We start from the raw sequence: 144,179 nt of genomic DNA, 5'->3' as shown, positions 1-144,179 counted from the left end.
AATGGAACTCACATTGGCATATTTTTTGGTATTCTTTGGCTTTCTCCAACATGCATTATCAAAAATGTCTCTAAAGCAGGGCTGTCAAACTTGATTTCATTGAGGGCTGCATCAGGGTTGTGTTGGACCTTGGGGAAGGGAGCTGGGGTGGGCATGGCCAGCTTGACGTCACTTGTGTCCGGCGTGCCTGTGATGGCTCTAGTACTCTGCCAGCAAAAATGGACTCCATTTTTGCTGGCAGAGCACTTGGGTCACCACAGGCACCCCCGACACAAGTGGCGTCAAGCTAGCCACATGAGCTCTGTTCCAGCTGTGATGGCCTCTACGGCCTCCTGAGCTCCATTTTCGTTGGCAGAGGCACCGCAGTCTGGTCCTTTGCTGTTTCCAGGGCAGCCCCATGTGGCAGATCTAAGCACTCCATGGGCAAGATCTGGCCCATGGGCCTTGAGTTTGACACCCCTGCTCTAAAGGATGTACTGTTTACAGTTTATTAAAATAAGCCATTTACTACATTACCAGCTAAAATTATTTTGGTGACATTTGATTTTAATGTCCCAAAGATGCTTTTTGAACCATTACCTGAATGACTGAGCATCTCCATAAACACCTGATTTTAATGTGCTGACCATCACTCAGGTACAAGCATCAAACTGATAAAGTTCTTAGCATCATCTAGGAAAGCTTATGTCTTAATAGTGAACACAACCATTCACTGCATCAAATGATGATTTGAGTTTTGTTTAGTATGTACTTCAAATTCAGCTATTACAGTTTATAGGCTTATGAGTTACGGCTTCCTGTAGGAACTAACTGATTCAATTTCTTCAGAAACCACAGCTAAAATCTCCCAAGACTTAAGGCAATGCATGGCATCAAATATTATGTTGCTTGTTAAGGTAGCTCAAATTTTCTTTAGCTGATTCTGAGAGAAGTTTCCATTCTAAGGCAATATGGGTGAGGGTTTTTCCCCCCCACAAGTGAAGTTAGTGGAGATGCTGACATTTCCACTGAGCTGACATTAATAGTTCGGTTTACCTTAGGCTGTGAACTCATTCAACACCTTCTCACTGACCCATCAAAATTATTTAAACAACGAATTTAATTTAAATAAATATGAGAATGCCAGGAGGTAATGTACTTCAATCCTGTTCATAAAGTTAGTAACTCCTGTGTAATAAACTCCTTGTTCAGAGAACATAAAAAAGGAAACATAAAAAGGTTTCCTCGTTAGAGATTATCCTTACCTTCTACCACTTGGTTTTTGAAAAATGCATACCTTGACCTCCTGAGTCAAATACATGAGTGGCCAAAATTGTGGAAACCTCTTGGGAAAAGTGTATTTTTGAGGTTGGATGGCTAATGACACCACTTTTTTTGGAGTAATACCATAAAATTATATATCAACGGAAAGATCATTTAATCAAGAATGTAATGCAACAACGTGTGTTCAAATATATGTATTCTATGAAAGGTTATAGCCAAATAATCAGAAAAAGGAGAAGAATCAGATATTTGCATCCTGATTGTATTACATGTACCATGAAATACCCAGTCAGTGTTATGATCTGGGGTTGCATGACATCAAAAGGTGTGGGCAGAATTTGTGTGATTAATGGGAATATAAATGGCCAAAAATACATTAATGAAATACTTGAGCCCAAACTGAAGCGTTTCACACATGATCTTTTCCAAGACAATGAAGCATTTATATTTCAACAGCATTCAACTCAATGCCATGTTGCTGTTGTGTGCAAAAAGTGATTTCAAGATAATCATATTCCACTGCTGGAATGGCCTGGGAATAGCCCAGACCTTAACCCAATTGAAAATCTATGGAGCCGAACAGTGGTGGGATTCAAGTAATTTAAACAACCAGTCCTGTGCCCTAATGATTTCTTCCAACAACTAGTTTGCCAAACTGCTTAGTAAGTTAACAACCGGTTCTCCCGAAGTTGTGCAAACTGGCTGAATACCACCACTGAAGCCTACTAAAGAAACTTGTTAGCCAGCAATAAAACTCAGTTAATAGAAGCAATCATTCAATCTTGGTTTCACATTATAACAGCTGCAGAACTAAAAGACTTGGTTCACTCCACGGGAAGACATTGTAAGGCCATAATTCATGCTAAAGGTTATCCAACTAAGTATTAACAGACATGGTGTTAATTTTTGCATATCTCCATTTTTTCTATGGTGATAATTTTTGTATATCTCATTTTTTCTATGTGTTTCAGTTTTCTTCTTTATGACTGCTATTCTATTAGCAAATCCTTAATAAAAGTTATTGCATTACATTCTTGATTAAATTATCTTTCCATTGATATATCATTTTATGGTACTACCCCTAAAAAAGTGGTGTTATTAGCCATCAAACCTCAAGAATACTGTACACTTTTCCCAAAAGGTTTTCACAATTTTGGCCACTACTGTACGTACAGCATCCTAGCATACTGGACTCTGTCACTATTCCTAAGAGCCCTGGAAATTTCCTTCTGAGGATAGAAGTGACCTGGTCACCAATTTCTGGGAGAGCCAGACAGGAGTGATAATTACACCACCAGTCCCAGTCAGGTGGACTCCTCCAAAGCTACTGCTGAGCCTTTCAAATGTAAATGCAGCTGTTTCTTTGTAAAAACAACACAAAATGCCCAACCAGTGTCATTGAAATTTATTGTGAAATATTTTATGTTGCTAATTGGGTAATAATGATGGAGGGAGGGAACATTTCCTGACTATTAAGTCAAACCTTCTGACCTTTGAGGTCAGTATCGGTTAGAAAGAAATTACTGCTTTGAAAAAGTGGTGGAATTTTTAAAAAAACCCAAAACAAAACGACATTACCTTTTAAGGTTTTTGAACCTTGACATGCTAAATTGCAAAAGATGTTGTTTTGCAAGATACCAATTATTGACTTGTAGGTTGTAATAGGTTGGGGCTGTTTAGAAAAGCAAAATGCATTGAATAATAATACTAATAATAATGGGCATTGGAAAAATATCTGAGGGACAGTGAAGAAGGTGCACTGAAGGTAATACAACTGAAGGCTTGTGGAATCTTGGGTAGACCAAACTGACCTACAAGAAACACCAATGGCAAGGAAGAAGACATAATAGGCAAAGTAAATAACACTGACCCACAGTGTTGGGGCTAATAAGCTGACACTAAACCACTCAGAAGTGGGAGGCAGTGACTCAGTGGCTAAGACGCTGAGCTTGTCAATCAGAAAGGTCAGAAGTTCAGTGGTTCGAATCCCTAGCGCCGCGTAATGGAGTGAGCTCCTGTTACTTGTCCCAGCTTCTGCCAACCTAGCAGTTTGAAAGCATGTAAAAATGGAAGTAGAAAAATAGGAACCACCTTTGGTGGGAAGGTAACAGCTTTCCATGTGCCATCGGTGTTGAGTCATGCTGCCCACATGATCACGGAGACGTCTTTGGGCAGCGCTGACTCTTTGGCTTTGAAACCGAGATAAGCACCGCCCCCTAGAGTCAGGAACGACTAGCACATATGTGTGAGGGGAATCTTTACCTTTACCTAAAATCACTCACACAGAGTGCCGTAAAGTACTATGGAATAGTACATAAGTCTAAATGCTATTGCTATATGAAATATGATTAGCACCTTCATTTTCTGAACAGGCTCTTTCATGATATTAAGCTAGGATGATGCAGGAAACCCACTCATTTTCTATGTCAAATTTTTCTTATTTCTCTGACCATGCTCCTGGAGAAGGAAGGAAGCTGAAGTTTAACATTTTTCGAAATCTTCTAATTAGGAAAGACTACCTTGAAATAAAATGCATAATTTTCTGTTGCATCCCGAAGTCGGGTTGCCAGTCATTTTTAATAACTATACATCACAGATAGGCAGGTCTTTGGCTATTTTCCAGGAAATTTTCTGCATAGGTAATTTTCTGCTTGTAAGAAGAGAAAATAATAACCAGGAATGTCCTTCAGTAGCATGAAAAACAATCTTGCTGACTCTGAGAAGTTTTAAAAGTGGCTTGAAACCTTTTAGAAAAGAGTGAAAGCAGATGCTTGAGGGAACCACATATTTGATTTTTGTGTATCTGGAGAAGGGAGCAAAAATAGATCACGTTGCTTTTCACTATCAGATTATTGCTCCATCTAGTTTAGGGATAACCTGTGCAGCCCACTAAATCATATTCAATAACAACTTCCAGCATCCTTTACCACTGGCCATGATGACTAGTAACTGAACATTTAGCCTTTTGAGGAGACTTACAAAATGCCTACCTCTGGTTTAAACTGTCAAGAAGTGACACACATAAACACCAGACTTGGAACAGAATTGTTGCCTAATCCAGTGGTGGGATTCAAATAATTTAACAACCAGTTCTCTGCCCTAATGACTGGCTGGCTGGGTGTAGCCATGATGGGCGTGACCAATGGCTTTGACGGGCAGCACTCAGCCTCCTGCATCCCCTGGGGAGCAAAAATGGGCCACGAGAGGGCATGCCGCACCCCACTGTGCCCCATTTTGGGTCTAGTAGGCCTCCCTGTACTTACCTGGGAACCAAAACGGGGCATGTGGGGAGTCCTAGAAGGGGCGGGGCAGGAAGGGGTGGGGCCAGCCAGCAATTCAACAACCGGTTCACCCAAACTGGCCCGAACTGGCTGAATCCCACCACTGACCACATAAACATGCCATCAATCAAACTTGAGGCAGGTGTTCTGCTAAATTAATCACATTGGTTGAACACCATCAATATACACTATATTGCCAAAAGTATTCGCTTACCTGCCTTTACTCGCATATGAACTTACTGTAAGGGACATCCCATTCCTAATCCATAGGGTTCAATATGACGTTGGTCCACCCTTTGCAGCTATAACAGCTTCAACTCTTCTGGGAAGGCTGTCCACAAGGTTCAGGAGTGTGTTTATGGGAATCTTTGACCATTCTTCCAGAAGCGCATTTGTGAGGTCACACACTGATGTTGGACGAGTTTACGTGGCCTACCACTTCGTGGCTGAGTTGCTGTCATTCCCAAACACTTCCATGTTCTTATAATACAGCTGACAGTTGACTGTGGAATATTTAGGAGTGAGGAAATTTCACAACTGGATTTGTTGCACAGGTGGCATCCTGTCACAGTTCCACGCTGGAATTCACTGAGCTCCTGAGAGTGACCCATTCTTTCAAAATGTTTGTAAAAACAGTCTGCATGCCTAGGTACTTGATTTTATACACTTATGGCCATGGAAGTGATTGGCACACCTGATTCTGATTATTTGGATGGTTGAGTGAATACTTTTGGCAATATAGTGTATAGTCTCTCCCAATTCAATTTCTCATTAACTTATTTTGTGTCGGTCCTTAGGCATGTTGATGTCCCTTTCTCCTCAGTTTCCTTGGCCCTCAGGCTTAAGTTGGTATAATGACCTTTGGCAAACATTTGTTCCTCACCTTCAGTTTCTGCTGGCTTCACTTGAAACATTGGAGTAATAATTGGGGTCAACACCTCTCACATCTTTAAACCTCCTAATGCTTTGAGGGCACCTTATCTGGGCTTCATAGCCAAGCAGAATTGGACCTGGTCTGTTCTTGGATGGCTAACTAGAAGGGAATTCCAAGGCTGTAGGTTAAAGTAGAATGTAAAAAAAAAAAACCTTTAGCTTTATCAAGCTACTTCTGTATTTTTTTCAAGGATTTTTATATTCATTTATAGTATAATTTTGTAAAAAAAATTCAAAAGAAAATAGTGGGAAAGTAAGGAAGCATGAAGGGGAAAGTGTGGGGGAAAAGGAAAAAAAAGAAAGAAAAGGTATTGACTTACAACTCCCTTTGGTGCCGTAGAATAAGATTATAGCATCAAACCTCAACTTTTTACTTTTACATAATAATATAAACTATCCCTTGCTATAACAACAAACCTGTCTAAGTGGTAAAATTCAAAATCAAAGTTTCATTTTTGTTTCCACCTCAAGCACAAAGTCCAGAAGTGATTTCCAAGTAGAAACAAAAGTAATTGTGTTTATTTTTCTTAATCAAAGCAATCAATTTAGCTAACTTTTGCAGCCATTCGTCCATTATGGGAATCAAAGTGTACTTCCATTTTGTGCATAATCTTGCTGCCATCAACATATATATAACATCAAAGTTCCAATTTTCCCCCCAAGTCTTTATCCATTTCTTTTATCTAAAAGAAATTTTTCTGGTTTTATCTTTATATTCATGTTGAGAATCTTCTGCATTAAGATGTGAATCTTATTCCAATATTTCTTTGCTGCAAGCTGCTTGTGTTTTGTGGCTAAAGAAAATTCATGGTTATATCTACAAAATGAATTGCAGCTGAGCTCAACTCCAAGGAAATATTATCTTGCTTTTAATGGAAGTTGAACAAAGGGAACTACTTCCCACCTTGTAGGTGCTTTGCTTCTCTTTGTATTTTATGGTGAAGGAGAGTGAATAGACAATAACTCTGGGAAGCAAATACTGCTGGCTTTATCTCTTGAGGTCTTCATCTGATATCCAGTAGCCATGTTATAGTGGTCAAATTTACAGCATTTATTATAAGACTTATGGAGATTGTATCTGCAAGGAATCTTGTGTGATGAAATGTAAGCTATAAATGCCAAGGATCTGAGGCTGTAACAATGCAGGGAGAATGAGAACCAACGTGAGACCTTTCCCCTCCTATTTCCCCACCACAAATGTTCAGCAGAAGCTGATGGAAACTTCATGAAGCAGGTTGTGAAGGCATAAAACTGTCCTGTTTGTGAGTTGAGGGGAAGGTCCATGTTGATACACAGACAAAAACAAGTACATTTGAGTGAAACATACATTAGGTATACAAGATAGAAAAAAAGGCAGAAGATGGGAATACTTTTGTTATGGCACTTCCTATGGCAAACAACTTTCAGTGTGTGAGACAATCATTCTCAAGCAGCCCACCTCAATGAAGGACAATGCGACAATAAATTATCTACCTTTATTTTTCCAATTTTGATGAGTGACATGGTGGCTTAGAGGTGAAGATCTCACCTCCGCCTCGGAAGGATGAGAGTTCAATCCTAGGCAGTGACAGATGTTTCTCTATCAGGGCACAAAGAGAAAATATCTGCTGTGAGCTCTGCATAACCATCAGGAAGGGCATCCAGCCAGTAAATGCCCAGCTCCATTCAGTCGCCCTGACTCCAGCCCAATAAAAAAAATTACAGCATCATAAAAAAAATCAATTTGGTATCTAATTTTAGCTCACTACAGATTACTTCACACCAGTAGTGAAATTCAATTTTTTTAAACTATCAGTTCTGTGGGCATGTCAGGGGAAGGATACTGCAAAATCCCTATTCCCTCCCCACTCCAGAGGAAGGATCCTGCAAAATCTCCATTCCTACCCCACTCCAGGGGAAGAATACTGCAAAAGCTCCATTTCCTCCCACTCCAGGGGAAGGGTACTGCAAAATCTCCATTCCTTCCCCACTCCAGGGGAAGGATACTGCAAAAGCTCCACTTCCTCCCCACTCCAGGGGAAGGATACTGCAAAAGCTCCATTTCCTCCCACTCCAGGGGAAGGGTACTGCAAAATCTCCATTCCCTCCCCACTTCAGGGGAAGGATACTGCAAAATCTCCATTCCTACCCCACTCCAGGGGAAGAATACTTTAAAATCTCCAATCCCTCCCCTCTCTGGGGCCAGCCAGAGGTGGTATTTACCAGTTCTCTGAACTACTCAAAATTTCCTCTACCGGTTCTCCAGAACCTGTCAGAAGTTGCTGAATTTCACCCCAGCTTCACCCTTGTCTTTAAAAGGTGCCTCTTTCATTTCCTTCTCTGTTCTCTAGAGTAACCTGCACACCACAGGAACAGAGAGATTGACAGAGGAGAGTTAAATTTGCAAGATGGCAAATTCCACACATAAAGGAGAAAGGACTTTGACTGTAACATTGGTTGCTGTCTTGCACATTACCTCACCACGGCATGTGGTGGTGGAAATATGTCAAAATCTGCAAGATGGCAGCTGCAGAATTGCAATTAAAACCCCATCTCTTTTCTCTTAAATCCTTCCTCAAAATTCATTTTTCCATCTAGAGCAGGGATTTCCGATCTTAGCAACTTTAAGGCTTGTGGACTTCAACTCCTAGAATTCTGGGAGTTCATGCAATCTGGGGAATTCTCAGAATTGAAGTCTACAGGTCTTAAAGTGGCAAGGTTGGACTACCCTGATCTAGAGTTTATTTTGTAAATTCTTTGAAGCCAAGATCTTTAAGGAAAACTTGTTTGCTGCTTGTACATATAATACATTAAAAAGAAATATATATATTTACTCCTGCTGCTGATGACAATATTTGTCTGTTGTCTTTCCTTCTGTTTCTCTAAAGTCTTTCCAGAAGAAGATAAACATAGACTTCTCCCAAACTGTACTTGCTAATTATTATTTTTTGCCATCAATGTTATTTTTATTCCTATGGCTGTTGCTGGATTGGTGGCGAATGTTTGACCAGTTGTTGTAATTACCATATGTTTAGATTCCTTTATTTTAAGTTGGTTTATTTACTGTGGATGTGTTAATTGTAATTATACAGTGAAGGTTTTAATTATCAGTTGTAAACCATGAGTCCATGGTGTATTTGGCAGTGTAAAAAATACAAAAATACAAGTTTACTTTATCATCATTATTATTACTATGATCTTCTCTAGTTTCTTATCTATTATTATTACTATTATCTTCTCTATTATCTTATCTATTATTATTACTATTATATTTTCTATAATCTATTATTAATGATATTTAAAGTTCCTTGAAAGAGCTCAAGAGTTCATTCCATTTTTATTTTCACAATTTAAAGAAGCATTTTTAAAAAGGATGCTAGGAAAGCCATTGACTAGGGCAAGTTCTGTTTTCTATAAAAAGTTCAAATAGAATAATAGAAAGATTCTCCTGCCTAAACAAGCCTATGAGTAGGAGGATATAACCCTATTAAAATGGCAACTGCTATTGCATGAATATATGTGTTATGTATGGCTGTCAAAGTTGGGCCATAAGATAGACTGTGTACCAAACAATTGAGGCTTTTGAACTATGATGCTGGAGAAGACTCCTGGGAGTCCCTTGGATTGCAAGACAATCAAACCGGTCAGTCCTACAGGGGATCAACCCTGACTGCTCCTTAGAAGGCCAGATCCTGAAGATGAAACTCAAATCCTGTGGCCACCTAATGAGAAGGAAGGACTCACTGGAGAAGAGCCTAATACTGGGAAAGATTGAAGGCAAGAGAATAAGGGGACAAAAGAGAATGAAGTTGCTGGATGGAGTCACCAAAGCAGTAGGCGTGAGTTTAAATGGACTCCAGGGGATGGTAGAGGACAGGAAGGCCTGGAGGAATGTTGTCCATGGGGTTGCAATGGGTCGGACATGACTTACAACAACAACACGTGCTATGAAGCACTCAGATTTGCACACTAGAGTTCCCATTGCAAAGTTGATGGAGCATGTTCTAAAGATTATGGCTCCTTTTTCATTAGCTTTGAAACAGAGATTAAAGTGTCTCCAAAGCCTGCATCTTTCAGATCTCTACTATCACTCCAAAAAAATGGTGCAATTGCCCAAGGTATCAATTTACCTACCCGTCTTTTACCTTTGCACACATTGTTACCGTCTCCAGAGAAGAAAACAACACCCACAGCTTCTAAGCGATGTTTACGGCAACTCCAGATCTAGCAATGGATCACATTCCTGCAATATTTCTTTCTAAATAGCTACATCATAAAACTTGCAGCTGGACAGCTACTTTCTAGAGTGACAGTAAAAAAATGGGAAGATATGTGGAAAGAATTTGTGGGGGAGGGAAAAAATTCTTTTCTGAACAAACAAGTCAATAGGTTGCACCTCTGACCTCTTTTCTCTTTCCTTTCTTGCAGGTTGAGGGGCAGGATTATTGTGGTGATATTACGGGTGAGAAAATGCAGGGCTGCTGGACAAACTAAAGTTCAGTCCTGCAGTATAAGGATTAAGTCCCCTTTGGGCCAGCATCATTTTCAACATTAGCTAGTTGAAATACTGCACATCCAGACATCGGGACAACACTCAATTTCTTTTTCCACAGTCGCTCAACTTCAATTTGCAAGTCCCGGTACTTTGTGATTTTTTTCTTGCTGTTTATCTTCAATTCATGCATCTCCAGGTATTGCAATGTCAATGAACCATACTTTTTTCTTTTCAACTATTGTTATGTCAGGTGTGTTGTGGGCCAAGTGCCTGTCAGTCTGAATTCTGAAGTCCCACAAGATCTTGACTTTCTCATTCTCTAAAACCTTCTGAACCTGATGTTCCCAGTGGTTTTTGCTGTACTCAAATCCAAACTTTGGGCACAATTTCCAGTGAATGATCTTAGCAACGCGGTCATGGCGTTGTAGGTAGTCAGTTTGTGAAATTTTGCTGCACCCACTGATCAAGTGGTCCACTGTCTCCTCTTTCTCGTTACCGAGGCGACATTTGCTGTTGGTGATAACATGTTGAATTTTTCCTTTCATGCAGTTTGTGGTTAAGGCTTGTTCTTGAGCGGCCAAAATAAAGCCTTCTGTTTCTTTTTTCAGTACTCCTGATCTTAACCAGTTCCAAGTTAGCTTTTGGTCAACTTTGCCTTCAATACTTTTCAAGTATTGGCTATGCATAGCTTTGTTTATGCATAGCTAATAACAATAATATTTTTATGCATAGCTTATTATTATCATTGTTGTTATTGTTGTTGTTGTTATTGTTGTTATTGTTGTTATTGTTGTTATTGTTATTGTTGTTATTGTTGTTATTGTTGTTATTGTTGTTATTGTTGTTATTGTTGTTATTGTTGTTATTGTTGTTATTGTTGTTATTGTTGTTATTGTTGTTATTGTTGTTATTGTTGTTATTGTTGTTATTGTTGTTATTGTTGTTATCGCAACAACAGAATTGTATCACAGTGGCCAGTTGTTTTGCCGGATTTGGCACTGATTACAAGTCGGATCCCACCCAGGGGCCTAGGACGTCATAACGTATTTTTGTAATATCCGTGCGGATGCAAGCAGTGCGGCTTTTTGCATTTGACTGATGGTGATTTTGTCAATTTTTAACTGTTTTAAATGTAATTCCAGTGCTTTTGGAATAGCACCCAGTGTGTCGATTACCACTGGAATTACCACTGCTGGTTTGTGCCATAATAGTTGAATTTTGATTTTTAAGTCCTGGTATTTCGCGATTTTTTCATGTTCCTTCTCGTCGACCCTGCTATCACCTGGTATTGCGATGTCTATGATTGTAACCTTATTTTTCTCAACCAGTGTGATGTCTGGAGTATTATGCACCAGTATTTTGTCTGTTTGTATATGAAAATCCCATAAGATCTTGACCATCTGATTTTCGGTGACTTTTTCAGGCTGATGTTCCCACCAGTTTGTTGTTGTTTTAATATTATAATTTTTCACAAATTCTAATGGATCATTTGTGCTACTGAATTGTGTCGCAATTTATAATCAGTCTGCATGATTTTTTTACAGCAGCTGAGTATGTGATCAACAGTTTCATCAGCTTCTTTGCAAAGTCTGCATTTGGCATCATGAGGATTTTTCGATTTTGGCCTTAATGGCATTTGTGCGGATAGCTTGTTCTTGCGCAGCCAGGATTAGTGACTCTGTTTCTTTCTTTAATGTACCTGCTGTTAACCATAACCAAGTTTTTTCACTTCCACTTTATCTTTTATTTTTTCCAGAAATTGGCCATGCAATGCTTTGTTCTGCCAACTCTCCATTCTTGATTTTATCACATCTTTTCTGTATTCTTGTTTTGTCTGTTGGACCTTCAGTAGATTTTTACATGATGATGATGATGATGGTGGTGGTGGTGGTGGTGGTGGTGGTGGTGGTGGTGATGTTGATTATAGATTTAATCTTCAATTCGATTCACAGTCTGGGACTGGTAAAAACTTAACAGTTCAAGTCCTAACCAACGACCTAACAGCAATTCAGGTAACATCTGACTATATAGGCAGCTCCAAGTAAGATGGTTTTTTGCAAAGTCAGAATATTTAGGTCTAATAAGTTCTAAATTTCCATGTATCTTGGAAGTCCTTTGAGTATTGCTCCAAGGGCTCCTATTACTATTGTTACAACCATTAATCTCTTCCAGGGGTGGGTTCCGGCAGGCACTACTGCCGGTCCACATGAGCAGTGCAATTAAAATTGTTCTATGCATGCACAGAAGCTAAAAATAAGTTGATGGCGCCTATGGTGCCACCTGGAGAACCAATTCGGGGTGTGGCAGGCCTGGGTCGCTGCCGGTTTCAGTGAACCAGGTGCCAAACCACTACCGGTATGGCTGTTATTTTTTCTAGCTCTTTCCCTTCAATTCATGCATCACCCAGTATTATTATTATTTAAGATTGAATCTTCAGTTCAATTCACAATCTGGAACTGGTGAAAATTTAATGGTTCAAGTCCTAACCAAGGACCTAAGTGCTGTTCAGGTAACATCTGAGTATATACGTAGTTCCGAGTGAGGTAGATTTTTTTGCAAAATCAGAATATTCAGGTCTAATAAATTCAAAATTTCTATGTATCTAGGCAGCATTTTGGATATTATTATTATTATTATTATTATTATTATACAATTGTATCACAGTGGCCAGTTGTTTCGCCGGATTTGGCATTGGTTACTAGTCGGGCCCCACCCAGGGGCCTAGGACGTCGTAACGTATTTTCGTAATATGCGTGCAGATCCAAGCAGTGCGGCTTTTTGCATTTGACTGATGGTGATTTTGTCAATTTTTAACTGTTTTAAATGTAATTCCAGTGCTTTTGGAATAGCACCCAGTGTGCCAATTACCACTGGAATTACTACTGCTGGTTTGTGCCATAGTCGTTGAATTTTGATTTTTAAGTCCTGGTATTTTGTAATTTTTTCATGTTCCTTCTCGGCGACCCTGCTATCACCTGGTATTGCGATGTCTATGATTGTAACCTTATTTTTCTCAACCAGTATGATGTCTGGTGTACTATGCGCCAGTATTTTGTCTGTTTGTATACAGAAATCCCACAAGATCTTGACCATCTGATTTTCGGTGACTTTTTCAGGCTGATGTTCCCACCAGTTTGTTGCTGTTTTTTATTATTTATTATTTATTATTTATTATTTATTATTTATTATTTATTTATTATTTATTATTTATTATTTATTATTTATTATTTATTATTTATTATTTATTATTTATTATTTATTATTTATTATTTATTATTTATTATTTATTATTTATTATTTATTATTTATTATTATTATTATTTATTATTTATTATTTATTGCTTATTGCTTATTGCTTCTTATTTATTATTTATTATTTATTATTATTTATTATTTATTATTTATTATTTATTATTTATTATTTATTATTATTTATTATTTATTATTTATTATTTATTATTTATTATTTATTATTTATTATTTATTATGTATTATTTATTATGTATTATTTATTATGTATTATTTATTATTATTTATTATTATCATCATCATCATCATCATTTACACAACAATGTAAAATCAAAGTAGCCAGTTCTTCGACTGGCATTATCCTTCATACACATCTGGTTCTTTCCAAGAACCTAGGGTGGCAGCTGTGATTTACATTGTTATACAATATATTTAGTAATAGTAGTAATTGATGGTCTTTGTGATTCCTTACAATTTTGTTGTTCTGTGACTCAATTAGAGCTGATGGGCAAGCAACAGGCTTTCTCCATTGTTTGTCTTCAGAAATTGCCTCCATACATGAAGTTTCAAACTTCCCAACCACTTTCCCTCTTCTTCCTAATTAGCTAATTAGCAAGATACTTCCTAATGTGCCCATTTAACATCACCATTGTCCTAAACAGTGCAGCAGACTTTCACACAAAAAACAACAACATTGGGGTGCAACCACCTGTCATTGGGGTGATCACTACTTGAGATTACCACACCTTTAAAGAAAGATATGATAGCACTAGAAAAGATGCAAAGAAAATTTAAAAAGAAATCAAAATGTTTATACTGTAGAGCTCCTCTAAGATGAAAAACTGTAACAATTGGATTTCTCTAGTTTGGAATGAAGGAGATTAAGATGACAAAAGTGTCTACAATTAGACATGCATGTCATAGCATGAATAGAGACAAGCTTTCTTTCCTTCTTACATGTTGAAATTCCACAATACTTTTGACACATGTGAAGATCTAACTCTAAAGAAGTTTCTAAGATGGATGGAAAGAGAAGAGGATAATCAGCGACACGGTGAATGGACTTAATTATAGTGGCATGTTTGACACACCTGAAGGAATATAAGTTAGAGATAAATCAGAAAGGGGAAAAATCTAAGTGGTCACTAAGAGTTTACACCACATTGATGACACATAATCAATCAATGTTGGAATTCAAGGTTATTCATTGCAATTAAATGCAAGAAGATTCAGGACAGATAGAAAGAAATGTTTGTTGTTATTTGTACACAGATGGCAGAATTAAATGGTGGATTTTGTTGCCAGCAGGTGTGCGAATTTCAGGCAATTTGAAAGGATTTAAAAGGAGACTGGCTAGATTCATGAAGGATCAGACTCTTCTTGGCTACTAATTTTGATAATGGTTTACTGTCTCCTGTTATGTAGGCAGTAGACCTTAAATGCTAGGACGCAACCATTGAAAGGGGCTATTGCCCTTCAGCCAAGGCTTTTAGAAAACAATTATTTGAATTTAATTCTTTGGTTTCTCTTTCAATGTACAATGGAAGGAAAATGAAGGGAAGGGCCCAGACAAGCATTCAAAAAAATAATAACATTTTTTAGTACAAAATACTTTTGTGCAGATTGTGCACAAAAAATACTTAAAGATGTAAAGTATTAACAGACTAACAGAGTTGGAAGGGACCTTGCAGGTCATCTAGTCCAACCCCCTGCCCAAGCAGGAGACTGTACATCTGCCTCTACCCAGGATCGAACTCACAACCTCCTGTTATTACTTAATAATATTGGGGCATTATTACTTAATATTATTATTGTATGTTGATTAGAAGATATGTCAAGAGGAAAATGAATAGGTTAACAATGTACAATTGTTTAATATACTACAATTTTAAGATGAGAGAATTAATATTAATGTGAATGATGTTGTAAATGCTGAAAGATGCTGCACAGGGATATTTGTACCCAGACGATATAATGTTTAAGGAAAGATGACATGTTTATATATTGGAAAAAAACATTTATATATATTTAAAAAATACTTAAAGATTGATCACGTGAAATAAAATCTTTTCATCCTTTCAGTCCTGTCATTACATCACTAAAAACCTAGGCATAAATAAACATGTCAGAAATCATGAATTCTGTGATCCAAAACTGTAAGTCTGGGGCATCTCCATCTATCTACTGAACACTGGACTAACCATTTTTTGACTGCCCTTTATGCTCAATAAGTCCATCATTATTCATATCCTAAGAAATCCTGATATTTCCATGCCTTTAAATGCAATGTTGTGTAATGCCACATCAACAATTCTATTGATGATAAGCCACAATGGAATATTAATAGAACAAATCCATATTATTTACATAGGTCCATTTTTCTGACTATAAGACTCACCGGTGTATAAGACCGTATTTTTCGGACTATAAGACTCACCGGTGTATAAGACGCACCAAGATTTCAAAGAGGTAAGTCAGGAAATAAAGTTTTTGCCATACCCCACACCCCCAGAAGCACTCTGCAGGCTTCAGCAGGGCTCGGGGAAGGGAAAAATGCCCCCTTTTTTCACCAAAATGGGGGCATTTTTCCCTCCCCCCAGCCCTGCTGAAGCCTGCAGAGTGCTTCTGGGGGATGGGGTAAAGCAAAAATGTCCCAATTTTTATAAAAAATGGCCTGTTTCTCACAAAAATGGGGTGCGGGGTGGGGCTTCGGTAGCCCAAAAATAGTTGTATTCAGTGTATTAGACGCACTAACATTTCCACACTCTTTTGGAGGGAAAGGGTGCATCTTAAACTCTGAAAATGCGGTATATAAAAATGTCCATGTATGTAAGTTTTACACTTCCAAACCTAATAAAGCTGATAATTAATCCTTTAAAAACATTTTCTGGAGAATCCAATAAACGTGAATAAATATATTTCAGGAAATCAATTTCATCTTAATATAAGGAGAAATATATTTAATATTTTCAAAAACTCTTTAACTAATATAGGATATGTGAACTTAGTATTCTAAAGGTCTTGCAAATATGTAACTTATGCTTTATTATAACCTTGACTGTTCATATATAATACTGTACGTTTAGGAGTTTCTAAGTTATGCTCCAGTAGTAATAATAATACAAGGGTTTTGTTGGTGCTAACTGCAAAATCAAGAGGTGTTTTAGAGGAATATTTTGACATTTTAGTTTACCTAAATTTTTCCTGCAATTGCTCTAGTGGTTTGAAGTCTTCAAGGAAGTAAACTGATCTAAGGGATATTTCTTATTGTTCATGACTACTCTTCCACACCCAAATGTTTACCAGCTCTTTTTAAATGATGACTATTCCAACATGTAACTTAATGTCAGAAATAAAGGTCAAAATTATATTTTTCCTCAACAATTTCCAATGTGCCCTGCAGCTTTTAAGGCTGGAAATAGCTACAGCTAAAGCACTTGCTATGATTTCAAAGTTTCAAAATAACTTTCCAACTCTGCCCAAATAGCTTTTAAATCTTAATTCTATATGAAAAACTTGGTAATAATCATAATAGTCAAAGAAATAGTAATAGTACTGGCATATAATAATACTGTAAACCTTCAATAAGGACAATTAAAGCCCTATGAGAAAATCATATGATAACCATAAAATAGTTAATCTAGGAGTTTTTCCTCATAAAACTTTTTGTAATATCTTATCCAACTTCTCGAACCAAAGCGATTAATGTGTGAATACAACTCATGAAATAAGTTTGAAGTAATATGAATTTGCAATACGATTTTTAATATTTCTTTGTGTTGATTTTCATCTGAACATTTAAAATTTTTAAGATACTGACACATGCCAACTGTAGTAATCTATTCAGAATCCTCTCTAAATATAATTGATGATTGCAAATTCTGCTAATTCTTGATTTGTCTGAAAAAAGAGCAGCCCATTTGCTGGTGCGCAGAAATACCATTAGGAAAAGACTAAAAAGTCTCTTTTTATGTGTTTAATGGCTATGTTTTACTTATTTACATCCATTTATTTGTGCCATTTTTCATGTGTTTTCATACTTGTTTTCTTGTACTTGTTGACAAATAAATAAATAAATAAATAAATAAAATAAAATATCCTCACGTCAAAAGTCTTTTTCATATTTAACAAACTAGTGCTACTGATTATGTTTTTTTCTGAATATGACAGTTCACATTATGAGATGCTCTAACCCCATGATGGCAAACCTTGAACCATGATGGCGAACCAGAAGTGGCATGTAGCGTCCTCTCTGAGAGCATGCACGCCGGTCCCCCCAGTTCAGCTCCACCACATATACACGCATGCCTCCCGCCGGCTAGCTGGTCTTTGGGTCTCTGCTTGCACAGGGGATGGGGCATGTGGGGGGGTGCATGCATGTGTGAGGAAGTGGGGCAAATGTGGGGGTGCATGTACAGGGATGGGGTGAATACACGGGGTCACATGTCTGTGGGGGGATTCATGGATGGGGTGGAGCACACATGTTGATTTTTGGGGGTTTGGGGGTGCACATTTTGGGCACTCGGTCCAGAAAAGGTTAGCCATCACTGCTCTAACTCTTTTATAGAACTAGATTGGGCAGATGAATAACTGAAGATGAAATCATCTTTAATTTACGTGCCAGTATCACTGTCAATATTTTTCAATCAATATTTAGCAAAGAAATTGAATGATAGTTTGAACATGTCATTCACCTTTGTATAGAGCAGTGGTTCTCAACCTTCCCAATGCAGTTTAATACAGTTCCTCATAAAATTGGTGTCTCGGTTCCTAAGACCATCAAAAATATGTGTTTTCCGATGGTCTTAGGTGACCCCTGTGAAAGAGTTGTTCGACCCCCAAAGAGGTCCCGACCCACAGGTTGAGAACCACTGGTATAGAGTAAATATCCAAACTAGGAGTAATTTGCTTTCTGGTTGTTGTTGTTGTTGTTGTTTTAATGAACATTTATTCTTTTTAGAAGATATAGACTTTCAACTATAGAGGAAGTTTTATCTATGGTATGTCAAATGGGACTGAAATGTTAATGATTTAGCAAAAGGCAAGAAAGTCACTTTTTTACTTTTGTTTCCACTTTCTGGATTGAAATAGTAGTGCATTAGAAAAGTAATAGTACTTACAGAAAGTATTACCCTTGAGGCATTCCAAAGGATCTTTGAAGAACTGGGAAAGAAAGTTACAGCTACAAAGACAGCATAGATAACCCATTAGGTGAATGCACCATTTAAAAGAGATCTGAAAAAAGAAATAAAACAATGGACGAAAAATTGCTTTGAAGAATCTGCAGGACAACTAAGGGGGAAGGCAAAGCAAATGAAAACCAAGGTGGAACTCTTGAAAAATAAAATAGAAAATATAAACAGAGGAAATACAAACAATATGATGGATTACTATTGGATTTACAAAAGAAAGAATTCTATTTGAGACCAAGACTACTTATAGAACAATCTGGTGAAAATAGTAAATCAAAATCTTTTTAACTTTTTTAAAAGATTAGAATGGAAGGGAAAAAAATATGGCTGGAAATCAAGATCTATGATGGCATCTTAATGTCAAATTAAGTATTAACAATGCTATAATAGTACGTAACAGAAATAAACACCAAGTAGTTGTTTTAGTTGTCCTGCAGATTCTTTAGTTATTTTTCATCCATTTTTAAAATTTCTTCTTTCAGATCTCTTTTAAATGATGCATTCACATAAGCAGTTATGAGATAAGATGATAACTATAAATGGAAATCCTTTTTGGACTTTTTGTTGAAAATGAATAGAACTGAGTTAGTGACTTTTTTTATTTATCACATGAATAAACACCAGAGGTGGATTTCTGCCAGTTTGCCCCGGATAGGGCGAACCGGTAGCGGTGACAGCGGGAGGCTCCGCCTACCTGCCCAGACGCTTCTGGGCATTTGCAGAAGTATCGTAGGCACGCATGAACGAACCAGTAGTAAAATAAATTGAAACCCACCACTAATACACACACACACACACACACACACACAAGCAATTTCAAAGGGGCAGAAATACTAAATTTGTTTGTAATTGCTATAAAAAGATTGGAAGTCATTTATTTTTTCTTGTTTTTAACGCATTCTACTTTTTTCTATTTTCTGCATCTTCTTTTCTTTCTATTTCTTTTCCCTTTTTATTTGCTGTCTTAACCTTATTTTATTTCTTTAATAAAGTTATTTTTAGAAAAAAAAAAGAAAAACCTCTCCCAAGCTCAAGCTAAAATAAAGGCGAGAAGAAGTACATTCTAATTTGTAAGATTCTACTATTCCTGCAGCTGTTACAATAAAGGCAGTCCTGGCCTTTGTGTATGGCATTGATTGCTTTCTCTGGTCCACCTTGGTGCACTGACAGTTCCTGAGGTGTGGCCCGATTTTGGCAAAATTAATTATTGACAAACTCATGCTATGTCATAAGAGGACACGCTGAAGGTTCTTGGGATGTTCAGCTTGGAGAAAAAAAAACTATGTCAGTGTACATGCCCCTCCTCTGTGAGATAAACATAACTACACAGTGAAGTAGGAAGGGCCAACCATTTCAATGTACATTGGAAGTGACAGGATCATTGAACTCAGAATCTTGTTTGTTCTACCCACTCTGTTCTAAGGTAAAGGTTCCCTTTGCACCTATATGCTAGTTGTTCTCGACTCTAGGGGGCGGTGCTCACCTCTGTTTCAAAGCTGAAGAGCCAGCGCTGTCCGAAGACATCTCCGTGGTCATGTGGTTGGCATGACTAAATGCTGAAGGTGCACGGAACACGGTTACCTTCCCACCAAAGGTGGGTCCCAATATTACTACTTGTATTTTTACATGCTTTCAAACTGCTAGGTTGGCAGAAGCTGGGACAAGTAACGGGAGCTCACTCCATTATGTGGCGCTAGGGATTCGAACAGCTGAACTGAACTGCCGACCTTTTTGTTTAAACAAGCTCAGTGTCTTAGCCACTGAGCCACCACGTCCCTCACTCCATTCTACCAGAGGACAAAACATATAATTGTAGTCCACACAAACCACGGACCAGCAAGTTGTATGAAACCAGGCATAGGCTAGATATCTGCATTTCCAGCCAACTGTGCCAATGTATTTTATCATTTGCACAGTTGACTCACATCACCTGCTGTCAAGCCAACTTTGATCCCGGCTGCTTGAAACAAATGTTGCCATTCTCGATCAGACTTGCCATTGACGCACAACTCATCCCATAAGACTTTGTATTCTTATCATAAATTGTCATAAAACTCTGTGGTGATGTGCTGGAAATGTCCCCTGGGGGAAGAGTTTAAATGTATCATATATCAGAATGAGTATGGAGCCAATCACAGTCACCAGGGAACATCCAGCATAATTTGGAAAGAAATTCAAGCTCCCAAAATGTTCTCTAAATGAATACTTGGTGATCTGTGATGTCTGCACGAAAATGATGATGATGAAAAAAAGTATAAATCACCTAATCCTCTCCAATCCCTTCTATTGTAGAATGCTGAAGGGGCATCTTGTTCTGTGATTAGATGTCTCTTAGCTAGTTTAGCTACTTAATGAAACATAGCAGCTCCCTTCTTACACATTATAGCTAGTCCTCAATTTAGGACCACAACTGAGCCCCAAAATTCCATTGCTAAGCTGTTGTTAGCTGAGTTTTGCCACATTTTATAAGTTTTCTTGTCACAGGTGTTAAGTGAATTACTGAATTTGTTAAGTTAGTAACTTGGTTGTTAAGTGAATATGGCTTCCCCATTGACTTTGCTCATAGAAGGTCATAAAAACTGATCATATGAGAGCCTCGGTGGCTCAGTGGTTAGAGTACAGTACTGCAGACTACTTCTGCTGATGGATGGCTGATTTGGCAATTTTACTGTGTTGGGGGAAAGTCTCTTTCTCTATAACTAACATAGAATATAGTAACAAGGCATTCAGATAGGTCAAGTCATAGTTTGTTTAATCATAATTAAATGATTACACCATTTAAATGAATGAATCACAACTGGCTAGGATCACACAAAATGTTAAGCAAAAAGCAACCAAACCATAAAATGGGTTAATATGATGTGTGAATTAAGTCCCTGTTTCTATGGTAGCTACAGAAGTAACTTCTGAGTCAGGGCGGTTGATTATAAAGGACATTTTAATACAACAGATCTTAAGGTCGTTTGAAAAAGTTGACTTAGGTAAGAGGCATGATATGTACTTTACTTTGAGAGTTTGGTGGAAATATAGGACATAAATCTTATATTTAAAATAAAACATCTCAAATTGCTACAATAAACTGAAATCAATAAAGACTAGTGCCTAAGTGAGAAATTAGTTTTCTCTGTTAGTTCTCACCCAGTTTAACAAAGGAAGATTTGTTTCAAGTTATTTTTAAAAAGAAGCAAAAGACATTGAAATTCTCACAAATTCAGTGTGATAAGTTTGTACTGAGTTTGGAAAAGGCCAGGTTTCTTTCTTTCTTTCTTTCTTTCTTTCTTTCTTTCTTTCTTTCTTTCTTTCTTTCTTTCTTTCTTTCTTTCTTTCTCCCTCTCTCTCTCTCTCTCTCTCTCTCTCTGTGTGTGTGTGCTGCCTTTATTGTATAATCTCTGCAGCATTCTGCAGCATTCCAGAGTTTCCCTACTTCTCTTAAATCAAATGGGAAAACAACCTGCAGGGAATTTCTCTCACGAAGCATTTTCACTAGGGGTGTCCTTGTTCACTACTTTGAGAAATATCTGGAGAAATTATCTTTTCCTTGGGAAAATTGAGAAAAATCCTTCATCCTACCTTGCCATCCACAAATTCAGAGAAGAATTTGAAGGTTAATTGTGTTTAACAATAACACATATTAATAATTAAGATTTACACATAACAGAGCCCTGGGTAGCTTTAGACTCAAACCTAGGCATAGAAGAGACTGGAATGCTTGGTTGGGTATCTTCCCAGTATTTTATCCTGAGGACAAATTAGTTTCACTGCCCCCCCCCCCTTCTGCTTATGTTTCTTGAAAAGAAGATAGGTAATTACTTTCTGCTGATCTCCGAGTGGAAAAACCAACATGAGTGTGAAGTATGATTATCCCATTTTGCCTCAATTTGGTGGCGCCCTTAATGAACATTTAATGAAGACTGTGACATTTGAAATTGTCTGAAGCATCCCAGGATGAGCAAGATAACAGGGGCAGAGCCAACTCCAGCTGATTCTCTGTGGTCTTTAATTAGAGCCGGTGTGTGTGTCTTTTTAATTCATTTAATTTGTACTCTCTGTTTAAATAACTCCTTGGCAACAGTTGAAAAGGATCACACTTTTTTTTTTTAATTTGAAGATTTAGGCAGAACCCAGTGAACACTTGACTTCATCAGACAAGAGTCATGGCACAATTTTGCAAGGCACCAGAAGTCCAGGTTCAAAAAGGGCAAGGGAAGGGTTGAGGAATTCAGGTCAGAAGAGTTGCTGGAACAGCTTTCCAGAGCTGAGATGACACTACCCAGAACGATCTGCCCTCTGTAAAGCCTCAGATTATGAGTCTGGCATCCATGTTTTAAAGGCAGCAAGAGGAGAAGGGTGAGAGAATGCCACAATCCCTTCCCCTGCATGAAATGCAGATAAGGATGGGGAGAAACCAAGGGTTGACTCAGGCATGATGTCCATCAGAGACACCAACTTGTGGCATGAGCTTGGGAGTTTCAGAAGAGTGAACCCCATGCAAGTTTGGGACGATGGTTAAATGCCATATCTAACAATGGAAAGGAGAAAAAGGCACAAGAGCCTGACACACCCAGCAGAAGACTTCTCAGAAACTTTGGCTCCTGATTGTCTCGGGGCAAGAAGCTACCTAAACATTTCAGATGATTGCAGGGATGTGGTTTTCTCCTAAACCTAATCCATGGTTTGCTTAATTAAGGTTTGTTGAATGAGCCACAATGGGCAGAATTCTTACCTTGGGCCAAGACTTAATCTTGGTTTGCAATCAAGAGTAGTTGGCTACATAGATTTTATTTATATGCCATCCATCTCATTGTCAAGTGACTCTGGCTGGTTTACAATAAATGTCATAAAAGAATAATATAAAACACTTAGAATATTAAATGATTTTTTTAAAAAATGAGCATTAAAATTAAGACATCAAAATATACCATCCCAATCCAAACTAAACCAAACCACTTTATGACTTAGTGTAGTGTTTTTCAATCATAGCCACTTAAAGAGGTCTGGACTTCAACTCCCAGAATTCCCCAGCCAGCCTGAGTTAGTGCATGCACCTGGCTATTATCAGAGCTCCTTGCCATGAAGGAAACCAGGTGAATTGGTATTGGACCTGGGTACTTGAGAGACCGCCTGCTGCCAATTACCTCCCAAAGACCCATTAGATTGCACAGGGTCGGCCTCCTCCGGGTTCCGTCTACTAGCCAATGCCATCTGGCTACTACCCGGGGGAGGGCCTTCTCTGTGGCAGCGCCGGCCCTTTGGAACGAACTCCCCGCAGAGATTCGGACCCTCACCTCTCTCCAGGCCTTCTGAAAAGCCGTTAAAACCTGGCTGTGTCGGCAGGCCTGGGGTTGATGAGTTCCCTTCCCCTCTTGATTGTGTGTTTGTTGGTTATTTTAAAGGCTTGTATTTGTAGTTCTTGTGTTTCCCTTCCCCCTTGGGTTTGTGAGCCGCCCTGAGTCCCGTTGGGAATAGGGCGGCATATAAATAAAACGAAACCTGAAACCTGAAACCTGAATATGTGGCGATGATAAAAGAGAGGAATTTATCCTCTTTGCAATGTAGGATTTTGAGATGAGGCAGAACCTAGTGCTGTGATGGCAAACCACATCGAGTCTTGTCACCTGGCATCCCCGGCATCCCCTGTTCCTCTTCTGGGTTTCTGGCACAAACAACAAACAGCTGGCCTTCGCATGTGCAGCAGTGCCGGAAACCGGAAGAGCTGGTCTTCCATTTCACAGTGTGTACATGTGTGCCGGCCAGCTGATCCTCATGCACGCATGCATTCCAGAAACCAGAAGTCCATGTAGCTGGCGTGTATGCGTGCGCCAGAAACCGGAAGTTCATTTCCCGGTGCATGTCTATAGTATAAACATGGAATAATACGCTAGCCTTCTCAAAATAATACACTTGGCATCTACATCGAGGAATAAAATAGAGCTTCCTACAACCCTAAAGCCAAACTGTAGCAGGTACTCTTCCTGCAACTTAAGAAGCCTTTTCTAACCTAAGGCCACTCTGGCTAGAACGATGGGCCCTGCAAGCAGTAAAATCTGAAGGTTGCTGGGTTGGGAAAGATTTCTCTATCCCAGGGGCATCCATGGGTGGGGGAGGAATATACAAAATTTGCAAGATGGCAGAAATGGTTTTTCAAGTGAAACTTTGATCCCCAAACCATTTCTACCATCTTGTAGGGACGTGATGGCTCAGTGGGTAAGACACTGACATTGTTGATCAGAAGGTTGGCAGTTCAGCGGTTCGAATCCCTAGCACTGCGTAACGAAGTGAGCTCCTGTTACTTGTCCCAGCTCCTGTTACTTCTCCCAGAGCCAAGGTGGCACAGTGGTTAGGGTGCAGTTCTGCAGGTCACTTCAGCTGACTGTTATCTGCAGTTCAGCGGTTCTAATCTCACCGGCTCAAGGTTGACTCAGCCTTCCATCCTTCCGAAGTGGGTGAAATGAGGACCCAGACTGTGGGGGCGATATGCTGACTCTGTAAACCGCTTAGAGAGGGCTGAAAGCCCTATGAAGCGGTATATAAGTCTAACTGCTATTGCTATTGCTATTGCTATTCTGCCAACCTAGCTGTTCAAAAGCACGTAAAAATGCAAGTAGAAAAATAGGAACCACCTTTGGTGGGAAGGTCACAGCTTTCCATGAACCTTTGGCATTTAGTAATGCTGGCCACAAGACCATGGAGACGTCTTCGGACAGTGCTGATTCTTTGACTTTGAAACGGAGATGAGCACCACCACCTAGAGTTGGGAACAACTAGCACGCATATGTGAAGGGAATCTTTACCTTTGCCATCTTGTAAATTTTGCCTCGTACCCACTTTGGGATTCCTCTGCTCTTTACACTCACTTCTAATGGGTTCACAGTCCAAACTGCAACTCCTTATTCACAACTCTTTTGTTTCTTGCAATATTACGGAGCAGCCCCTGTGGAATATTGGTTCCAGTGACCTGAGAACTAACTTAAAAATTATCCTGCAGTTGGATTGTGTGTGTGTGTGTGTGTGTGTGTGTGTGTGTGTGTGTGTGATGCTTTAGATCTTTGTAAAGCAAACTTTGTTCCATCTTATCACTCTTTCTTTAACAGCTTTTTAATGGAAGAAATCAACCAGGGAAGGTCTTCACGACATGGCTGTGATCATATTATCACCCGCTAATGTCTGCATGTTCAAGAGCTGTTTCAAAGGGTTTGGATCAAAGTTGGCATCTCTGGTTATAAAAGAAGCAATTTGGGCAAAGCAAGAGTTTTTAAACTCAGAAACCATCCAGCCTTTTAAGACAATAGACAACTGTGGGTGATCTTTATTTTTGAACTGTCTGGTGTCTCTCAAATTAAAATTACTAAGACTGCTAATTTTGGAAACAGTGGGGTATGAAAGCATTCATAACGATAATATTATGGGAAAAATCATCGCACCTCCCCTGCAGGGCATCAAGTACTTGCAACTATTCCCTCTGTAGGACAGCATGATTCCTGGAAAATCAGGCTGAGAGCATAGCTGGATTCAGCATCCTGCTTTCAACAAGCACACATCAGCTAGCTGGTACAGAAAAGTCAAGAAACAGAGCGTGGAATCAACTCTCTTCTGCTTTCCTCTTGCCTTTGATGTTCAAGGAGACAACTGAGATTCATAAAAATGTAGCCCCTGTAGATTTTGCAGAATTCTAGTCCACCATCATTGTTCAGATTACAAATGCAGATTAACAGAGTAGGAAGGGACCTTGTAGGTCATCTAGTCCCACCCCCACTCAAGCAGGAGACTCTACACCATTTCTGACAAATGGCAGTCCAATCTCTTCTTGAAAGCTTCCAGTGATGAAGCTCCCACAACTTCTGGAGGCAAACGGATGCTTGTTCTCACTGTCAGAAAATTTCTCCTTACTTTTAGGTCAAATCTCTCCATCCTGTCCTCATGCTTATAGTTTGCTGTTCCTCGTCTCTTAAGAATCAGTCAGTTTTCCTTCTATAACCATCTGAACATCTTTAATGCTAGCTGTGTTGCCTGTGGGATCATCTAATTTAGTTCATCACAACAGATTTGTTTATCTGGCTCTCAGCAGCATGTTAAGTGATCTTGCACAAGGATGGTGACACTCCTGAAACAGAAGAATTGGCATTCACACTTGGGCATCAAACATCCGGAATGAATCTGCAATGTGTGAATTTTATTGTGAGGTTGGGGTGATTTGTGATGTTTGTTTTTGGTCATTGGAAGAAGCTTCTCGATGATTATACCTAAATATCTTTGTAAATCATCTGAATCAGGGCCATAATATCTAATCAGTTCCAAAACATAGTATCTGAAGGTGCAAATGCCTTAAATCTCCATCTTTTTTCCAGTTAAGTAGACTTGCTTTAAAGCATGACTACCTGCTTTGGATTGGAACTCAGTGATTATAAAATAAAAAAAAAAGGAAACTTAGTCAATGGAACAGTTTGCCTCCTGAAGTGGGTGCTCCATCGGTGGAGGTTTTGAAGAAACGATTGGACAACCATTTGTCTGAGATGGAATAAGGACTCTTGCCCTGTGCAGGGGATCGGATAAGAAGATCTCAAGGTCATTTGCAGCCCTATGATTCTATGATGGAGGAGGTATTTGATTTTCATCAGGCTGCAAAATTGGAAATTGAGGCCAACCTCCTCTTTCAATCAAGTCTACTTATGAGGTCTAGCTATGAGGTCATAGTATAGAGAGAGGAAGAGATAAAGAAACGTCATACCATAACGTCTCTCTTTCCATCTAAAATAAGGGGTATACAACTACTTATACTTAAATATATATATATATATATATATATATATATATATATATATATATATATATATATATATATATATATATATATAATGTTGTAATTGTGCTGATAAATAAATAAAGGGAGACTAGTATAGATCTATTTCAAGCTATTTAGCTTGAAATAGATCTATACTAGAGACTAGATCTATACTAGTCTCCCTTTATTTATTTATCAGCACAATTACAACACAAATGTAACAAAGGCGACAGTAAAAATATTGGGTTTCTGTCGTGATTGACTCTTGTGACGAGCCGATTGACAGATAATGCAAGCAGTTAGCTTCCTCCCATAATTGGGGCATACCAGGGGTTGTAACACTAAGATAGATAGATAGATAGATAGATAGATAGATAGATAGATAGATAGATAGATAGATAGATAGATAGATAGATAGATAGATAGATAGATGATAGATAGATGATAGATAGATAGATGTAGATATAGATATAGATATAGATATAGATGATATAGATATAGATATAGATATATATGTGTGTATATATATATATATGTTTGTGTGTGTGTGTGTGTGTTATTTGTGCTGATAAATAAATAAAAGGGATATATAGTATAGTATAGTATAGTATAGTATATGTATATGTATATGTATATGTATATGTATATGTATATGTATATGTATATGTATATGTATATGTATATGTATATGTATATGTATATGTATATGTATATGTATATGTATATGTATATCACTGTCTATATAGAAGTGAGAGGGGAAGGAATTTACTGTGTTTCCCCGAAAATACAACCTGTCCCGAAACTAAGGCCTTGCCACATTTTTCACGTGGGCAAAAATATAAGCCCACTCCCAAAAATAAACCCCCTAGAAAACCCCCCTCTCACCAGGCAGAGCACTGCTCACCTACCTAGCGGCACAGCCTCAGGGGCGAAGCAGCCATGAGGTGACCAAGCTCACAAGTAGCTGCCCGGCAAATCCCCTCTCCAGCTGGTCAGAGCGCATTCACTAACCTAGGGGGTATCACTAATGTGCCAAACCATGTGGCGCTTTGCCCGGCCCCCAGCTCCTGCTCGTGAGCATGGTTACCTCATGGCTTCTTCGCCCCTGAGGCTGTGCCTGACTCTTTGTGAGTACGCTTGCAAGGGAGCAGCCGCCCAACAACCCCAAAACAATAAGCCCTCCCTGATAATAAGCCCAAGGCCATATTTCATGGGGCAAAAGAAAATAAGACCCTGTCATATTTTCGGGGAAACACGGCATCAATGTGTAGATAGTCCAACTAGATGGACTACATTATCTACCCAAACTGATATATTGGGATCACATTTGCCAGAAATCTCCACCAGGCTAACTGCAAACTCTGGATGCTATAGACCAGTGATGGCCAACCTTTTTGGCACCGAGTGACGAAAAGGAATTGCGTACACACCAGTGGAGAGTTCCGGATTCCATTGCAACGGGGCCCAGCATCCTCCACATGAACATGTGCAGTGCACACATGTATCTTACCCTCTAGCGATGCCTCTGCGATGCTCCAGCTTCTCGGTGGAGCATCATGCAGGCGTTGTATGCACCGTGCACGGACGCGCCGAAGAGTTTAAAGACAGGTAAGGACGATGGGCAGGTGGGTGGGCCCTCTGGAGCACCGTACCGGAACGGTATACGGTGCTCTGAGCAGGCACCGGTACATCCGTACCAGGGCACACTGCCTGCAACCTACCACTGGTATACACAGACGCGCTTGGCGTGCTCATCTGGGCCACAACTTGGAAGAGGAGCTGCCCAGGGGGCATACATGTGCCAGAAAATGAACTGCTGGTTTCTGGCATGCCAGCTATTCTTCCAGTTACTGGCGCACATGCATTCATGATGATCAGCTGGCTGGCATACATGCTCACACCGGAAAATGGAAGACCAGCTCTTCCGGTTTCTGGCACTGCCGCACATACGAAGGCCAGCTGATTGTCACGCGCGCATTCATGCCAGAAACCCAGAAGAGGAACGGGAGATGCCGCGCATGCCAGGTGACATGGCTACACATGCTACTTCGAGCACGCGTGCCATATGTTCACCATCACGGCTATAGACCCACAACTATCTGGAAGATGTCAGACTGTGTGATGTTAGTTCTCACGTTAGGTAATACTTTGGGCCAAAGCTTAGGGTCACAGTTGTATAAGAGGTGGGATGTCAAATACAGCAGCACTGTATTTTTGTGCTAACAACGAAAATCATAGAGTGGGAATTAAATAACCTAATTAAATCCAGAGCAGGTCCTTCCCTTTTAAGACCATGAAATCCTTATTTCCTGCTTTCTAATGTCACTTTACTCCAGACAGGTCCAGCCTAGAATTCAGAATCTAAATTTCTCTAATGTCCCCAATTGTGTAATTTTATTCATTTTAATTTTCACTCCTCTCCTGTCACTTCTGAGACTTTTATTTTGACTGATCTCTGCTCACAAAATCCATTTTAAAAAAAAATGCTGTGCTGAGGCTGCCATCATATGGACAAAGCTAACAACTGCAACTTAGCAGTATTGCTCTGTGCTAAAGAGATGCATATTGTGAAATGCGGAAATTTGACCTCCTTAGCCAGAGGCCTAGCTTCAAAAGCTAACGTGAATTTGGGCAAAAGGTGGTAGCAGAGTTTCAAATTTGTGTACACAAGTTTACTCCAAAATCAGATTTTGGAGACAGACACCCCCTCCCCCCCCTCCCCAAGTCATTTAGTACAGTCTCTCTTTAAAACTCTAATTTTGGATTAAAACCATTCCTAATGCTACCATTGATTACAAAATGCAATCACATGAAAAACAGGATTGCAGGAGCTACTCAAACCTATGAAAGAATTCAGTTTTGATGAATATAACAAGAATGGAAACAATGCCCTACAATTAAATTTGGAAAATGGTTGAGTTCATTAAGTGTGGGCAAGAAACAGATGCATTGCTTATTTTCAATAACTACCAGGGGTGGGTTTCTCGCCCCGTTCCAACCGGTTCGGTTGGAACGGGGCCGGCAGCATCCTCGTGCACGTGCGCAGTGCACGCATGCGCACTAGCGCCTGTGCGATGCTCCAGCTGCTCCTGGAGGATTGTGCAGGCGCTGTATGCATTCTGTGCATGCGTGGAAGCGCAGAACTCGTCAAAACCGGGTAAGAAACGCAGGCGGGCGGGTGGATCCTTCGGCGTTCCCGGAAGTTACTTACTTCCGGGTTCGCCGACCAACCGGTTCGCGGGGACCTCCGCGAACCGCCTGAAACCCACCCCTGATAACTACATTTTAACATTTAAGTGATAGAAAGAGATAAATGCTGAGGGGTCATGAATGGGCCATTTTCAGGAGAACCTTTTATTTTCATGGAAGAGATGTTTATATTTTCTCAGTTCTCATCTGGTAGGAATAACCAGTCCAGCTGATTACCTTCAAACTTTATTGGAGAGAAGCGTTATGAACAAGACTTTGGAGATGTTGAGTCCATACCAGATGTAGGAAGAAGAATGGACTTGTAGCTGGAGCCTGTCAGAATGTGCTTCCAGAAATGCTTCCAGAATGCCCCAACACTGGAAGTTTTTAAGAAGATGTTGGATAACCATTTATCTGAAGTGGTGTAGGGTTTCCTGCCTAAGCAGAGGGGTTGGACTAGAAGGCCTCCAAGGTCCCTTCCAATTCTGTTATTCTATTCTAAATGGTAGTATTGCAAACTGGGGGGAAAATGCCCCCTCAAAATTGTTTGTGCCTGACAGGGGCTAGAATCCATAGTTTGAGACCCCCGAGCAAAGCTAAAGGTATTACGAGAAAGAGTATTGAAAGTTAGTTTGGAGGTAAGCATGGCAAACTTGCCAGTTTGAGAATTTTTTTTTTTTAAAAAGGACATGATCAAAATTGAACAGAGGCTTATTAGGAAATTGTTCCAATTTATTTATTTACTGCCCATGAAAGAAAATTGTCTCTGGAATTCGTAGCTGACATTCAGATGAAATCTGTCAGAGCAAAGTTTCATGGAAACAGATGGGATTTCAGTTGGCCATGACAATCTGCCTCAATATTTACAGCAGCACTCCTCTAGAGTAATTTCAATCAATCGGAATAGAGCTGGAAGGGACCTTGGAGGTCTTTTAGTCCAGCCCCCTGCTCAAGTACCATTTCAGACAGATCCAGTCTTTTCTTAAAAACCTCCAGTGATGAAGCACCCACAACTTCTGAAGGCAAGCTGTTCCACTGCTTAATTGTCCTCACTGTTAGGAAGTTTCGCCTTAGTTCTAAGTTGCTTCTCTCCTTGATTAGTTTCCATCCATTGCTTCTTGTCCTACCCATAGGTGCTTTGGAGAATAGCTTGACTCCCTCTTCTTTGTAGCAGCCCCTCAAATACTGATACTGCTATCATGTCATCCCCAGTTCTTCTTTTCTCTAGACTAGCCAAACCCAAATCCTGCAACAGTTCTTCATATGTTTTAGTCTCCAGGCCTTTAATCATCTTTGTTGCTCTTCTTTTCACTTTTTCCAAAGTCTCAACTTCTTTTTTGCAATGTAATGACCAAAAACTGGATGCAGTATTCCTCTTGTGGCCTTACTAAGGCTTTATAAAGCAGAACTAATACTGTACTTCATGTGATTTTGATTCTATGCCTTTGTTTATACAACCAAGGATTGTATTAGCTTTTGTGGCTGCCACTGCATACAGCTGACTCCTGTTTAAGTGATTGTCCACTAGGAAGCCAGGGTCCCTCTCACATTTACTGTTTTTGAGCCAGATCTTGCCTAATCTGTACTTGTACTTTTGGTTTTTTTTCTGCCCAGGTGTAAAAATCTTACTTTTCTCCATATTAAATTTCATATTGTTGGATAGGACCCATTGTTCAAGTTTGTCAAGATTTTTTTGGAACCTAAGCTTATCTTCTGGGGTGTTGGCGAATCCTGACAGCTTAGTATCATCTGCAAATTTGATGAGTTGCCCTCCTATTCTCTCATCTAAGTCATTAACGAAGATATTGAAAAATATCTTAACATGAATACTGCCCTAGTTATTATTTTTTTTAAAGACAATTTTGAAGTCCATTGTTAAAAAAAATGGCATTATTGAATAATAAGAACATGCCTGCAAGTCATACAGATATTAAATGTCTTTTGCACCTATGGTCCTACAAAATTGCAAATAAAAAGAACACTACGTATTATCCTAGAATGATTTCCACAGCAACAATGTTTTGATTAATGTATTGGATTAACCAGTGTGAATTGGTTTGTTTTGTTTTATTGAATTGTGAAGTACAAAAATTGTGGTTTGCAATCTATATGTAGCACTATATCCGAATAGTATTCATTACGTTTCTTTAAATAAAACATACCATATTTTTCAGAGTATAAGACGCTCCAGAGTATAAGATGCACATTAGTTTTTGGGAGGAAAACAAGAAAAAAAATTCTATTTCTGCCTACCAGCATCCATTGGTATTCATCTGGCTAGCGTCCTTGTAGCAAACAACAAACAGCCTGGTCAGCTTCAGCAGGTTATCATAGCCTGATTCAGTATGAGCAGCTGATTGGCAGTTGTTTGGCTTCCCAGAATACTGCCAATCAGCTCTTCCAGGCTGCGGGGATTGCCACAGCACAGCACCACCAATCACTGCCTCCGCGTGTCACATTTTGGCCTCCACATATTGCGTTTTCAGCCGCCGTGCATTGCATTATTGGCCCATTCCAGGCTGTGGGGATGCCCACAGCCCATCCCCGCTGATTGCCACCTCTGCGTGTCACATTTTTATCCTCCACGCGTCACACTTTTAGCCTCCACATGCCCCATTTTTGGCTTCTGCGTGAAAAATTGACCCTGCCGCCTGGAACTGCCCGAAAATGTGACATACGGAGGCTGAAAATGTGGTGTGCAGAGGCTGAAAATACAACATTCAGAGCCGAAAATGCAATGCGTGGAGGCAGCAATTGGCGGAAACGGACTATGGTAATTCCTATAGCCTGGAACAGGTCATAAACAGGGCATGCAGAGGCTAAAAATGTGACACCCGGAGGCTGAAAACAGCTAAAGGGTGGGGGCCAGTGGGTGGGCGGGGCTTCGGCAACATTCACTGCATAAGACACACAGACATTTCCATGCCTTTTTTTTGGGGGGGGGTGCATCTTATACTCTGAAAAATATGGTGGTTAGAATAAGCCAGTTTTAGTATGATGTGTGTATTGAAACATGAAAATTCATTACACAGATATTAATGAGTAAAATTGAGGCATAAATAGGATAAGGATTTCAGGCCTTTGTTTGTTTTTTTCTTCTGAGTCACGATTATCTTTTATTATTTGTTGTTGAATGCTGTCTGGAGTCACATTGTTTAAGTTGGCTGGCCTTATACAGCTGGTTAATAAATAAATAATAAATAAATTTTAAAACTTTTAACATTTTATTCATGTCACCCTTTTACTCGTGATTTCCCTAAATAGGGTACATTTTGTCTCTGCATTACTCTAATGGGGCAGTGTGATGGCTCAGGAGTTGAGCTGCTGGGCTTGTTGGCTGGAAAGCCTGCAGCTCAGGTTCGTGATGGGGTGAGCTCCTGTCCTTACCTCAGCTCCTGCCCATCTATTTGCAATTGCATTTGAAAACATGCAAATGCAAATAGATAAATAGGTAGCACTTTGGTGGGAAGGTAAAGAGCTCCGTGATATCCTATTGGCCACATGATTATGGAAATATTTCAGACAGCACTGGCTCAATGGCCTTGAAACAGATGTAAGCCCCACGCTCTATCATGGCATGGCTAGTCTAATGAAGAGAAGGACCAGGGGAGACATGATAGCAGTGTTCCAATATTTGTGAGGCTGCCACAGAGAGGAAGGGGTCAAACTATTTTCCAAATCACCTGAAGGCCAGACAAGGAATAACGGATGGAAATGGAACAAGGAGAGATTCAACCTGGAAATAAGGAGAAATTTTCTGACAGTGAGAACAATCAACCAATGGAACAGAAGTTGCCTTCAGAAGTTGTGGTTGCTTCATCACTGGAAGCTTTCAAAAAGAGACTGGACTGCCATCTGTTAAAAATGATGTTGGGTCTGCTTGGGCAGGGGGGTGGGACTAGATGACCTACAAGGTCCCTTCCAACTCTGTTAATCTGTATCTTAGACAATGACTAGTGGAGTAAAATCTGCAGGGACTCCTTTACCTTTTTTTAAAGTCTAAATGTCTTTAATTTTAACTCCAATTTCACACATTCCTTGAAAAATGGAGAGACCAGTAAGCAGTTATACAACAAATATGTCAATAAATTAATAGGATGAACTATAGCTTATAGAATTATCCCAATTTGGGGCGACTTGTACAATCCACTGACCTCTAACTAGGTGAGCTAAATTTGCCCAATGAGCTGAGCTAAACTGTGGGTGGCTCATTGTTGTGGCTCAGTTTGTCATGCAGGTAAGTAATTATATACAAGTGAGAGAAAAAGCTGTCCATATTAGTGGAACTTGCTAGTCAGCAAAAAAGTTTCTACAGTTTGCTTGCCTGCCTTCCCCCACACCCCATCCAAATCGGTGGATGAGCTCAAAGTTTGCTTACACCCACATCATTCTGTCCAAGAGCTCATAACAGGAAAGTGCTTATAAGATTTAAACCTGTGAAAGAATATTAAAAGATAATTATCCCTTTTCTCCCAATTAAACTGAGCTGAGCTGAGCTGAGCTGAGCCTCTTAGGATGAAAATGTGACACTGGGAATGGGAGTTAAGCTGCAGCAGGTGTCTGCTTTTTCACAGATTATTTAAAAGCACAAGAACATTTGCTCCTGAGACAGTCCAGACACAGAGCTTAAGGCAAAAATCATATTTCTCACTCCAACTTTCCATACAAGATAATTGCTAACGAGCAAAATGTGCAGTCGCAGCACAACTATTCTACATCAAGTTTGATTTCCAGTGGAACCCAGGGTTTCAATTCCCAGCATGTGTGTCTTTGTGTGTTTAATTCTTAGTTTGAAAAAAGGTGTTATGTCTGCAATGCAAACCATCTGGGAATTCTCTCTCTTTTTTAAAGCTGAGATAGCAGTTGCCAACAACCAAACCAGTGATGGGTTTCAATTTTTTTTAAAACCTCTTCTGTAGGTGTGGCCTGCTTTGTGGGAGTGGCTTGCTAGCCATGTGACTGGGTGGGAGTGGCTTGCCAGCCATGTGACTGAGTGGGAGTGCTTGCCAGCTATGTGACTGGGTGGGCATGGCCAACTTGTAAAATGGGGTGAAACTCACTTAACATCGCTCTAGCTTAGCAACCAAAAAGTTGGCTCAGAAACTCTGGCATTGAAGTGTGCAAGTCTTAAAGCTGTCAAGTCACAAGACCCTTGAACCCCTAACCCTTTAGAAAAAAAACCCAGGGGTGTTCAAACTTGACAGCTTTAAGACTTGTGGACTTCAACTCCCAGAATTCCTCCTCTCGCTCTTCATCTTGATGATGTGCGGACGGGCAGGGGGAGGGAGCTGGAACCGGTTCTAAACGGCACTGTAGATTTGTGGAACTTCTTCTATAGAAGAGGTTAGAACTGGCAGGAACCCACCCCTGAACCAAACATACTATCCAAAACAGTGGTGAAATTCAAATTTTTTTTTTTTACTACCGATTCTGTGGGCCTAGCTAGATGGGCATGATGGGCGTGGCTTGGTGGGCGTGGCAGGGTTAAGGATACTGCAAAATCCCCATTCCCTCTCCACTCCTGGGGAAGGATACTGCAAAATCCCCATTCCCACCCTACTCTGGGGCCAGCCGGAGGTGGTATTTGCCGGTTCTCCGAACTATTCAAAATTTCCATTGCCAGTTCTCCAAAACCTGTCAGAACCTGCTGGATTTCACCTCTGGTCCCAAAGGTGTTTTTCCAAAAGGCAACTGGACTTTCTTGGTTATATCCTTAAAAGCTTCTTACTTCTCATCCAAGAAGCTTCTTCAGTTCTTGGATGAGAAGCAAAAATATTTTTGATGATTGAGAAACTCTATAGCAGGGGTGTCAAACTCAATTTCATTGAGGGCCAAAGCAGGGTTGTGTTTGCCCTTGGGAGGCATAGCCAGGGTGGGCATGGCCAGCTTGACATCACTTCTGTAGGGTGTACTTGTGGTAGCCTGAGCACTCTGCCAGCGAAAATAGGCTCCTGAGCTCCGTTTTCAGCTGCAGCGACCTCCTGCAACCCTTTGCCACTGAAAACAAAGCTTGGGAGGGCTGAGTTCCATTTTTGCTGGCAGACGCATTATGGGCCGGTCCATCACTGTTTCCACGGTGACCCTGCAGGCCAGACCTATTCACCCCATGGGCCAGATCCAGTCCCCGGGCCTTGAGTTTGACGCCCCTGCTCTATAGACACGCAGACATAATATACCAGAATGATTTTAGACTGGATGTTATTTTTTAAATACTTTTTAATTTTTTTTATCTTTTACAAACATATCAGTGTGTGAACAGTGTTATACCTGAGTATCATACATTGCATACTATAAAATTAGTATTATTCACATGTGTTTCATTTAACAAGCTTTTATATTGCTAACAGTAACACACATCTTTATATTAAATTATAATCTTTCATTGTTGGGTTATTCAATATTTCAATATGTTATTTTTATATCAGTCACCCGATCTTAATTATCATACCATTTAATATGGATAGAATATTATTAATCGTATTTGCTATCCTATTTTCCCAAAAATAAGACCTCCCCCCAAAATAAGCCCACCTCAGAAATATTGCAACACAGCAGCAGCCATGAGGGGACTATGCTTACTGCCTCCTGCACCTCAAAAATAACTAGACCTCCCGAAAAATAAGGCCAAGCGCTTATTTTTTTGGGGGGTGTCAAAAATAAGACCCTGTCTTATTTTCGGGAAAACATGGTACATTTACCAAACTTATATAACTAATTAATACCAGCATTTGTATTACATTAAGATATTTCCATTATTGCTTATTTGACTTATTATTTAGTTATTCAATATTTCAATGTATTGTTTTTATATCAATCACCATATTCTACATAATACAACTGAGCTATTATTAATCATATTTGTTACATTTAGCATACGTATGCATATTCATATTGAATTATCATCTTTCATTTTTGTTTAGACTAGATTTTATTATGTAGAAATGTATAGAGATGTCCTCCTTTTGGAACAGCACTTCTGTCTTTGTAATGGGTTTCCTCTTATTATTTATTATTTGTTTCTTTTTATATTTTCTTACTTATTTATCAAATATAGAAACTCCTGATCTCCCTCACAAAGGGACTCAGGAGCTCAAAGTGGGACAAAGACAATTCCGTTCTCCAATTTCCCCCACACAATAATAATAATTGTTGTGTGATAATTCTCTGTGAGATAGATTGGATGGAAAGAAAACGATCCCCACTCACACAATGAGGTTCCATGGCTGAAGCAGGAAATTCAACTTGGTTCTCTCTTGATCAAGTACAATAGTTTAACCACTCGCTCCACTGGCCCCCGTTGTTCATTTTGCTAAATGGGACTTTGGATTGATGCCCCTAAATCCTGTTCTGATGACTCACTGGCTGGAATTCTGGAAAAAAACCCAGAGGTCAATGTGAGAAATCTATGTGTGTATTCCAACCAATTCAATGTGTTTAGGCTTTGACTTTCTTTGAGCTCTGCTCATTTTCCAGTAGGCCTTTGAACTATGGTGCTGGAGAGGACTCCTCGAGTCCCTTGGACTGCAAGGCGATCAAACTGGGCAGTCCGATGACTGACCATCAACTCTGACTGCTCTTTAGAAGGCCAGATCCTGAAGAGGAAACTCAAATCCTTTGGCCACCTAATGAGAAGGAAGGACTCACTGGAGAAGAGCCTAATGCTGGGAAAGAGTGGGGGCAAAAGAAAAATGGGACGACAGAGAATGAGATGGCTGGATGGCATTATCGAAGCAGTAGACGTGAGCTTAAATGGACTCCAGAGGATGGTAGAGGATAGAAAGGCCTGGAGGAACGTTGTCCATGGGGTTGCGATGGGTCGGACACAACTTCATAACTAACAACATTTTCCAGTATTGTTTGGAAGTTCATCAACCTTCTAAATGGTTTATTATTGGAGCTGACAGTTTTGGAAAAGAAATGGGTAGGATCAAGCGTCTATGGAGATTTTCAGACAACCAGGCCATGGTTGTCCCAAAGGTGGTTTTTCAAAAGGCAACTGGGCTTGTTTTTCTTTGAAGATGTTTCACTTCTCATCCAGGAAGCTTCTTCAGTTCTGACCAAAGAGTGGGTCAGAACTGAAGAAGCTTCTCGGGTGAGCAGTGAAATGTCTTCAAGGAAAACCAAGTCCAGTTGCCTTTTGAAAAAAGCACCTTCGGGGTAGGATCAAGAGGGGAAAAAACCTCAAATGTTATCTTTGTCATTTCATTCATGTTTCATTTATAAGCTTACTAAATTTGACTGTAGCTGACTTTTAATAATGCATTTAAGATTAATATCCTCCTTTATATTAAAATTCAGGTTTTGGTAATAAATTTATTAATCTAAATTTAATTTTGGGATGTATTGGGTGGATGAACCCAAAGATTTTAGGGTCTACAAGCAGCTCTTGGACTCCAGATAGGATTTCTCTATTGTACATCTTTGTTGCTTTGTTCTGTTTGTGAATTCTGCCCACACAATTAACTAGCTTCTGGCTCCTGTTTTATATAAACTTGGATTTATAGAATACAAGAAGGCCCCTTTTGAATTGGAGCCTGTCATTGAACTGACTATAGGTGGATGAGCTTGTTACAGTTCTTTCATCCCAAATTATGCTGACAGCAACTGGCGCCTCAACATTGAAAAATTAAGCCACGCCACTTATGAAAGAAGTAAAGTTGATCCTATAATCCAGCTAAGAACGTGACAATGAAAGGAGAAAAACATTCATCTTGCTACATCGGAGATGCATTTGACCTTGTGGGCATCTCCACCACTCATAGAAATCAGTGAGTTGTAGACTCATAAAATTGTTTTAGGCCCCGTCTACACCCCGTCTTTAAGAGACGCGGTGGCTCAGTGGTTCAGTGAGCTTGTCAATCAGAAAGGTCAGCAGCTCAGTGGTTTGAATTCTCTAGAGCCGCGTAACGGAGGGAGCTCCCATTACTTGTCCCAGCTTCTGCCAACCTAGCAGTTCAGAAGCATGTAAAAATGCAAAATAGGAACCACCTTTGGGGGGAAGGTAACAGGCTTCTGTGTGCCTTTGGCATTTAGTCATGCCGGCTACATGACCATGGAGATGTCTTCGGACAGTGCTGGCTCTTTGGCTTCGAAACGGAGATAAGAGCCGAGGTGGCGCAGTGGTTAGGATGCAGTACTGCAGGCCACTTCAGCTGACTGTTATCTGCAGTTCAGCGGTTCTAATCTCACCGGCTCAAGGTTGACTCAGCCTTCCATCCTTCCGAGGTGGGTGAAATGAGGACCCAGACTGTGGGGGCAATATGCTGACTCTGTAAACCGCTTAGAGAGGGCTGAAAGCCCTATGAAGCGGTATATAAGTCTAACTGCTATTGCTATTGCTATGAGCACTGCCCCCTAGAATCAGGAATAAATTGAATTGAATTGAATAGGTTTATTTATAGGCCGCCCTTTTCCCTGAGGGGACTCAGGGCGGCTAACAACTCGTAGGAAGGGGGATACAGACAATAACATATAACATTACATATAATTAAAAAGTAAACAACATTCATCCAACATTCGGGTGGGGGCAGATCAATCTCTACCCCCAGGCCTGGCAGGATAGCCAGTTCTTGAGGGCTGCGCGGAAGGTCTGAAGGGTGGTGAGGGTACGGATCCCCATGGGGAGCTCGTTCCAGAGGGTCGGAGCTACCACTGAAAAGGCTCTCCTCTGCGTAGTGGCCAGCCGGCACTGGCTGGCAGATGGCACTCGGAGGAGGCCTAATCTATGAGATCTAATCGGTCTCGAGGAGGTAATCGGCAGGAGGCGGTCTCCCAAGTACCCAGATCCACTACCATAGAGGGCTTTATAGGTGGTAAGAAGCACCTTGAAGCACACACGGAGATCAACAGGTAGCCAGTGCAGCTCGCGGAGGATAGGTGTTATGTGGGTGAACCGAGGTGCACCCACAATCACTCGCGCGGCCGCATTCTGGACTAGCTGAAGTCACCGGATGCTCTTCAAGGGCAGCCCCATGTAGAGCACGTTGCAGTATTCCAGCCTAGACTAGCACATGTGTGCGAGGGGGACTTTTACCTTTACCCATTCTCTAATATTGGCTTGAATATGTCTCAATAAGTTCTTCAGGGGCCTCTCTGTGTGACCCTGGCCTTAATCCCCAGACATAGCTGAGGACAGCTAATATAGGGCGTTCCTGAACTGAAGTGGAAGGAGTGTTTCCCATCTTTTCCTGACACCACCTTTGCAAAATGGACGATTTGTGTTGCACTGACAGTGACAAAATTAATGAACTAACTGGAATGGAATCTATCCAGCTTCTGTTGGCTGCTTCTCCTTTCCAGTAGTTCCTTTCATGACTATTTTGTACTTCCAGACTAATAGTCTGTAGAGATTCTCAGTCAGCCGGGTCATGGTTGTCCCAAAGATGTTTTTTTCAGGAGGCAACTGGACCTTCTTGTCTTTTCTCTTGAAGATGTTTTACTTAGAGCCAAGGTGGCGCAGTGGTTAGAGTGCAGCACTGCAGGCTACTTCAGCTGACTGCAGTTCTGCAGTTCAAATCTCACCGGCTCAGGGTTGACTCAGCCTTCCATCCTTCCGAGGTGGGTAAAATGAGGACCTGGATTGTTGTTGGGGGCAATATGCTGACTCTGTAAACCGCTTAGAGAGGGCTGAAAGCCCTATGAAGCAGTATATTAAGTCTAACTGCTATTGCTATTGCTATACTTCTCATCCAAGAAGAGTCTTCAGTAAGGTGACCAGACGTCCCGCTTTTGGCGGGACACCCCCGCTTTTCAATGCATTTTCCCGCGTCCCGCCCGCCTTTTTAAAAGGCACGCTTTTTTTGGCGCTCGCAGCTCCCGCCCATCAGCTGCTAGCTTGCTGGGCTGGCTCATCGTTTTGTTCTCTATCCTACCGATGAGCCAGCCCAGCAAGCTAGCAGCTGATGGGCGGGAGCTGCGAGCGCCAAAAAAAGTGTGCTTTTACCTACCTACAAATTTAAGCCAGCCCAGCCTGCCCGCTCACTGATTGGATTGGCCTGGACTCCAGCCAATCAGTGAGCTGGCTGGGATTGGAAATTTTCAGCACGCCTGCGCGAGTCTCCATTTCCTTTCACCAAAAGACGAAAGAGGTTGCAGCTGCGCTGACTGGTGAGTATTAAGAGCCGCGAGCGGATGGTGTGAGATCGCCGCCCGGTAGCCGCCAGAAGCCGCTCCCGGCCGCGGGCCCCTGCCCTGCAGCGTCCAGCGTGTCTTCAACAGCAAGCGGGTTGCCCGCCCGCCTAGCTGCGTTGCCCACATGCGCGGGGATTCAAGAAATCCGGCTGGATACTTTGAATCCCCGCGCATGTGGGCAACGCAGCTAGGCGGGGGAGGGGAGCTTCGCTTGAGATGACCATGCTATGCCCTCCATAGCCTGGTCCTCCCAAGCAGAGCCTGCCTAGCTGCGTTGCCCACACACGCGGGGATTCAAGAAATCCGGCTGGATACTTTGAATCCCCGCGCGTGTGGGCAATGCAGCTATGCGAGGGAGGGGAGCTTCGCTTGAGATGACCATGCTATGCCCTCCATAGCCTGGTCCTCCCAAGCAGAGCCTGCCTAGCTGCGTTGCCCACACACGCGGGGATTCAAGAAATCCGGCTGGATACTAGTCTCCGTGGAGAGCTTGGCGGGCAGCTGGCTGGACTTCTAAGAGGTGGGGGGAGGAGCGGCAGCTCCTTGAAATGGAAAAAGGCTTGCTTCCTCCCCCTCCCCCAAATGAGACCGGGCTCCCAGCAGCGATTTGCCATTTGAGAGAGAGAGAGAGAGAGGGAGGGAGGGAGGGGGAGAACGCGAGTGTGTGTATCCCTCCTTCCTTCAGCCCAACACTCTAGCTCGGCTTGGCTCCCGCTTCGTCTCTCCTGCCTCTTCGCTTCTCTGTTTGATTGTTGAAAGTGGGAGCCAAACCGGGTCATTCCTTCCAAGAGGCAAGTTTCCCATTGATTGAATGACTCGCTGCCCTAGACCCTCTGCAGTCCCTCTCGTCTGGCCAGAATGCCAGCAAGAGTGTTGGGCTGAAGGAAGGAGGGATACACACACTCATGTTCTCCCCCTCCCTCCCTCCCTCCCTCCCTCCCTCCTTCCCCAGCCAGTCCCATGCCTTCTCCCAACCCCCGCCCCGTTCTCTTAGCTACGTTCTGCCTTGTGATTGCTGTCTCCAGGCTCTCCTCTCCTATTATCATGGAAGGTATCTCATTTGGGGGAGGGGGGGGCAGGCCTTTCTCCATTCAACAGATCCAATATACAGAGTTTTATTTTTTGGCCCTAAAAATATTGTCACTGAGGATGAGAGAAATTTCTTCATCATTGCTATTGGCCTCAAGTAGCAAATAATTAAACATGGTTTTTAGTGTACTTAGTTAGTGATCTGCTTTTTAACATTACATGGTATCAGTTTCAAGAATGCATGCAATCCTGAAAATTTGTAACAAACTTGTTGAAGGGCCTATGAAATATTTTCTAGTTTAGTGTAGAATAAGTATTCTTAATAAAAGAAAAAGTCATTTTTATTTAATCAATTGCATTCCTGTTTATAATGGCATTAATTAACTAAACTGGAAATAAATCTATGTTTTGCTAGAGTTTTAAAATTAAAAAACCTTACATTTTGTTGCTATTATTTTAATCAGAGTTTTGCCAAGTGAAATTATATAATGGTTCCTCATGTCTCTGTAATTTTCTAAATCTCATCCAGAAGTACCACAGAATCTGGCATTTTCAGCAGAATGATGCTGATGCTAATAAAACATCCTGATTTTTGGTGAAAGGATGGAAAGAGGAAGGAAGGAGGAAGAGAGATCTAAAGTGCAGAAAGACAGAAGGCAGATAGGCAAGAGGAAGGAAGGAAGGAGAAAGAATGGAAAGGAAGGAAGGCTAGAAGGAAGAAAGAGGGAGGGAGGGAGGGAGGGAAGGAAGGAAGGAAGGTGAAAGGAGGAAGGAAGGAAGGGTACTTCCACTTGTAGGCCTGGGACTGAATGCAGGAGGAGTCTCTCCATAGGATCAGCTGCTCCTCTGATCATGGTCTATGAAAATGTTACTGCCTGCCTGATGCAAATTTAGACAGATGGTGCTTTGGGCTGCCCCTCAAACCCCCCCTTTACTCCTCCCCCTGTAGAATTCAGCCCCCTGAGTTTTGCCTTTGAGGGGCATGTGTGGTTATGGCGGATGGCAGAGTCAGCTGGAGGTTGAGAGGGGATTGGGGCTTTTGTCCGCCTGTGGAGTTCTCCCCATGGACAGGATGGGATGTTGGCATGAAAGGGATCCGGGCACAATCTCACCTGTTCCAAGTAAAGTTGCCTTTTGCAATTGGCTACCGGTAATCCTCGACTTACGACCAGGATTGATCCCCCAATTTCTGTTGCTAAGGGAGACGTTTGTTAAATGATTTTTGCCTCATTTTGCGACCTTTTATTGCCACGTTAAGTGAATCATGGTGGTTGTTAAGTCAGGAACATGGCTGTTTAGTGACCAAAATTACAATGGCATTGAAAAAAGTGACTGATGACCATTTTTCACTGTTAGCGACCATTTTCACACTTAGCGACCGTTGTGGCATCCTCATGGTTACGCGATCAAAATGTTGATGTTTGGCAACAGATTCGTATTTCTGATGATAGTTTGAAATGGTGACAGTATAAATTATTGCTGGTGTAATACTTAACAATGGTTTTTAAGGATTTCTTTTATTTATAGAATACCTTTTTTATTATTTTGGGGGGATTTTTACTTTTAAATTGTTTATAAAATGTATTTACTACAAGAAATGTTCCTTTTTGCAAATGTGATCTTTGCAAATCTTTGTGATGCAATATGTTCAGACCAGGTTTATGTGTCTCAAAGTGGCTGCTATTCTATGGGCAGGCCAGGTTGGTGCAAGGCAGCTTTGCCAGATTTGGTGTGTTTCACCCTCATTGAATTTTATATCGTATAAAGAATGGAAGGAGGAAGGAAGAGAAAAAAGGAGGAAGGGAGTGAGTGAGGAAAGAAGAGGATGGAAGGAGGGAGGAAGGAAGGAAGAGAGGGAAAGAGCAGAAGACAGATAAGGTGAAGGTAGATAAGCAAGAGGAATGAAGGAAGAAGTGAGGAGTCTCGAGGAGGGGGAAAACATTTAGTGACCAAAGTTACAATGGCATTGAAAAAAGTGACTGATGACCATTTTTCACACTTAGCGACCGTTGCGACCATTTTTCACACTTAGCGACCGTTGCGACCATTTTTCACACTTAGCGACCGTTGCAGCATCCTCATGATCACGTGATCAAAATTTTGTTTGGCAACAGATTCGTATTTATGCTGGTTTCAGTGTCCCGGGGTGACCTTTTGACAAAAAAATTTTTTTTAATCAAGCCCCCCCCCCCCCCCGGTCAAGGGTGTCCCTCTTTTCCAATCTGAAAATCTGGTCACCTTAGTCTTCAGCTTTGACAGGATAGCAAGGAATGGGAGGAATTATATTCCTTGCAGACAGCTAGGACTACATGAACTAGGAGGACTACTCAGGTGACCCCAAGGTCCACAGATAAACCTCCATGTCAGGCCTGGAAGCCATCTTTTGCATCGGGCCTTCAGGCCTGCCACATTTAATGCTGTGGGAAAATGGGAGGGGGATTATATACAGTCATAATAACATTCCTTTCCCAGAGAGTCAAGAACATCTTGCCCTGCACCTGGAGAGGTATGACTGAGAGGCACCTCCAGTTGGGATGGTTCCTGACTCGGTGATGTGACGGACATTTGGGTGCTGGGCAGGGACTTGAACTTTCATTTGGGTGGGGAAAACCTGGAAGCTTTCGGATTTGGGTTTTCCCAGATGTGCCAATATGACATCTCTAATAAAGTGGAACTTTGAGGAACTTCAAGCCTCGGAGTCTTCTTTCGATGGGGGTGTTTCTTGGAACCCTGACACTCCAAGTGCTTCAATGGCCCTCTAAAAGGATGCAAATGACCAGCTGTCTGCAAGGAATATAAATCCTGCCATTCCCCACTATCCTGTCAGAGCTGAAGAAGCTTCTTGGATGAGAAGTGGTATGTCTTCAAAGGAAAAACAAAAAAAGTCCAGTTGCCTCCTGAAAAAAAAAGCATCTTTGGGATTCCAAATTAATAGAAGGAACATTAATGTCACTTTTTTTTTAAAAAAAGTGGAAGATGGGGTCAACCTTATGGTGACTTGCCCATGAGGTTGAGAGGCAGGTTATTTAAACAGGTATAATTTTCTTAGCAGTTTTGGTGCTGTGGTTAGGGGTGGCTTAATTTAGATTTCTGAACTGAGCAGGTGATTGGATCTGGTTCTTTAAATGGTTCTTTTCAGTTCTATGATTCAATGAACACACCGCTTTCTTGTTTAAATAGACAAGGGTTTCCCTGTTGATCAGGATCTAAGAATTGAGATTTTAAAGAGAGAATCTATTTTGGAAGTTTTCACTCACTGAGCCACACCAGTCATAGTTCCTGCTCTTTTATGGAATACTCTTGGCAGAGTTAATCTTAGGGTCTATTTTATTGTTGGATCTCGGTAAGTTATTTTTATATTCTCAAGCTTTTAGTCTGAGAGAACCAATCAAAAGAGAATATATGTATAAATACTTCTACTTCTGTTATATTTTTAGACTTCTTGTCATTCGTGCTATGAGCTTGATTACTTTTAATTGGTTCCTGGTTTTGTTTTGTTCTAAAATTGGTCTTCCATGGGTTTTTACAATTTTGTTATACATCATGTTAAGCGTAGGAGAAAAACAAACTAGTATAAACGCTGATAAACTAATATACCCCATAAAGCTTGAAAATTTCAAAAATGCATATTAAGTTTTAAATATGCATGTTAATTTTTAACTGGTATCTGGACTAAACGTAGGAAAAGATGACCCACAAAATAGTTACCCAACACTTTTCTCAAGAAGCCTGTCTCAAAAGCTATCTACTCGCTTGATACCAAGCAGATCAATTTAGTAAGTTTGGCTTGTGTAGCCGCTGTGTTAACTCTTTTCCTCTTATTCCCCCCACAACCAGGAGACTGTGAATTCTAATCTTCCCTTAGACACAAAGCCAGCTGGGTGACCTTGGGCCAGTCACTTTCTCTCACCCCTAAGAAGCAGGCAATGACAAACCACTTTGGAAAACAGAGAAGATTGAATAAACTACTTGGATAAGCAGTGAAACATTTCAAATCCAAAAAGAAAAAAAGTCCAGTTGCCATGACTCAACTTCCATACGCTTTGGAAAATCTTATCGAAAACCTGCAGGGGTTAATCTAGGCCAGTGTTCCTCAACCTTTCTGGGTTGGCGGCCCGGAGGGAGGGGCAGGTGCCTTTATGTATGCATGAGCATGCAGGAATGGGGCTGCGTGCATGACGCAAGCAGGGCAGGTGTGGGTTCTGGCTGCTGCTACTGCTGGCTCGCTCAGGGCTGCGCCACACGTGCATGTGCAGGGCAACAAAAATCATTATGCACATGTGCAGAAGGCAAAAACAAGATGGCGGTGCCTACACACCACCAAGAGAACCGGTTCAAGGGTGGGGGAGGCCTGGGTCGCTGCCAGTTCCAGTGACCCAGGCCGCCAAGTTACTACCTGTTCAGCTGAATTGGTCCGAACCATTAGGAACCCACCTCTGAAGCAGGGCCACGGGCACACATGATGCAAACACGGTCCCGAACACACGTGTGAAGCAAAAGGGGCCATAAGCGTGAGCATTATGCAAATGGGAATGTGAGTGTGCGATGCTAGTGCCTACACAATGCTGGTGGCAACTCTAGCGTGAGTAATGGGCTGTGGCCCACTTGATCATACCCCTGATCTAGGCAGTCTACCTATAATCAATGTTGTCTGAAAAGCATGCACACATACACACACACAAAATGAGGCAGAAACAGCTACTGTTTTGCATTGTAGCGTTATGTATGCTGCATTGTGTAAGCAGCCTAATATTTGTGAGAGTACCTAGCATTTTCCAGGTGAAAACTGAGCGGTTTTACTGACCAGTCTTGGAAACCACAATGGAAGATTTTTTAAAAATAGCTCTTAGTATAGACTTTTTAGTTTTTCTGGACATCTGCTTCAATGGTTGGGCAAGAGATTATAAGCAAAACTCATCCTGCATTCCACTTAGTTGCCTTAAAATTTATTAATTATGGATTAACCTAACTTTGAAATTAACACTGCTTAGCAATGCATAGCATGATTTTGTAACACAGCTTACGGGTGATGAAGTATTGTTGTTAAGAAATAGTAAAATTTTGGCTAAGCTGCAATTTCTATCAGCACTCACAATTCAGATGGGCTGTTGAGAATTGTGATCCAGCAATATCTGAATATTCCTATGAACTAAAAGGTAGCTAAGTCAGATATAAACAGACATTTACGTTATTTCTCTAGGATTAACTGCCTCTTTGGAGAAAAGCTAAGGAGATGTTGTCAAAACATATCTATGCTGTGAATCGGACTGTCATATTCTGCCTTCTGTAATGAGGAATTAGCTTCTGCGCTTCACAATTGAAAAGAAAAAAAAGGAAGAGAAGAACAAGAGGAAAAGGTCAAACACTCATTTATAAATAGAATAGAGCAGAATGAGAAAGCCTCACAATGTTTTGATCTGGGAGAAAATTCTCAAGGACGTAAAATTGTTTTTTTTTTAATGGGTTAATAACTTAGAAGAAGAAAAAATATTATGCAAATGATATGACAAACCGAGTGTGAAAAATATGACTAATTATGAGTATAAAATGGGAAAAATATTGCAGTTACTGAAGCTGGTAGTTGTATAGCAGGAATGTTGGCCAAATAGTAAACACAGTTGTCTGATTTTTATACTCAGATAGTTTCATTAATATTAAGGGAAGAAACATAAAAAGCATCTTAAGGCAAAGTCATTATTAGTTAAAATCTCAAACGTCTATGAAGATTCTGTCATCCAAATATGCTTTTCAAAAGGCAACTGGAGTTTCTTGGATGGAAAGGGAAATGTTTTCAAGGAAAAAAATTTCAAGAAAGCCCAGCTGTCTTTCAAAAAGGCACCTTTGAGATATCTCAAATGTCATATAGTTTCACATGCTTTTAAGAATCCCGGAACTTGTAACATTTCCCCCCAGTTTTTAACGATATAGAGTCATCATTAGGCAGTTCAAAATTCCGATTTGCATTAATCTTGCACAAATTTTCAAAAGCTCTTCCTGGAAACCAACACAAGGTGGCAGTACTGTTTTTGTCTGTATTTGTGCTCTTCAAATATATAGGAGTTCAGGTCTCATCATCCCCAGCTAGCATGGCCATGTTGTGCTGGAAGGGATTGTGGACACAGGACATAATGTCCTCCTTTGTCTTTTTGGCAAAAAGAGGTGATGAGTTAATTCATCTGGAAACTTAACACTATTGAGGAGTAACTGAAGAAGTACTGCCAAATTAAACAGAATCAGTTTTCGAAAAGCTCAAAATTTCAACTGCTCTTCCGTCCTGACAAAAAATTGAGCAGTGCTAATCCAAGATCAAGGTGGGGGGAAAGTATTGGAATTTTATGAACACTTTCTCAGTCTTCCTCTGTATGAGAATAGTTTATTATTAAAAATTCTTTTCAAATGCATTGCGTTACTTTTAATATTCTGGCATTTTTTTTACAGGTTTTGGTGCTGTTGTTTTGCATTTTGGATTTCTCCTTTCTGACTCACCTGAATGTTCTTTGATACATTCACTCAGCTACTTTTATTGGAAAAGAGTAAAATAAAATACTCTTTGTGATGTTTAGGAATTTCAACAGCTTTGTAAAACTTTCTTTTCTGATCTCTGGCCTGTCATTTCCAAATGAAGTATTCTTTGCCACTAGTTGAGATTTTCTATAAATGTCTGTCTGTGATCCTGCTTGACCATTGAGTTCTCAACTGCAGATTTCTCCTCCAACTATATCTGAATTCACAAAGACACCCCCCCCCCCAAGTACAACTCTTAGCACTGTCTAACAGTCAACGAACGCTTCCTTCACTGCTGAACAGTTGTCCTTTGCACCTCTCCTAAAAAGGAGATGTTGATTAGGCAGAAATATATCTATGTGACTTTTTCCAGGAGCTGGCAAACGAGCAGTGGACAACTGCTATCTTTTAATCTAAGGATCCCTTCATGATCAGAAGATCTCATCATGATACCATGGCATACAGTGAAGCAGTAGAATAGAATAGGAATAGAATAGAATAGAATAACAGAGTTGGAAGGGACCTTGAAAGTCTTCTAGTCCAACCCCTGCTTAGTCAGGAAACCCTACACCACTCCAGAAAAAATCGATATCCAACATCTTCTTAAAAACATCCAGTGTTGCAGCATTCACAACTTCTGGAGGCAAGTTGTTCCATTGATTAATTCTTTTAATTATCAGGAAGTTCTCAAGTTCTCTAGAAGAAATCTTGAAAGTTTATACACTCAATTGTACATTCTTGGTTGCCCTAATAAAGGCCTTAAAAATTAATGATGTATGTTTCCTTTTCATGGAACTACGTTGGGTGTTCCAATTTCTCAGATGGAGGGAAGAGGATGGGACAATCCTCTAGAGCAGGGCTCTCAAACTCACAGCCTGCGGGCCAGATGCGTCACACATTGGCCACGCCCACTTTAGCAAAGGAGGAAAAATGTGTGATATGTCACGGGACGACGTGAGTTTGACACCCCTGCTCTAGAGATTCCAATGCTCTGGAGAATACTCACTATTGCAGCAATGATGAAATACCTACCGTATCAACTCTCACTTGTCAAAGGTATTGGACAGGTGGTTGTGGAAGTAGAGCTTTTTCATTAAGGCCTTGCGGAATTCTGAGGAAAATTTTTATTCGGAGGAATGTAACATTAAATACCTTCATCAGAATGTGTCATCTCTACTCAAGATTACTTATATTTTTATCAAGAACTTTGTGTTCAATGAGGGAATATACTGTCTCATATTTCTCATCCAACCTCTAATAAATTAGGATCCTGCACTTTGCAAATTCTATCCTCCAAAAGAGTTCAGAAGTCTTTCTGTTTGCAATTCTTTTGATCCAAAATCTAAAAAAAGTTTTGCTGAATTTCATAAATCTGAATCACATACTAGACTGCAAGATGAATTATTCAATTATTGTTTTATTTCAACATACAAGGTGTCAGAATGTTACAAAACACTGTTAGCTCTATTTTTTTTAAAGAAACTGCAGAATTAAGGTTATAATTTAATAATCAACAATATAAGAACTCTTATATCAATAAGAGTTATATCACGAAAGATGAACAAGGTAGAATAAAGACTGCAAAAGTGTGATGGTGACTCATCCCTCCAGAAACATTCTTGGATATTTCATTTAAGAATCTGCTTCAGGACTAAGACCTATTAAATTAATCTCACATTTGGACAACAGGATGGGGAAATGTCTCAAGTGGCATCTGTTACAAATCTAGACAAAAACTGATGTAATCCTGGCCTCTCTCTTTCTACTCACAATTTTGAAATTTCCTACTAAGATAAATGGATGGGAAATACTTACAAGATACCAACTGGGCCTATGCACTCAGATGCAGCCTAACGATTCAGATTAAGCAGAACCTAGCAGAACTTGTGCTTATTTCAAGCACAGTTCCCGACTTCAAAAAGGACATCAAGCAGTCATTTTATGATGAGTATTTACTCAAAGTAGGTGTCCTTTCAAAATTAAAGTCAAGTTCAGCTACCGTTTTTAATATCTCCTCTTTAAAACTATGTTGGCTTCTTTTTGAAGCTGCTTTGTTGTTTAAAAAGCACTATTTCCTATAACAAAAGCTTCTCCTATAAAAAGAAAGCAAGAGGTGGCAAAAAGCAGGAGGGCACTCAAAATCATACAATTTTCTCTTTCAGAAATAGTATGCGGTGTGTGTGATCCAATTGGAAGACTCTTCCTTAGAGCGTTTGGCTGAGCTGTGGGAAGTAAAAATAGACTTGTACGTTTCTGATTTCTCCCCACTGGCTGCAGAGGACCTCTTCACAGGTTCAGATGCACCTTTGATGCTTTTCTCGGAGAAAGATGGCGCTTTTTCACTGACTGACATAGAACAGAGGAGAAAGAAAATAGGGAGCATGAATTCTCCATTGATAAAGTATCATGTACATACAAGTAAACAATATATATCTTACTAAATAGTCACATCCCAAATTTTAGGTTAGCTGAAAATATTAGTTTTTCTATTTTTTTAACTTTTGTATCTAAATATTATTATGTTAAGGAGAGAATAACTTTTTATCCAAAAGGTTTGATAAAGATACCCAATAATCATCACCTCTATAATTATCTAAATGTGGATACAATATACTGTATTTTTCGGAGTATAAGACAGACCTTTTTTCCTCAAAAAAGAGGCTGAAAATCTGGGTGCATCTTATACATCGAATACAGCCTCCTGAAGCCCTGCCCCTTCACCAAAATGGCTTTGCGTACCCTTATGGAGGTTTTCAGAGAGCTCCTGGGGGGGGGGAGGCATAAATGAGCAAAAAACTATTCATGCCTTTTTTAAAAAACAGGCCCATTTTCACGAAAAACGGGCCGTTTTTGGGAGGTTTGCAGAGTGCAAAAACTTTTTTTTTCCTTTCGGAAAGCTCTTTAACTGATTAATGAGAATTACATTGATCAAGTGCTATGCCAGCAGAAACAAAGTCTTAGATGCTGCAGATTGTCAGCGATTTCCTTCTCCAGCACATGGATAAATACACCTGGAAACATCTACTTACCTACCTATTCTCTCTGTCTCCCTACCTACCTGCTGTATTTCTCTCTCTCTCTCTCTGTCTCTCTATCTCCCCCTCTACCTACTTACCTACCTACTCTCTTTCTCTCCCTACCTATCTATTGTATTTCTCTCCCTCTCTCTATTTCTCTCTCTCTATCCCTCTACCTACCAACCTATTTACTCTCTCTCTCTCTACCTACTCTATTTCTCTCTCTCTCTCTTTTTCTCTCTCTATCCCTCTACCTATCTATCTACACACTCTCTCTCTTTCCCTACCTACCTACTGTATTTCTCTATCTATCTCTATTTCTCTCTCTCCCTTTATCTACCTACCTACCTAACTACTCTCTCTCCCTACCCATCTACTGTATTTCTCTCTCTTTCTCTCCCTCTCTATCCCTCTATCTACCTACCTACTTTTTAAAAAGTTTGCCTCTTCAAAACCTTGGTGCGTCTTATACTATGGTGCGTCTTATACTCCAAAAATATGGTACTTTTCAAAAGGGAACTTTTGAATTCTGCATTTTGTAAATACAGAAATATTTACATCCCAAAAGTTTGGTTCTCTGAGGCATAACAGGGAATCTTTCAGGTATCGCTAACTTAAAGACAACATAGCAGCTTAATTAAATCTGCCAAGAACCAAGTTCAAGCAAACTGCTTAGCACAGTTAAATATTTAACTTAATTTTTACTTAAGATGGAAGCCTAATTAGTTTCCGTAGGTTTAAAACTCAACACTTAACCATGATTAACAGCAATAGGGAAAGTACCCTCAGTAAGAAAGGAACTTAATTCTGTAAACTCTGATCTTTCAGTTTATGGAACTGAAGAAGACACTTGGCTGCAACAGCTTCACCTGTAGTACCTATTGAATGGAACATTTATAAATTAGGTTTGGAGATGTTACACCAACCTGTACTCTTGCAGAAGGCAATGCTTCTCTTTTCTCCAGTTTGTGTAGCATCCTTTGCAGTATTGACTTGAGATGGACTCTGTGAATCTGTATAATAGTAAAAAAAAGGTTAAATGATGCAACATGGATTATTTTTATCACTAAAACTCTTCTTTCTATTAGATTACTTTGTGACTGACACAGGAAGGCAAGTCTCCATCAGGCTATTCTTTCTTGAGAAGGAATAACCGGCTGAATTTTGAAAGAAAAGGAAGGGAAAAAGTAGGAGGACAGCCAATGTTTGCCTACCTCTTTTTGCAGAATGAGGACATTTGTTTTAAGTTCTAATGGCACAAACTTTACACCTACTTTTTTTCCAATCTCATCACTAGAAGTTCAACTAACATGTCATATAACAAGTACATTGCATCTAGCACTAATAAATCAGAAAAGATGGGAAAGCTAAAGACTATTTAAAGACTACTAAAGATATTTGTGCAACTTGTTAATCTTTGCCGTGAAGTTCTTAGGCATAGCCATGTGTAATAACCTTCTGGTTAATTTATGATTCAATGTACTCTGAAAAGCCAAATTCAATATGAGGTTTCTGCAGACTCACTCAATATATAGTTTCCAATCCGTGCAATAAAAGAGCTCACAATCCTTGCAAATAACAGAATAAAACCATAGGTTTTATTTATTTTGATTTATAAGATCTTTAATCTCTTTTCCGCATTAATACTTGAACCCAACATAAACAATTCACCTTCAGCGGCTTCTGATTTCACAATGGTCTCTGCTGCCTTAGATTTCTTGGATTTCTGAAACAAAAGAAACAAACCAGAAACGATTTAAGAAGCTCAAAGACCAGCAAAATCCAAAGATAAATATGATAACTAGGAATATATTTGACTTAGAGGCGCTTAACACATTCATTCATTCAGTCATCCTTGCTTTCAACTTACAAAACTACACAATCTACTCAGCTGAAGGCAAGGCTATATATTTCTAAGCCCATTTTTATTTTATAATATTGAAAGGCAAGTATATAAGTATTGGGTATTGGAAAAAAATTATGAATCAAACATGCTTGTCCTAAGAGAAAATTTGTACCCTGAATCCAGATGTATCATCAATATGAACTTCTGGCAGGTATTCCAGTAGGCAGGAGTTCCAAACTCAAGGTTTAGAACTGGCCCACAGAGCTGCCCTAGAAACAGCAAAGGAATAGCTCATAGCGCCTCTGCCAGAGAAAACGGAACTCGACCCTCAGCGTGCAAGTTCTGTTTTCACTGGCAGAGGATTGCAGGAGGCCGTCGCAGCTGGAAACGGAACGGGAGCCTGTTTTCGCTGGCAGAGCGCTCGGGCCACCACAGGCGCCTGCAACATGAGTGACGTTCAGATGGCCATGCCCACCCTGGCCTACCAAGGTCAAACACAACCCTGATGCGGCCCTCAATGAAATTGAGTTTGGCACCCCTGCGATAAGACATTCATAGGTCTAATGAGCAAAGCCAGCATGAAAGGTATGCAGTCGACTTCATTTTCTCGGCCAAAGAAGGGCAGTAGCTATATTTGACTTTGGAAATAAAGAGAATTGTCTCTTATAGGAGGTTTAGGTCGTCGGAGTTTTCAAAAAAGAAGAAAACTACTCAACAAAACCAAATGTACCATAGCAAGGCATCGAAAGTACACACAGAAAGATGTCAAGCAAGTTTAATTTTAAGATATGAATAACCCGTATGTTTGTATCATCTATCATCCACTAGATGGCATATGACCTTTTCATTATAGAGAAAAAAATTAAGAGCAGATGGCTTTTGATTAAAACCCTTTTCTCACTCCTGAGAATTGACCTTAAAAGTTATTATTGATTGAACTCAGTGTGATCACTAAGCACTAAGCACCTGTCAAGATTTTAAACAAATTAGTATTTTGAAATAACACAAAACAATTATTTGCTGGAGTGGGTCAACTGCAAAATCTAAGACTAGCCTCACCAGGCTCTTCTAAAATTCAAGATGTATTTTTCTTTAAATTATGACATTCATATTTTTCTGTTTCCTTTTCTGCTTGATGCAGCCTTCAAACATGAATAGGAAAATGAAACATAATGTCTATCTAACGACATACAGGTCTTTAGATAGGTAGTGTGCTGAAGTGTTTTCTTTTAAAAATGCATGCATGAAAAGACCAGTAGTAGAGAGTATGTCAGTATTATAGTAAATAAACTGCCTGAAATTTGGCACATTGAATCTCAACAGGCTGAAAGTTGACTCAGCTTCCATCTTTCCAAGGTGGATAAAATGAGGACCCAAATTGTTGGGGGCAATAGGCTTACTCTGTAAACTGCTTAGAGAGGGCTGGGAAGCACTATAAAGCGGTATATAAGTCAAGGTGCTATTGCTATTGCTAAACAATGCCTCCATCAACCCTTTTAGACTTCAAAACCAGGATATTACATACAGATATACATAATCCATATATGGCTAGGGTGTTGTGTTTGGTGGCATAATCCAAGACTTTATAAATTGTTACAAAACAAGAGATTAATTCAATGTTCTTCCATATTTAATATTGTAAAGGTAAAGCTTTCCCTCACACATATGTGCTAGTCGTTCCTGACTCTAGGGGGCGGTGCTCATTTCCGTTTCAAAGCCGAAGAGCCAGCGCTGTCCGAAGACATCTCCATGGTCATGTGGCCAGCATGACTAAACACCGAAGGTGCACAGAACGCTGTTACCTTCCCACCAAAGGTGGATCCTATTTTTTCTACTATTCCTATTTTTTACGTGCTTTCAAACTGCTAGGTTGGCAGAAGCTGGGACAAGTAATGGGCGCTCAACTCCGTTACGTGGCTCTAGGGATTTGAACTGCCGAACTACCAACCTTTCTTTCAAGCTCAGCGTCTTAGCCCCTGAGCCACCACGTCCCTTATTTAATATTGTAAATCAATGTAAAACTTGTCCTTCTTTTGATCAGTAATAGAATGAGCTGAAAACAACAGAATGACCTCATAGGGTAAAACTGGTCTAATCAGAGTTGGGTTAGGGGATCTTCTGAAAAGAATGGAGCGGCTATAGACATAGCTTAACTCCATCCATATTTTTTTCCCCTTTCTCTCCCCACTTTTCACATACCATTTTGTCTTATCGCACATTTTTGGGGAAATTCAGATGCTGGAAACATACAGCTTACTGAAGGTTCTGTCTCTAAATAGAGGTCAGATTTTTTTTTATGATAATCAAAAGCTGCTACATTCTTTATGGACCAAACATTGGAGAAAATGTAGTCAAGGATCTAACAGGTTATGAACCTGTATTGGCTGAAATCCAATGAATCATATCAAGTGTCTTGAACGGAAGCCAATGTTTTCGGCACATAAAATTGCTTATTCAATAGCTATTGAGAAGCCATTTATATTACTCTCTAGTGTTCTGTTATGAGTTCCACAGGACTCAGCAATGTTATTGGGGAGCAGAAATTATTTGAATGACATTTGTTATTATAAAAACTGAAGTGTTCCAGGTAACCTCTACTGCTCCAGAACCAAAAACTTCCATGCCAACCCTGTTCTTATTTTATCCCTGTATCTGCATATAACTTCAGAAAATGTGTTTAGACCTTACCTTCCCCAATTTACTTTTCAGCCTTCGCTCCTCCATTCTTTTCTTTAGCATCTCTACATCTTCTTTGCTGCCATTAAGGACAATCACATCATCATCTTGAAAGGGGATTCCACACTTGGATAAGGAAAAAAAAATGAGACACTGTTTACGATGCAGTGCAGTTCCAAACAGAAGCACCAGAAAGTAAAAGACATGTTATTCATATTGCAAATATTTTATTAACCAAAAAACAAAGCTAGATTCAAATGGGTACCTTGTACCACAGATCTGTAATTCAGGTGTCTGCTTTCTCTGCCATAATTAATTCATCAGACGGAGCCACATAATTTTTTATCCATTTTCATTAAGTATAGTTAAAAGGAAATACCTATAGGGTTGGGCCAATATTCTTCCCTCCCCTCAAATTTTATTAAAATTCTACACATAAAATAAACATAGCAAACATAATTCATCAAACAAAGTCTCTGGGAAAAGCTGGAACCACTGAACGACCATGTGATTCACTTAATGGTCATGGCGATTTGCTTAATGTCAATAGCAAAAAGGTAGTAAAATTGGGCACAACTCATTTAATGACTGCTCCACTTGGTCCCACTTGGGGTCATAAGTCGAAGGCTACCTGTAGCATGTAAGTAGAACCTAATGAGACAATCACAACTAACATATGAAGATCGGTTGCAGGAACTGGGTATGTCTAGTTTAATGAAAAGAAGGACTAGGGGAGACATGATAGCAGTGTTCCAATATCTCAGGGGTTGCCACAAAGAAAAGGGAATCAAACTATTCTGCAAAGCACCTGAGGGTAGAACAAGAAGCAATGGTTGAAAACTAATCAAGGAGAGAAGCAACTTAGAAGGAGAAATTTCCTGACAGTTAGAACAATTAATCAATGGAACAATTTCCCTCCAGAAGTTATGAATGCCCCAACACTGGAAGTCTTTAAGAAGATGTTGGATAAACATTTGTCTGAATTAGTATAGGGTTTCCTGCCTAGGCAGAGGGTTGGACTAGAAGACCTCCAAAGTCCCTTCCAACTCTGCTATTGTATTATTGTATTAACTTATTTTATAGATCTAACAGAACTTAAAATTAAGTTTTACATTTCTTGGGACTCAGCATCGATATAATTGTTTCTCCAACAGTTATTATAAATCTGCCAGATATAGGTAGTCCTTGACCTACATCCACAATTGAGCTCAAAATTTCTGTTGTTAAGTGAGACATTTGTCAAGCGAGTTTTACCCCATTTTGCAACCTTTCTTGCCACAGTTGTTAAGCGAATCCCTGCAGTTGCTAAGTTACTAACCTGTACGTTAAGCGAATCTGGCCTCCCCACTGATTTTCCTTGTCAGGAGGTCACAAAAGGGGACCACGCGACCTTGGGACACAGCAAGGGTCATAAGTATGAACCAATTGCCAAGTGTCCGAATTTTGATCACATGAACATGGGGCTGCTTCAAAGGTCGTAGCTGTGAAAAACGGTCGTAAGTCACTTTTTTCAGAACTGTTGTAACTTTGAATGGTCACTAAATGAACTGTTGTAATGCGAGGACTACCTATATTAAAATTTCCAGGGAAAAGTAATTGTTACCTAAAAATCTCTCTGAAAAGGCTAAAACCAGCTCCTACAGGGAAAGAAAAAAAGGAGTGAGTGAATTGCATCCAAAGGAGGAATGAGGAAAAAAGGCACAATGAGGAAGTTGGCAAAGAAATCAGCATTACCAAATTCATCAGCATTGTGTATTGTGAATTCTAGTTTGTCAAGCTGCGAGCAATAATTCCTGTTCTGGACAGAGTCTCAAACTATCAAACTATGATGTTGCTGGGAAATTGAGAAAGAATAAAGGTTGGGGGAATGATAAGAATAGAAGAGCTTGAAATTGTTGGGTATCTATAGGGAGGCAAGCTATTCTCCAAAGCACCTGAGGGCAGGGCAGGAAGCAATGAGTGGAAACTAATCAAGGAGAGAAGAAACTTAGAACTAAGGAGAAATTTCCTGATAGTTAGAACAATTAATCAGTGGAACAACTTGCCTCCAGAAGTTGTGAACGCTCCAACACTGGAAGTTTTTAAGATGTTGGTTAACCATTTGTCTGAAATGATATAGGGTTCCCTGCCTGAGCAGGGGGTTGGACTAAAAGACCTCCAAGGTCCCTTCCAACTCTATTATTCTATTCTATTCTATTCTATTCTATTCTATTCTATTCTATTCTATCTAATTACATCAATGAAGCTTTGTTATTGCTAAAACTAAGGGACCTCCTCTCTATTTTTCTTATGTGCTTAGAGAATCTCATAATTTGTTGTGTTCCATATCTCCTTTAATATAAATCCTTTGACTCCTTACTAAAACTGTGCAAAACTAAGCTTTTACAGGACACAGTCATGTGTGAACTGTTGATCAAAACAAATTGGAAAGGTTTAAAGAAGAAAGTGAAGGTCTTGTAAGTGGAATCCATTAATTGGCCATTAAGAGCACCTGAATTTCCCCTCTTACTTTTTTAAAATGGTGGGGCCCAGCATTGAAAATAATCTTTACGTGTAAGCAAATAATACTCTAATTTAGAATGACTACCAATATGATTGCATTGTCCAGAAATATCAGATATCAATACTCTTCAACATCTTCATAAATGATCTAGATGAAGGGATAGAAAGGGAACTCATCAAATTTGCAGACAACACCAAACTGGCAGGAATAACTAACCCTTTATTTCAAGGGTGTCAAACTTAAGGTCCGGAGACTGGATGTGGCTCACGTGGTACTTAGATCTGGCCCACGGGACTGCCCTGAAAAGAGCAAAGGACCAGCCCACAGTGCGTCTGCCAGGGAAAACAGAGTTCGGGCGGGCTGCGGGCGGTCTTCCCAAACTCCGTTTTCACTGGTAGAGGGTTGCAGGAGCTGAAAATGGAGCTTGAGAGCTCATTTCCGCTGGCAGAGCTCTTGGGACACCAAAGGCACCCACGACATGAGTGAGGTCGAGCTGGCCACGCTACCCCATCCGCTGTCAATAAAATTGAGTTTGACACTCCTGCTTCAGAGGTGGGTTCCTACCAGTTCGGACCGGCCGAGTAGGTAGTAACCCGGCTGGACATGCGCCCGAACCAGTTCTATCCTCGGCGGCGCCATCTTGATTTTCTGTTCTGCATATGCGCAGAACAATCTGTAATTGAAAATATGTAATTTCCCCCCTTTTTTTAATGTGCGCATGCACAGGCCTTTTTAGGTGCAAATGTGCACGTGCGCAGAGTAATGTGAAAATGTGCATGTGCGCCAAACCGATAGTAATGCCGGGAGGAACCCACCCCTGCCCTGCCTGATATGGGAGACTCAACATTCAGGAGCTTGACTGACTTGAACACTGAGCCCTATCCAACAAAATGTAACTCAGTGGTGAGAATAGTAAGGTCCTACACCTAGGCATGAAAAACCAAATGCACAGCTACAGAATGGCTCAATAGTAGCAACTGTGAGAGAGATCTAGGTTTCCTAATAGACCACCACTTAAGTATAAGCCAGCAGTCTGCTGCAGCTGCCAAAACAGCTACTGCATCCACAGAGGGATAGTTTCAGATCACATGAAGCATACTAGACCTTAGAAAGAATGCAGAGAAGAGCAACAAAGCTGATAACAGTTCTGGAGGCAAACTCATACAAGGAACGTACGAAGGCAAGTATACGTGTTTCAGGATAACGTTGCAGGATCCAATCTGAGTTGGTCACCAGAACCAGAGGTTTTCTGAGCTTAGTTTTCTGAGCTTTCGGACTCGTGCTGGAGCCTTTCCTCGGGGAAGTTTTTTCTCTACCAGAATGTGTATTAGTATTAATTAAACTGTTGCTTGTGGCCTTCTGTTATTTAATTTACTGTAGCCTTAAATTCTGTTTTTCCTATTCTAGCATGTCCGCCTTGCTATACAATTGTGGTTGTGGTCCATGTGCAGCAAACTGTTACAGTGGATTTAAAGTTTTTATATCGGAATACTGTAAGCAGAGTGCTGGAGATACGCTGAAGGACAAAAGCAGTGAAGAGTTTCTGATATAATCTTCATCTGAAAAGAAGAAACCACGAGTACAAAACAATTCCTCCACCCACCCACCAACCCATAAAAAGAGATCTGGGAAGAATAACCACACAAACAACCAGACGGCTTCCATTACCATAACTTCATCAGATCTAGAATTGTTACATCTTAAAAGTTTTAGGAAAAATATCTGGCCTTTGTTTTGATGGATGAACAGTAGTAAGAATACAGAAAGATGGATATCAAGAAAAGTGAAATGAGGTTCATGCAGAGAAGAGCTGTGGCTTTTGTCAACAAGTAAACAGAACTCACTTAGTGTCAGATCTGCCTCAACTTGGGCCTCTTAGAAAGAACGATCTTCAGCTCCTTTATTGAAAAAGAGTATAGTTTATCAGAGGTCAAATGAAACACAATAAGACAAAGCCAGAACTGAAATCCCCAAATGTAACTTTCCCCCCTTCTAGGTTTCTCCCCATTGCTTGTCCCCATTGTTCAATCAAATTCAAACAAAATGTTTTTGGAAAAGTCATTAGATTTGGTTTGCAGCTGTGTTCCGTTCCCACCAGCTGCTTGACCTTGATGCTCTTCTTGGAAAGATGCAGCTAACTTTTCATTTCCCCTGAAGCCTCCTCCCACCTATCCAGCCTCCCTTGAGTTCCTGGTAGCTGATACTAAATGATTGGGAAGTGCAAGCGTGAGGTGGAAGCTGACACATAGGTTCACTATTTAAATTATATTTGGAATGTAAAAAAAAAATAGTAAGACCCAAAATGCTTTAACAAAAGACAACCCCATTAAGAAAATAAAAACCAATAGCTCCTAGATTCTTTGCTATTTTCACCTGTTTTGTTCTCGCTAGGAACTGGTTTCTGTTTCATTCAATGGCCAACATTTTGGAAATACATGAATGCCTGCTGTAGCTGAAAGATTTGAGATCTAGTGTACATCTGTGGAGAGCCAAGGAAAAGACAATGATGGGGGAGATCAAATAACCCATTATGGGGTTTCTGCTCATCTTTCTGAAGTTACTTTTGCAACATCCACTTTTGATTGTCTGTGCAGTGAGTAATTATCCAGTGTAACATGGTCTGCTGTAACAGGAAGCCAGCACAAGAGAACTTCAAAGTTCCGTAAGTTTATTCCCTTTTATTGTTAAGGACCTTCTTGCGGTAAATGTTTCTCAGCAATATTTCCTAATGAAATTATCTCGATGTTTGATTTGTTTTGGAGCAAGCTTTCTGCTTTGTTTGTTTTATCACAGAGCAGCAGAGTTGGGAGGGAGGACAGAGCTCATGCCAAATCCACTACAAGACCTTTTATTTATTTTATATCCACAAAACATATTTTTTCTGGCCCAAGGAGGGATATGATGTCAATGGTAGAGTCATAGAACGGGCAGGAGATACCATTTGCACAGAATAGACAAAAACATGAGGAAAACGTGGATGCTTATGGCTCTTAAGAAACATGTTTTCTCCTGTGAGAACTTGTTCAGATTCAGTTCACCTGGTGGATATTTTGGTTATGCCATTTGTTCCGCTTGGGAATTTTGCTTGGTGACATTACAAGGTGCTGAGCAAAAAGTATGCAGAGACTGAGTGATTTATACAGGCCCGCAGAGCAACTGCAACGGGAAGCAGATTAAGCTTGCCAACTGCTGTGCATTCACCATTGGGCGTTTATAGTAACAGTTGCATAGTTTTCGGTAGAGGCTGCCAACAGCTACCTATCCCTTGTATATCTTTTTGTTTACTATTTTCAGGCTCCTAGGCGTAGGTGACTCAGTGGCTAAGACAGAGAGCTTGTCGATCAGAAACGTCGGCAGTTCGGTGGTTTGAATCCCTAGTACAGGTCTCTTGCGTGAGCAGGGGGTGGACTAGATGACCTCCAAGGTCCCTTCCAACTCTGTTACTGTATCTTAAAGAGCAGTTGCTAGCTAGGGAGAACAGTAGAGGAGACACCCTTCGGTCTGTGCGTTTGAAAGCTTTGCAAATGTATCTCCAGCTGGTTGTTTTGAAGGATTCCAGGATTAGATGATCAACTGGCTCAAACAGGTAAGGCTCAAAATGTTGTATTCAGGATTGAGCTGTAAAGATATGGTGTGCCAAAATGAGACAGGAAGCAAACACGCTGACTCTGTAAACTGCTTAGAGAGGGTTGAAGAGCACCATGAAGCGGTATATAAGTCTAAGTGCTATTGCTATTCAACTTTTTTCTTATTCGTTTAAACGCCTTGCACAATTTTACATCGGTTGTTACTCTATGCCAGTGTCATTTTTCTCAAGCTCCATGCTATACAGATACCATTAGTGTAGCACTTTACGCAGCTGGGAAGGCAAAACTACATTATTCTCTCAATAAGACCCTGTCTTTAACAATAATCTCAGATCACTTGGTCCTGATGCCACTAAATAGGCCAGGTCTTTGTTCTTGAATGTACATTCTCACTTAAGCAGCTCATCAATAGGAGGCAGCTAACTTTGATAATATCTAATGTTATTTAAAGAAAATGGTGGCACCACAGCTTGTAACAAGAAAACTCACTGAAAAACAGTTGAGCTACGAGAGAGAGAGAGAGAGAGAGAGAGAGAGAGAGAGAGGGAGGGAGGGAGGGAGGGAGGGAGGGAGGGAGGGAGGGAGAGAGAGAGAGAGAGAACAGGAAGAAAGCAGAGTCTGTTTCACTCATGGTGTAGAAATAACAGTTTGACTGATTACATGCCATCAAGTTGTGGTTGACTCATTGTAACCACAGATTTTCTCTTGTCCCTAACCTGGTCTTTCAGATCTTCCAATGGTGCACACTCGCCACCTCTGTAACTAAGTCCACCCCACTTCCTGCTTTTGTGTCTTGTTCTTCTCTTTTTTTCATCTTTCCCAGCATTAGGGATCCATTTGTTTGCTTTCTAGACTGTCCACATTCTCCAACACAAAAGTCCATCAATACTCTTCCCATTCTAATTTTTCAAAGTCCAACTTTGACTTCCACAGAGCAGCACAGGGAATACCACAACTTGCATGATTCTGCTCTTTGTAGATACCCATGGAAATGTACCTATAATTCCTAAATATTATACTATTACAACTGCCAGTGCAAATCACCAGAATGTCAATAAAAGGAATTTGCTTTTAAAAAGGTTTGGGAATCCAGGAAGAGCATAGTATCAGAAGCATACTTCAGAAATTCTACTCAAGTATTTGAATTTATTTTTTCTGGAGTGGGAAAAAATTAAAAGCAACTTTTATGACTCAGATTTTCTTTCTTCTTCAGTTGTTTTTTAAAGACAGAACTAGAGCTTTGGTGGTTGTTTTGGAATGAAACTAAAATAGGTTGGAATAATGCTACACAAATCAAGTCTCTTATTACTCTGCCTACAAGAAATCAAACTAAAACAAAAGGTTTTAGGTAAGAGTTGGCCAATAGCTCATTTGTGCTTTGCATAATGGGGTGGGGGGATGACTCACTTTTCTATTACCCTGTTCTGGGTGAAGCTAATGATCAGTTGTGGTAGTTCTCTTTCAAATCTAAGAATATTATTCATGCTATTCATAGCTAACATATGCTATACAATACATAAGCATACTGTTAGCCTCTGCTTTGCTGCTGCTTTTCAGCTGCCATTGAAACGGGGAGGGGGGGCATGGTATTTAGCAGTTAGCAGTTAGACTTATATACCGCTTCATAGGGCTTTCAGCCCTCTCTAAGCAGTTTACAGAGTCAGCATATTGCCCCCACAGTCTGGGTCCTCATTTCACCCACCTCGGAAGGATGGAAGGCTGAGTCAACCTTGAGCCGGTGAGATTAGAACCGCTGAACTGCAGATAACAGTCAGCTGAAGTGGCCTGCAGTACTGCACCCTAACCACTGCGCCACCTCGGCTCTTATTTGGGGAGGGAATCATTCTGTACTGGAGGACTGTTTAGTAGGGAGTTATTCTCACCATCCCTTTGCGCATGTGGAAGGAGGGGAGTTTCCCGCCGAGACCAACTGTCCAGCATTCCATCCTGATGATGATTTTTGAAGATGTCTCCCACCTGACAGTTGGGTGAATTATGATTGGACTGGGGTACCAAGGGGAGGGGAATGAATCATGTATTGATATCTTTTGCTTTCGCGCCTTTTATTCAGATTCAGCTTTGCTTTGCTTCTCATCATTTGTAACCAGTAAAAGTACACTTAATTCTGAAATATGGAGTTGAGTGGTTTCTTTCTTGGTTATTAAATAAAGGGGCAGTGACACATACTGTATAGCAGTGAGTCTCAACCTTCCTAATACCGCGACCCTTTAATACAATTCCTCATGTTGCGGTGACCCCCAACCGCAGTGATTCACTTAACAAATGGGACAAGGAAAGTCGTAAAATGGGACAAACTCACTTAACAAATGTTTCACTGAGCAACATAAACTTTCGGGCTCAACACATGGAGATTATGAGAGGAGGTTTAAAAGTTTTATCTAGAATATGTTATAAAGATGTATTGTGATTGGACAATATTAGGATGATTTAATGGAATGTTATCATATAATCCTATTCTAGATTTTGAATATTATATAAAAAGGATGCAAAAACAATTATAGACAAATTAAGGTTGAGATATAATTGTGATATACATGAATATATGTGAATTTAAAATATGTGATTTGATATGAAAAGCAGGTGGTGACTATGGAAGAGATGCATGGAAATACTGTAACCAACTGACACACTTTCTACAATTTGTAATGGAAGATTTTTTTTGTTTTTATGTTTGTTTGTCCTTGTTCAAAAACAAATAAAATTGTTTTTTTTTTAAATAAACTTTGGGGCTCAATTGTGGTCGTAACTCGAGGACCATCTGTATATCACCTACCTGGGCCACTCAGTGATAGCAATTCCGGCACTCTCAGCTGTCATTGATAAATGAGGGCTTGACGTGGCAGCAACATCTGACTTCCTTGCCAGTTTCCCCCTTGACGACTTTGCCTCTGGGAAGCTGGCATGGAATCATGATTTCTGGCTCGCTGGAAGCCAGGTGCTGAGCGCCTGGATTGCGATCGACTGACTGTTGAAATGCTGCGACAGCCAGAATTCCAAGGACTGGTTAGAACTCACTCAGTGCCGTTGTAAGCTTGAGCGGTTACTGAACAAGTGATTCGAGGACGGGTTTTTAAGGAAAAATAAAAATGATCCAGAGAGCAGAAACTGTAATCAAAAAGATAAGTGTCCTGGTTCCTGCGTGATGACGTTCTTTAATTGACGAGACCTAAACTAGTCTCCTTTTGCTAGATCTAATAAGATGAGTAGAGACCACTGGAGAGAGGCAGTTCTTCAAGTATCTGACCCCATGCCACAAAGAGCTTTATAGATCAGTGGCCCCCAATGTTTTGGGCACCAGGGATTGGTTCCGTGGAGAGAGATTTTTCTGTGGACCAGAGGGGGCATGGTTTCATCTGCTGCCTGCATCTCGCGGATGAAGCTTTGCTTGTTTGCACGACCCCGTTCCTGGCATGGACTGGGGACCCCTATAATAGATGAACAACCACTACCTTCAATTGCACTTGGAAATCTGCTAGGAGGCAGAGCAGCTTGCAAAATAAGGGTATAACATGGGCAAATCAGGAAATGTTTATAATTATTCTCTTATAGTAATCTTTTAGCAGCTAAAAAGTTAAAAGAGAAAGAAGAATGCAAGATTATTCCCCCACCACCACCGCTATGTCTCCTATTCGCTGCTCAAAGCCTAAAGGCAAGCCTATTTATAATCAACAGCCCAGTACTATCTACACATCTTGTTTTCCCAAAGTTGGTTTGCTTCCTTAAAAGGTCATCAGAACGAGAGCAGAGAAAAAAAATCCAGAAAAAAATATATATCAGGTTTTAATATTATTATTTGAATTGTTATTTTTGGATGCCCAAACAAGGGACACAAGTGGTTAAGGAAATCCATCACAAAATACTCACATTACATGTTAACAATTAACTTCTTTCACGTGACTGAAACCACTTACAAAATGGACAGGCTTAAAGGCTGAACTTGCCTGAAGGGCAATGGATTTTAAGAACATTTCTACCCATTTCTTAAGTTTGGCTCCAAACCATTTGTCTTTGTAATACTGGGTGAGTGTGTGATTTCTGAATTTTTAAGAATGAATTCTTTTAAAATTTGAACCAGCTGTAACATTACTAGAAATTTTGCGGTACGGTCATTTACTTTGGCAATAAAAGCCCCACTGAACTCAGAGGAATTTACGGCTGAGAATTGCATTCAAAACTGGTATATATTCAGGTTCAATCATTCTCTACTTAATTGTAGTGCAAAACATTTCGCTGAGTATGTGTTTTCAAAGTTAGAAAGTTTTTTAGTTAGAAAAAGTAAATTAAATAGAAGAAATATGTTTAACCAAATTACAAGGATTTTTATCTTCTACAATCTACATCTTTGAAAAGTACTGCTGGTTTGTAAATTCCCCTTTTTTAAAACTCTTTGAAATAAGGAACTCCTCTATGCTGATAGATTAAACGTTTTAAAATTTATGATCATTTATATTGGGAGTGATTAAATGTGTGTGAATCCTTCCCGACAGCTAAATGGTTAACCTTCCTAAAGGTCTTGGTGCCTAATTTCAATTTTAATTTTTATGAGAAAGGGAAATTTAAATAATAAGCAAAAGTATACTATATTGGTGGTCATCACTTCTGTTGAAGAACTTGGCAATTCTTATATATCTTTTATATCAAACCATTTTCTTTACGCCAATGATTCTTTTTAAAAAAACTGTAAGCAATTTCATTTGCTCCAGAATTCATTAATTCAGCTCACTAATTATAGCACAGTGAAAGCATTGTTGCTTGTAACACTGGTTTCTCAACCAAATTCTACTTGGAAAATTGTTCACTGTTAATCCCAATTTAGACTTTACACTAAATGATAATTGTCCCATATTATTTAGAGAATACACAAAGAACCTTACTGACTCTGAACTGGGCCATCTGTCTGTATGTTCTAAAATATGTGTAAACAAAAATAAATCTCAATCTACAGATTAGATTATTAGCATGTATAATGGTAATAATACTGTCCAAAACTGATTATGTACCATATGAAGAAACTATAATTATAGAGTTATGATATTTCTCCCCCCCAATTAAGTTATTATCAATATATGGACTTCCTCTGTATTGCACTTTCAGATTTGTTTTAATTTAATCCAGTACTGTTTGTCCTGATTAGTAAAAGCTTTCCAAAGTCCTCCTGAAAAAAATTATGTAACAGTATTGTTTATCTGAAATCCTAAGAAGCTGTGGATGCAGCCTGTGATTTTCTGCATAAATCCATGCTTCACCACTCACCTTTTGATGTTTTCTTTAAAAAAATATTTATTTGTAACCTGCCTTTATTATTTTTACAAATCACTCAAGGCAGCAAACCTATCTTTTCCACACAACAACAACCCTGAAAGGTGGGTTGGGCTGAGAGAGAGTGACTTTCATGGATAAGATGGGACTTTTTCCTCCTTAGTAGCAATAGCAATAGCACTTAGGCTTATATACCGCTTCATAGTGCTTTACAGCCCTCTCTAAGTGGTTTACAGAGTCAGCCTATTGCCCCCAACAATCCGGGTCCTCATTTTACCCAGGTCAGAAAGATGGAAGGCTGAGTCAACCTTGAGCCTGGTGAGATTTGAGTTCAAATCTCTGCCAATGTTGGCAGCTGGCAGTCAGCAGAAGTAGCCTGCAGTACTGCAATCTAACCACTCTGCACCACATCATTAATGCAATCACTGAAAGTTCTGATAGTTAAGAAAGAAGGAAATTAGCACTTTGTTGGATTAAATAAAGTTTGATTCTCTGAGAAATACCATCCCCTTCAATACTGCTAGCTGTTGGGTTGTTCCACTTTAGTGCAAAATTATGGCAGGCAACTTGTATGGATGAAGCTTTCAAAATGCAATGCTCAATTCTTTATCCATTATCTAAATATCAATTTATCCATAAGAATTGATGCAGGAAACACATCTCATTTTGGCATTTTTTGAAAGATTGACACCCTTCCTAAAGGATGGGCTTTAAACTCAACCATCATCCCAGTCATGTTGGCTGGGAATGATGAATATTTAGGTCCAACATAGCGAGAAGATACTAATTATTCAAACACAATTATGTCTTTTAGCACATCTTTCTGCAAAGGAATTAATATTTTTATTTTTAAAACACCCACCCACACACACACACACATAGTGGCTTATTAGTAGTAGTTGTTGAGCAGAAAAGAGATTATGAAACTAAATAATAAGCAGAGAAATCCCAGGATTAACGACTAGAGTCAGACAAAACTAGTTGGGCCTTCATCAAATCCAAAAAAAGACTCAGCAATTGCTCCTCCATTACAGACAAAGAAGAGAACAACAAACGTAGCAGCGTTGTCATTCCATGCGTTGCAGGAATATCTGAAAAGCTCAGGGGGATTTTTGACCAACACAAGATACAGGTACACTTTAAACCCAAGAATACACTGAGGCAGAAGCTTGTCTACCCCAAGGATACAACCCCCAGATGAAAACCGAGCAATACAATGCAGCGAGACATGTGCAGATCTGTACATTGGTGAAACAAAACAACTACTTCACAAAAACACATGACACAATAGAGGAGATCACACTCATCGGGACAAGATTCAGCGGTCCATCTGCCTTTAAAAGACGCAGGCCACCCTTTTGAATGCAGCAAAGTCCACATTGTGGATAGAGAGGACCATTGGTCTGAGAGAGAGGCAAAAGAATCCATCTATGTTAGAACTGAACTACCCTCCCTCAATGGAGGGGGAGGAATAAGACCCCATTTATCTTCAGTCTACAACACAGCCCTTGCAGCAATTTCAAGAAGATTCTACAACCAACTGCCCTCTGGTTCAGGTGACCCTGAGGATACAGATAAACCCTCAGGTGGGGTCAGTGGCTCTCAGAGAGAGTGCTAATGACCAGATGACTTCCATCCCTCCTGCCCCACCACCCAGTCTCAACTGTCCGTACCTGTCCTTCCATCCCCACCTGGGCCTCTAAAAACAGAGCTCCAGTGCTTTTACAGTTTATTATAATTGAACCCCACTCTTATATTATGAGATAGACAAGGTGACCTATGTAGGTATCAAGTTTGGACCAATCATTTTCCTTCTTCTGTGCTTGAATATTGCATAAAAGGCTAAGGTGACAAGCAGTGAGCGTACGTCTTAATTGATGCAGTAACATACCAAGTTGGCTTGGATTTCTCTTGTCCTGCGTGTTATTTGGAGCCCCTCATGATGGATCCTCGTACTTATACTGGTTTTATGGCCAACACATAAAACTTCAAGAATATTTATTTATTTCATTTAAATTATTAAATTTGTTTGCACGCCCATGTCACCAAGAGGTGACTCTGCCTTAACATAACAGTGCCTCAAGATCTAAGAAAACCTTCTGCAATTTATTTTTGGGGCTATTACTAGTGGAATACTAATAAAAGTGTTCCCATTTCCACTTCTGAAATGGTGAACACTGTCCAGTATTACTGACTGGCAAAGGTCCAGGGATGTGATCTGTGCCCCATCAAGTGTCTCCTTAAATGCATTGATTATTGTCTCTCTCTAAATTTCCTGCTTTATTTTCCATTTTTAGCTTTTCATTAAAAAAAACCCTGTCCCCTTTAAGCTATCAAGCTGATGAAAGGTTGCTAGTCACAGAGAATTTAGGAAGGCATGCAGGAGAAAAAAAGATAAGACTATGAATTCACACCTCTAGGTTCTGCGGACTCCTTAATGATGAAACTCAAGAGGTTCCTGGTAGCTTGCAGGATATTTGCTCGAGAACTGTCATACATCTTAAGGGAAGCCTGGCACTCTGACAAATCAGCCATCAACAGACACATAGACATTAGTAACATCTACAGACAATGCAAAAGAGACCAGCCCCAAAAGGAACAAAAAGACTCCAGCACCTCTCTACCAGTAATCAGCACCCAGATCAGCATAGATTAACTCTAAGATTAATATCAGACAAACAGTCAAGCAAACATTAACTGTCAAAGAACCATCAGTAAACAGTCCAACTGAACAATCTCTTAAGACCGCCCCCACCAACCCACCCACACAGGCAAGTTACCAGAATATAAACTGACAGCAAACAGCATTTCTTCCTAGCCCTGATGATGCTACCTACTTAAGGAATGAAACATCTGTAAGAAAATAAGCAAGCTCAGAGAGCAGCAAAGACCCCTCATATCAACCCTGAGCTACAAATAATTATTAGTGCCTCTTAACAATTCAAACTGTTTCCCTTTACTCTTTCAAAAGATTATAAATGGGCTTGAAGCACAGCATTTGATCCCTTTTTCATGCTGTTATCTCCCCAGTGACAGGCAACAACATCGACAAAGATATCTTTTTTTAATTATTTGCTGTAACACAGCAATTTCTGGCCGGAGCCAGTAATACACGACTATTCTCCCCCCATACACACACATCTTTTTCAGCTCCTAACCCTCATTACAGTGTAAGCAATGTCCATTATATTAATCTATTCCTGGCTGTGTTAGTCATTTTGCAGCAGGCGGCATTTCAAGAGTGTGAATCCGCTTTCCTCAGAAATGTTTGCATCCACCTTCCGTCCTCCCCCCACCTCCTTTTTTTTTCACATCACGGGAAAGGCTGGTGAGGGAGCAGAACGCTTGCTGATTCAATGGATACTTACAGCTTGTCCTATTAAGAAGATGCTGTGTAGATGTTTACATACTAAGCCTAACTCCTATGAGCCTCCAGGCAAGCACAATTCTATGGGGAACTGATTTTCCTGATGTTTTTTCTTCGACTGCAGAAGCAGCAACGCCGAAGAACCAAGAACGCTGTGGCTGAACAAAAAAAAAGATCAGGCTAAACAGCAAAATGAATGCATCTTTCATCTAGCCCTCCACAACCGCAGTCAGCACTGCGAACCTGGGAACAGGAGAATTTTCTGACTTGAAAGCCCTGGTCTTAGCAGTAAGGACAATGAACCACATTAATTATTATAATTATAATAATTATTATTATTTGTATAACTGTACATGTCAAATAGAAGCATGTTGTTCTTGACATGGAAGGTTGAAAAACGTGATTTCAACTAAAATGAAGCTTTGAGATTTATGGGTGCATGGGGTGGGCACATCAATGCATGCAACAAAATCATTACGAGAGGTAGATTATAAGAGGTTTGTGTTAAGAAAATAAGGACATGTATGTAATGATTTAGACATCATATGCGAGTATAATCTCTGTTCAACAGGGTGGTTGAGTGTTTGCTGTAGCAGGAAAAATCAATACAAGATAATGGTTGGTTTGAATCTCAGTATTTCAACAAGCTGTTCCTTTTCCTGCATCTTTTTTTTCTCCCTAGGGTTGCATATACTTAGCATCTAAGAATTCAAGCATGAAGACTTTATTTCTGAGCTCTAAAGAAATATATTGCTATGCTGAGGCACGTCTAATATTTCAACAAAGCCACACTTGTGGAAAAACATATTCGGAAAGGTAAAAATATGCAACTGTATTTTTTCCCCTGTAAAACTGCTCTGAAAACCTCTTTAAACAGCAGTGCAAGGCAATGCAGTGTTGCTAAGGTCACAATTTTTTCCAAGCAGAATAAATAAGAACTGCATTCAAGACCATTTCCTTTCTATTTTATACAATGCGTTTGAAAACAATGCTAATTCAGGCAATTCAAGGAAAAACGAAACAATTTATGGTTTAGACTTCATTATAACAATGATGGTAAACACTTCAGCCTTTTCTGACGCCTCCCCATAAAATCAACAGTAAAAAATACCCACACTAGATCCAATTCTGGTTATGCTTCAATTATATTTTTGAAATCCATAAGAAGGTTTCTATCTAATCCAAAAGATTATCAGCTAGTTGTATGAAAGAACAGCTTATCTCTATTCATGTCAGTGAAAGAGAGAAAGATTCCATAATCAAAACCACAAGAGGTAAAAGCAGATTAATTGCTAAAGCATAGTTAAGCCAGTATTCAAGAACACCTGCATTTGTAATATGAAACTTTAGCAGCAGTGAAGTATTTTTTCCCCTTTCAAATTGAATGAAGCATCGACTGAACTTCATTTAAATTAAATGATTAAAATGCTGTTGTTGTTTTTTTCTAACCTTTCCTAGGTAGAACAGTTTCAGGGAACTGTGGCCAGAAGAAAACTCCAGAGAACATTTGGAGCTTCAGAAAACATCTGGAAAGCCAAAGATGAACCTACTTGAAACATTCAAATCATGGTTTCTAGTCTGCATCATGGTTTGTGTTTTCATCTTTGGTGTTTTCTATCTACGGAATACAATCTTCAAGACAGACAAGGAAAAAATAATCTCAAGGGAGTGTGGCTTTTATCCAGATGAACTTTGCTCGGCCCTTTTTGATGGGAAGAGAGTTGCTTTTCAAATTGGCCAACTGTGCCAGGAGGCATTAGGGGAAAAAGACATGTCCACCTGCATACAAACACCGTGCAACTGTTCTACGCTGCAGAAGAAACTCCACTTCATTACAAGGCCACTGTCGGAAGAAGAAAGGAACTTTTCCTTGGCGTACATCATCACCATTCACAAGGAACTGAACATGTTTATAAAACTACTCAGAGCCATTTACATGCCTCAGAACGTTTACTGTATACATATTGATGAAAAATCATCAAAGGATTTTAAGCAAGCGGTCCAAAGCTTGGTCGACTGCTTCGAAAACGTTTTTATTGCTTCAAAGAGAGAAAAAGTGGTCTATGCTGGATTCTCCAGGCTGCAAGCGGATATCAACTGCATGAAGGACTTGATCCATTTAAACAATCAATGGAATTATGTTATTAATGTCTGTGGTCAGGATTATCCCATCAAAACAAACAAGGAACTTATACACTATATTAAAAGCAAATGGAATGGTAAAAATATAACCCCAGGAATTGTTCAACCACCTCATATGAAACACAGAACTAATTTCAGTTACCAAGAATTTGTACGTTCAGGAAAATCCTATGTCTATCCAACTAATAATGTGAAAAGTGAACCACCCCACAATTTGACTATATATTTTGGGACTGCGTATTATGTACTCACAAGAAAATTTGTAGAGTTCACACTGACCGATGAACGTGCAAAAGATTTGCTTGAATGGTCAAAAGACACCTACAGTCCAGACGAGCATTACTGGGTCACCCTGAATCATATACCAGGTAAGCAGAATTATAGAATTATCTTGCACTTAATTGTCTCTGTACATTGTTCACAAAGACTGCATATCAGACAACCCATGATCCCTTGGCTCCCCCTTTCAGAAATATTTCTTGATCAGATTCTCAATGCCTTCAACAATGACAGAACTGCTAATGTACTGCCTTCATTGGAAAATTGGGATACATTCAGACATGTATCTGCTGTAAAAATAGACCATATTGAACTATAAGAGCTGCGGTGGCGCAGTGGTTAGAGTGTAGTACTGCAAGCTACTTCTGCTGACTGCCGGCCGCCTGCAATTTGGCAGTTCAAGTTTTATCAGGCTCAAGGTTGACTCAGCCTTAAATCCTTCCAAGGTGGGTAAAATGGGGACCCAGATTGTTGGGGGCAATAGGCTGACTCTGTAAACCGCTTAGAGAGGGCTGTAAAGTAGTATATAAGTCTAAGTGCTATTGCTATATTGCACAGTTAATCAGCAGAAAAAATGTTTTATGGCATTTTTGTATTTATTATGTCATATACATTTTAATACTTTTCAATGTCGTAATTTTTTAAAATAAAATTTGCCAAAATTTTAATTCCATGGGATCATGAATCCCAGATTTTGGACCCATTCTGTAGGTTAGCCCACTTGAGGTACTTTAATTCAAAATTGTTGCCTTATGATGCATTGTTTTGCCCACTTAAATCTTACAGGAATGAGTGGTTTTAGTAATATATTGATAGAGGTAAGCTAAGGAGAAGCTATTGGAAAACATTAACCAAATCCCAAAATCTATTTTCAGTCTGTTTTTCGGATTTAGAAAATAACAAATTCACAACACACCATGAATTGGAGGGTTTTTCCTTAACCTGTGAATTAAGGGAGAGGTGGGGGAATAAAACAAATCAAAATAAAAAAGAGAGATTTCACAGGGTTTCAATCCCAATGGTTTAAATTATGTAATTTAAAAAAAATCAGAAGACACCAACAGCTTGCTTTACTTATTTACTTATCCATTTAATTCAATTTGTATGGCTACCCATCTCACCGAAGCTATTCTACATGGCTCACAACAAACAAAAGCGTAACTAAAATGACATTAAAGCACGAGAAGAAATCCTGTAACGACAGAAGAGATAAAAAGGCAATAAAGTTCATAATCACCTGGGCTCCACCTTACTGCCTGACTCCCAGTCCTAGGAAGGTTTTCCAGTCTTTGAAGGTGAAATACAACCCATTTGGTTATTGATATACTAGCTATCAACTATGCCATTATATGTTCCAGACTTTTCTTGGCAAATATTACATTCTCGCCAACAATGAGTTTCACCCACATTTGGCGGTTTGAGAAAAACATGTGATCTGTCACCCAAATATCATGTTGACATATCTAAAAGTTGAAGACTGGGACTGGACAGGTTCTGACCAGTTGCAACTCAGAAGCATAAAGTAAGCGATACAATTTGTTTTGGAATGGGAAAACCTGTTTCAGGTGTGGTTCTGTAGCCCAAGTTTGGGAAAGTGTGTTGGAGATCCTCCCATATCTGCAGTCTCTCAAATTCTCAAAGATTTGCTTACTACCCTGACTGAAGAAATCACAGAACTAGATCTCTCTCTCTCTCTCTCTCTCTCATATGCACGCGCACAGACACACACTGTTTTCCCCAAAATAAGCCCTCCCCGGATAATAAGCCCTCCCCGAAAATATTACAACACAGCAGCAGCCATGAGGTAACCATGCTCGCCACCTAAAAAATAAGACCTCCCCAAAAATAAGGCCAAGTGCAGTGGTTAGGGTGCAGTACTGCAGGCCACTTCAGCTGACTGCTATCTGCAGTTCGACGGTTCAAATCTCACCGGCTCAAGGTTGACTCAGCCTTCCATCCTTCCGAGGTGGGTGAAATGAGGACCTAGACTGTGGGGACAATATGCTGACTCTGTAAACCGCTTAGAGAGGGCTGAAAGCCCTATGAAGCGGTATATAAGTCTAACTGCTATTGCTATATTGCTATTTCAGGTGTCAGAAGAAAATAAGACTGTCTTACTTTCGGGGAAACATGGTACATGCATGCATACATAAAATGTAATTCAGGATCCCAAGTATCTTAATTCAGCCAGAAAAGAAAATTAAGTAAAATAAATTAGGAAGACAAAAATAAAAGTATACGTGGCACTGAGCTGACTCTGTATGTCCTAAATTGAAACTTCCTACAAAGAACAGTATCAATGAAAATTTGCTGTATATTATTAATTTACAATTTGAGTTCCTCTATAGGAGACTGATATAAAAAGTGTGAAAATATACAGGTAGTCCTTGCATCTACTAGATTTCCTTTGTTTTTTTCTTCCAAAGAACACCCCCTGGAAACTAATTAGTTTTTTATAATATTAGTTCTGCCCTGAAGCAGTTTCCCCAAGGGCAGATATCATCAAATCCTTGTGGATTGAATCTATAATGAGAATTTGCATCTTATTTTAAAATAGAAATGTACTTTTATTCCAAATCAAAGTCTGTACTAGCTTTGACTGATGTGCCAAAGATTGGACTCCAAAATGTAGAGGAGACCTGAGCAATTTAAATTTGATATTTATTTTGTGCTAAAGCATAACAAAAATGCAATTTTGTAGTAACCTTTGATGGGGTTCTGGGGACTTCACCCAAATAATTTTAGAGGCTTCAAAGCCTACACTTAATTTTAAAAATAGCACACTCATATTTGCACAAAAACTTCCTTTTTCTGTTGCAACTATAATTGTGTTGCAACTGTAATTACATCCTTTAGTAACCACAACAAAAGCTTCATGGCCTCTTAAACACTAACACCTTTATTACTGCAAAAACTTTCATGGCCCTTAGTCTGCTTAAAAATAGCATCTTCATAAGTGGTCTTTTTTGCTTCACTGAGACGAACTAGAATTAATTTCATTTATTTATGGTTTTAAGCTGCCACTTACAAGATTCACAAAATAATGATTCCTAGGGGCAGTATAGTCACATACTTAAAAATAAGTAAAGGCAGATATAATATGTTATGGGAACTAACTACTATTTGTTACCCTGGGAACAGCAATACTAGAAGAGTAATCCATGCATAAATCTGTTTTTCAAAATGCAAAACATGTATAACAAAGCTTTCCAATTGGTTGTACAGATGCTCCTGGTGCTACACTAAACACAACTTGGCAAGGAAATATACGAGCAATCAAGTGGAAAAATCAAGAAGGACAAGCCCACAATGGCTGCAAAGGTAATTACTGAACATGACACAATCCTAGTTCAGGAACCGCTGAGAAGTGGTCACCTGTCAGGTGCTCAACTATGCATGACATTCTGGTCAATCTGACGGGAGTGGACAGATAAAATCCACAAAATCCCACTGAAGCAAGGATAAGAAAACTACTGTATTAGATGACACTAGATGACTCAACAAACTGCAATACAGAATAATCCTAATTGTGAATTTAATTACCATGTGGGGCACAAAGAACTTGCACCTACAGACATATCTAATACATATAATTGGCTGAGTTTTACCCAACTAGTAAAATTTTGTGGCTTTTTTTTTTTTTTTTAAAAGCAGCTTTATTCTTCCCAACTTCTACCAAAGGAAACCAAAATATAGATTTTTCCTTCTTATTCCCCCATTTCACACACATAGGCATGGGTGTCCATGTCACATATGGACGTATCTGTGGTCAAAAGCAAAATTAAGATAAAAAGTAACTACCATGTTTTTCGGAGTATAAGACGCACCAAGATTTTGAAGAGGCAAATTTTTTAAAAAAAGTTTTTGCACTCTGCAGACCTCCCTAAAATGGCGCATTTTTTGTGAAAATGGACCCCCCCAAAAGGACATGAATAGCCTTTAGGAGGTTTGAAGAGTGCTCGGGGGGGGGGGAATGAGCAAAAAACGGTCCATTTTTTGTGAAAACGGGCCCGGTTTTGTCAAAAAAGGGGCATGCATAGCCTTTAGGAGGCTTCTAGAGTGTTCCTGGGGCCGGGGGGGGGGGGAAATTGAGCAAAAAAAAAAACCCAGCCTGTTTTTTTGCTCATTTCTGCCCTTCCCAACCCCCAGGAGCACTCTGGAAGCCTCATATAGGCTATGCATGGTCATTTTGGTGAAGAGGGAGGGGTTTCGGGAGGCAAAAAAATGCTATATTCAGTATATAAGAGGCACCCAGATTTTCAGCCTCTTTTTTGAGGGAAAAAAGTGTGTCTTATACTCCGAAAAATATAGTAATCTTTTTTAGGTTATTATGTTAAAGGGCCATTCCTTTCCCTTCTCCTTCCCCCAATTCTGCTTTATAATTTCTACAGTGTATTTCACTTCATTCATCGTTACCTGTCCCAGCTTCTGCCAACCTAGCAGTTTGAAAGCATGTAAAAAATGCAAGTAGAAAAATAGGAACCACCTTTGGTGGGAAGATAACAGCGTTCCCGGGCGCATTCAGCATTTAGTCATGCCAGCCCCATGACCACAGACATCTTGGGACAGCGCGGGCTCTTCAGCTTTGAAACTGAGATGAGAACTGCCCCCTAGAGTTGGGAATGACTAGCACATATGTGTGAAGGAAACTTTATTTCATTTGCTGAATGGTATCCAGCCTGGGATTATCAATTTACAGTGCAATTTCTCTTTTGTAGGACATTATGTCAGGGATATTTGTATCTATGGACTTGGAGATCTGGAGTGGATTATTAATTCTCCTCATTTATTTGCCAATAAATTTGAGCCAGCCACATACCCACTTGTCATGGATTGTCTAGAAAGGCATTACAGAACGAAGTTGCTCCAGGAAGCTGAAGTTCGTTTGGAAGCACACTGGCACTTGGAAGAATAGAAGGGACATCTGCACATTTGGACTAACCATAATCTCTATGGAGGGCAAAACAGAACCAAAGACATGCTACATTTCAACATGTATGTTCCAAAAATGGATACCACATCATAAGTATTTAGCATCTTGGACCTGAGAACAGAAAGGAAAATTCTGAACGTGAAGATTCAATATGCACAGCTCTAGCCTCTCTACAAACATTAACTTATCTGGGCATGTCGTAGTTTTTTCTTCCTATACAATTGCTATGAAACAAATAATTGGTGTATATTGGTCTTACATACTTAGACAATATAGTTTTCAGTCCTTGTTTAGCAACTGCTGGCAGTTATGAAGATGACGTAAAAATAATTTTATGAACAATTATTGCATTTACAACTTTGGCAAGTTTGCAAAGCGAAGAAAAACTGCAGTAAAATAATAAGCACAATGGCAATTTACTTAATGACTGCTGCTTAGCTTAACAACTGAGTTGTGGTCAACAAAAAAGGACTACGAAATATCTGAACTCTCTTTCACATAAACCTCTTTCTAATAGAATGCTTGCTCTTTTAAATGGATTGCTTAAAAATAGCCTCTTGACTTAAATCTAGACCAGGGATCTCCAACCTTGACAACTTTATGACTTGTGAATTTCCAATTCTTAGAATTCCTCAACCAGCTGGCTGAGGAATTCTGGGAGTTGAAGTCCACAAGTCGTAAAGCTGCCAAGGTTGGAGACTCCTGGTCTAGACCATGCCCTCTGAACTTAAAAGAACTAAATGAATCATAATTAACTTGTACCACTTGGTCTAAGAGGGATATCTAAATCCATATCTGAATATAATTAATACATTGTTTATTCTTCTTTAACATCATTTTTCTACATGCAATTTTATGTAAAATTTAACTAATAAATTGCTGAATAAAAAGTCATAAAATTAATCAAAAATTCCTGTCATTTGATAATATTGTTCTTCCATCTAGTCTGGCCTAATAAAGCTTTATGTAAAACCAAGTAAAAACCTATAAATAAGTTAATTAATAAATATAAATAAAATTCAGGATTCCATAAATCTTAATTCAGAGAGAAGAGAAAATGAAGTAAGATAAATTAGGTAGACAAAAATAAAAGTATATGCGGCACTGAACTAAATCTTTATACATCAACAATCAAGATTTCACTTGAATCTGTATGTCCTGAACTGAAAGTTTATACGCAGCACAGTATTAATGAAAATATGCTGTATATTATTAATTTACCATTTGAGTTCCTCTATAGGTGACTGAAATATAAAGTCTGAAAATATAGAGGTAGTCCTTGTCTTAGGACCATATGTTCAGCAACTGTTCAAACTTGAATGAGGGCACTTAGGGCCTGTGCCCAATGTTATGGCCGTTGCAAACACACATACCCATGGACACATGACCAAAGTTTGCTTCCTTGGCCGGCACTTATGATTGGCCGCAGAGGTGCTGCAACTCCTCCCATCTGCCTATCTCCACTCCCCAGCTCCACCCTTAAATGTCGAGAAAGTTCCAATAGCGCAGCACAAAGCAGCCACACTGCCCATGAGACTTCAATGGTTCAAAGCAATCACTCACACCACAAACACTCTCAAAGGCCTAGCTGTTTTCACTGCCCTGCCCTGCCCTGCAGTCACCAAGTTGAGTCAGTCATCTGGTAATCTTCTTAATGGGTGCAGTGAATTATGACCAAAATTCCAGGCTCAATTGTGGTTGGGACCCATATCCCAAAGCGCAATAGCTACGAGCTTAACCAGCAACAAACAATCTACCAACATATTCCATATAACAACACATAACTGTTTTGTTCCAAGTGATGATTGGAGAAGATTTAATATAAAAAAAACACTCCGTATCATGGTTTACATTTGCTTCTGTGTCAGACATTTTAGAAATTTAACTTGAATTTTTAGAAAAGAGGCCCTACTAAAGGCCCATAGGTCAAATAAAACTCACACAAAAAAATAATTTATTCTCAATGAGGCGTGGCATTTCCGCTACATTTGTAAAGGAAAATTCTTTGCAGATTTCTTAAGCAGATGAGCTTAACTTTAATGTTATCTGTCTCTAATTTGTCTAACAAAGATTCAATCATTTCAATATATGAAGGTTTTGTTAAATAAAGCGCCACTGATCTGGTTTGTATCTTAACAATGAATATTTATCTTTCCCCAAGAATACAGAAGGTAGATGTACTGGTAACTGCTCTAATGTGATTTGGTTACACAAATAAAATGGGCTCTTGTCCCTACAAAGACTTCGGAAATTAGGAGCACTAAATGGGATAGTCGGAGAACAATTTGATTTGCACTTTAAAAACCCTGTATTTACTGTACTTGAGCCAACTTGACTTTTGCTCATTTCCAAGCACAATAAAACTTGTGGGATTGGCGTCATAAAGCTCTAACTAATTGAAAGTGTGCAGCTAGGATACCTGAAAGTCTTCCACCCCTCCTCTATATGTACCTATTGCAATTTCTGAAATGAGACTTTATTTTAATTCTAGAAAAGTTGGGTTGGGTCCTCTCCACTGAGCTCTTAAAGGGAAGGAAAATGCAAAAGTTTCACAAAGATTGTAATGGCTGCAGATGGATTTGATCCATATACACCGTCATCTCACTATTCCTTTCCAAAATATGTAATGTTATGAAAAACACAGGAAAAAGACTAAGGAGTGTTTTGCAAAGGGAATTAAAAAGAGAGAGAAAAGAAAATCTAACTGATAGTATAAGCCAACACAATTCACTATTCTCCATAGCAATACCAATAGCACTTAGATTTATAACTGCTTCACAGTGCTTGACAGCTAAATGGTTTACAGAGTCAGCGTATTGCCCCCAACAATCTGGGTCCTCATTTTATCAACCTCTTGAGGGTGGATGGCTGAGTCAACCTTGAGTCGGTCACAATCGAACTTCTGGCAGTGGGCAGAATAGAGCCAGCAATAATGCATTCTAACCACTGCATCACCACAGCTCTATTAACTTTTTACCTTTGCAAACCATTCCACCTATTTATTCTATTTTATACATTGCCTTTAAACTTTAGATTTCCTTCTCTCTGAAGTTCTCATTTACTCCTTACAGTCATGTCTTTCTTATATTTCTGCTTCTTCTCAGCCTGTTTTTCCTCCTTTCCCAAGGGAGAAAAGAGAATAAGCCAGCACGATGAAATAGTGTATGGTTTATGATTAGCAGGACCCAGGTTTTGGTCTTCTTCTGCTACAGATGCTCACCGGACAGACACTTTCTCACTCCAAACTATCTCACAGGGGTAGTCTTGTAGCAAAAACAAAAAAAGCACTATGGAACCTCCTTGTACTTCTGAAGAGGACTAAATACAAGTAGGAAGGAGTACTAGGTACATGCATCGCTTTGGGTTGCTTATAAAGTAATACCATGGGATAAAAACCAACTAACTAAATAAACAAATAAATAACATTTATTTTCTCATTCATTCTCTCTGTATGAGTAAACACAATATGTTTATTTATATTGGCCATTGATTTTAATAAGCACTCCACATTTATTCTTGAAGTAACAGAAAATAAATAACTGTTGTTGTTGTTGTTGTTGATGATGATTAGTGTATGGTGGTGTTACAGTAGCCAGGAGACCACAATGCTATTGCAGGGCAGTAGTTTGGCTTGCTAAGGTACCGGCCTTGTTATAGGAAACGCTTGCACCCTTCCCAAGATGTGCCACAGCAGACTGAAAAACCAGTGGTCCTTCCTGAGGCGTCACCCAAGCCCCCCCCTTCCCAGAGCTGCCTCGCAAGCGGGCCCCATAACCAGGAAAGTTCAGAGCCATCAAGAATCTGATGGCCTGCACAAAGCACCAGCTCATCTCTCCATTGAAGTGGTACCTATTTTATCTGCTCACATACAAGATGCTTTCACTGTAAGGTGGGCCGAAGCTGAGGTGAGTGATGGGAGCTCATTCACTCATTTACTATGGCTCGAACCGCCAGAGCTGAGGCCATCTCCCTTATCATTAAGCCACTGAGTCAGAGTGCCTCTTCATGTTTCCCATCCCAGATTTGACTGATTCTTAATCAAAGCAATATAGCTATTAAAGCATTATCAACCAGATGAAGAAGGGAAAATGCAGCCTGTTTTTTTACACTCAGGCTGAAATGGATAGAGAGGTATTCAACTGATTCAAATTCTTATTTCCTTCCTTTATTTATGTTAAAGGAAGGATATCATTTTGCAATTCAATAGACGTTCCTTCTTGCCAAGCATTGAAGAATTGTTCTTTATTCTTCATACTTGCCACACCGTGTATCAGTAATGAAGCTTATCCTATTTTTATAGCTGGACACAGCAATATATCTTTTCAATGGGGTTCATTCATGGCTTGAAAATATCTCATTACAAGAAAGATGTGAAAATGCCTTGCCTAACGTACAGTAAAACAGTTCATCAGCAGCAAGAAGTTGATGAAATCTTCCATTTCAGTTATCTCTGGCTCAGTCAAAAGGCCATTAATTATTAAAGATTTTCCCACAGCTATGAGTATTTTCTTCAGCAGCTGTGCTTATTTTAAATAATCTCTAACTTTACCATTGGTCATTTATTCCATTATTTATGTGAGAAACCTAAATCCAAATAAACTTTAAAAGGAAAGTAGTTATTGTTTTTCAAGCATAAATCATCTACTTCCTCCCACCCTGGAACTGTAGACGTAATTTAGAAGGATTTTCTTCATGAAAAACAACGGATGGCAATGATTTATCCACTGGGTTTCTGTTACACAAACTGGCTGCAAGCTGATATTGCAAGGGAGAACTCTTCTTCAGTAATTTTGGAGTCATTTTGATAGCAATATTCCATAAAAGATCAGCAATGTTTTTGACATCACTGTAGTTTTCAAGAAAATACACATGATGCAGGCTTTCTTGAGAGGGATCGTGAAAAAGAATAGATAATGTTTAGCTTTCAAGACCACGAATTTAGAACAAAGGAAATAAAACAAACAGAAACATTAGAGGGATAGAGAAATCTTGATCAGGATGAGGGGCGTTGTTTATTTTCCTCCTCTGAAGCAAATGGTCATGTTTTTAAATTAGCTATTTGTAATGGCAAAGTATATTTTAAAAATCATTAGTACTTTTCAGTATGCCTAACAACTTCTTCTGGGTAAAGTGCAACAATTAAATTATAGATGTTGTTTAGTTACTTTCAAGCTAACAATGCGTTTTCAAGATAAACCCTTGTTACCAATTCTCCTCTCACTGCCTAGGTTCAGTAACTATATTTATCCTTAATGTACTAAGGGAAAGGAATGGCAGATGATACAATTAACCCTCAGGATATTTCGCATATAATAACACAGGTTTCTACTATTTTCCTCAAAGTAAATTGATTGCATAAATTAGAGTTCAACAACTGTATTTATCCTTAGGAAAGGAATGGGCAGATGATACAATTAATCCTGAGGATATATTGCATACAATAATAGAGTTTTCTACAATTTTCTCAAATCAAAATAAGTCGATTTAGTTTCAAAAAGAAATTGTGACAGAACAACTGCTAACTTGTTTTATTTAATTTACTTATCAAATTTATATTAGTCCTTTGACAAAAAATAATTTTCATCAATTAATTATTGATATGTAGTATATCAAAATTACTATTAGCCTGTTTCCCTGAAAATAAGAGCTCCCCGGATAGTAAGCCCAATCGGACTTTTGAGTGCATGCGCTAAAATAACCCTCCCCCGAAAATAAGCCTCCCAAAAATATTGTAACACAGCAGCAGCCATGAGGTGACCACGCTCGCCGCTTCCTGAACTTCAAAAATAATAAGACCTCCCCGAAAATAAGGCCAAGTGAAAACACAGTATCTACTAATAGATAGTTTGGTGTTACAGTGGGCACATTGACCACATTGGACTGAGGTTTAATGGAAATTTACCACCAAAATGTACATAGAGCACTGGGTTGCCTATTCCTGCCACAGAGGCATTTGTTTTTGATCAAATAGAGACTACTCATATTTACAGAACATGTCACTGACATAAATAGAATATTAGAACATTTCTGTTTGTATTCCCTGCACAAGAAATATGGCATAGAACTTGTACCTGCAAAGCAAAACTGAGTTGATTTAAGGCTCCTTGCCCTTAGTAAACTCAATTGGACAGACTGTAATTTTGCCTTTGCTAAACAAGCACCCAGTTCATATGAACAAGTAAAATTCAGAACGAACACTTTGTAATATTTGAAAAGTGCACACACTATTCTGCACAGGAGTCTAGAGGTGAAAATCTATTTTAGGGGGGAAAACTTCTGTACTGCATAGGATCTTATTATCATTACAGGAATGAATCTTTGCTGCCTGTAATATTAATCTGTCATTCTACCATTAAAAGTGGCATGTCACAGTCACCATGCCTGAAATTTTTCACATGTCAACACTCCTCATTTACAGTGTGACAAAGATTCTTGTTTGCTCTGTTGGAAGGGCTGTATAGAATAGCATCTCAATTACGTTTTGGTAAAATGTTTTATATATAACGTAGAATGAACAGAGGCAATACATGGGCCATATGAAGAGTAAGTATGGGAGATATTATTTGTATATATTTATTAATGGACAGCTTGGTTATTTGTATTTATTTATTAAAGACATTTCTATATTGCTTCCCCTAAGATATAAGATAAGACTGGACAGCCATTTGTCTGGAATGATATAGCGTCTCCTGTTTGAGCAGGGGATTGGATTAGAAGATCTCCAAGGTCCCTTCCAACTCTGTTATTCTATTACGAAAACGTACACAACCCCAAGATTATTACTGCATTTTTTCTTTCTTTTTTCTTTTTTTGCGGGATAACAGCCATGAAACAACCAAGACTGATTTATTCCTCATATCATCAGGATGGAAAACTCCTGCTTGAAGCCTCAGTTGGTATCAATTAAGCAACATTTGTATGGTTAGGCTGGGGAATGGGAGGTGGTGGCACATGGAACAATGATATGATTCAGATTCAACCGAGGTGATGATAAAAAAAAATACAATGGAGATCCAAGGCAAACAATACAAGCTGAGTAGAACAATTTAATATGAATGCGTCAGAACAGCGCTAAATTGAGTGAGCCTGAGGATCTTTAGTCCACACCTCCATCAGTGTAGATAGAGGTGATAAATAAATCAAGAGCACTTAATGATCTTCTAATATCGGAGTTTTTCAATGCAGCTTTGAACTAGTGTCAGTAAGTAAAGTTAACATCTAACTAAGTATAATTAACTTGGAGACCATAGAGATTGGAGATGCAGTCTACAAATGGTGGTAGCCCTCCATTACAACCACAATCAGACCTAAAATTTTTGTGAAGTGAGACATTTGTTAAGTGAATTTTTCCCTGCTTTACGACCTTCCTTGTCACACTTAAGTGAATCGCTGTAGTTGCTACATTAGTAACACGGTTGTTAAGTGAATCTTGACTTCCCTCTTGACTTGGTTCGTCAGAAAGTCGCAAAAGGTGAACACATGGCCCCAGGACACTGCAATGGTTGTAAACATGAGTCGGATGCCACGCATCTGAATTTTGATCACGTGACTATGGGGATGCCACAATGGTCATAAGAAAATACGACCCTGTCACATTTTTCAGTGCCGTTTGGCTTTGAACAGTCACTAAACGAACTGTTGTAAATTGAGGACTAATTGCATTATATATCATACCCAAGAAATGAAGTATATCTAAAGTGTGGGTGAGGTTTTTTTTTTTTCTTAACAAGTTCAGATTGGGCTGAGTAAATGTCTTTGAAGATTTCAAAGAGATAGCACACTTGGGGAACACTGCTAATTGCTAATAAAAAACAAACATTAACAACCAGAAACATAGCAACCAACTCCTACAGGACACATTTGTCTCACAAATATGTCAGCACTTACTTTTGCAGATAACTAGTGGTTTGTTTTCATCTTAACACAGCAAAAAAAAACCAAACCCTCATGAAATTACAGGTATTTTGACTTATTAATGTTTGTATTTGACATCTTTGTCTGCATTCCTCTGAACCAAAGAAAGCCTGTTCTTTGCCAGGCCAATCAGGAAACATTCCCTTCACCTAAATAAAGGATCGAATCATAGAATCATAGGCCTAGAAGGGATCTTGGAAGTCTTCTAGTCCAAATCCCTCCCTGCCCAAGGCAGGTTCAAGTTCAAAAAAATTCCATGAAATTCCAAAAAATTGAGGATACTCCACTTGGGTTGTGTTTAATTGCAAATGTGTGTCTGTCCTGCATGGTGTAAACCATTGGGTAATAAGAAACCCACTATTGTTATTTATTCAAAATAATTCAATAAATCATGATAAAGGTAAAGGTTCCCCTCGCTAGTCATTCCTGACTCTGGGGCGCGGTGCTCATCCCTGTTTCAAACCCGAAGAGCCAGCGCTGTCCGAAGATGTCTCCATGGTCATGTGGCCGGCATGACTAAATGCCAAAGGCGCATGGAACGCTGATACCTTCTCACGAAAGGTGGTTCTTATTTTTCTGCTTGCATTTTTATGTGCTTTCAAACTGCTAGGTTGGCAGAAGCTGGGACAAGTAACGGGAGCTCACTCTGTTATGTGGCACTAGGGATTCGAACTGCTGAACTGCCGACCTTCTGATCGACAAGCTCAGCGTCTTAGCCACTGAGCCACCACGTCCCACAATAAATCATAAACGTGGTTTATTGTGATGTGTAAATCAGAATTTTGCTTTCAGTTAAGCAAGTTTCTGAGCTTTTTGAAAATGTGTTTTGGGACAACTGTATCGAACTACACAACTGTTGTTTTTTTAAATTATCTACCGGCAAGAGAAAATAAATTAAATTACTTAAAGTAAATGAGCCCATCTCGGAATTTCTATCTGAAGCCCATAATTACATTAGGAACTATTAACAGTAGGCTGGTTTTAAGTCTGAAAGTTGAGCATATGCTTGTTCATTTGATTTTTTTTTTCATTTTAAAAGAATGTACAATATATCTACTACCAATTAGGTATTGCTGACTTTCTTTAGATAAAACGTACGCCTTCCTGTATAAGGTGACTTTAGATAGCATGACCCTTGAAAATACTTTGGCTCAAAGGTGTACAAATGCCTGACAATGTGAAGGTATATATTAAAGCACATAGTGAGTGTCCTGTACAGCATGGCTTCAGAAATGTATATTTCTCCAGGCTCGATTGATCACATCCCAGTACACTGCAGAATGTACAAATCTTGATCACTGTTATCTCTGTGACACTTTTCCTTTAGCTTCTTTGCTTCTGCTTATCAACTTTTGATAAAGTTGATAAGCAGAAGAAACAGGGAGATAGGGATCTGTTTGCTTTACCTTATCTCATCCTCCCTCCTTCACATCCAGTAGGCAAGCCTACATTACAGGGTGTTGAGGGGGAAAATGATTGAGTCACAGTGCCTTCCAATGAACCAATACTTATTTGCACGCTGCTGTATTAGTCAGGCAGTATCTCAATTAAGGGAAAAGTTTACTTTGGGGAGTTAGGAACGAATCAACTGGTATTTGTCAACATTAACACAACTGGCTGGACAGCATCCATCCTTCTGAGGCAGAGGTGGTATTCAGCAGGTTCTGACCACTTCTGGAGAACCGGTAAATACCACCTCTGACTAGCCCCTCCCACATCTGTTCTCTGCCTCTCAAGTCCCAGCTGCTCAGGAGGCAATGGGGATTTTGCAGTAACCTTCCTCTGGAGTGGGGAGGAAATGGAGATTTTACAATATCCTTCCCCTGCCACACCCACCAATCCCACCAAGTCACGCCCACAGAACTGGTAATTTTTTAAAAACCCCACCACTGTTCTGAGGTCAGTAAAACGAGGACCCAGATTGTCGGGGGGCAATATGCTGACTCTGTAAACTGCTTAGAGAGGGCTGTAAAGCACTATGAAGTGATATATAAATCTAAGTGCTATTGCTATATCTTAATACTAAATTGCTAAACAATTTAACATCTGCCTTAAGAGATTTTTATATGTCCTTGTCTGACCATAAGACTACATACAAAATTTAATATCTACGATATTCTTTTCTCAATCGGGTCAAGCTGGTGCACATTATTCTCATTTAAACCTTAAACACTGTAAAATGAGAATATCAATGGTGCTTTTTAGGCTGCTTTTAAGGCTGCTTTTACTGCCTATTCCTTCCGTTTGTTTTAAAATAGATTTTTATGTGAAAATTATCATTTGAAAGGAATCATCGAAACTCCCACTCTGTAAGGATGTTTCTGGGGAAAAATGATCTTGCTGCCTTCCAGGTACCAAACATTACTGCAAGATTTTATAAACTGAGAGCATACATGAAAATGTAAACAAACACTAGGAAGTTTACAACAGGAGACGGCTTGTCCTTGCATGTGTGTTGGAATTCAGAAATGTTTGGACATTTTTCCCACACTTAATGAAAACACAGATATATCTAAAAGAAGACAACACTTCCAACTTGACTTAGAATGCATTCTGTTTAATGGAATCCAGAAAGATGAATTAGCTAAACATTCCTCTGGCTATTGAGGACATAACTGATTTTCAGTGTGATGCCTAAACCCTAGATCAAGGGTGTCAATCTCTTAGCCCATGGACTCGATGTGTCACATGCTGGCCACATCCACCCATGTTTTAGTGAAGGGGGAAAAAGTCATGATATGTCACGTAGCAACAATGCGACAAGCTGTGAGTTTGACACCGCTACCCTAGATGAACTGGTACGGAAGGGGGGGGGGGGAGGAAATTCCTATATATACAGTTTTTGTTTTTAAGCAGAGAAGCTGCCAAAATGTTGTAGGACCATAGCAAATTTCCTCAATTCTCAACAGACCCTGCTGCCAAGTAGAAAGAAGCTGAAGGGAGAGGCCTGGAAAGATGAAGAATAAGATTATGGGGGAAAATGAAATCCAGAGTTATTGGACATCTGACAGAGCAGCAGTGGTGATGGAGGCAATTTATTAATACTAATAAGGGCTGCTAATTAATTCATTAATACTATCAGTGCTGCTTTGGCGTCTCATGGTAACCTTTTACACATAGTCCTTGACTTACAACCAGTCACTTAGTGACTGATTGAAATTATGATGGACCTCTCTAGGATACTTATAGCTTGATTCCAAAGTTCTGGTGGCCATGTCTCCCACACACCCCGTGGTCATTTGATCACATGTTGGGTGCCAAACAACTGGATAAAATTTATGGCTATTTGCACCATCCCATGTCACGTTTTAGAATTTTGCCCCAAAATTGGCATTTGCTTTCGGTTTTCAGCAAAAATAGCCCATAGAAAAACCGTTGATATACTTCATGACCATGGTGTTTGCTTCAAGACCATAGTACTCGCTTAATGAGCACCACAAAATGGTAATAAAATCTAGTCAGTCTAAAGAGCAGCCCATTTTACAACCATCACTACTTATGACTGTTATGGGACAGCTTCATTACTGTTGTAAAACAAGGACCACTTGTATTTTACATATTAATAGCTATATACCTATTTTATTACAGACTTCTTGGCATTTTTCTTTCTTGGAAAGATAAACTAAAACAATATTTAAAATATTCTAAAATATTCTAAAATACAAAGAAGCTTTTGAAAATATTATCTACTCCTTTATTTCTGAATTATGTACCATGTGTTTTATTCTACACATTAATATATTAAACTTTAATGAAAAGAAGACAAAAGGGGGGGAGGAGCAGGATCCTATGCCTGAATGATATGACAATGAATGGATGGCTGATACCAATAGAAATTAGCAGACTGCCCCATATTGCTTTACAGCACTCTCTGGGCAGGTTACATACAGTTTACTGGTCAGCATATTGCCCCCACCCCACCCCAAACAATCTGGATCCAACAATCATTTTACCAATCTCGGAAGGATGGAAGTCTGAGTCAACTTGAGCCCCATCAGGATTGAACTCCAGACTGTTTGCAACTCCGGAGTCCTTGATTGTTGTTTCGATATTAGATTTCATGAATTCTTATGCAAGATCCTTTCGTAAGTTGCTTTGAGAGCCTCTCTAGGGCTATAAAATACATATCAACTTTTTAATTTAAAAAATCTACTATCCCAATAAGGTTTATCTAGCACAACACTCTTCTCTGAAATGCAGTTTTGACTGGGGTCCACAATCAGCTGATTAAGTAATCAAAGGTAACACAAGCTGTAAAAATTCAGAAATGCTACGTACTAAAGAGTTGTGCCAAAATCCAGATGTTTCAAATTTGGTCCCTGCCCAGCAACCCTAATCTAAAACAGCAACCACGCACACTATATTTGATCTTTTTTTTCTCTACCCCGCGGGAGATGCAATCAAAGTAATTTGTTAAGCTTTTTCTCTTCCAAATGGGATAGCAATGAGGTTGAGCAGACCATCCCTTCTGCAAATACCCCCTTGCATACATCCAAGGTAAATGATTAAAGAGAAGGTTCCTTCAATGGTTCAAGGGAGCTTCTTATTAGGGCAACAAGATAATTTGGGGAAATTATCTTGTTTCCTTAATGGTCAGGGGGAACATTGGGGAAAGAAGAGAGAGAGAAAAACATAATTTCCTTTACTCCATATGTGCAATATACTGGCAAAGAGCTATAGTAAATAGCCCAACCAAAGCTCAAAAGAGAAAAAGACTTTACCAGTAATCAGCACCCAGATCAGCATAGATTAACTCCAGGGTCAACATCAGAGCAACAATCAAGTAAGGAAATACCCCAATCAAGAAACTAACAGAACAGAATGAGAGTTGGAAGGGACCTTGGAGGTCTTCTAGTCCAACCCAATCCCTTGGCAGGAAAGCCTACACCACTTCAAACAAATGTTATCCAATATCTTCTTAAAAACTTTCAGTGTTGGAACATTCACAACTTCTGGAGGCAAGTTGTTCCATTGATTAATTGTTCTCACTGCCAGGAAATTTCTCTTTAGTTCTAGGTTGCTTCTCTCCTTGATTAGTTTCCACCCACTGCTTTTTGGCCTACCCTCAGGTACTTTGGAGAATAGCTTGACTCCCTCTTCTTTGTGGCAGCCCCTGAGATATTGGAAGACTGCTCTCATGTCTCCTCTGGTCCTTCTTTTCATTAGACTAGACATACCCAGTTCTTGCAACCGTTCTTCATATGTTCTAGCCTCCAGTCCCCTAATCATCTTGGTTGCTCTTCTCTGCATTTTCTAGAACTGCCCAAGAACCATCAGCAAACAGTGCAATTGAATAATATCTAAGACTGCCCCCACCAAAACAGACAGACAAGTCACCAGAATATAAAACAGCACTCCTTACTAGCACTGATGAGGTTACCTAGTTAGGGTAATGAAACATCTGCAAGAAAACAAGCAAGCTCAGAGAGCACCAAGGACCCCTCACGTCAACCCTGAGGTACAAATATTCTCCTTTATTGGTACTCTGCATCTGCAATCATCAATCTACAGTACAATAATGATGTGCATCCAAATGCTACAGTCAGGATGCAAAAATATAGTCTAGGGCTACGCATAGCTTGGCAGCATCCCTTTGATGGCCCCAAGAGTTTCTTCTGCAGAATGTGTAAGATTGATGTTTTCAGTCTTCTTTTTTTCAGTTACGGTGGAAAATGAATGCTGAAAGCTAGGGAAATGCTTCATATGAGCATTTGATCCCTAAAATCCCCCCACAAAACAACACCAAATCTGCAATTGCTCACTTTTGAAATACAAATTTGATACTTTGGTATGTCACACAAAAGGTTGAAGTTACAGGAGTTCTATACTTTTTTGCTGCAGGGTCTGTTGTTCCTATTAAGGATTGCATCTAGCCATGCATCCATTACTGTCTCCCTTATTTTTCCCAGGGAAAATAATTGTCCAAAAGCTCTAGAACAGGGATTTCAAACTCAAGGCCCATGGGCCAAATCCGGCCCATGGGGTGCTTAAATCTGACCCGCAGGGCCAGCTTCGAAATAGCAAATCGGCCCACAGTGCCTCTGGCAACCAAAACAGGATGCAGATGGGCCGTGCGTCCCTCCCCCCACACCTGATTTTGTCCAGCAGGGTGCTGCAGGAGGCATCTGTCCCATCTCCCCCTTCCCCGGCTGGCCCGCAGAGAACTGCAATGCTGATTCGACTCTTGAAAAAATCCAGTTTGACACCCCTGCTCTAGAAGGCATGTTTCATCAGCATGCCTGCCAAAGCTTGTCCTTGCTATGAAGAAGCGCCCCTCTCAGGTATTAGAACAAATCTCAAGAGAGAGACCCAAGCCTTTCTAATTTAGTTGTCTGCCTCATTTCAGGAAAACAGAATATTGGGGGAGAAAAATCTCAATAAATTACTTGATGAAGGGAAGCAGGGAAGCACTAGAGCAGGGGTGTCAAACTGGCGACCCAAGGGCCAGATGCGTCATGCGCAGGCCACACCCACCCCAGCTCCGCAAAGGGAAAAAACATTGTGATGCGTCACATGACAGCAACATGATGCCATGAGTTTGACACCCGTGCACTGGTGTCTACACTGACATCATTGCATAAAAGGGAACTAAAGAAACTGCACAGCTCAGTAATTTTATTCACATATAGTGTATACATATTTATTTTTAGCAATTCTTTCACAAACTTTGAGTCTGGATAGTGATGGCTGTCAAGCCATTCTCTTTCAGATTTAATTTTCGTTTAAAATGTAGACATTGATCAAACTTCTGCAACACGCAAAAAAAACAAACATTACAAATGCATTTAATGATAAAAAGAACACTCATGACCTCTCTTTCCAAGAAATATTTTAAGATGATAATACAGTAATTAATTCAACAATGTCTGTCACTCTGATTTCTTTCTCTCAATCACCTAACAAACAAGTCGTCTCAGCGAAGAGTTCAACTGCAAGGATGTTTAAGCTTGTTTTGTGAAGGATCACAAGAAATAAAGTTGAGAACCACTATGGCTAAAGGAACCATCTCTAAAGAAATTCAGTACAATAAACAAAACCTAAAATACCAATAAATCATTGTCTACTAACATTTGTATTTCAAACTCAAGCAGCAACACCACATCAAAAGCTCTGCATTAATTTCAGTAGTAAAAAGGAAACAAATTTAGAAACTGCAGTGTTTAATGCTCTGTTCATTTTAAATGTGGACGATCACAGAATTTATGTTACTATGAATAACTGTGAACCAGGAAAGCCAAGACTGTCCATATTGCAAGGTAATTCAGTGGGTTGGTTATGGAATACAAAAGGGGCTTACGGCATAGACTTTATTGTCAGGTGCAAGCAGCCAGATCCACACATGCAGAGTTCAAGCTAATACTTCATTATATTCTGCCTATTACACAGAAATATCTCCAGACCGCTTGCTTTCTCTTGGGAATAGACAGATAAGACTCTATGGAGCTGGGGATGTGAATGGGTTAGTCCTGGATCTCTTGTAGTTGCACAAAGATTCAAGCCTAATCTCCCATTTGAGTCTTCCTGCCTGCCTGCCTAGCTGGGCATTTCCTGAAACACAAAGGAATTAAAACTTCAAAGACCTGTGAACTCAAAGTAACACTAGATCTATAGCAACCGTTCATATTACCAAAAAGTAAGTATCTAAATTTGGGGGAATACTGAGATCTTAAGAATGAAGAACAGAATAATTTTATCATCAGAGTTCCTTAAAAAGTAGGGCCGCATAAACGAAACTGGAAAAAACAACAACAGGAAAACAAAATCCTAGCTCTAGAGACAGATGTCAATTTGGCTAAAAGTGAAAAGCTTTGTGCTTGAATGATTTTTTACTGGGCTGCCAAGACAAAAGACAAAGGTTCCCATTGAATGAACAACCAATGTTTATTTTTTTTTCAATAACCAACTGCATTAAAAATCAAAATGAAGCAGTGAGGATAAATATTTCCTTAACTCACAAATGCGATCTAGTTAGCTAGTATGAAAGCTTTGTTAAAATCCACAGAGTTTAAGATAAAGGAACACAGGACAAGGTTATCCTAGAATTTTGTGTGTGTGTGTGTGAGAGAGAGAGAGAGAGTGAGAGAGAGAGAGTGAGAGAGAGAGAGAGGGAGGGAGAGAGAGAGAGAAGGGAGGGAGAAACTATTGGAGTCAGAGCAAGGAGGTAACGTACCTTGTGACAAGTTTCCGTTTTAATTTCTTTGAGAGCACGTTCAGAAAACACACACCCACAGTTGCGTAGGAAGCAAAAGCTGAGAAAACCAAAAGAAGAGACATTAAGTAAATTAAACACACAGCATTTTGTCCAGTTAAAGCAACTCTGATTAGAACAATCCTACACAGGTAGTCCTTGACTTACAACCACAATTAAGCCCAAAATTTCTGCTGCTAAGTAAGACATTTGTTAAGTGAGTTTTGTCCCATTTTGCAATCTTGCTTGCCACAGTTAAGTGAATCACTGCAGCTGTTAAGTCAATAACAAGATTATTAAGTCAATCTGGCTTCCCCATTGACTTTGCAGAAGGTCGCAAAAAGGGCTGACATGACCCCAGGCACTGCAAGTGTCATAAATATGAGTCGGTTGTTAAGCGTTTGACTTTTGTTCATGTGACCATGGGGATGCCGCAACAGTTGTATGTATGGAAAATGGTCACTTTTTTTAGCCCTGTTGTACTTTTGAATGGTCATTAAATGAACTGTTGTAAGTCAAAGACTTCCTGTATATTTTAAACTAGCAACAAGACCTACAGAATTCATATATACTTGTTTCTGTGAAAACATATATAGGATCCCACTGTAGGTAATGTTATGCAGGCTAATTTTTAATCAATACACTATTTGTTTAAAGGTATCCTAGTTGCAATGCTGCACACTCCTTGTTAGGAATTAAATCTCTTTGCAAGGCCAGATTTTCCTAAGCAAATCCCTGACTAGCAACAATTTGCAGATGGAATAGGGAAGTGGTATCCTGTTGCAACAAAATAATTTCCAGAGCTTACTAAAAAGACAAAACAAGGGAATATTACTCCCACGCTCCATCTGAGATTTTAACAGACATAAGGTAAATAATGCTAGTATTCTTACCAGATATTGTTTCTGGGAAATCAAATACGCAACACTATTTTAAAAAAAAATTTCAACTACCTTAATTAACTAATGGCTTTTGAAAAATATGGCTTTTGGTGCACAATCAAGTTTGAAAACTTCTTCTTTCAATGTGTCTTCAGAATTTTTTTTTTTAATGTTTTTGGCAAAACTGCCAATTGATCAGTCTGTATTTCCCAGAATGCCTGTGTTCTTAACAAAGATTAATATGTGGTGATATGAACATTTTAAGAAAAAAAAAACATTGCAAGACTACAATATTTGCTACTACATTTCAGTAAACTAATAAACATCATGGGTGTTTCTTAGATTTAACATTTTCTTTTGCCAACTGTTAAAATATTGGGTTGTAGGTAGATCCAGACATTTCAGACCTAAGCATGTAAGACATTCTTGGATGAGGTTCACAAACATTCATCAATAAGTTCGATTTCTCTAACAATGTAAAAGTAAGAATTTTGGTAATTAATGTATATCCTGTTTCCCTGAAAATAAGACCTCCCTGAATAATAAGCCCAATCGGGCTTTTGAGTGCATACATTAAAATAAATCCTTCCCGAAAATATTGCAACACAGCAGCAGCCATGAGGTGACCACACTTGCTGCCTCCTGCATCTCAAAAATAATAAGACCTCCCAAAAAATAAGGCCAAGTGCTTATTGAGGGGAGGGGTCAAAAGAAAATAAGACCCTGTCTTATTTTTGGGGAAACACGGTATTTGCAAAAAAAAAAGTTGTACTGAATACATTGAGAGCTAATTGTACAACAAGTTCCAAGGCTGCTGTAAACTGTAAATATTAATGACTGCATAATCATATGTTATGTTTGCTTACAGTGAAGGGAAAAGAGGTTAATAAGGATCTGAATGAAATAAGGGAGAGCCAAGCACGACAGTATTTTCCAATACCTAACAGTAAAACCAGTGAGAATGGTACTTACTGTTGTGTGTGTTTATTTCTGAAAAAAAGCATTCAGAACAAATTGGGAATCTGTCTGTTTCTTAGGTTTGTGAGAACAGAAAGATGCAGGAAGGAGAAAAAAATGTAACATCACTTTCAGTGTATATTCTGTATTATTTGGAGTTTTGGTTTTATATCTATGTTACTCTTTTTCATTTAACACACGATTGTATTATTAGGGACTGTGCATAATGGTTTTCATAATTTACACTATTGATAATAAATTATCTGCATTTACCTTGAAGCCATTTGATGTTACAATACAGAGGGCTTTTTTAAAAACTATGCTCCAGGGAATTCATAAGAGACTAAAGACAAAAGATGAATAGAAGAAAAGAGTTCACTCAACTGCAGCCAATTTTCCAGTTTTAATAGACTTTTGCTCCTTCACTAGCAGTTCCAGAATTCTTTTTTTTAATATAAATTCTTAATTAAAAAAATAATCCAATAAAAACTTAAAACCCCTGACACAGGTGATTGAAAATATAGTCTTTATTGCTGTGACATACTGAGTAATCAATCTGCCTCAGTAAATATGCTTATATGTGGATTTCAGACTAGCCTATGTGCTGCTTTTCCCACCCTCAAACCACAGCATATGTCAGGCCTGCAAGCCATCTTTTCTTTTGGACTTTGGGCCTGCCACGTATTCTACTATTCATTTTCTATTCATTTTCTATTGTGGGAAAATGGGAGGGGGGGTGATATGTAGCCATAACAACATCCTTTGCCTCTGCACCTGGCTGGAACTGGATGGGTGGAATCTGTCTTCGTGGCAGTGGAAGATTGGACCATGTGATCGACTTGTGGGTTTTGGGATCTTGAACTTTCAACTGGGTGGGAAAACCTGGAAGCTTTCAGATTCGGGTTTTCCCAGATTTACCAACATGGCTCTCTTAGTAAATTGGAACTTTGAGGAAACTTTTGCCTCAGACTCTGATTTACTTTTGGATGCTATTTGGAACCCTGACAGCATAAATAATTCCAACCTGCTCAGAACTATTTTAAAAAAAAAATACGTGCTAAAATAAGAGCACAAACAAATGTTTTAACTCCATCTAATTTAAGCTGCAATTTTAATCACATTGGCAAGGAAACAGGTATCATTGGATTTAATATATAAAAACATTTTAGGACTAAATATTCAGCTGAGTTCTGTCTGTATATGGGTGGGTTTTTTTTAAAAAGAACGTTTCCTTCATTTGCTTAAGAATACGGATTTACTAGTTCAATGTCATCAAAGGTTTCTTAGCCAAGGAATCTTGTACAGCAAGAATGGGAAAAATTTCAAGATGCCAGAAGCCATCACAATGGAGCAAATACTGTAATGTAATTGGACATTTTAGCATTCATGAATTCTAGTCAGATTTCAACAATTTGCTGGCTGGCCTGAAGTCCCAATGGCGGAGTTCTACTCTGGAGGTGGTGCTAGACAGACAACAATTTCCACTTCCCCACTCTACCATCTTTTTTATTAGTCATATTGATACATTTTCTTTGTTGTCTTTTTCTTTATTTTATTGTTCTACTATTTTACTTTCACTTTCCTTAACCTTCCTTTTTATGTCCTTGCTTGTTATTGTTGTAAGCTGCCTAGAATAGCCCCATGATGAGATAGGTGGCAAATAAATTTAATAAGACAAAGAACAAGAAAGCAAAGATAGTACCTATCACGCTAGGCCCTTTGGGTCCAGGCTCAAAGCAACTGGAGCACCACTTGAACACCATTGGCATTGACAAATTCACCATCCATCAATTGCAAAAGGCAGTATTATTCCGAACAGTTTACATCCTACAATGGTATCTGTTAACATCATCAAACATCCACTTCTGCCTATCCCAGGTCTTTGGGGAGGCCTCAACAGATGGATAAAAATGCCAAGTCCGGTCTAAACATCTGGCTGACAGTGTGATGAACTATAGTAATCTCACCCCCAAGACCTCACATGTGACAGTGTGATGAACTGTGAACTGTCTCATACATGAACACCTAAATCTCTTGTGATGTAAAGAAGATGTGCAAGATATTTTGAGTGACAGTGTTGAGGCTAGATAATGGTTACCACAGTTCTTCTTCTTCTTGTGCCATATCCGTCATCAGACATTAGAGATCATGTTAGCAATCCTATTTTTGTCAATAGCTGCATGAAAAAGTGCTGCTGAGTTTTGTTCAAACCAGTCCCTTAGGTTTTGAAGCCATGATGTTCTTCTTCTGCCTGGACCTCCTTTGCCTTCAATCTTTGCCTGGAGGATTAAGTGAAGTATGCCATATTTTTCTGAGTGTTGCATCACATGTCTTAAATATTCTAACTTTCATTTTTAATGGCTTTTATGATTTCCCTTTGCTTTCCCAGGTGGCTTATTACCTCCTCATTTGTGATTCTGTCAACCAGCTTATACGTAACACTACAGTTCACTTGCATAAATATGTCAACAAATGAAGGTGATGGCTGAGAAGGATAGGAAGATCTTCTGGTGCCATTTGACCTGTTGGGCTATTAAGCTATGAAGGACTTTTGTCAGCAGTAGTGATGAAAGCTTGAACGTGCAGAGCCTCCAGAATTTTATTTATTTATTAATTAAATTTGCATAGCTGTCGACCAAAAACAACATCAGACTCCAGCAAGCTACACGGCATGAGTACAGACACTGCTGCATCTTTGTTTTCGCGGAGACATGGCTGAGTGATAGAGTTCCGGATGCTGCTATTCAGCTGGACAGATTAACTGCGTTTCGTGCCGACAGAAATGCAGCTCTGTGCGGTAAGACTCGTGGCGGCGGATTGTGTGTATACATCAACACAGAATGGTGTAAAAACTGTCCTCGTTTCCACCTACGGCTCACCGCTTGTGGAGTTTATGGTTGTGAGATGTAGACCTTTTTATTTATCCAGGGAATTCACTACTGCTATTATACTCGGCGTGTATATTCCACCTAGCACTAATGCCAAGGAAGCGCTCTGTATACTTCACCGGACCATCAACGAACTGCAGAACACACACCCTGATGTATTGTTTATTGTTGCCGGAGATTTCAATCATGCAAATCTCAGGACTGTGCTCCCTAAATTTCATCAAATTTCCCCAGAGGGGAAAACACACTGGATGTTGTTTATACAAACATCCTGGGTGCATATCAGGTGAAGCCCTGCCCCCACCTTGGCTACTCAGACCACATCTCTGTTATGCTAATTCCAACATACAGACCACTCATCAGGCATTCAAGACCAATTTGGAAGCAGGTGAGGACCTGGCCAGCAGGAGCCATCTCTTCTCTTCAGGACTGCTTTGAATGCACTGACTGGGACATGTTCAGGGAGTCTGCAACCAACGGTGACTCCATTGACTTGGAGAAGTACACATTGTCAGTGCCTGGCTATATCAGCAAGTGCATTGATGATGTTACAGTCTCCAAGAAAATTATCTCACACCCCAACCAGAAGCCATGGATAACTGGAGAGGTCCATGCTCTACTGAAAATCCGAGATTCTGCATTCAGGGCAGGTGACAAAGCAGCCCTAAGAACAGCGAGAGCCAATCTTTCCCGGGCCATCAGAGAAGCAAAGCGTACACATGCCCAAAGTATCCACCAACACTTCACGAACAGCGGCGACACACGGCATATGTGGCAGGGCATCCAAGCCATCACTAATTACAGAACATCACCACCTGCCTATGAGAGTGATGGTTCACTTCCAGATGTGTTAAACAGCTTTTATGCCCACTTCGAAGCACAGAACGAGAGACAGTGAGGAAGACCACACCTCCTTCCAACGACCAGATACTTTGTCTCTCCACTACTGATGTGAGGAAAGCCCTAAGCACAATCAACCCACGGAAAGCTGCAGGACCAGCCAACATTCCTGACAGAGTGCTCAGAGGATGTGCAGACCAACTGGCAAATGTTTTCACCGACATCTTCAACATCTCTCTGAGTACCACTGTTGTCCCAAAGTGCTTCAAGACAATGACCATCATCGCCGTGCTGAGGAAGCCATCAGTGTCCTGCCTCAATGACTACCGTCCCGTTGCACTTACTCCCATCATCATGAAGTGCTTTGAGAGGCTCGTCTTGAGACATATAAAGACCCTGCTGCCCGTAACATTGGATCCACTGCAGTTTGCATACCACTTGAATTGCTCCACCGATGACGCCATCTCCACTACACTCCATCTAGCCCTCACTCACCTAGAAAACAAAGACTCATACGTACAAATGCTGTTCATAGACTGTAGTTCAGCATTCAACACTATCATTCCCCAACACCTGATGGGGAAGCTGACCCTGTTGGGCCTGAACACTTCCCTCTGTAACTGGATCCTGGACTTTTTGACTGGAAGACCTCAGACAGTCCAGATCGTGAACAACACTTCTAACACCATCATACTGAACACTGGAGCCTCTCAGGGTTGTGTGCTCAGACCCCTGCTGTTCACCCTGCTGATGCACAACTGTGTAGCAATGCACAGTTTGAATCACATCATAAAGTTCGCTGATGACACGACCGTGGTGGGTCTTATCAGCAAGAATGATGAGACAGCGTACAGAGAGGAGGTGGAGAAGTTAACAAACTGATGTAAAGCCAACAACCTGTCTCTGAATGTAGATAAAACAAGAGATGATTGTTGACTTCAGGAGGATACAACACGACCGCTTATAGCTATAGCAATAGCAGTTAGACTTATATACCGCTTCATAGGGCTTTCAGCCCTCTCTAAGCGGTTTACAGAGTCAGCATATTGTCCCCACAGTCTGGGTCCTCATTTCACCCACCTCAGAAGGATGGAAGGCTGAGTCAACCTTGTGCCGGTGAGATTTGAACCGCCGAACTGCAGATAACAGTCAGCTGAAGTGACCTGCAGTACTGCACCCTAACCACTGCGCCACCTCGGCTTCCTGCTGAAGATCAATGGCACCTCTGTGGAGATCATAGAGAGCAACAAATTCCTTGGTGTTGACCTGGCGAAGAATCTCACCTGGTCCCTCAACACCGGTTCCATAACAAGAAAGGCCCAGCAGCGTCTTTACTTTCTTAGGAAACTGAGGAAGGCACAGCTTCCATCACACATCCTCACAATCTTCTACAGAGGGACCATCAAGAGCGCCCTGAGCAGCTGCATCACCACCTGGTTTGGGAATTGCACCGTTTCGGATCGCAAGACCCTACAGCAAATAGTGAGGACGGCAGAGAAGATCATCAGGGTTGTTCTTCCCTCTGTCATGGACATACACTACATGTTGCATTCGTAAAGCCAAAAATATTGTGGCTGACCACACACACCCCTCATACACACTCTTTACTCTCCTGCCATCTGGAAAAAGGTACAGAAGCATTCAGGCCCGCACGAACAGACTGTGTAAGTTTTTTTCCACAAGTCATCAGATTCCTCAACTGTCTCTAAGTTCTTAGATTTAGAGCTATATGTAGTTCTGTGTCCTGCTCTTTTTCTTTTTATCTATGTTGTCTGATGTAGCACCTTGGTCCTGGGGAAACGTTGTTTCATCTCACTGTGTATTATACTGTTTATTGTTGAAATGACAATAAAACCTATTTGACTTGACTTGACCTGAAAGCAAACTGGCAACCAATGTAGCTCATGGAGCAAAGGTCTAACGTGTTCTGTTTTAGGCGTGCACATAACTATCCATGCTGCTACATTTTGTACTAGCTGAAGCCTTGGGTTAGTCTCCAAGGGCAACCCCATGTAGTGTATGTAGTCCAATCTGGAGGGGACTAAAGCGTGAGTGAATGTAAACAGAGTCTGCTGATCCAGGAGTGGCACACAAGAAGGAGCTGTACAAAGGACTTCCTAGCCATGACTGTAAATGCATTATCAAGCTGAAGTCGAACAGAGTAATTAAGGAATAGCACGTGAGGAGGAGGCTTCTAGGTGCTTCTCATAACATTTAAAATGGACCCAGAACCAGAAACCTTGGTGTGTTTGAGACAGATATGACTGTCTCATATAGTGTGAGGTCTGTTATTTGGTGGTATCAAATGTTGTTGAGTGGTAGCATGTTTGCCTGGATCAGCTGCTAGGACCTGGGGCAATGGTGAAGCAATGTTTCACTGGCAGTGATGAGAGCAGCTGTTACTTACTGCTTGCTGATGGCAACAATCAAGATACACTGGCCTTGGTGTTCTAAATAAAGAGTGAGTGGATGTTGCTAAGCAGCAGCAGTAAGTAGGAGTAGGCAGTATATGAGTATGGGCCTGAATCCTGTGCCTGCAATGGAATCCATCGACCTGGGCAACAATTGCAGTAACTTGCCTCTCCCATATTTTATGAAGACTGCAAGCAAGCCAACAAATTGCTACTTAGTGCAATCACGGAAAGTGTTTTTTGTTGTGTACAGTAGAGGAATCTCTAGCTGACAGAATTAGAATGTTCAATTATTGTTTCAAAATATCATGGTGGATGTTTTCTGGACTGGAACAGAGATGGAGGGAGGCAATTGTGTCCCTCTCGAATCGCCCCATAGTATAGAGAGTCCTTGGTGGCTCTCTGAGTTTGGTTGTTTGTTTTAGTGCTGAATTCGTGCATCATTCAAACCAATCTTACCAAAGATTTTTACATAAGTAATGTTGTATTAACAGTTTTATTCTTTATTTTTCTTAGTGATATCTGACATGGAATATTTTTTTTCATAGGGATATTATTTTCACTGAGCTATTTATTACTACTTCATCAAACACTTGGGGTAACACGTAATAATTTTTTGCACTGTACAATGTACATCTACTGAACAGTTTTTATAATGTTAGCATTCAATAATATTCTACATCTTCTATTTTCATCTTTGAAAAGATTATGGAACAGAACAAGCAAACTTTTTATGAAAAGGGCTACACTTCAAAAAAGACAGCAAAGCATGTTATTTATAACCTAATTAAATTGGAAACACTTACCGATGCCTTCCATTCATTTCCAATCCAACCACAGGGCAAATAAAACGTGCACTTTGGATGTCAGCATATTTATCCCCTTTTGTATTCCCCTTGTCACCAGTCCAAGCTGGATTGTCTGAGAGATTCAATTCTATGACATTCTGCAAGAAAAGAAACATACTTTACCTAACTTGATTTGACACTATGATAAAGGAAATATAATCTAAATTGAAATTTGAAATTTAATAAAATTTGTATGCCGCCCACTCCCTTGGGACTCTGGAAGACAACAGTAGTGTATGAAAAATACAAATATTCTAGAAAGAAATATATTTGGCCATAGGGGGTAGATGCAAGCAGGCAGTTTCTGGTGATAAAAGCATTTTTCCTGAATTAGGTTAAACAACACCAATGGACTTTTATAAGTTTAAAAGCATGAGGGAAGGAGAAAATCTTCCTCCTTATAGGAAGAATTGTGACAGTGTTTAGGTATAAGAATCAAAAAGGAGGCAGTATAGGTAAAAAGAAGCAGTCTAACAGCATATATTTATGTCACAGAAGCAAAAAAGAAACATGTTGATGATTGGTTTTGGAAAAAAAATGCATTTCACATATCCCCAATTTTTTTTTAAAAAAAAACATATTGTGCAAATTTAAATTTACCGACGAATAAATACATTTGCTGGTAAATTTAAATTTAACACAAAATAGTTTTTTGCAGAAGCAACTGCCTGCGAAGGCTCCTGGATTGGGGCTGAAAGCGGAAGCAGTATGCTCTGTCCCATATTTGGGTAGACCAAGTTGCCCTGATTGACCGGTCTCACTGGAAAAACACTTCATAAAGTGTAAATAAGGTGCTTCAAAGTTTCATTAATATCAAGGAAGTTTATGTCAAGAAAATAAAGGTAAATTTTGTGACTCTCCATTTAACTTGTGTACTATAATCATTAACACATATTTTAAACTTGTTATCATACCTTAATACTCTTGATATGGGATGCAGCCTCCACAAGGACTTTATCAGAAGATTTATCCAGCAAAAATTCAATGACTCCATCTTTGTTGTAAAGCCTATAACAGAAAATATATTGAGAAATTCAATTCAAATTTCTAATTCAAACTTATTCAAAACATATGACACTTTGTCTGAAAAAGAATTTAAAATGTAATCTTACCTGCCAAGTTCACAAGCTACTATTGGTCTGCTTAATTTTTCTTGACTTAGAGTGCAATAGTACCACTGGGCTACTAATTCTGCATTTTTGTCAACCTGGGGAATATAACAAATCATATACAATTTTAGAAAAAGAAATAATTAAATGCAAAATCTTTGTACTTACTTTGCATGCAATTTTTGAACTATTTTGATTTGCATAGATATCCTATAGTTGGTCAACTAAGCTACCTAGTTCTCCTGTATTGTAGTCTACGTTAACACAAGTAAATATTACTGTGTGCCATGATCTATGTTGATGTAATATTTGCTTAGGCAGTCCAACACTATGCTGGCTTTTTTAGTTATAGTGTCACATCACACCAGTTATTTTCAGAATGCTACTTTTCTACTTTATAGGTGTAAAATGATTTGTTTTTATTTTATTATCAAATGCTTACACCTCCTTATTCCTTGAAACCCTGGGCTGCAGCAGATAAAAACAGAGAGCAATAATACTGTAATAAAAACAAAACAAAAAATGGCACAAACCAAGCAACAACCAGCAAACCCCTCTCCAGAAAAGGGCTTCAAACACCTTCACAAAAATGAAATAATCACAGAAGTAAGCAGGTGCCCACAACATTATGTATCTGTTTCACCATGCTTATTCACCACTGGAATCAAAACTTGAGTCTAGCCGTTGACACAATGACAAGTATATGCCCATCTGGATATTTCTAATGCTGAAGAGCAAGTTATAATCCTACATTTTGAATTGTTGAAAAACCTGATGCCATTTCAACACCTACTTTGATATGGCTTTTTTCTAATCTTGTGGCCAACCTCCTCGAATGTTTCAAACTATGTGGAGGAAAGCAAGCAACTTTGGGAATTGTGTGTGTGTGTGTGTGTGTGTGTAACCAATTATGTATAAACAAACAAAGTACAATAATCTGAAGATGATGACATATGCTCTCCCAACAGCCTGGGGACAGCAAATCCCACCCACACAACCCCATTAAAAAGAAACACTTGCTGTTTTAATCAAAACAATTCCTAGTTGCCTCTTTACTTCTGGAATTACTATTCCCACAAGCGGGTTAAGATTATGAAATTCGATGAAACGCCTGTCTGCTATACAGGTAGTCCTCAACTTATGATCACAATTGAGCCCAACATTTCTTTTAAGTGAGAAAAGTGATAATTGTGCCCCATTTTATTACCTTTCTTGCCACAGTTATTAAGTGAATCACTGCAGTTGATAAGTTAGTAACCCGGTTATTATCTAAGCCTTCCCATTAACTTTCCTTGTGGGGTCACCAAAGGTGATTACATGCCCCTTGGACACAGCAACGGTCATAAATATGAGTCAGTGGTCAAGCACCTGAATTTTGATCACATGATCACAGCGCAAGTTGCAAAGGTCATAACGGTGAAAAACGGTCACAAGTCACACTTTTCACTGCCGCTGTAATTTTGAACGGTTACCGAATGAACTATTACATGTCGAGGTCTACCTGTACTTGCAAAAAGGACCAAAAACTGAGGTAGTGGATCTATCTGGGCCACCATTTCTCTGTTCCAGAACGGAATACACCATCAGCCGGAGCTCCCCATTCTAAACCCGGCCTCACCTTCTCCACCTTACGAGGGCCCTTCACCAGCTCGTGCCGTTTCGGGATGGTTCCTCCATCGCAACCCATTTCGCCTCCAACTGGCTTTCTGAAAGTTCCGGGTTGCCAGGCAGAAAGACACTTCCGATCAGGTGACCCTAGTTCTTCCGGCGTAGACTGGCGAAATAGCGGGCAAGGCGTGATGACGTGTACAGTGATGTCACTCGGGTAACCTAGCAACGAAGCGGCTTCCCAAGGCGGAAGTGTCTCCTTAGGGCTGTATTCGCGCTGCAGGCTGAGATACGAATTAGGCAACCCGCACGTTACCTCTGAGGGCGGCGTTTCTCAACCTTGGCCGCTGGAAGAGGTATGGACTTCGGCTTCAAGCCTGGCTGCGGAATTCTGGGAGTTGAAGTCCAAACGTCTTCCAGTGGCCAAGGTTGAGAAACGCTGCCCTATTTGCCCTGTGCTCGCTCAGCCGGTAGGAGGAGTTCAGGAATTAACATTTCTGTGAATTGAGTAACCAGGGTTTTGTGGCTGAGTCAGTATGGGCGTGATGATGTGAAGAATAGAACAGGAATAGGAACAGGAGTAGAATAGAATAGAATAGAATAGAATATTGGCCAAGTGTGATTGGACACACAAGGAATTTGTCTTTGGTGCAAATTTTGTGAGCATACATAAAAAGACAAGATACATTCCTCGAGTCAAGAATCATAAGGTGCAACACTTAATGATAGTCATAGGGTACAAATAAGCAATCAGGAAACAATATCAATATAAATCGTAAGGATAACAGAGTTATAAGGTACCTTGGAGGTCTTCTAGTCCAACCCTCTGCCTAGGCAGGAAATCCTACACCTCTTCAGACAAATCGTTATCTAATATCTTCTTTAAAACTTCCAGTGTTGGAGCATTCACAACTTCTGGAGACAAGTTGTTCCATTGATTAATTGTTCTAACTGTCAGGAAATTCCTCCTTAGTTCTAGGTTGCTTCTCTCCTTGATTATTTTCTACCCATTGCTTCTTGTTCTGCCCTTTGGAGAATAGCTTAACTCCCTCTTCTTTGTGGCAACCCCTGAGATATTGGAACTCTGCTATCATGTCTCCCTAGTCCTTCTTTTCATTAAACTAGATATACCCAGTTCCTAAGTAACCCAGTTCCATACCCAGAAGCTAAGATTCTGAACCCAACTACAGTTACAGTTGACCCAATAACAGAGTTGGAAAGGACCCTGTAGGTCCAACCCCACCTCACCACCAATCACCACACTCAAACAGGGGACCCTACAGCATTTCTGACAAATAGCTGTCCAATTTCTTCTTTAAAATCTCCAGTGTTGGAGCACCTCTAACTTCTGAAGGCAAGCTGTCCCACTGATTAATTTTTTCTAACTCATGAAGTTTCTCCTTATTTCTAGGTTAGTTCTCTCCTGGATTAGCTTCCATCCATTATTTCTTGTTCTGCCCTCAGGTGAGCCCCGTGGGACTCGCAGTGGAGGGATAAAATGAGGATTTTCTGGTAAGATAGGAATTGCTTGGTGCATTTAAACTTTGTGCACATTTCTATGATCTGTAAAGTCAAATTTCACAAATAACAAAATATTTGATTTCTGGCACTCAGAGTTTGGAGTTCTTGGTGCTGAGCTTGATTATTTCCTCGAAGTTATTTTATTATCCAACTAGGTAACATCATCAGTGCCAGTGAGGATGGGGTTTCTCCCTCTTTATATAGCAATAGCACTTAGACATATACCTAGTTTACCCTGCCAATCTTGATGGGAACATGATTTTCTTTATATCCAAATCAAGAAACTGCCAAAAAGCCATCAGTAAACAGCCCAACCAAAGAATCTCTAAGACTACCCCCACCCCCATAGACAGGCAAGACACTAGAATATATACTGACAGCAAGCTGCAAACAGCACTCCTTACTAGCATTGATGATGTTACCTAGTTAGGCTAATGAAATGTCTGCAAGAAAACAAGCAAGCTCAGAGAGGACCAAGGACCCCTCATTTCACCCCTGAGCTACAAATATTCTCCTTTATTGCTTTTCTTTTTGATAGTTCCTTGATTAGGATATTAGATGATTCATTGCTTGTGTAGTGTTGATCCTTACTTATCTGAATATGAGAATGTGTCTAGTCTTTTTGATTCTATGTTTTTTTTTAATTTACTCTTGAATAGTGTGAAAATGTAGTTTACCTCTGTTGAGACTAGTTTGTCTACATACCAAGTTTCCTAGAATTCCCTGGCATTTTTGGATTGAGCTTGGTCTAAGATGCTAATAATAGCCCAGTTGAAACTCTGATTTGTTCTATTTATTGTGAGATGAGTTTTCATTATGAAAGTAAATAACCAAACTTAGAGAGCACCAACAACTTCATAGTTCAACCCCCAGATACATATTAAGCATCACTTAGTCTAATAAGCCTGAAAAGATTTATGTTCATTGTAGTGAACAGATTCTTTTAACATCAGCATGTGGTATTTTCTGACAAAGCTTTTAAAAATATTGAACTGTTTTAATTAATAGCAGAATAAATTAAAAATATTCAATAAGTTTTCTATTCAAGGTGGAAAAACCAGTGGCAAATGGGTTACAAATGAATAATAGCTTTTCCTCTTCCTTGTAAAATGTAGTGGATTAGAAAAGAGTGTTGTTGCACAACAAAAGATCCATTTTCAATACTCTGGGTCTATATTTATGCATTGTGTTTGCATAAGGGCAGGTAATGACTTAATGGACACAGCCATATAACATAATAAGTTAGTATGTTAGTGTGTTCAGCATAGGTCATTTTGTTTGTGGTTCAGTGTATTCTGTAATGCCAGAAAGTGACTTGATAAAATAACATTTAGAAAATCTTTTGAAATGTTTGACAAAATCCTGTCTTTTGCCCTAAAGAGAACAATACTGTTGCTGTGTATGCATGCTGGGGGAGGGCTGAACCTCATTTTATGAATTTCTGTTTACTCCTCATCACTATAAGAGCAAACCCAGCTTTTCTCAAGGACTTCCTCTTGCAGTTCATTGGGTTTTTAATAATGATCTTCAAATCCATAATTCAATTATTTTTATCTTTTTTATGTTGAGTATCTTAAAAGCAAGAGACTAATAGTTATTTTGCAAACATTTACATTGATTTTTCCTATTATAGAGCAAGCAAGTCCTTCTTGGTCTAAGCAACCTTACATGCACAAGGAAGGATTAACTGTGCCTAGTACCTTCTTTTTACATACATACATATATTCATACACATACATATATATGCGCACACTCACACAGAGACATTAGTTAGTTCCTTTGAAGGTTGTAAGGGTTTGGAAGATTCCCTTTTATTTGTTGTATGTTACTTTTCCTTTTTTTTAAATCTCTCATTGTACAATCACACAGAATGATGCCCTTTCCCCTATTTGTGAATATTGCTCCTGTTTGAACTGTAAGCAAAGTGCAAGTTTGTTGATATGAAGACAGTGTAATTCTTTAAAAGGAGCAATTGTATCAAGGAGGAAACAAGAAAGAAGAGAAATTTAGATAAATAACAGAGCCGAGACAAATTAGTAATTACCAGACTGTTGAATAAGTTCTATTTTTTACCATGCTTTTTGCTGTATAAATAATTCATAATATACCATTACACCTGAAACCATGGTTAGTCACAGTAGCGTTTGCACCATCTTAAAAGAGTCCACCAGAGTTTATCCAACCAAGTGAATGGTTGCAAGAATGGCTAATAACCTGAGCACTATTGCAACAGTTCATAAAAGCCTTCTAAATAGCCCTAATCTTGTCATATCAATTTACTGTCAGGTTTTTATTAAATGTATTCTCACCACATCTCTATGGGGTAGAATGCTACAGTACAGTTACCTTCAAGCAGACAGACGCACATGCTTTGTAATAATAAAAAACCCTAACATGTCTAAAAATCCAACACAGTTTTTGTGAACACGCTTAGAGTCTTAATGACACATTAAGCCTCAACAGAACAGACACATTTAAATGGAGTTGTATAAACTGAACCTTGATCCCAAGCTACCTATTCAAGATTGCTGTCTGTATGGATGTTGAGGATAAATGTCAAGTTGATACAAAGAGAAGCTTCTTCTCAGGAAATCTTTATATCAACATTCTTGACAATGGGGAGAATTTAATCCTGTTTAAACATTGGGAGAAGACACTCTTGCAGGCCTCTCGCTCAGTATTGGCTGGAGCTTTTATTAAGAGACACAGAGAGGGGAGTCAACTTACATCCCCACCCCGTTCACATGGATGTACTTTATCCCGCCCAAGCGTTACGTTCAAATTTGCCTTTTGAATTGTTCCAGTACTCCTTCATTCCATCATATCTCGAAATTGTTGTGTGAATTGAGATAATTCATCGGCTTGATTCTGAAGCTCTTTAAGCGCCTCAAAACTTGGATATTTCATGGCGGCATTTTTGGTGGCAATTGCCAGACTTTTCAGCAAGCCACAAAATGTGCTGCTGCCACGCAAGACATCGTTTCGGTTGGTCTTTTCAAGGGCTTCCTGACACAAGGTGTCCACCAGCTTTTGGCCTATCATAATGATCAGCTTGCTCTTGGCGACAAAGATTTCAGGAGTCCGATTATCGCTAAGAGTTTTGTGGAAGACACCGATGGCTTTCTGGACAGCTCCAAAATACAGTCTGGAGAGGCTGGAGAGTATCATTCGGTTATCTGGATCCTGTTTGCTGAGAGTCCTTTCTTTCATGGTAGGTGGAGAACTCTGGAGAGAATGAAAAGAAGAAAAACATTGAGAATTCCCACTATAAATGTTGTGTAGCTTGTCCTGGATATCCTATCAGTGGTTGTACTGGCTGTAGGAAGATCTTTTTACTAGTACAGGGGTGTCAAACTTGATATCATTGAGGGCCACATCAGGGTTGTGTATGACTTTGGGGGGCTGGGTTGGCATGGCCAGCTCGACATCAGTCATGTTGGGGGTGTCTTTGGTGGCCCGAGTGCTCTGCCAGCAAAAATGGGCTCCCGAGCTCCATTTTTCGCCTGCAACAACATCCTGCAACTCTCTGCCAGCAAAAACAGTCTGGGTGGGCCACACACAGCCCTTGTGAGCGCCGTTTTCACTGGAAGAGATACCACGGGCCGGTCCTTTGCTGTTTCCAGGGCAGCCCCAAAGGCCAGATCTAAGTATCCTGCAGGCTGGATCTGGCCCCTGGGCCTTGAATTTGACACCCCTGCTCTAGTATCAAGATGAGAAAGGCTGTTTAAAATGCTTCCTCTCATCAGAAATACAAAGTATGTGGAAATGCTGCAATTAAGAAAGTAGAAAAATGCCTTAGTGATAAAGCTATTCGCCCAACTAGCCCAATGTGTTGGCAGCAGGTCTCCAAATGTCAAGGAACTCTCCCTTGCTTGCATGGGAAGAAAAATCCAATTCCTGTTCCAAGCCAGGAGAAAGGCACCAGAGACAAAATGGAGGCTGAAGGCTGATTAGAAAGAGGGTCTGTTTATTGATGAAACAGATGGGCAGCTAACAAAATGGAGTTCAGAATGGGTGCCTTTTATACCTTTTGGGGGGCTTTGCACACGAGCTTCCTGTTCCTGTGCAAGAACATGTATTCTATTGGCTGTTGTCAGACTCCCATGTATGAGTTATGTAGGGGTCATAGCAGGCTCTATAGCAGGGCTGTCAAACTCGCAGCCCGTGAGCCAGATGCATCACACACTGGCCACACCCACATCTGGTTTAGCAAAGGGGGGGAAGTCCCGATATGTCACATGACGCTGCCGTGACGATACGAGTTTGACACCCCTGCTCTATAGACAAAGTACAAATCCTAGGTGTTTGTCTGAGCTAAGTTTGGTTGAAGTTTGGGCTGCTCTGACGTGATACAGTGAAGGGGCTTGTGTTCTCAAGGATGTTGGGTAATTCCTATTGTGGCTTAATGGCTTTCATCCTGTTTTGGCTCTTGGTTGAGGGTATTTGCTTATTAACAGAGCTATCTAGATACTTGTTTTCTTTGAATAAGCTCTTTATCTCTTAAGTGCTGGCATCTGCTATGGGCTATTAAGGAAAGTGGGGATTGTTTTCTGCCTCTAAAAAACATGTTTCTCCATTTCTCTCTTTTGGAAATATAATAATCTGCCTTTTTTTTAGTATTCCTCAAAATATTTCATTCCTCTCGGGGGGGGGAGGGTGGCTTCCCCTACTTAAGTTTTTATTAAATCTCTGTTGATAGAGCATAGAAGCTTCCGCACGCATAATGTGTGTTTTAACATTAAGGTTATTTCCACAGACAGTCTTTCCTTAAACCATTTAAAGCACACCTGATTGATTTCCTGCGGACCTCAGAATGCTGAGATGATTGAGATGAGAACACAAGGCACTGCAGATCTCACAGCCACCCAAACTTCCCTCATCTCCTTGTCACCCAAAAAGAAAATGATACCATCTGATAGAACCCTTCAACTGGCATATTTCTCTCACTTGCAATGCACGCTTATCTAATGTTTGCAAAAGTAAAAATAAAGCTCTCACTATCTGTAAAGGAATGTCTGGCTCCCCTGCTCTGTTTCCTGTAATTGCAGAATCCCACGGACAGCTTAATAACATCATTTTTTTTTTGTTCAGCTAGGGACGTTTCTCACCATCTTTAACTATAATGTGACTACATTTGTAACGATCTGTTCCCAGCCTGATAAGGATTCCAGAGATGGTTGGGAAAGATGCCTGCGTATTCTTCAGTTGTCTGGGAAATGGGCCAGCAGCCCACTGATACAGGGAAGGTATGAGTGAAAGAAACTGAAGAAGACCCTGCACCAGCAAGATGAAAGAGAAATTTAAGTTATAACATTAAAGTAATCCATTATTAAAAAATAATAATTTGGTGGAAATCTTATTTTTAGCTAGCAGAAGTCCTGGATGAAGGTGTGTGTGTGTGTGTGTGTGTGTGTGTGTGAGAGAGAGAGAGAGAGAGAGAGAGAGAGAGAGAGAGAGGGAGGGAGGGAGGGAGGGAGGGAGGGAGGGAGGGAGGGAGGGAGGGAGAGAGAGAGAGAGAGAGAGAGAGAGAGAACTCTACACCATGTAGACTTTTGAATTGGAATTCCTTGCAATGGTATTTCTACACTGGCTCCAATTCAGTTCTTTTGAAGCAATCTCCCCTATTCTGTCTCCCATGCCACTTAAAAGGAAGAGGAAAGAACTGGAAAACCTGACTGATCTTGCAAACAGAAAGGGAGAAACAGACAAAACTCTGGCAAATTTTGCTGGGATACGTCCAAGTTTTTCCATTAAAATCCACTGGAACACAGGAATTCCAAAGAGGGATAGAGATGAAAATGTCCCCCGCTTTGGATCACTTACAAGGTTTGTAGAGCAGGTGAGCAGTATTTTGCAGTTAGAGTTACACCGCAGCTGAGTGAAAATAAGCTGGTTCAGTTGTTAAATTCAATCAGTAATGTAGAATCAAAGATCCAGTGTTGCTTTGGGACTGATACTGACTACACTCCTAAGTATGACACTTCGGTATAGTGGCTAAAATTCTGTTGCCCTTTAACTCAGCTGTTACTGGCCTTAACAAGTGGTAGGTTCCAACTAGTTCAGTCGGACCGGTAGTAGTTTGGTGGCTTGGGCCGCTGGAACCAGCAGCAACCCAGTCCCTGTCACTGCCTTGAACTGGTTTCCAGTTCAGGGGCGTGTTTTTCTCTCTCTTTGTTTTTCTCTCTCTCTTGTTTTTCAGTTCTGCGCATGTGCAGAACACTTTAAATTGCCCTGTGCATGTGTGCACAGCACGCACATAAGCAAACCGGCAGTAGTGCCCACCCCTGGCCTTAATTCAGTGAGAATGCTGGTTTGAGTATGTGTGACGTTGAATATATTATCAGAACACACTGATGTACAATATTGCATTCTATACTATTGGAAAAAAAATGACAAATGCTTGCTACATTAAGCAGCCTCCATGTGGTTGAATTCAGATAGCAACTGCACTACAGGTTGAATATATAAAGTAATCAGTAACACCGAGTGTGCCAGGTAACATGGCTCTGCATGCCACTTAGGGTACATGTGCCATGGGTTCACCATCACAGTCCCAGGCACTCAACCAGTTCCCATTATCTATCCAATTACATTACTCTATCCCTAGCCATTGCAGGTGTGTGGATTCACTCGTATGTTGTTATTGTTTTTGTACTTTAAAGTTAATACTGACTCCTGCCAATTGTCTGGACGAGTCCTTGCAGTTTTCTAGGCAAGATTTTCAGACGTGGTTTACTAGTAACTCCTTCCTGTGGCTCAGAGAAAGTGACTGGCCTAAGGTCACCTACCTGGCTTTGTGCCAAAGGCAGGACTAGAGCTTATGATCTCCCAGTTTCTAGCCTAGTGCCTTAATCTCTATACCAAAGTGGGTCTCGAAACTTTCAAATGTTGTCATTTGTACAGTGATTCCAACCACACCAACCTGTAGATGAGTAGAGGAGTCTTCAGGGACAGAAAGACTTCTCTTTGTTGAATAGAGATCATTTTCTTTTGCTTTGCTCAAACTACTTATGAGAACAGAATTATCTTCTCCTTGCTTTTCTTGGCCAAATTTCTTCATTTTAAGCTCTACACCCGCTTTAGAATCCTTGCTATTTTTATCTTTGCAGCTCTTTTTGAAAAGTAGCTTCCCGTTAGCTATGATAATAGATGAAAATCTCTTAATGTCATCGGGTAGGGTACGGGCCACCATAACAAACTGATCCAGATCATCTGGGTTACTCTGAGGTTTCTTAACAGCTAGAATCTCAAGTGACCACTTGCATTTGTTTAAGGCTTCTCTGGTGTGTACCAAAATCTGAAAGGAATCTGAGAGAACATTCAGTTGTTTTTTAATTCTTGCCTGAAGTTTACTGTCCGATCCCAAAACTGCATTTCTTTCAATAGTTTGAGCAAATTTCAAAAACTCTCCCAAAGACACTTTTATGTGATCGATTGCTCGGTGGATTTCCTCAATGTTTTCTTCTAAATATTCTGGGTATCGCCACTTACTGCTCACAAAAATCATTAGACTTGCAACGGAACTGGATACGCCATGCTGTAGTTTAGTCAGGGTGTCTATAGCCAACTCAAGCTCCATAGTTGTCTCTTTTTTGAGGTCTTCTGGAAACGTTGATAAAATTGAAGATGAAAAGGAGTCGGTAGAAGAACTTGACAATGTGGATATGGTGCTGGTCCTGCTATTTTCACTTGAAATGGACAATCTATCTTGGTCCACATTGCATTCTGTGGATGATGGCAAAGGCATAATGTATAGGTTATCTCCTGAATTATGGTTATTTTCTTTCCGTTGTGCCAAAGCAACAGGTGTTCCTTTTGGAATATCATAATGAGTCAATTTTTGGCTTTCCTTTTCAATCCTGGTAGACAGAACATTGGAAGGAACATCATAGTTGCTGGCTGGACGTTGCACAAATGTATCGCGGGTGGAGGGGACATCATAAAGAGGAAGCTCTGGACAAGTTAATTTCCTATGTAGAGGTGGAATATTATACAATTTTGGATCTACTGATTTCCCTTTATCTTTTATTGGAGATATTTTTGCGGTTTCAGGATTGAACCTGTTGGGTGGTATATCATAAAGTGCATGCTTCTGAGGGAAATGATTCTGAGAAGTTTGTATTAATTTTGCTTTGTCTGGTGCCACGGGTACATCATAGATCCATTCCGATTTCCAAAGATTTGGTAACGTTTTGTAATGCTTTTCCGCAGGATTGGCAATGGGTTTAGGTGACGGTGTTGGGATGACATACATCTGGAGAGGAGAACAAAGAATGATAGATTATTTCTACTCCTTCATTTCTGTTCTCTTCGAGATATATATCTATATCTATATCTATATCTATATCTATATCTATATCTATATCTATATCTATATCTATATCTATATCTATATCTATCTATCTATCTATCTATCTATCTATCTATCTATCTATCTATCTATCTATCTATCTATCTATCTATATTTTGTAGAACAAAAATGGCACAGTAATAATAAACCAACAGATAAGAAACTGGTACCAACTTTCTAGGCAAGAAGCAGACGCACCCTTAATAGCCCCCACCTTTGTCAATGGGCCATTTTAAAAGCCTGGGTCAATCTATTCTACATAACAAAGATCTTCCTCCTTCAGCTCCAGGGTGATGGGATTAAGGCATGATAATATTAGCCCTTTATCCATCTCACCACAGGGCACCTGGGAAGAAGCAATGCTCAACCAAACTAGGACTCAAAGCATAGCCTACAGAGTTGCCCCTGGGAGTCTGACAACCAATCAGAATACAAGATCAAGATAAAACGCCAGACAGACCATAAAACCAGGAACTTTCAGCATCTCACTCTCTTTTCCTTTTCACCCAACATCTGGAAGCATGTGATCCCCCTTATCTCTATGATTCAGAACATATTTATTCAAGTATGATCCAACTTACATCTTCCACTGCTGAGTCTTGCCATGGGCAAGATCTTGACTTTTCAGGGTTTGATGGGATATCATAAAGTTTCTGCACCTTTTCTGGACACCATTCCATGAACGGAAATGTTCTGGAGTCCTTTCTAGAAGATGGTGGAGTGGCAAGGTCCTAATGAAAGAGTTCAACATTAAAAAAAATCTGTTACCACTAGCCATTCATTTATATATTTCCTTCAGCTGATAAGCAACTTATACAGAGTTCCTTTGATTTGGCTCTCATTTGCATTCTTGGATGAACGCTGGAATAAGAGCATGGATATCTATGACACATACAACAGTTTTCTCCAGCCTGACCTCTTCTTGATGGGTGAATTTGCACATCCATCAGTTCCATCCAGAGTTGAAAGCATCAAGTGAGGAAAGATGATCTTTCAGTGAGTATGTGGGACTTTTCTAAGCAAGTTAAGTTGGAACAGGATTTAGCAATCGAAGTATAAAGAAGTTCACCAGGCAGTAACCTACTGTAGGACAACTGTAGAGGACAGAATTCAAGCAAGGGCCAACAATTGTGATAGTATTTTATTTCTATTTTACTTAACGATATCGCTTTAGGTCACTATGGAAACTTAAAATGGAAACCACTGTCACTGAATACATTCAGAGTGAAAAGGCTACCATAGAGGGACTAACCAAAGGCTACAGCCCTAAAAACCACTTAAGCCTGGAACTGGCTTATTGGAGACTGCTAAGCTGAAGCTTAGAAGGTTAAAGGACTATAAGACGCACCGGTGTATAAGATGCACCAAGATTTTGAAGAGGTAAGTAAGAAAAAAAGTTTTTGTCCTCTCTGCCCTCCAGGAGCACTCTGCAGGCTTCAGCAGGGATGGGGGGGAGGCAAAAATGCCCCTGTTTTTGCAAAAAATGACTGGAAAATGGGCTGTTTTTTGCAAAAAGTGTAGCATTTTCTCCTTCCCCAGCCCTGCTGAAATGTGCAGAGTGCTTCTCCGGGCTGGAGAAAGAGAAAAATGCCTCAATTTTTGCGAAAAACGCCCCGTTTTTAACCCATTTTTTGCAAAAATGAGATGCAGGAGTGGGTCTTTGGGAGGCAATAAATGGCTGCATTCAGTGTATAAGACACACCAACATTTCCATGTTCTTTTTTTGGGAGGGGGGGAAGGTGCGTCTTATACTTCGAAAAATATGGTAGTCTAGTGTTGCTTAAAATTTGGAATGAGAAATAAACAACACTGTGAAATATTAGCCTGCAAGATGGGCAGGAGGTGAATTGGCTCAATAATCTCATTATACTGTACTTCACATTCCATGGTGGGTGGGTGGTGGGTTTTGTAGTTTAATGAGCAACTCTGGAGTTGTGTGAAAAGCATCATTGTGAACAGGGGTGGGTTTCTCGCCCCGTTCCAACCGGATCGGTTGGAACGAGGCCGGCGGCGTCCTCGCACACACACGTGGCGTCCTCGCGCACGCATGCGGCACGCGCATGCGTATTAGCATCTGCGCGATGCTCCAGCTGCTCCTGGAGGATCGTGCAGGCGCTGTATGCGTTCTGCGCATGCGTGGAAAGCGCAGAATTCGTAAAAACCGGGTAAGGAGCGGGCGCGGGTGTGCGGGCGCGCGCGGGCGCGGGGGGGGGACTTCGCCGTTCCCGGAAGTTACTTACTTCCAGGTTCGGCGACCAACCAGATCGCAGGGACCGGTGCGAACCGGTCGAAACCCACCCCTGATTGTGAAGCATCTCAAGTTTTTCAATGTCCATCTTTTTGGAACTAAACATAAATGAGCTAACATACAACGATACCCAGATAAAAGCTAAATAGAGGTCTAAGCAAATCTCAAGGAAAGAGCCCCAAGGCTTGCATGGCTCCTTGGTATATGACCGTCTTCTCTAACTTTGTCCCTTCTAGATACATAAGCTGCACCTGCACCATCTCCATCCAGAACACAGGCTGGAGAAGGCTACTTAAGATAAAGGGGGCTCTGTCACAATGCACCGAAAGGATATGGGCACTAGATGGCAGAGTATCTTAAAACAAAACAAAACATGAACATTGAAGATTTAGAGCCAACCAGATTTTGTAAGGGAAGTGTTACAAAAGACACACATTCAAACTCTAAAAACAAAGTGCACAACTTTTAAGATGCTTGTCCAAAATTGGTGCAAATGTAACATGTTAATATGTTGCATCACCAAAGATGTCACAGGTTGTCATGAACAGGCATCCATGATCAAAACATGAAAACGGTTGCAGGAATTGGGTATGGCCAGTCTAGAGAAAAAAAGCACTAGGGCAGTGGTGGGATTCAGCCAGTTCGCACCTATTCGATAGAACCGGTTGTTAACTTTCCAAGCAGTTCAGAGAACCGGTTGTTGGAAGAAATCTCATTTTGGTTTTTTCCACTTTACGGGGCTAATCTTGTAAGGAAGGCAGGAAGGAAAGATTCTGGTGTTGTTTCTAGCCTAATCTTTATTGCCCTGCTTCCAGAAACTGCCTCTCCGGTTAACCCTTATTACATTGTAACAGCTAAGGCGAAGCGCCCATCGACCTGAGTGAGGTTGAGTTGACCACGCCCACCCAGTCACATGACCACCGAGCCATGCCTACCCAGCTGGTCATTAGGGCAGAGAACTGGTTGTTAAATTATTTGATTCCCACTATGGCACTAGGGTAACATGATAGCAGTATTCCAGATTTGAAGGGCTACCACAGAGAAGAGGGGGGGGGGGTCAACTTATTTTCCAAAGCATCAGAAGGCAAGAGAAGAAACAATGGATGGAAACTAATCAAGGAGAGAAGCAACTTAGAACTAAGGCGAAACTTCCTAACAGTGAGGACAATTAAGCAGTGGAACAGCTTGCCTTCAGAAGTTGTAGGTGCTCCATCACTGGAGGTTTTAAAGAAATGACTGGACCGCCACCTATCTGAAATGGTATAGGATCTCTTGCTTGAGCAGAGGGTTGGACTAGAACATGGGTGTCATGACTTCCTGGGAGGAGCTTACTGGTGTGGGGCAGCAAAAAATCAGCTGCCTCCGAATTCCTGGCTACGTACCTGTTTAGAGGATCTTCCATCTGACGTCTTATCAGGTTTTCTTATCCTTCAGGCAAGAGGGAAAGAAGAAACTGTTTTGCTGGCAAATGCTCTTCGATTTTTGCAGCTTTTGTGCTTGCAAGGAAAGGGGGGCTAGCCCAAGGCAGAACGGCTGTCCGTGCTGGGAACTTCAAACTGCCTTGTGCAGGACAAAGTAGGTCTCTCCCACTCTGCTCTAAGTTTTGTTTGATTTAATCTTATCACGAGCTGAATCCGTTTACTGCGAGGACAATAATTGCTTATCAACATTTTAGCTTCTTCTCTTTTTCTCCTCCGAAAAATTATTTACTCAGAGGCTTTTAAAATGGCGCCGAGCAGGCTGGTTTCTCCGGTAATAACGAACACTTTTTGCTAATTCTTACAAGACTTCAAAAGAATTCAAAACAAAAGAGATAGCTTATCAAATGTTTTGGTCTCACAATAGAAGAATTTTACTCCTTTATTAACTTAGCTTATTTGGAAGTTAAATGGTGATGAATCTGTTGAACGGTCTTGTTACAATGTTTACTCACTGAAAGTTTTGCTAAGCCTTAAACTTCAAAATAAAAGCCTCTTTACTTAAAGCTGCATATTTAGGCTATAGAGTTTTATTAACTGCAGGCAGACAAATTTTGAAATGGCCTCAAAACCAAATATTAACTTGAAGTCGTCACCCTCTACTTCCAGGGGCACATCCTCAGTGCCTGGCACAAAGCTGCAGCCTCCGCCTCCTACGCCCCCTGCTGGGGATGTGTTAACGAAAGAATTTTTTCTGAGTAATCTAAGCGAGGCTCTTAATGCACAGACAATTAAAATGGAAGATAAATTTAGAGATAATAGAGAGGAGAGAAAAGAGGAAATAAAAGAAATGAAAGAAGAAATTAAAAGTGAAATTAAAAGTGAAATAAAAGGACTTAAACAGGAGTTGTATGAGAAATTTGAGGCTAAGGTTGATAAAATTAGAGACGACATGCTGAGTCTTGTAACTGTATTAACAGAACATATTTCTGGAGTGGAAGATACTCTAGAGGTTCTTAATGATGCCAATGCTAACTTGACATTGAAAACAGAGGTGGTGGAACAAAAAGTGGAAAATGCTGAAAAAGAAATTATTATGATACAGTACCGACAAATGGAGCTCGCATTAAGAGTAAGGGGGCTGCGTGAGGAGAAACAGGAGAACCTGAAACAGACCCTATCGGAAGCTTTTGACCGCCTGATGGGAAGACCAGGGACCAACCAAGGCTGGCAAATTGACAAAGCTTACCGCGTTAACTCCTGGCTGGCAAAGCAGAAGCAGCTTCCTCGAGACATCGTTATATATTTTACTACAAGAGAGTCCAGAAATATGGTACTGCAAGCGTCTTATAACACTAAGCTTCAAATTGGCGGTCAAGACCTGGCTGTTTTGAAAGAGATACCACCTCAAATGTTAAGAGCCAGAAGAGACTACGCTTTTTTGGCCGAAGAACTCAGAAACCGTCAGATACAGTATAGATGGGATGCACCATTCGGCATCATATTTACATTTGATAAGCAAAGGTACCGCCTCAACTCTGTATGGAAAGCCCGAGATTTTTATTATAATATATTGAAGGCCGGACACCCTGCACCACCTGGACCTAGAGAAAGACCACAAGAAGGACAGGATAGACAGCAAACTACACAACCACCAGACAAGATGGAGCATCTCTCTTCTCTAGAAGTGCAAGGTGCTATGGAACCAAGACCTAGCCGCATGACTACTAGACGTATGGAGAAACAAGCTAAGAAGCAACAGTATCAACAATCATCGGCCATCGATCAAGGAACTACAACAACAAATCTGGAAGCAGTGGGAGGAGCTAAACCTAAGGTTAAACAGGCCGTGCAGGAAGCTCTAAAAATGCTTCAACCAACCAAAGATGACAACTAAGATTTTAACATGGAATGTCAACGGACTGAACTCTCCACAGAAGAGGAAGAAAATATTTCATTATCTTAAACAGTTTAAGAACGATGTAATTTGTTTGCAAGAAACTCATATCAAGTCAACTGATCAAAAATATTTGATCAACTCAAAACTTGGTCAACATTTTGCAGCTTCTGCTATGGAAAAGAAGAATGGTATAGTTGTATACTTAAGAAAAGATATGAAAGCTGAATTAATAGAAGCAGATCCCTTCGGAAGATATATTGCTTTAGACTTAATCTTAGAAGGGAAAAAGACATTACTTTTGGGAATTTATGCACCCAATCAACAGCAAGATAGATTCTATAGAAATCTTCATGCTAAATTAGTACAGTGGGACTATAGTTCCTGTATACTATTGGGTGACTGAATGGAGTGATAGACACTAAGAGAGATAAGAAGATTTCCCGCCTAAATACCAAGATGCGAGCAAAGTTACCCAAATCCTTCTTTGACATTATGGATGATTTTGAATTGAGAGATATCTGGCGAGAAAGAAATGCAGAGGAATACGACTTCACTTTCTTCTCGGACAGGCATCAATCCCTTTCAAGGATTGATTTTATTCTAACCACTAATGATTTGCTTTCTAGGGTCAAGAAAACAAAGATTGCAGCTAGAGTCCTTTCGGACCATAACCCAGTTTGGATGGAGTTGGGAAGGGTAGTGCAGGCAAGAAGGTTTTGGAGACTGAATGAAAATTTATTTAGATATGAAAACTATATTAATGATTGTAAAAAATTACTATCTGAATATTTTGTTTTGAATATGAATAAGGGTACATCTATGGAATTTGTATGGGATGCAAGCAAAGCGTATATGAGAGGAGTTTTGATGAATATAAATAAAACACATAGAAATAAGCAAGGGTTAAAACGAACAGAACTGGAAGAGGAAATTAAGAGAAAAGAGCTCGAGTTAACAAGGAAACCAGACGATACAAAGGTTAAGGAAACTATTAACATATTAAAATCTCAATTTGACATGTTGATCTCTGACCAGGTAGCTACTAATTTATTATATGCAAAACACAATACTTTTTGTAATGCAAACAAACCTGGCAGATGGTTAGCTTATCAGATTAGGAAAAAAAGGAAAACTCGAAATATATCTAAACTGATTTACAGAGGGAAGGAGGTGTTCCAACAGGAAGAGATTCAAAAGGCTTTCTGGGAATTTTTTACAGAACTGTATAAAGGGGATAAAATTAATGGTTTAGACATAGACAAATATTTAGACAAGGAGAAAATACCTTCAGTTAGAGAAGAACACAGGCAAAAATTGAATCAACCAATAACCTCGGGGGAAATCCTGCAGGTAATTAAGCAATTAAAGCCAGGGAAAGCACCAGGTACAGATGGCTTGACAGCGGTTTACTATAAAAACTTACAGTTAGAAATGGTAGAACCTCTTAGAGAATTATTTAATATGATTCAAACGGAAGGTAAAGTCCCTCCATCTTGGAAGACAGCGTTTATATCTTTGATACCCAAAGAAGATCAAGATACTACTCAACCCAAAAATTATAGACCCATTTCATTACTGAATGTAGATTATAAAATTTTTACTAAAATATTAGCAAATAGGTTAATGTTGGTCATTCAACAATTGATACATACGGACCAAACAGGTTTTATACAAGGGAGACAGATGAAAAGTAATGTCAGATTAATTATTAATGCATTAGAATATTTGGGAAAGAACAACCAGATCCCTGCTGCGTTTATATTTTTGGATGCTGAGAAGGCCTTTGATCGAGTTAACTGGCAATTTCTGCTGAAGATATTGCAAAAAATGCAGATAGGAGATAATTTTTTACAGTCAATTAAAGCAATATACCAACAGCAAACAGCACAAATCATAGTCAATGGAAGTTTAACAGACTCTATTCAAATTGGAAAAGGTACAAGACAGGGTTGTCCTTTGTCCCCATTATTGTTTATTATAACTTTGGAAGTATTGTTGAATAAAATACGGGGCTTGGATGGTTTAAAAGGGATCAAGATTAGGCAGCAAGAATATAGAGTCCGCGCTTTTGCGGATGATTTGGTCATAATATTGGAACAACCGCAGGAATCCAGTATGGTTTTAATGAATACGATTAATCAATATGGTCAAGTGTCTGGCTTTAAAATAAACTTAGGAAAAACCAAAACATTAGCTATAAATATGAATATTAAACAAAAGGAAGAATTAGGAGTGATGCTAGGATGTGAGGTAGTTAAAAAAGTCAAATATCTTGGAGTCAACATTTTAACTTCAAATGGGAAGTTATATAAGCATAATTATGAACCACTTTGGCATAGCATACAGACAGAGATGAAAAAATGGGAGAAATTGCACTTATCTTTGCTGGGCAGGATAGCGGCAGTGAAAATGAACATTTTACCAAAATTTTTATTTCTTTTCCAAATGTTACCTATACTTAAAAAAGATGCGAACCTTTTAGAATGGCAGAAGGGTATCAACAAATTTGTGTGGGCAGGAAAGAAGCCGAGGGTAAAGATGAAAATAATGCAAGATGTACGTGAGAGAGGAGGACTGAAACTACCTAATTTAAAACTATATTATGATGCAGTGGTATTATCTGTAATTAGTGATTGGATTCATTTAACCAATGATAGAATATTGAACATTGAGGGACACGATCTGGTATTTGGTTGGCATGCTTACCTGCTATTCAACAAAAAATTGGATAAGAACTTTAAAAGTCATATTTTAAGAAATGCTTTATTGCGGGTTTGGAAGAAATACCAATATAAATTAAATGACAAGATACCCATGTGGGCAATTCCTAGACATGCAATTGAAAATATGAATACAGCACAAAAACAGGACAGATTCACTTACAGACAGCTTCTTACCTCAGAAAGGGGGGTATTACAATTAAAATCTTTAGAGGTATTAAAAGAGGAGAAGGTAATTCAAACATGGTTCCAGTATGGGCAATTACAGGCTAGGTGGAAAATAGATCAAAAAATTGGTTTTATTCAAGTTGAGGATAATCTGTTTAAACAAATAAGAGATCAAAGCTTAATGCATATAAAGAGGATATATAATGTATTAATACAGATGGATTCGGAAACAGAATTAGTTAAAGATTGTATGATAAAATGGGCTCAAAATATTGAGGAACCAATAATGTTGGATACATGGGAAAGAATTTGGGTAAGAAATGTGAAATTTACACAAGCTCAAAATCTGAGAGAAAATTTTTACAAGATGTTCTACAGATGGCATTTAGATCCTAAAAAGTTGGCTTCTATGTATCCGAATGTACAGCCTAAATGTTGGAGGTGTGGTTCTCTCGATGCTACATATTATCATATATGGTGGACCTGCCAAAAGGTCAAGGCATTTTGGATAAAAATATGGTGGGTCATGCAAAATGTTTTTAAAAGAAGGATAAAGTTTATTCCTCAGTTATTTTTACTAGGTATATGTACTGATTTTACAGTGGTAGAGACCAATTTGATTCTGCACCTGATAACTGCAGCAAGACTGTTGGTGGCGCAATATTGGAAGAAGGAAGACTTGCCTACAATCCAAGAATGGACATTGAAAGTAACAAACTTAGCTGAAATGGCTAAAATATCGGCATATCTCAAAGATCATTCAAATGAGAGATATAAACGAGACTGGAAAAAATGGATTGACTATATACAAAATAAATACGGGACTAAGAAATTCCAGTTAGCCTATGCTTAAGATCAGAAATGATTTAAACTGTTAAAAGTCAGTTCAGTAAGAAGAAGCTAAGTTCAATCTAGAATGTCATTAATTTCTTTATTTCTTTTTTCTCAATAGATTTTAGACTGTGCTAGTTAAAAATCCATACCGTGTACGGGTTCTGGGAAGTCGGGGGGGGGAAGGAGGAGGGGGGATGGGGAGGTGGAGGGAGGGAGGGGTATACACAACAAAAAAAAAATTGTATTTCAATGTTTTAATGATTGACAAATGATGACATGTTTGTGTTTTTTTTTTTAAAGAAAAATAAAAAAGCTCTCATGACCTCATCGTAAGAAAACACAAAAAAAAGAACAAAATAGAACATGGGTGTCAAACTCGCCATGTCACGTTCCCGTAATGGGATGTTTCACGACGTTTTTCTCCTTTGCGGAGCTGAGGTGGGCGTGGCCTGCACGCGATGCAACCAGCCTGCAGGCTGTCAGTTTGACGCTCCTGGACTAGAAGACTCCCAAGGTCCCTTCCAGTTCTATTCTGATCGATGGATTGATCAGGCTGATTGTCCAAAATATGTATCAGCTCTTGTGGGAGAGATAGGAATCTTCATTTTGTTGATTGTCATAAAGGCAGCAATTTGTTGAACCCTGCAGTGACATTTCCTTGTGCTTGCTATGGAACAGTGCTAGAAATGCTTACACAATTTAGAAAGGACATATTCCAGTAAAAATAAGGTTGAAATAGCAATCTACAAACAACCCAGGAAACAATTACACAGTAAGGCTTTATTTCCTGATTCTCATCTAAGAGTTTCAGCAATATTGAGCAAAAATAGTTAGACTGAAGATACCTCTTTAGTATGGGACAGGCTGGTACACCTTGGGGAATAGCAATAGCACTTAAGACTTATATGCTGCTTCACAGTGCTTTACATCCCTCTCTAATTGATTTACAGAATCAGCATATTTCTCCCAATAATCTGGGTCCTCATTTTACCAATCTTGGAAAGATGGAAGGAAATCTTGAGCCAGTGAGGATGGTGTAAGGCAGCCTTTTTAGTGGCAGTGATAATGCTAGGGCTGAAGTGGCCTAGTGGTGGAGCTCTCGTCTCACAATCAGGAAGCTGTGAGTTCGATCCTAGGGAGAGGCAAATATTTCCCTCTCTGGGCACAATGAAAATGTGTTTGCTGAAAAACACCTCCACATTGGTGGCAATGCTCAGCTCCATTCAGTTGCCCAGACTCCACCCCGCAAGAGATTATGGGATCATTAAAAGAAGATGAATAATGATAGGGCTGAAGTGAAAGCCTGGGGCCTCTATCTACTTCAGGCCCAGCCTTAGTGATGCTGGCAAGTGCCACTGTTCATGTTAGCCTAGATAGGGAATGCAGATAGAGAATTGTTTCTCTTTTGTTGTTGTTGTTGGTGTATGCATGAGAGAGAGAGACAGAGACAGAGAGAGACAGAGGGAGAGAGAGAGAATCAGAGAGGGAGAGAGACAGAGAGAGAGAAACAGAGAGAGAGACAGAGAGAATCAGGGAGAGAGAGACAGAGAGAGAGACAGACAGACAGAGAGAGAGAGAGAGAGACAGAGACAGAGAGAGACACAGAGAGAGACAGAGAGAGAGAGAGACAGAGACAGAGACAGAGAGAGAGAGAATCAGAAAGACAGGGACAGAGAGAGACAGAGAGAGAGACAGAGAGAGAGAGACAGAGAGAGAGAGACAGAGAGAGAGAGACAGAGAGAGACAGAGAGACAGAGAGACAGACAGAGACAGAGTAGAGTCGAGCTAGGAATTTTCCAAATTTTTGACATGCTGAGCTCAAAAAAGATCACCATCCAAGTTATAGAATAAATCTAAAACTAAATCTACTCAATTTTTCAGATTCCCTCCATTTTCTTTTCTGATAAGTGACTTTAATACAACCTTGCCAATCAAGCAATGATGGCAACTATGCTCAACCATCCACTTGCCATGCTCACCATCATGCTCACCTGAGTCAACAAGGATCCAGAATGTTGGGATGTTGGAATGTCATAGACGTTGTTTCTTTTCTCCAGAGCTGATGCCCATGTAGCTCTCGGAAGAGTGAAGAGGTGCTTGGGAGAAGAGGGAAATGATGAAATCAAAATGACACTGATATTACCTGTGAATATTTTATGAGCTGCTGTTCTTTCAAGTTGATGCTGCATTGGGCTTTGTTAACCATTTAATAAAAAGGTGCTTCTCCTATAGACAGTTATGAACAAAAGTTTTTGTTGTTTGCTCATGAAATTGCTGTGTTTTTTCCCCCAAACTAACCTATTAATTGCTGGTGGATGACATTAAGGTCACACAAAAGAAGCAAAACGTCCTTTGTGATTATTGAATAGTGTGCAAATTAGATAATTCAATCTAGTGAAAAGGTACCAAGAATTTATGCTGCTTCATTTTATCTAAGTATTTGGCTGATCCGTCAAGGAAACTGGATAAACCCAGGGGTGAGATTCAGCTGGTTCGGACCGGTTTGGGTGAAGCGTGCACTCACCGAACCGGTTGTTAAACCAGTTACATCTCACCACTGAATAAACCTGAGATGTATATATATATATATTTACAGTTAGGTTTGTTATTGATGGCTAAAGTTTGCTAACTGTTTAGAACAACAGCATAAAATCAATTTAAACTTTGTTAAAGTTCAAATGATCAACAATTAAAGTCTCTATAAAATGACGTATTTTAAAAGGATGGTTAAAGGATCAATTCTGTCAACTTTTGACTATAATTCAGCCCAGAATTTCTGTTGCTAAGTGAGACAGTTATGAAATGAGATTTGCCCCGTTTTGTGAACTTTCTTGCCGCAGATGTCAATCACTGCAATTGTCAAGTTAGTAACACGGATGTTAAGTGAATGTGGCTTCTCCATTGACTTTGCTTATCAGAAGGTTGCAAAAGGGGATCACATGACCCCAGGATGCTACAACAGCAGTGGTAGGTTGCAGGCAGTACGCCCCAGTACGGGCGTACCGGAGCCTGCCCGGAGCACCGGATTCCGTTCTGGTACGGTGCTCGGGAGGGCCCACCCACCTGCCTGAGCTCCTTATCTGTCTTTTAAGGCTTCTGTGCATGCGCATGGCACATACAGCGCCTGAGCGTTGCTGTGCGGAGCAACTGGAGCGTCGCAGAGGCTCGTGGCGGTGCTAGGATGCATGTGTGCATGCTGCACGCGTCCATGTGGATGCTGCCGGGCCCGTTCCAATCATACTGGTTGGAACGGGATCCGGAACCCACCACTGTGCAACAGACATAAATATGAGTCAATTGCCAAGCATCTGAATTTTGATCATGTGGCCATGGGGGATACTCCAATAGTCGTAAGTGTGAAAAACGATCCTAAGTGCCGTTTTTCAATACTGTTGTAATTTTGAATGGTCACTAAACAAACTCTTGAAAGTTGAGGTCTACCTGTACAGCAGATTTCTTTAATAATCTTTAGTAGGGTAGAGATTCATACAGAAAAAGTTATTCCTTTAACTAGGTGACATAAATAACCCATTGCCACTCATATCCCTCAAAGTACAGTAGATCTATGCTTTCTTGTGTAACTATAGAAGTACATGTTTTAAAATTAAAAAGACACAATTCCCAATTGAGTAAAGGTAAAAGTAAAGATATTCCCTTTGCAGTTGTTTCCAACTCTAGGATGTGGTACTCATCTCTGTTTTTTATCCGCAGGATCTAGCATTGTCCAAAGACAATTTCTGTGGACATGTAGCCAGCATGAGTATATGCCGAGGCTCACCGGAACACTGTTACCTTCCCACCGAAGTGGTACCTATTTATCTACTTGCATTTGCATGCTTTTGAACTGCTAGATGCAGCTGGAGCTGGAACAATTCATTAAAAATGTATCTTTAGCCACTTTACCAACCTTTTTTAATTACAAAAAAAAAAAAGGAAAGGAGGGACAAATACAAATTTCTTGATTTTAAGTATCCTCTTCCTTCTGTCCCATTCCAAGTTAAAATTGAACATGGGGAGATATTGCAGATCTGAAACTTATCTTTCTTCGAGGATAACAATCATTCTATATATATAAAAGCTAACTACCACTCACTCATCATGAAATCTCCAGAATGGTAATAATTCAGTAATGCAGGGAAACCACAATAATCAGCCAAAAAACCCTATCATGATGAAGATGGGAGAAGCAGTGATAAGAGAAGAGTGTCAAGAAAATAGAGGTTGGATTGTGTATCAGTGATATAAAAGTTGCAACACTGAGGAAAGAACCTTGGTCTAGTGGTCTACCCCACCATTTATTTCATGAATGAACAGAGGTTTAAACCAATATCTCCTTGAACTTATTCTAGTACTCTTAACTATTGTACCACTTTGGTATTAAATACTAGTGACTCTTCAAAGCTACATTTTGAATAATTCTCAGATACTCCTGCCTCTTAAAATTGTGATTGGGCTAAGAAATCTGATTTAAACAAATGCAAAGATTACAATACACAACTAGCATTCACATTTCTTCTATCGCATACAAAAACAGGTACGATGAAGATATTAAACATTTCAAGCAGGGATCTGAAGAATAGATTAGATGTACAGATATTAATTTTATAGGTACTTAGTAGTTCAATTATAAAAAACTGAATGGAGGTTTTTTTTTGAGGGGGGAGGTAGAAGCACCGTATTGTGAATTATCTGCTGCTTAGTAGGAAATTTCAAAGAAGAAACACTAAAAATTGAGGCATATGCCAAATGTCATATTAGACTCTAAAAGAGATGGATAACAATCTGGCAGGTTGTCAGCAACAGCTGATGCTACTACAGCTGACTGTGTGATTCTAGCCAACTACTCTATTTCTATTCCTGCACTAGCTGGGCATTTCATCACATGTGTTCTTTAAGCATATGTGTTTGTGGTGAAGAATTGCCACAGGACATTTGTTCTCTGCGGAAACAACTGCAGTCATAAGCCAGATGTAGCTTGAGAAAACTGTACGTTCACAGGATTACCGTAACATTTGAAAGCTTGGTGGGGTTTTTTTTAACAACTTCGCTCACAGAACTGGTAAAGCTAGTTATAGTTACCATACTTTACCAGCCCTATCAAGTGCTTAAGATCATGGACTTATCAGATCAGCCCAAAAATGTCACCTAGCCTGCCATTCTACTTCCAATAATGATTTAAGTAAAGGATTCTTGAAAGCCAAGCTGATGACATTGTCACTCAAGGGTGCCTGGTGACGAGATGGGTGGTATACTACCACTATTACTACTACTATTACTACTACTACTACCACTACTACAAATAATAATAATAACAACAAGAACAATAACAATGACAACAGTCAATGACAGTCAATAGTATTTGTGACACATTTTTAAACGTTCAATTAACTGAGTTTCATGTTTAATGAATAAAGTATATAATAATAATATAAAATAATAAAAATTGTTAGGGCGATTTCTTTCATTCTTGGTTTTGGTTTTCCTGGTGTTCTTAAGTAATTTTTCGTTGCAACCCTCATCTCATTATATTGCCCAAAAAGTATATAGAGTTTATGGAAATTATATTCCAAAACATCGGGAAGAAATTAGGCTACATAATTCTGTGCTTTTTTTTAAACTCCCCAAGTATTCATAGCAGAGGGTACTCCCAATTTCTAAATGTAGAAATTGATATTATATATTGGGCTCTCTTAAATTGGTTTGAATTTCATAAAGATACTATGTAAGTGCTTCCTTTGTTATTGTAAATTATTGCAAGAATTGTTATTATTGTAAACCAGTTGTCCCCAATTTGCCTTCTCCCTCTAGATTGAGCCTATCCCAATCTGGAGGAGGGCTGAAGCAGAGAATTAATCTGGACTCATTACGTAAACACAAGAGGTCAAGGTCTGGCATGCACGCACACACACACACACACACACACACACACACACACACACACCATGCATTTCAGCCTTATCTAGTCTTTCCCAGGTGAAAGCTGCCAAACTGGGGAGATTTCTGTATTATAGGCAGAGAACAATAAAGTAGTTAGTTTGAACTCTACATGAGTGGGTCTGGTTGTTTGTACCTGGCAACCAGACAACTACCGTAATGTCTCACCCTTACTGATTAGGAATTTGGGAAGAAGTAGTCGAAACATCCAAACAAAATTTGAAGAGCTCCAGGTTTTCAAGAGTGTTCCAAACTTGTTGACTATAATTTTTACCGAATGGTACATCAAATATTACTGATGTAACACAGAAACAGATTGCATTCTATTTATATTAACCTTAACTAACTAAATTAAGAATCAATGATCCATTGGAAATTCTGAAGTGGTCTATCAGTGGACTGCAATTTCTGTGTATAAGTACATTGTTTATATATCTAACACAGCCTTCTTCAAATCAGTGTCCTGTGGATATGTGGGATCACAACTCCTTAGTCATGGACAGTGAGAGTTAAAATTCAATGTTTTTAATCCAAGCAGACAGAAATAAATCTCTGTGTCTTTGTGTATGCCTACAAACAAAAGGGAAATAGCTGGAGAGTTGATGTAAAGGAAAGATTTAATGCATTTCTTCCTACCTTTATTACATTTTTTCCCCCATTTGACAAGTAGCATGCACCTTTACCTGATTTGATGAAGTCTCGGTCTTTTCACTGAGCAGCTGAGCAGCCAGAGCTGGTCCTTTGTACCCTTCTTGTGTGGACAACGATAAAGTAGAAGATGAAGCTGAAGGCGGATTAATCCAACCATCCATTTTTTCATAGACAGATAATGGGGCAGAAGTTCCATGTGCGGAAGGAGCCTGATAGGTAGCCCAAGGGCTGGTTGGCAGTGCTTGAAAATCTTGTTCAATGGAAGGAGCCTGTGACAAAGTAAGAAGCTGGAGGCGATTGGCTGGTGCCAAGCCCTGCTTCCCATGAAGTGAACATTTCCACCAACCTTCACTCCCAAGGAGATTCTGTTCAAGAACTATCAGGATGTCTCCTTTGCAAAAGGCTAGCTCATCTGGACACTCAGCTTTGTTGTCATATAAAGCCTTGGCCAAGGTATTCTGAAGAAAAACAAATGAAAAGTAAGGGAAGCTCCTTCTTCTCATAATTACTAAATTTATATTTAAGTTGCAGTAAAGGTTTAAATGAGACAGGATTCAATTCCATATTGTTCTGGAAGACCTCTGTGCCCCGTTATTCACTTAAAATTTAATCAAACATCTTACATCAGTTTTGGGGTTTCAAAGCTGCTAATTATCACTCTCACTCAATTGCAGATGCAAGGCTGATAGAGATGCTCTCACAAGTAAATGATGTTGAGGAAACCGGAAGCATCGCGTCGAGAACGGCTGGTAAAATAGTGAGCTCCGAGGAGCTTCGCGAAAAACCCAGCTGGCAAACCGCCATTGGGAGGTCTTTGAGCCAGAACCGTCCTCGAGGGACAGTGAAGAAGGAGAGGCATTTTGAACAACCGTGAGGAGCAAGGCAAGCTCCTCAGCAAGTCCAAAACAAGCTCCCCAGACCGGTTGTAGGGGTGGCAGCCATTGTTCAATGACCGCTCTGGAGCCAGGATATCCAGACCAAGTTTGGAACAGGAGCAGTGATCGGACTGAGTGTTGGGACAGGTAGAAAGACTGGCCATAATTTTTTTTTAATTTGGAGCTTAAAAATTTTGTCCAGAAATTAAAAACAGTGGCTAAGTGGAATATGAAGGGGAGGGGGGAGTGGAGAAACAAGTAAATGATCTTCTGTTACAAAAAAAACAAAACACATAGGGCTTTCTGTTTTAAACATACAGTAATGGCAATATTGCAATGTGTTTAAATAAATCTATAGTACACACTAAGCCTGCACAACTTGTGTGCTGTGTGTGATCTATTAGATTTGGCCTGATCCACAAAGGTTTTTTCTTATCATCAGTTATGTTTTCTACTCTTATTTTTAAGAGATAACTTCAAAGTATATGGAGATGCGAACATAATCACACATTAAAAATAAATAGGCGATATCTGCAGAAATCCTTAGTTTTGCATTATCCCATACATAAATGTTTAAATCTAATGCCGTAAGAGATGCTCTAAAATCACATGTTTTCAAAGCTGCTGTAGCTTCCCACATCTTGTTACATGCACAATACCAATTTGTAGAAGCAGTTATTTTGACTCGGTATTATCTAGTTGCCTACATAAATGAGGAAATATTTCTTGGTTGGCTTCTACATTGCGCATAAATACCTTGCCTTTCTTTTAAGTGGGACCTTTTGAGAAGACCACACGAAATCAAAATAAAAGTTACCATGACAATAGAAGAAACACAGGAAATGGAGATATTACTATCTCACGTATGTGAAACCGATGTGAGAAACCCCAAAACTGATACTGATCATACTCCCAGAAAGAAAGAACAAAATTTTAAACTGTTAGAAATAGAATTTTGTTAGAGATAAAATTCATCAGGATGTGAGAAATGAACAATGGGAAATTACTATCGTAGAATGTGACCTTCAATACATATCCTTTATTAGGTACTAAACTCAGTATTAAAATATACCAAATGTGTGAACAAGTCAGCCTTCATATCTTTTCCAGAGGTCTTACCACTAAATAGGAATTTTTCATTTATATGTGTGACAACATCTCTAAGGTTGTGTGCAAGGTTACAGCTGGCTGAACAAGTTACACATTGCTAATTTTTTTTCTACAAATGTATTTATTCCTTGATTTAGAGAAAAACCTGTTCACTAGTTTTCAGTGTAATGAAAGAAATTTTGCTTTTGATATTCTACTAAAGGAGAAGGGAATGTTGGGGAAATCCTTGGGATTGGTACATTGTTGATGGTATAACCCTTTCCTAGTTAGCTCAGTTGTCAAAGAGCCCTTACTTTCATTGAAAAGTTCTCTCTTGGTTTTCATCAGCTTTTCCCACTTTCCTTAAATTCTAACAGAAGAGACCAGGAGGTTGCTCCTCCTATGGGATTTTTTTTCTCAAAAGAAAAGTATGGGCATTTAGAATGGCTTTAGAACAACAGCAAATATGGAAGAGAAAAAAAATGATGTGCATAGCAGGTGGAAAGCACCCCATCTCTGATGTTTGGTATGTAACAATTGAGTTGGATGTAATATTTCCTTGGGTTCTTCCTAGAAGAGGCTGTATTTTTATGTCTCATATCTGGTTGTCATGGAGAAAACTATGTTGTCAATAGGAGTCAACAATGACTTGATGGCTTAGTCAATTTCGTGTCTTGTTTTTGAAGGAATGCATTTGCTTTTCAGATAGGGAGGATAGCTTCAGGCTTCCTAACTGGATGACTGAGAACTTCAGCAATGGAAGGATTACAGAGGACCAACCAGCCAAGTTTGTTTTCTATTGGAGACATCTTGCAATCTTGGCAAGCTATTGTACGGTTAGAAGGTCACCCTTGAGAAACAGTTGGAAAGATGTCCTTCCCCTGGAGAAATTCAAAGAAAGCTTCCAGCCAACCTTTTCCTCTCTACAAATTTGGGAGAGAATTTCAGATCTGCTACCTACAGATTTTCTTTACTTCATGCTGTCCAAATGACAAGGCTGCCCTAGACAGCAGGTGCTGATAGATGAGTCCCTTAAGCCAGCCAGCTGCTCTCAGGTTTTGCTGGGATTAAATAAGATTTAATTATCAGACCAACTGGCTTCTATCAACCATAAAGAGAGGAAGATGGTCATCTTGCTCTAGGCTTCCAACTGGGCCAACTTAACCTATGAGCTGTTTTTATTCCCAATTAGCAATGAAATCTGCAATAGCACAGTGGAAGATGTTGACACAAGCAGTAAAGTCAAGGCTTTTTAATTTGGGATCTATTGTGACAGCTCATGGCTGAAGGAATCACTCTTGATCTCTTTGGGAGCTGCATTTGGAATGGAAGTAGTGCATTCTGCAGTTCATAACAATGAAACCTTGAACCAATCTGATCAGCTCTGCATAACTATAAAGCTAGGACGGACTTCTCAGCCTGATCTACTCATCTTATTGAGTTACCATGAAGATGATCTGACGTCATTTCCCATCTTAGGCTTCAGATGTCCTTACTTAACGATATGAGTCCCTGCTCTCAAAAAAGATATGAATATGTACTAACCAGAATCATTGACTGGTGAAATATAAAGTTTGCCACAAGTACTGATTAAAAACATGAAAGAAACTACTAGAACTGATCACTAATCAAGGAGAGAAGCAGCCTAGAACTAAGGAGAAGTTTCCTGACAGAACAATTAATCAGTGGAACAACTTGCCTCCAGAAGTTGTAAATGCTCCAACACTGGACATTTTAAAGAAGAGATTGGATAGCTATTTGTCTGAAGTGGTGTAGGGTTTCCTGCCTAAGCAGGGAGTTGGACTAAAAGACCTCCTGTCAGGTGTGCCTCATTCAGTATCTAAGAAAGAAAATCCCTAACTCCATTTGAGTAGAGGTAAAGGTACTTTTACTGGACGTGAAATGAAAACAGCTAAAGTGAAGTAAGATCTGAAGCAAAAAAGCGCAAACGTGTACATATCAAACATTTACCCAAGACCCTCCCCCCAGTTTCCCCAGCCCAATGTTCAATGTGCAACTTCCAAAGATGTCATGTGGGGTTATCTTAAGGTGGCCTAATTCAGCTGGTATGCAGAGACGGTTGACCTTGACCAAGCTCAAACACGAGCCATCAGCATGCGCAGAAGATGATGAGAACAAAATGATAACTCCTCCAGTAATTCCCCCCCCCAATACCATGAACCCCCACCCTCCCCATTACTATGGCAGCCGATAGCAAGCAAGCAAAGTAGAGGCTGACACCTCCAAGGTCCCTTCCAACTCTGTTATTCTATTGACCTTTATTTCTTCATCAACTTTACTAAGCATTATTCTTTCCTATTCACAATATTGTCAAGAGTCATTACATCCATAATCATCATGGACTTTGAAGATTGAGGAAGGAAATTCAAGAATTGGGGAACTCCATCTTTCACCCACCCTGGCAGATAATGAAAAAGAAGAATGGGTGGAAAGCAGAATTCATGAAAAGGTTTGAGTTCTTGCACCACTATCAGCTTTTTATAAGTCTTGGTGGTAGAAGGGAGGGAAAGAAAATGTCTAGCATAAGCATCTTGACTTAGAGTACCGGAGCTTCAAATTGAATCTCATGGGGATTGGAGAGGAAGATCCTAAAATAACAACTTCAAACCAATATTTGACCGTTGTAAGAGGAAGTGAGAGTGTTGCTAAGCGGGGGCCTAATAAGTTACTTAATGAAAAATCAGGAAGATCATTGACTCATAAGGTTCATGGCCTTCGCTTTCCATACATTAATGCAGAACCTAAGGAAAATAAAAAGATGCACTTTAATTTTCAACAAAGAATGCAAATATGCCTTTATAGATGTAAGAGAGACTTGAAGGATATCGTAACTGAAAAATAGAGTTTGTTAAAAAGAATAGAAGCTATAGAAGGAGAGTAATGACACTATATATTAAAATACCTGCACCTATTTGGGTGCACCTAATGTGGAGTTATTGTTAACAGAATCAGATGTTTATTAAACCAGCCCAAAGTGTTTTGGGGTTTCTATAACCCTGAACTTAGAATAAGTTTATTGTCACTTTAATTGTACACTAATCGGCATACATTAAAATGAAATTTCATTGCATAAAGCTCTCAAAGAGCCACCACCTTAATATACACTACATAAGCATGAAATATGCATATACCCACATATATTATATGAGACAGAGAAACAACACAATCTAGTTCAGATGTGTACATTTACATGGTGAGAAAAACGAATCTTGTGAGTTTACTTGTCAAGCGGGCCTCTCTCAATAACCAAAAAAGAAACCTCTCAACTCCATTGTTTGTGGAATTAAAAGTACTTTTACTGGTTATGAATAGATAGCAACGAAGTAAAACAAGGTCTGAGGCAGAAAAGTATGAAATCATAAATATAAAACATTTGCCCAGCCCCCTCCCTCCAACAATCCCCACCCCATTGCCCAATCTGCAACTCCCTTAGGTGTCATGTGGGTTTCATCTCCAAGAAGCATCACCAGGTTGGTATGCAGGACGGTTGGCCTTGACCAGGTCCAAACATTGGCCATCAGCATGCGCAGAAGATGGTGAGAACAAAACTCCCTTTTTTGATTAACCCTCCTGTACTAAATCCCCATCCCAAATACCATGCCCTCCCCCCGTTTCCAAGGCAGCCAAAAGCAAGTAAGCGAAACAGAGGCTGACAATAAGCAAGGTCTCTCTTCGCACTTATCCTGGAGCTAACACCTTCCAAGGGGAGTGCAATGGAACCATAACCTTCAAAGAAATGTCCAACCCAGGCAGTTACCAGGAGGACAACTTGGGGGCTGCTTGATACTCATGCCCCTTGGAGATGAAGCGTATGGAGGAACTGGATTTGGAGGAAAGATCCATTCGCCCTAGGTGGTCGTTGGGAGCACGAAAGAGATATGAGTCTGAGGAAATTCCTGCCGGAGTTACTACCAGCCGATGTCGGCGACCTGCAGCTGCCTGGCACTGATGCCATAGGGAACAAAGCTGTTACAGAATCTGGTAGTCCTCCTCCCAGAGCAACAGAAATGGACCATAAAGTGGATCTCTAGCAATGCTTTGAGCTCTAAGAAAAGGATGAAATTACGTTATTATTTTTTAAAAATATATTAGCAAGGTACATTTATCCAACCGATCCTGATCTGAGGCTGCTGATGCCTTGTCATTCTGGTAATTTTTTCCAAGACATGCAGTTAGGTTTGAAGAGAGTGTTTACAAGAATGGCACAAAAATGAATTAAAACATGAGAAAGAGGATAGTATTAGGAAGAGACTCCAGCTGGCTCCTCTCTGACTCACTGTGGAACAGGGTAGGGCCAGGATACGATAAAATACAAAATGAAGGTTCTGTTATTGTAGCCTATCTCAGTAAAGAAGGAGTGCCAAACTCAAAACCTGCGGGCCAGATCCAGCTCATGGAGCCATCCTGGAAAATGTAAGGAGCCGGCCCGCATCACTTCGGCATGGTCTACCCGATATGGCTTCAGCCCAGTCTACCCAGTGCAACGAGGAAACATGCCAGCAGTTTGGGCATCAAGCTGGCCACACCCACCCAGTCAGTCACACCCAGTGAGTGGCATCAAGCTGGCCACACCCACCCAGTCAGCCATACCCACCCAGTCAGCCATGCCCAGCTGGTCCTCCGAGGTCAACTACAGCCATAATATGGCCCTCAAAGAAATTGAGTTTGACACCCTTGCAATAAAGTATAATTGTGGTCTTCTTATGGAATTGGTCTCTCAATCTGATCTATCTTGTAGGGCTGACACAGGCTGAAAAAACAGAAGCTAGGAGACAAAGAGTAGGGCAGGCAGACTTTCCAATTAAGTCAACAATGAAACCAGGCACTCACAACCATAATGAATAAACATCATGGAAACACATATGCCAGTTTCTAAAATAAGGGTGTGCATTCGTGGAAAAATAGCCTGCTTTGCTTGGAATTTCCTTCAGTTTTCACCATAGTACCTCTGCTTTGATAACCGCTCTTTGCGACTAACCTCAGCAGGGGTGTCTTACACTTTGGCAGCCTCCTCTGATGATATGGCTGAGCAAAAGCTGCATCATTATTTCCAGTATACTTGATTCTTTTCCCTTACAGGAAATTGTTGCACATAATATGCCTGACTATCTACAAAGGATTGTCCAATTCCATGCCCTCTTGGACTGTTGACCCATTAAGTATCTGTGGCAAAGAGTCATGACAATAGCATCAGGGGCAGTTCAAAGGCATACAATAGGACTTCACGGGACATCCAAATGCTGTCCACTCTCTTTTCCCAACAGAAGTATTAACAGTATGAAAAGCATAATGACATATCAGAGGTTTGCCAAGGACAATTGGTTAGAGAAAGTGGCATTGCTAGAACTTCTTATTGTTACTGTGCCAAAGCCTAAGGCAATATTGATGAATATTTATGCAGAGAAGCAGAAAATTGGAGGCAATGCAGCACTGCAGAGCTTCAACCAACCGGTTAATTGCTCAACAATCAAAGCATTGGATACGTCATTCCCATTTACCAAATCGATTCCTTCATGGTGCAGAATCAAGAAGTAAACACTTGGCATCCTGTCTGCTAGCTCTATTCTGTAAGTTCTCAACTTAAAACCAAAAGTGGGACCAGAATTTCCATTGCTAAGCAAGGCAGTTGTTTGGTGCAGGGGTCGCCAACACTGGCAACTTTAAGACTTGTGGACTTCAACTCCCAGAATTCCTCAGCCAGCAAGTTGAAGTCCACAAATCCAAGGTTGGTGACCCCTGGTTTAGTGGGTCACACGTGATTTTGTAACCTTTTTTCTTGCCCCAGTGATTAAAATGAATCACTGCAATTGTTCAGTGAATCATGCGTTTGTTAAGTGAAACTGGATTCTCCCGTTGACTTTGCTTGTTGGAAACCAGCTGGAAAAGTCATAAGTGATGGTCACATGAAGCCAGGACACTGCATGCCATTTGCCAAGTGCCCAAATTTTGATCATGTGACCATGGAAATGCTGCCACAGACATTTGTGTGAGGACTATAAGTTCAAACAGTAACCAAATGAGTGTTCGTAAATCAAGGACTACTGTAATGTTTACAGTATGCATAAAAAATTCAGGTTGTAGTATCCAAAGGCCATTCCCTCTGGGATAGTCAATGCTAACTAACTACAGTATGGTTTCCAGTGGCTATGGCCTTTTGATATGAGGACAATGTAAATAATGCAGATTCTTGCCTGTAGTTCATCTCTTAGAAGAGAATATTTGCAGTTCAGGGTTGAACTGTGCACTGTGGTGCACTAATGGCATTACCTAGTTTGGTAATGAAAGTTCTGCAAGAAAATCACCAACCTCGGAGAGCACCAAGGACCCCAGAGTTCATCTCATCTTTGTCCCTATCTCTCCATTTTGTTCACTTTTGTCCTCCTTTTTGACAATTAACTATTTTTTATGCTGATATTTAAGATATAAACATCAAGTTATATTTTTGTCAGCTCAGCTGAGCGGCATATCTGCTTGCTCTGATCTGTGTGTTGCATATAAACTAAACTGGAAATTACTACCCACTTGCTCATCCAACATCCCAGAACAGGAATGCCTGTCTTAGCGATTCTTAGCGGTTTGCAAATATTCTTAACTGCTTCCTTTCCTGCTTCCTGGGGCAATGAGATAGGTGAGAGAGCTTGCTATAGATATAGAAGCTGCTGGTTATGGCATTGTCTTTATGCCAGTGTCACCATCCAAAATAGGACAGTGCCCGTGTATATTAAGGCTGAATCCCAGGACTTTCTAAGAAAAAAAGTAGGAGAGCTTTCTACTAAACTAGCATTTAAGTAAGAGTAAAGCAACATGCAAGTTCTGTTGAGACTGCTAGTTTGCATCAAAAGCATACGGCTTATATTTTTACCATCACATTTGCTGAGCAGGAACAGCTGCTCTAGTGAACTAAGGGAAGAAATGCATTCACCAGCTCAGATTGTATTAGCGTCCCGTTGTTGATAACATCCATTTCGTCTGCTGAGATGGCTCGGAAACAATGAGCTCCTTCTTCTCCCTGCTCGATCGTCCTCTCCCTTTGCCTGTCGTAACAGCTGCCAGAGACGGACAACAGGCCTGTTTGCCTCATGGAATAATTACTTTAAACAAATTGAGGTGTCTTCCGACAAATACGTATGTCAGCCTAAGGTTCTATTTTTTCCAATTCCCCCCCCCCCAAAAAAAAATGCCTCGATCTTGCCAAAGAGCGCAATTGCTTTCCAACTAACCTTCCATGCACATTGCACTGAGGAAATGAAAAGTTACATTTTTAATGTAAGAATTAATTTTTTACAAGGGTCAGGTGTTGAAGATACAACATTCTCTGGCTATTTGGATGGGTAATGAAATGTCTGCCAATGAAAAAATCAAGCTAAGAGAAATTCTACCCCGCATGCCAACCCTGAGCTCTGTACAGATGACATAAGATAACTTTTATTGTCATTTTTTTTTTACTGTGAGCACAGTGGCCCACATTAGAAATGAAATTCTGTTGCCAACTCTCAAGAGAATGTATATCTGCCCAAACACATACATAACATACATATACACATGCTATATACATGTGACCCAACAAAAGGGCGAACGACAGAACCGTGCCTGACTAAACCGCGTCGCTAAAACCGCGACAACAGCGCGGCGACAACAGTGCGGAGACAGAAGGGCGATTTCAGTCGACAGAGGGGCGATTTAAGTTAAGGTAAGAGGTTTAGGGTTAGATTTAGGGTTAGGTTTAGGGTTAGGTTTAGGTTTAGGTTTAGGTTTAGGGTTAGGTTTAGTTTTACAGCGCGCTTCTGTCGCCGCACTGTTGTCGGCATAATTCAGCGCTCATTCGTCGGAGCACTTTAGAACACGTGGTTTTGTCACCGTGGTTTAGTCGGGCGCGGTTTTGTCATTCGCCCTTTTGTCGGTGAACCCTATATACATACATAAATATATATCTGCAATATACACACATACATACATACATACACACACACACATATACATACATACATACATACATACATACATACATACATACATATTAATCACTGTCCATTTTGAATACGGTACATAGCGGAAAGAGTCCACAAGGTTGATGCTACATGGAACAAAACTGTGGTTGAATCTAGATGTTCTGCTTCGGATACCACAACATAATATCACAACATAATATTATCTGACATAATAGCTAAAGTAAGGTGGTGCATGCTTCAAAAATAATTTGAAAAAAAAAATGCTGTTTATATGAATCCAGGGTCTCTCTCTGCCAGAAAAGCTGTCCCCCCACCCCCAAAAAAATTTCTGCAGCAGGCTAAAAAAAAAATACTCGACTGCTTTAAGAAGCCAATGATGCAACTCTTAAAAGCAGCCACATCTGTTTTCTAGAAATGTGAAAGAAGAGGGTTTTTTCCCTTTGAGCAGCAATAGAGAAATATCGCACGTTTCCTCGTGTGAGGTCCAAAGCCAAACCATTCTTTAACCATGTACAATTCTAATGTAAAGTGTTAATGTAAACAGTGCTTTACTGTTTAAAGTAAAGCAACTGTGTATCAACAATGACTGTTTAATTCTGCATTCCAAATTTAGCATCCTAATGTCACTGGCACCATTGGTTGAGGCATGCTTCTAAAAATCCAGTTTGAGAAGGGAAACAAATGGTCTCGTTACATGGAAAAGTTGCAGTGGGACTCTTGCTGAAAATATGGCAAAATAATATGATTTTTGTGTTCAATTATTAGAAAGGATAGATTATCGAAAGAAGGAAGTTGTATCTCAGAGAGGGTAGTATTTAATTGAATGCGCTTTTAACTGCTGTAAAGAAGATTGGAAGTCATTTCTTGGCATTTTGTCTTTCATTTCTTTTTCTTTCTCTTTCCCAAAAGTGCTTTTCAAAAAGGCAACTGGACTTTTCTTTGGGTTTTCCATTAAGTTGTTTTACTGAAAAAAACTTCCTGGATGAAAAGCGAAAGGTCTTCAAGGGAAAAAAAATCAAAGAAAGTCCAGCTGCCTTTTGAAAAAAGCACCTTTGGGACAACCATGACTTGGATGACTGAGAATCCCCATAAATATTCTTCATCTCTCCTTTCTCTTTCATTTCTTTTTCTTTTCTCACCATTTTTCTTTTATTTTCCTGTATTTTCTTTTTTCTTTATCTAAATGCTTTCGTCCTGTAAAAAATTCTTTAATAAAAATTAACTAAAAATATTTATTTTCTTTACAAAGATCAATGTTCCAGCATTTCTGCTAAAGTTTTGAAAAGCTGTATTCAATATTACTCACTGGACTGTATAAAAACAATCTGCAGAAGCAGAGGGCCAAAAGCAATGGGCATTTTATTAAAGGTTTACATAAGACAAACTTAAGACCTTGCACTGGATATTCTCTCAATAGAAGTTAATAGCACCAGTGATCTCCATAGGGCCAAATAATTATGCTGCCTGAAAAGATATTCAAGTTGGGTCTTCTCCCCCACACCATAAAACAAAAGAAAATAAAACACTGGGGCAATTATACAGACCCTTCAACCACACTAAAGGCAATTGCAGTCCGGAGATAAGACACACTGAAATACTTCCATCTTTACTACCTTCTCATTTCTCCAGAAATTGCTTGTTTCCATCTCTTGTGGCAACCAGTTCATTTTACTTAACAGATCTGGGATGAGCCATCTATTTCTGCCATAGCATAATCCATTTCCCCCATGCTCAGACTTCCTATCCAACACCAGAGTATTATCTTATGAAAACATAACTTCCTCCCCATTGCCAGAGGGTTCAGTTTTTAGAATCTACAAGAAACAGACCCATCGCTGAGTCCTGCAGGGTAAAACAAATGAATTAGACTTTTGAAACTGTAAATCCACTAGCTTATTGTGGCTGAATTCCCCTCTACCTGTGATGAATCCTGAATGGCTGATGCTTTAACTACCTGCAAGGATTCAACATGGAAGGCAGAAGGTTTGCCTTCTGAGCCATCATCCCCATCGACTGGCTGGGGAATTCTGGGAGTTGAAGTCCACCCGTCTTCAAGTTGCCAAGGTGGAGAAACATTGCTGCAGACATTGGCATTATACTAGCTTTCCCAATTCTCTCTTCGGCCAACTGTCACCAGAAAATGCATTTGTGTTTACAGCTATTTAAAATAAATATGAAAGCCAACATAAATTCAAATGATACAG

The 144,179-nt window shown here is 39.8% G+C and overlaps 3 protein-coding genes and 1 long non-coding RNA gene across 4 annotated transcripts; 2 read left to right on the top strand and 2 right to left on the bottom strand.

Annotated features, from left to right (window-relative positions):
• Window positions 1–50,808: 50,808 nt before the first annotated feature.
• Window positions 50,809–106,442, bottom strand: RTF2 (replication termination factor 2). Its single transcript, XM_032218111.1, has 9 exons — window positions 106,308–106,442; window positions 104,693–104,787; window positions 104,495–104,588; window positions 103,539–103,678; window positions 94,738–94,816; window positions 56,575–56,688; window positions 53,712–53,766; window positions 52,967–53,053; window positions 50,809–51,369 (listed from the first exon to the last, which is right to left on the bottom strand). Exons 1-9 carry the CDS (start codon window positions 106,374–106,376, stop codon window positions 51,182–51,184), a joined length of 921 nt encoding a protein of 306 aa, XP_032074002.1. The 5' UTR covers window positions 106,377–106,442; the 3' UTR covers window positions 50,809–51,181.
• Window positions 66,582–72,116, top strand: LOC116509134. The gene is made up of 3 exons (XR_004255468.1): window positions 66,582–66,693; window positions 71,424–71,587; window positions 71,982–72,116. It is a non-coding gene; the product is annotated as an uncharacterized LOC116509134 (long non-coding RNA).
• Window positions 72,762–81,030, top strand: LOC116509132 (beta-1,3-galactosyl-O-glycosyl-glycoprotein beta-1,6-N-acetylglucosaminyltransferase 7-like). The gene is made up of 3 exons (XM_032218110.1): window positions 72,762–73,809; window positions 76,946–77,041; window positions 78,439–81,030. Exons 1-3 carry the CDS (start codon window positions 72,840–72,842, stop codon window positions 78,633–78,635), a joined length of 1,263 nt encoding a protein of 420 aa, XP_032074001.1. The 5' UTR covers window positions 72,762–72,839; the 3' UTR covers window positions 78,636–81,030.
• A 2,999-nt stretch (window positions 106,443–109,441) lies between the features above and the next one.
• Window positions 109,442–132,544, bottom strand: CASS4 (Cas scaffold protein family member 4). The gene is made up of 5 exons (XM_032218607.1): window positions 132,074–132,544; window positions 127,448–127,552; window positions 116,750–116,899; window positions 114,741–116,072; window positions 109,442–111,043 (listed from the first exon to the last, which is right to left on the bottom strand). Exons 1-5 carry the CDS (start codon window positions 132,542–132,544, stop codon window positions 110,630–110,632), a joined length of 2,472 nt encoding a protein of 823 aa, XP_032074498.1. The 3' UTR covers window positions 109,442–110,629.
• Window positions 132,545–144,179: the final 11,635 nt, after the last annotated feature.

This window comes from Thamnophis elegans, chromosome 5, assembly GCF_009769535.1.
Source record: "Thamnophis elegans isolate rThaEle1 chromosome 5, rThaEle1.pri, whole genome shotgun sequence".
Taxonomy (NCBI): domain Eukaryota; kingdom Metazoa; phylum Chordata; class Lepidosauria; order Squamata; family Colubridae; genus Thamnophis; species Thamnophis elegans.
Note: the sequence above shows the minus strand (reverse complement) of the source record. Positions and strands in the feature narration are given on the sequence as shown.

Coding starts and splice junctions, on each gene's coding strand:
- LOC116509132 (XM_032218110.1), top strand. CDS start 72,840: ATGAACCTACTTGAAACATTCAAATCATGGTTTCTAGTCTGCATCATG. Junction 73,810..76,945: donor CACCCTGAATCATATACCAG/GTAAGCAGAATT, acceptor TTGGTTGTACAG/ATGCTCCTGGTGCTACACTA. Junction 77,042..78,438: donor AGCCCACAATGGCTGCAAAG/GTAATTACTGAA, acceptor TCTCTTTTGTAG/GACATTATGTCAGGGATATT.
- RTF2 (XM_032218111.1), bottom strand. CDS start 106,376: ATGGGTTGCGATGGAGGAACCATCCCGAAACGGCACGAGCTGGTGAAG. Junction 104,788..106,307: donor GCCCTCGTAAGGTGGAGAAG/GTGAGGCCGGGT, acceptor TATATTCCCCAG/GTTGACAAAAATGCAGAATT. Junction 53,767..56,574: donor TGAAAAGTAAATTGGGGAAG/GTAAGGTCTAAA, acceptor CTTTTGTTTCAG/AAATCCAAGAAATCTAAGGC.
- CASS4 (XM_032218607.1), bottom strand. CDS start 132,544: ATGAGAAGAAGGAGCTTCCCTTACTTTTCATTTGTTTTTCTTCAGAAT. Junction 127,553..132,073: donor CCGAGACTTCATCAAATCAG/GTAAAGGTGCAT, acceptor TCTTCTCCCAAG/CACCTCTTCACTCTTCCGAG. Junction 116,073..116,749: donor AAGACTCAGCAGTGGAAGAT/GTAAGTTGGATC, acceptor TCTCCTCTCCAG/ATGTATGTCATCCCAACACC.